At 37.9% G+C, this 114,316-nt stretch overlaps 2 protein-coding genes and 1 non-coding gene across 8 annotated transcripts; all 3 read right to left on the reverse strand.

Annotated features, from left to right (window-relative positions):
• Nucleotides 1-392: 392 nt before the first annotated feature.
• Ipo7 (importin 7) lies at nucleotides 393-60,064 on the reverse strand. Of its 6 annotated transcripts, XM_046438153.2 has the most exons (25): nucleotides 59,808-60,064; nucleotides 40,323-40,404; nucleotides 37,890-38,043; nucleotides 36,532-36,690; nucleotides 32,103-32,259; nucleotides 29,754-29,843; nucleotides 25,697-25,791; nucleotides 25,500-25,584; nucleotides 23,220-23,354; nucleotides 22,235-22,334; nucleotides 21,128-21,204; nucleotides 20,863-20,979; nucleotides 17,171-17,260; nucleotides 16,606-16,771; nucleotides 16,155-16,315; nucleotides 14,714-14,842; nucleotides 12,472-12,538; nucleotides 12,263-12,388; nucleotides 11,544-11,641; nucleotides 9,248-9,343; nucleotides 8,565-8,785; nucleotides 8,276-8,481; nucleotides 6,846-7,052; nucleotides 4,227-4,343; nucleotides 393-2,474 (listed from the first exon to the last, which is right to left on the reverse strand). In XM_046438153.2, the coding sequence occupies exons 1-25, from the start codon at nucleotides 59,889-59,891 to the stop codon at nucleotides 2,377-2,379; spliced, it is 3,117 nt and encodes a 1,038-aa protein (XP_046294109.1). In that variant the 5' UTR covers nucleotides 59,892-60,064; the 3' UTR covers nucleotides 393-2,376. The 6 variants fall into 6 exon arrangements, with proteins under 6 accessions (XP_046294109.1, XP_058432858.1, XP_058432857.1 ...); XM_058576875.1 differs by lacking the exon at nucleotides 40,323-40,404; XM_058576874.1 differs by lacking the exon at nucleotides 29,754-29,843.
• On the reverse strand, nucleotides 16,845-17,028 carry LOC124088661 (small nucleolar RNA SNORA23). Its single transcript, XR_006850419.1, has one exon. It is a non-coding gene; the product is annotated as a small nucleolar RNA SNORA23 (small nucleolar RNA).
• A 42,699-nt stretch (nucleotides 60,065-102,763) lies between the features above and the next one.
• LOC124088602 (cytochrome c oxidase subunit 7A2, mitochondrial-like) lies at nucleotides 102,764-103,221 on the reverse strand. Its single transcript, XM_046438324.2, has one exon. The coding sequence runs from the start codon at nucleotides 103,166-103,168 to the stop codon at nucleotides 102,917-102,919; it is 252 nt and encodes an 83-aa protein (XP_046294280.1). The 5' UTR covers nucleotides 103,169-103,221; the 3' UTR covers nucleotides 102,764-102,916.
• Between the last annotated feature and the right edge of the window lie 11,095 nt (nucleotides 103,222-114,316).

Here is a 114,316-nt window from a genome sequence, read left to right on the forward strand (position 1 = left end):
TATTAAGACATATGCTCTGTGACAAACTGTAATTTGATATTGTTTAAAGAAATCATGAAAACTGAAGTATATATTGGATTCATTAAAAGCTATCATTTGAACATTATTTAAGTAGTTTAATTATAAGGTATAATTTGGGGTTAAAGTCTACAATGGTGGGGCTGGGGTTGTGGCTCAGCAGTAGAGCGCTAGCCTCTCACGTGGAAGACCTGGGTTCGATCCTCAGCACCACTTATATTTAAAGATATTGTGCCCATGTATAACTAAAAATAAATAAATAAATAATGGAGATTAGTTTGGAACCAATTAATGGGAGACAATAAAACTTGTTCTCAAAGACATGACAATACATCTTCTTGAAACAAAACCCCAAATGAGAATTGTTCTGTTCATGAGAGTAACTAAAACCTTTATTAGATATGGATTTCCAATAACAATGTGAAAACTGGAATTATCATTTCAAAGAGCAGTAAAGTTTGAAATTTTAAAAAGTAGGGGACAAAAAAAAAGAGGTAAAGGAAGACAAATACTATTTAATATCTCCCCTCTGTACACAATGTTGCATATATACAACTACTCCATTTTTTAATAATTTTATATAATGTGAAATCCCCTTAAGCAATTTAGGGTATACAGTTGGTGTCTAACTTGGGGGCAGGGCAGTAGAAACATACTTGATTAACAGTTTTCACTCATAGACATTAGACAATTTTTTCATTTTTTGCCAAGATTTTAGTAGTAAATTCATAAATATAGGAAATACTTCACTCCTTCTGTGTTAATAGAAAACCAATCAAACAGTGCCAGCAATAGTGGCTTAATTATTGATATACAAGAAAAGCACAACACCAATGGGTTTCCTTAATTATGCATTTTAAATATTTATGTGCATTTTATTCTTATACTTACAAATTTTTAATGTTTTAGACAATAGCATGTAAGTTTGAATCCACTGAGATGTTGCTTTCAATTTGAAATATTGTGTATACATGTATATAAAAAATAACCCAATGTATGACTCATCTGACACATGTTTTAAGATCAATAAAGGCTTATTTTCAACATGCAGTTAGAAGAGAGGGGAGCAAGCCAACCTCTCGACACTGTCTTGTTGCTGGCTCGTTTTTCCAGTGGTATCAATAGTGGTTTTTGGAGCAAACCATGTGCCTTCGGCCTATAAATAAGATCAGATACCACAATCATCAAGAGGGGCAGAGGAGCTGTGCAAAGGGAAATAGGCAGATGATGTAAACTGTTAAGGATGCATTTTGCATTTTTTCTTGTTACTGGATTAAAACAAGCCAATGAAGGGAAGAAATTATAAATAGGAACAAAACTGCAATCAAATCAAGACATAATAGCCGAATTAATTTCTTTTAATATTGCATATATAGATGTTTAGCCATACTCTAAGATCAACTCTTTAAGAGCAGAACTTTATATCCAATTTACATGCTTCAGATATCGCCTTTCTTGTTTGTTACAGTAAGGTCTTGTATCCAAATATTCACTTGTACACTGAGAGCTTTAAGAAAAAAAACAGGACACAGAGGGAGTTGCCATTTTTAGCAGCAATGAAATATCACTAACCCCTTTTTACATACCGAATTCAAGTCACTATCAGAGGTGAGTGTACCACAAAGTTACCAGTTACAAAATTGCTAGTTCATTTTTAAATTAATAACTTGAAATTACCCCTGCCCCCCACCCTATTACATCCCTTTTTATAAACAGCAAACATTTTTGCTTTTATACATAGGCTAGCAGGCTTGTTTCAATATGAAAGTGCTAATTCATTTACAGATTTTTAAATCAGTTATGTAGTGCTACAATAAATGTCCAATAATCTACATAGGAACAATCTTTGATGAATGAAAATGAAGACTGAATAAGGCTATCATATTACCTTATCTTATTTACATACAAAGGATACCCAATGGTGAGGAAGAGACAGAAATCGGACAAATACTCATAGGTGTAAAAATTACATCTACCTTTGAGCTTTATACTGTAAATGAGACATTTTAAATAGTCCTGTAGCCCATGCCTATTTTTTCCTCAGAAAAAGAAAAGCTGCCTTCATGACATACCCTCTTGTTTCAGATTTCCACAGTGTCACTTGAAGCTTCAGAGTCAGGATCTTACTTTCTTCAAAAAATAAAGAAAATACCCCCACATTAACCCCCCTCCCCACAAAAATCCCTCTGGTTTCACTTCCAGTGCCAGGTTGCATGATCAGGTCCCACCTCCTGGGTTTTTTTGTCCATCTATTGATCAATTAGTTTAGAGTAGGTAACATGAACCAGTTCTGGAACCACTACTAGGAGGAACACAAGCTCTTCACTACAATCACACAGCAGGAAAGAAACTGAGAACTCAATTCATCCCTGGTGCCGGGCCTCCAAAATTGAAAGAACTTGGCACAACTGGAGCACTGAATTTGTATCCTCCATGCTTCTCAATCATTTTGGATTCTAGAAAATAAATAAGTGAAACTTTAGTAGGGCATTCAATTATCTTACTACTTTGTAGGGAAAAAAAAGACTTAAGAATTAACAAGATAGTAGTTTACCATTAGTGGCCAAGGTGTTCCAAAGTTGACAGCTCTATTCTCCCTGACAAAAGTATAAGGGGAAAGAGGGCATGCACTATGTAGAGAAGACAATCTGTCCTGTTTTATGCTATAGAATCCTTTAGCGAATTTTAATTTCCATGGTTAAGGAAAATTGCTGCAATTATAGTTGTGTGCCATCATGCCTGACCTCAAGAAAAAAAAAAAAATCTTTAAACACTCCATTGTGAGTCATAAGGAACCATGATTGATACCAGTCATATGTATCAATAAGGAACCATCTTGAAAAGAATTCCAAAATAAAAAATACTTAAGAGCTGGGTATAGTGGTATTTGCAACACAGTAAGACACTATCTCAAAATAAAAAAGGTGGGAAATGTAGCCCAGTATAAAGCACCTCTGAATTCAATCCCTAGTATCTTTTTTTTTCAATCAGAGTATCTTTAAAAAAAAAAATCTTTTTAATATTTACTATTTTTTTTTAGTTATAGATAGACACAATACCTTTATTTTACTTGTTTATTTTTATGTGGTGCTGAGGATTGAACCCAGTGCCTCATGCATGCTAGGCAAGCACTGTACCACTGAGCCACATCCCAGCCCAAGGGATCTCATCTTTGACCACAACTATAAAGGGGTCTGGGTATTAAAACCTAGAGAAAACTGTTACAAAGTATATAAAATTAAAACACACATTTGCTAGGCGCAGTACTACACGCCTATAATATCAGCAATTCAGGAAGCTGAGGTAGGAGGATCACAAATTCCAGCCCAGCCTCAGCAACTGAGGCCCTGAACAACTTAGTGAGACCCTATCTCTCTCTAGAGAGAGAGAGAATTTTTTAATATTTATTTTTTAGTTTTCGGCAGACACAACATCTTTGTTTTTGTATGTGGTACTGAGGATCGAACCCGGGCCTCACGCATGCCAGGCAAGCGCGCTACCGCTTGAGCCACATCCCCAGCCCAAGAGAGCCTATCTCCAAATAAAAAGGGCTGGGGATGTGGCTCTGTATTTAATCCCTGGCACACACACACACACAAAAAGAGTAGATCTTGAAAATGCATTCCAGAGCTGGAAGTATATATATATGTATATATGTATATGTATATATGTATATATACATACATATAGTGGTGTGTATATGGTAAAGTATATATATATATATATATATATAGTGGTAAAGTTTGGTTCCTAACATGGAGCATAGGGATGGAGTGGAATGAGGGAGTATATTAAAATGTTTAAAGATTAAAAAAAACTGGGGTTTTTCTATAATATATTTCAGAAAAAATTTTTAATTCATTACCTTTTTTTTTTAGTACAGGGATTTAACCTGGGGTGCTTAATAACCAACCCACATCCCTAACCCTTTGTATTGAGACAGGGTCTTCCTAAAATTGCTGAGGCTGGTCTTGAAAAATGGCAATTGTCCTGCCTCAACCTCCCAAATTACTGGGATTACAGGCGTGTGCCAACACACCCAGGTAATTTATTACTTCTACTGGGTTTGATCCAAAACACCACATAAAAATAAATAAATAAAACAAAAGATATTGTGTCCATCTACAACAACAACAACAAAATGTTTAAAAGAAAAAACTTTGAAGTCATTAATTACATCAAAAAGGGATTATGGTTGACTAACATACCATGGGCTGCTCTTCTTTGATCGGCAAGAGTTGCTATGTCTTGTAACTGTTTTCTTTGTTCTTCATTAAGACCATGAGTCAAAGCTTGATACCATACAGGATTACGATTCTGAATAGCTATCAAAACAAAAACAAGTAGGAAAAAACATTAATACGCAGGACTGACAGCTTTTTTTTTTTTCTTTTCTTTTGGTACCAGGGATTGAACTGTGGGGCATTCAACCACTGAGCCACATCCCCAGCCCTATTTTGTATTTAGAGTCAGGGTCTCACTGAGTTGGTTAGCACCTTGCCATTGCTGAGGCTGGCTTTGAACTCTTGATCCTCCTGCTCAGCCTCTAGAGTCCCTGGGATTACAGGCGTGTGCCACTATGCTGGGGAACTGATACGTTCTTTCTATTCTGTTCTGTCTATCCGCAACCCAAAAATGAAATTCTCCCCAATAACTTTATTTCTATTTACATATTTGTTTGTTTGTTTATTTTTGTGGTGGTGGGAATTAAACCCAGGGCCTTGTGCATGCAAGGCAAGCACTCCACCAACTGCGCTATATCTCCAGCCCTCCCAAATAACTTTAAAAGTTATCTTAAGTTATTTATGGAATAAAAGATATAGGGCAAACAGTAATTCCAGTTCATCTTTGTGCTTCAAAAATATCATAATTGTTCTTATTGTATTGTACTAGGGGTGTTTCAATAATAAAATTAATTTAAGTGGTAGAGCACTTGCCTAGCAACTGAGAGGTGCTGAGGGTTCAATCCTTGACACCACATAAAAAATAAAATAAACTGGGTGCAGTGGCACACACCTGTAATCCCAGCGGCTCTGGAGGCTGAGGCAGGAGGATCCCGAGTTCAAAGCCAGCCTCAGCAATTTAGAAAGCAACTCACTAAGCAACTCAGTGAGACCCTGTCTCTAATAAAATACAAAATAGGGCTGGGGATGAGGGCCAGTGATCAAGTGCCCCTGAGTTCGGTCCCTGGTTCCCTAAATAAATAAGTAAAATATTCAGAGTTAAATGACTTGAAAATACAGATGCAAGAAAAAGGGTGAACAATACAAAATACACGCTTTATTTTTCTTCCTCTGCCTACTCAAAAGCCTCTCTTTAATATAACTTGGTTTGTGATTTATGTCACTGCTAGAGTTCTTTCCTGGAGTATGTGAGACCCCAGAGTTGGCAGGCAGTAAAAAGAAAGAAAAAAGAAAAGTATATATACATAAAGTCTTTCCATAGAAAGGTAACTTTGCAATTCTCAAGTTAAAATGACAAGTCACACATTTTTATATCATAGCCTAAAAAATGGTTACTCTGTGAGGAACAGAACAATTTTTTTCCAAATGTCACAAAAACAAGTGTTAAAATTTCACAATGTTCAACCAAAAAAATATACTACACAAGTGAATATAAAATGATGGTAGGTCTGAGCAAGTATTTCCCTATTTCACACATACATCTGCAAGCAAGAGTCTAATATAGGTTTTACCCCCAAAATTTTCACTGCCGAGCAAGTAAAGAATGTAAAAGTGATTTCCACATGTATTGGGTGCAAGGTAGTTGGGGGGCAAAAACCTAATGCTAAATTACAAGATCTTCTGTTTCTCCTTTACTTCAACTGTGCAGTGGCGCTGTATTAGAAACTATGTTTTAGAGACTGTCCTGTTCATACCTAACAAAAAACAAAGCAAGCCAGAAGTTCTAGCACTTCAATCAATTCTTGTTATTATCTAATTCAGAAAACTATTTGTGAACTGGCATCAAAAATACTTTCATGGGCTTGGAGTACTTAAACCTTGGTTATGAAAGAATTTATTCCATATCAAAGTTCCTATGTAGAAATGATAATTAACAGTGGAGAACCCTGAGAGGGAAGGACTTTCAAATTTAGTGGCAATTTAAATACCCCCCCCCCACTACTGGGGACTGAATCCAGGGTTGCTCTACCACTGAGCAACATCCTCAGCTCTTCGTATTTTTTATCTTGAGGCAGGGTGTTGCTAAGTTGCCCATGCTATACTCAAACTTTGATCCCCCTGCTTCAGCTTCCCAAATAGCTGGAACTACAGAACTATGTGATCAGCAATTTAGTTTCATAAAATGAGTGGTGGACTATAGGCATTACACCTTGAAATTCAAGCAAAAGATGCTATTAAACAAAAATAGCATGTCATATTCTATAGCCACACATAACTGTGATATATCTAGAATTCCAGGAGAAATCTGTATCACTACAACCAAATTTGGGTGGTTAAATTAGCTGCTTGAAGCTTAAAATTGATTATATTAGAATTGCTAATTCTGTAATAATAGAATGAATTGATTAAGAGATGCAAAAATACATAAATACTGAATAGATATAAACATGGAAGAACAATTGAGGAAAATTGAAAGACTGAGAATCAGAAGAAAGAGGAATTGTCACTGTACTTTTAAGAAATACACTATATTCTAGAATGTATCTTTCAAAATTATACACTAAATGGAAAAATAAGAGGAAGAGGACAGAATACTCAGTAGCTTGATGGCATCATCATAAATAATTTTGGGTACTTTAATTAATCTCTTCATTAAAGGACAGATTGTTTAATGAAAGGTCTATATGTGATAAGCTGACTTACTTTGAAATATAGCTTTAAATATCTGATACTCATCAACAGGGTTGTCTTCATCATCAATGATTGTGGAATAGCCTTCCAGAGCAGTCTCCTCTGCATCATCTTCTTCCCAATCATCATCATCTCCATCTTCACCTGCTTGCTTAGCCAGAATTTCCAAATATTCTTGCCCATCTTCATCAATATCATCTTCATCACTGCCTAGTTCCTCTGCCAAATCATAAATATAACACTGAAATGGTTTGTTACTCAAAGTGACAATCGCTTACCATTTTCAGCAAATTATAATTCATTAATAAAGTCAAGGAAAAGTTCCAGGAATTGGTGTTTAAACACATGTCTAGCAACAGACAGAATAATAACTTCTCAAGCATGTCCAAGAAACCCAACCATGTCTTGTTATTCTAAACACCAGAGATGATTTTTTTTTGGGGGGTGGGGCAAGGGGTTGTACGAGTACCAGGGATTGAATTTAGGGGCGCTTTACAACTAAGCCACATTTCCAGCCTGTTGTTTTTTGTTTTTTTTTTTTGAAAAGGGTCTCACTAAGTTGCTAAGGCTGGCTTTTAACTTTCGATTCTTCTGCCTCAGCCTCTGGGATTACAAGTGTGAGCCACCTCACCTAGTTTGTAGGAAGATTGCAGCCCATGATATGCTCTTGGCCTTCTAGTATGAAAATTCAAACTAAATACCAATAAAAAATTATATAGTTTGAGTAATACCCATAGAAACTTTGGCAGGGGGCCAGTGCTGGAAATCAAACCAAGGGCCTCAAGGAAGGTGCGATACAACTGAGCCACATCTCCAGCCTCACCCATAGAAACTTTTGTGAGATCAAATAAAAATAAAAAAGGGCTAGGGATGTAGCTCAGTGGTAGAGCACCCCTGGGTTCTATTCCTGGTACTGCCAAAATGGAAAACAAGACCCGTTAAGTTAATACTTGCGGAAAAAGAAAAGAAACTGCAATGCCTATCTTACCTTGAATCAATTTCAGTAATTTCTTTTTAAAAAATATTTGTTTATTTTTTTAGTTTATTTTTATGTGGTGTTGAGGATTGAACCCAGGGCCTTGCATGTGCTAGGCAAGGGCTCTACCACGGAGCCACAACCCCAGCCCCTCAATGGCAATAATTTCTAATACCACTTATGCATTCTTTGCTATATTTGCTATGCCAAACAAATACAGAGTAACCATCTTTTATTGATTGCATACTATAATGCCTGGAACTTCCCTCTTATAGGAAACATAGATGACAATTCTGCCTTTATAGACTTTGCTACTCTTCTGAGATAAGGAAGTCTTTCTATGAATGAACAACTATAAATGCATCTGGCTATGATCCTAAATTTTGGGAGAAGGACTAGAAAAAAGTTAAGTCCAGTAGTTTTTTAACTATATATGTGTTGCTGAAATTCACCACAAATCTCTTACCAGTTTCATCATCATCTTCAGCTTCATCATCATCATCACTGTCGTTTTCATGTTCTGCATGACAGGCATACGCTCTTTTTAATCCATTAAACAAAAGGATAAAAGCTGGCAAAATCTGTCCAGAAACCTGATTTAAAACTTGTGGTATCTGTTCCATATCAATAAGAGCACAGAGGCCAAGAACACACATCTTTCTGTCATGAAGCCTAAAAAAATAATATAAAAAAAATAATTTTCCTCTATTTTCTTAAATAGAGTTCTTCATAAAGGTCCAATTCATGTTACTTACCCCAAGAAACAGTCAACATCATTAAGCCACTGTGTAATAAAATGGTTTGTAACCGGTTCAACGTTATTAGGGAAGCGAAGATTTTCTAAGGTATTGAGTAGGAGGTGCGGATTATAATATAAAGCTGCAATTGCAACTTGCAGGCACATTGTTCGCAGTTCACTTGTCTTAACCTCTCTTGTCAGTCTCTCTAAAGCTGCCTCCACGAATAAGGGAATGCACTGTAAAGAAAGATTACAAGGTAGTCCAAGACTGAAATGAATAGCACCCTAACTATTCTATCCATATTAACTGTTGCCTCAACTAACCCTTTAGGCTCATTTAATTACTAAAGCTGTCAGAAATCTTAAGCCAAAATTTACCTAGCATAACAAAGTACACATGAAACTTCAATACTTGTATTTTCAACATATTAAATATATGTTCATTAATATATATTGGTTAAATTTTACACCAACAGTGAAAATAAATGCTATGGTACACAACAGTGTATCACAATATATTGTAAATGCCAAAAGGAGAAAAGATGTAAAAAATTGATTTATTCTCTGAAGTTCCAAATAAAAGCATTAGAAGTTAGCCTTGGGCTGGGGATAAAATGAAATTCAAAGGTAGACTGTCTGCCTATCATACATGAGGCTCTGGATTCAATCTCAGCAACCTACACAGTTACCCTCACTGACCTGGTCAATGCCACGCCCTTTGCATTGTAGAATGATGACCTCTAACAATTTTGCTGCATGACATTCTGCATCTTCTCCCGCAACTCCTGTAAGAACCTGATCAACAAAGAATATAAATTCCAAGAAGGTTTCATGAAAATGTTTACATCAGAAATAATTTCCTTTCCTTTCCTTTCCTTTCTGAGCAGTTCTGAATGATTACAATGTTCATTGTAGAGACTAAACTACAACACCTGAGGATTTAAACTTGTCAAATAGTCTAGCCTTCTGGTGTCCTGGTCTTAGTGATCAAAGCATCTATCCTGAAATGCCATTCTGGATTAAAACAGGATATGAACCACTACCTTCTCACACAAAGGGTAGAAGCTAAAACACTTAATCTTTCTCAGGGTACTGACTCTTCTGTTAAGAATTACACAAATGCTGCTATTTGTAGACAAAACATTTGTCTCAAAAAATGAAAAATGATGAGTTGGGGTGCCGTGGGATAAGGAGGAAGAAATATCCTATTGATGGCAACCACTGGCCTATAAACAGCAGACAAGAACTAAAGAACATGGACATGACATGGTACTTAACATTAGAAAATTATAAATGTATGGATAAGTGTTCTGGAATAACAAAGTAGATTATAAGAGTATTATCTCTTTTACCATAATATTAATATAGACAAGATAACTGGCAAAAAATGAATAACACAACTAAAGAATTACTGTATGAACAAGAGGTCAAAAGGGAAAATTATTAAGTGAAAGACAAGCATATCTAAAACCTTTTTGACAAAAATACTTTTCCCCTTCGTAAATCAGATTATCACTAAGGTTGTTGCCCAAGCTGGCCTTGAATTCATGGGCTGAGGAATCTTCCTTCCTCAATCTCATCAGTAGCTTGAATTACATCCATACCTGGCAGCAAAGATCATTTTTTATTGTGCTGCTACTTCTTAACAAAAACTGTTAGAAATTCAAATAGTATGAATTATATCACCAGCCCCCCATTTAAACACATGTTTCCCCAATCAAACTGTAAATAAAAATTTATCCCCCTACCCTTGTTGTAAGAATAGTATTTTTACTTTCTAGCCTCTAGAAACCTTCAATCTCCAAGTATTTCTTTCCTTTATACATCTCTATCCAACTCTAACTAAAAAAAAAAAAAAAAATTAAACAAAACAAAACATCTGTCTACTATTCCTGATTCTTTCAAAAAATCTCAAGCTATTGATTCTTTCCTTTAGTTTCCACAGAACTGGGTTAAAGTAAACTCCAGACACTCTAAAAATCAAAACATTTGTAAGTAAATGTCAGAAGCCATAGAGAAGACATGTGCATGCTGAAGTCATTACTAGGTAATCTAGAAAACAAAGTTTTTTTTTGAACTTTTTTCAGGGAGTGGGGTGTACTGGGGATTTAACTGAGGGATGCTTTACTCGTGAGCTACATACCTCCAGGCCTTATTCTTTTTTATTTAAAGACAGTGTCTCACTACTTGGTTTAGGGCCTTTCTTGCCAGGTTTCTGTTCTCCAGACTAAAAGGCTCAGGGGTCACTCCAGTAAAACTGGGCTGACTGGGCTGCGCAAAATAACCACACAAGAGACACAAATATCTTTTTGTTTGGGGTCGCTGTGATGGCTCCTCTGACCTTAAGGGTCCGCAGAAAGAGAGAGAGGGAGAGCACGTGCTGACCCTTTTTACTGAGGAAAGTTATTTAAATGAGGCAAGGGGTCATGTTTCAGAGGGCTAAGTCTATCTTCATGATGTTCACTGTCAGCAGGTTGACTGACACCTGGGTAGGCCACACCCAAGGGCACAGTAAGAGAAGGGGACCCACACAAGGCACTTCCATGGAATATTCTATCCTAATCAGGGCAAGGGATTATATTACAAAGGAATAGGTGAGCGTAGATCCACCCAAGGGGCTGTAGCAAGACATACCCCATGCACGAGACACCGACCCTCGCACCCAAGAAGGATGGGGAAAGCTCTGCCACATTTCTGTGACTGAACGCCTCAGCACCCAGCTGGCGAGGGGAGTGTGAAATCAGTCACGTGTAAGGTTGGTCTCCCACACTTACTAGCTGAAGCTAGTCTTGAATTTAATCCTCTGGTTTCAGCCTCCCAAGCTGCTGTGATCACAGGTGTGCATCATCACGCCTGAGTGTTCATAGCTTTTAAACCCTTTGATTTTATCAGACCCACGTGCTCACCATGTTTTTCATAATGTGATATCAAATGTATCCTCATAATTGTATAGGAGCAAACTTGTAAGATCTAATATTACCTTAAAATGACCTACCTTTTTGCACATACTGTATATCATCTCAAGATACTTGGTATCAGATAGAAGTGTGTCTGTATCAACTGTTACATAATTATGCAGAAGAGGCATCATGTCTGTATTAATAAAAAGCATCAGTTATACATGTTTACTAATACAAATGCTTTATCTTTGCTTCTGAAAATTTTCCTTAGAAAAGGGCAAATCTGTGAAATCAGATGATCTATTTTTTTTTTAACTCCTAGTATGGGGGATTTAACTTAAAGGAGTTTTACCACTAAGCTACCTCCCAAGCCCTCTGTATTTTGAGTCAAGGTCTCCCAACTTGGTCCAGGGTGATCTAAAATTTGACAAGGCTGGCCTCAAACTTACTATCTTCCTTACTCAGCTTTCTGAGACACTGGGAATACAAGTAAACATCATGATGCCCATTTTCTGTCATTCAATTTTAGTAAAGATGTATTCAATTTTAATGCAGAAAGGAACCTATTTCTTAATTTCTTAATTATACATAAAATAGCTATGGGGGCACTAAAAGAGCAAACCTAAAATAACTAAGTCAAAATGTAAAACAGAAATCAATACAATGTGTTGTCCTTGAGGATTAACTACTAATGATAACTTACCCAACCAATGAAGACCATTTAAAAGTATATAACCAAATGATAAGCTATAAATGAATCAATCAACACGGGGAAAGGTGAAACCCTCAGTATTTTCATGCTAATTAGACTTACCTGTAAAGTAATCAAAGCCATCTTGCTGAAAGACCTCAAATACAAGGGGCAGTAGCTGCCACATCTGTGGAGATACTTGTTGACATGTCAAACTATGAGCCAAAGAGAAGATCTCTTCATAGAATTCTAAAAGAGAATACTAAGTCATTAGGAAAATGTTTACCAATGTGAATGGCACTAAATTCTTAGTACAATATGTGTAATGATACCTAAGACATGCTGCTGTAAAACAGTACCAATGACCTGTAAGCAGATCCCTTCAAGTTGCTGGGTTATCTAAAAAAGGGGGACAAAAAAATCATATGGAATTGCAGCACACTTAATAAATTATTAAGATAATATACAATAACCCACTACATTTCTATATGAAAGCACATTGTTAAATCATATTGTTATGAAATGACATGCATATTATGAAACTTTACACCAATCTGAGATTGAAATTTGATAAAATATCATTATAATGAAAAAACACAAATAACTTGATTCATCTACTAAAAACTGAAAGGTAATAATTTGCATTTTGGGATATGCAATATAACTATTCTGAAGAGAACCTATAGGTTTTGATTTTTTTTGGTCCTGGGGATTGAACCCAGGTGTGCTTAACCAATGAGTCATATCCCCAGACCTTTTTATTTTTTATTTTGAGACAGGGTCTCACTAAGTTGCATAGGGTCTCACTAATTTGCCGAAGCTGGCTTTGAATTTGCAACCCTCCTGTCTCAGCCCCAGGTTCCTGAGTGCTGGAATTACAGGCAAGTGTCACTGCTCCTGGCACCTAGAGGTATTTTTTTGTGTGTTAAGCACTGACCCCTTCAGTCCAGAGGTAACTAAAAAGTCACATTTACAAGAGAAATAATCTGAAGAAAGTCATTGTTGCTACCAATCTCAATAATTTTGAAGTCACTACTGTTTTTCAAATTATATCAGTGAACCAAGGAGATGAACTCGGGCTCCCCATCACAATCACAATTAATAGAAAATAACCAACTCCTCATTAATTTTCAGTATGGCCTTCAGTAGAACCACAAATCTTTGACAGCCATCAGAATGTTAAAAGAACATTCTGGAGATTAAATATTTTCCTACTAATCAGGTATAGGATATAAACTGAGCATGGTGGTACATGCCTGCATTCACAGACTCAAAGAGTTGAGGGAGAAGGATCCCAAGTTCTAGACCAGCCTCAGCAATTTAGCAAAGACCATGTCTCAAAATTATAATAAGAGCAGGGTGCGATGCAACGTGCCTGTGATCCCAGGAGCTCGGGAGAATGAGACAGAAGGATCATAAGTTGAAAGCCAGCCTTAGTAAAGTGAGGTGCTAAGCAACTAAGAAACGCCCTGTCTCTAAATAAAATACAAAATAGGGATGGGGATGTGGCTCAGTGGTCCAGTGCCCCTGAGTTCAATCCCAGTACCTGAACCCCCAAAAAAGAAGCAAGATAGCCATTTCAAATACATATTATGCAATACATCTTCAATTCCTCAAAATAATCTACTTGTTAAAGCAGCTATAAGATTTCTGATGTCTTCTGCCTATATTCTATTTTAATAGGGAATACAACAATGGTTTATTGGAAATCTCAAGCTGCAAAAGGCAGAGATCTAAAAAACACACAGCTATGGATAAGATAACCTATAGAAACATCTACACCAAAATTTATTCCTCGAAATTCACGACAATGATTAATTTTAGAGGAAGGACAGAAGGAGGGAAAGGAGATTAGGAAGCAATCCCCTGAGGGATTCAACTACATCTAACTGAAGTTGCTGGGGCTGTACGTAAGCACACTAACAGACAAAATGCCTTACATATACAAGGTCGTGCATGCAACACCCCTCACCACAAAACAACAACAACAACAACAAAAAAACCCAAATCATCTGAAATTGTTTTTCCTGAAAGTAAAATCTAAACATAATATAAAAATGATTAAATGCAATAATATTTGGTAGCGATTAGGTAGTATCAGCTAGTTTTCTCTATGGTTTATCTTTTTCTGGATGTTTGAAATAATTCAATTTTTAAAAATCCATGATTATAGTTCCCTTAATTTTCTAAAAGACAACCGAAAAAAATAAAAAAAAAAAAAAAAAGATAGGTAAGAAGGGCTGGGATCATGGCTCAGTGGCAGAGTGTTCGCATGTATGAGGTACTGGGCTCAATCCTCAGCACCACATAAAGATAAGTAGAAAGATTGTGGTGATGCTTGCAAAACAATTTGAAGCACTCAATATCAGTAAACTGTACACTTACAAATGGCTAAGATGGCAAATTTTATGTTATACATATTTTACCAAAACTTTTTTTTTACTAAAAATGCAAAGTCAAAGTAGATGGGATGATTATAGAGTCATCTCAGGTCATGCCTTCCAAAAATTATAGCACATTCAGTGTAAAATAACAGTGCATAAAACCTATTCCAGAATGAATCATTTTTCTTACCTCTTTATGATCTTCAACTACACTAAGAAGTGTATCAATGGTATTGAGAATTCCCATGGCGGTAACTGCCTTGTCATCACTTCCTTCTTCATCTGGACCAGTCTGGATTACTTGGTTAAACGTCATTGCCTAGACCCAAAAGAATGCAACTTAGGTTTGTCAATTAAACACTATAACATAGTCTTAACACTATTTTAGTTTAGTTTGCAGGTGTTTTTTTCCCCCTCCAATCCCACCCTGCCCTGCCCGCAACACTTTTATTTTTAAAATGTTCTCACTGGGAATGCAGAACAAATCAATGCCTCCAAATTAATGAATAATTAACAGTGTAGGCTCTATAATCAAATGGTCTTGCTCCGTCACTCATAGGGTGACCTGAAACAAGCTTACTTGAACTCCCTTCCTAGACTTTTCTTGACATGACAATTTGGGAAGTTCACAGAAATACTGTGAAGATTAAAAGAAACAAGTGGCCAGGTGCAGTGATACACAATTGTAATCCAAATGACCCAGGAGGTTGAGGTAGGAGGATTTCAAGTTTTAAGGCTAGCCTGGCCAATTTAACAGGATCATGTCTCAAAAATGACATAAAACCTGGGCACACAGTAGCACATGCTTATAATCCCAGTAACGTAAGAGACTGATGTAGGAGGACCACAAGTTTGAGAACAGCCTCAGCAACTTATCAAGATCCTGTTTCAAAATAAAAAATAAAAAGGGCTGGGGATATGGATCAATGGTAAAACGCCCCCAGGTTCAATGCCCAGAACTGAAAAATGAAACAAAGCAAAGTGAAAGAAAAGGGTCAAGCGTGCAGCTTAGAGGCAGAGCACCCTAGCTAGGTTCGAGCTCCAGTTACTCACACTTTCTCAAAAAGGAGACAAGTTATAGAATGTACTCAATATTATGAATATTTTCATTAATATTACTGGCTAAATCTGTGCTCAAAGGTGAAAGCCTGGTAGTCCTAGCTACTCAGAAGGCTGAGGCAGGAGGATCAAGGCCAATCTGTTCAAGTTAGCAAGGTTCTGCCTCAAAAGAAAAAAAATTACAAATTAATTAATTAATTAATTTTAAATGACTGGATATTCAGTGGTTGAACATCCTGAGTTCAATCCCCAATACCATAAAAAAATTAAAAAACAAAGACTACAGTGGAGGCCTACGTATAAATCCAAGCCCTACCATATCCAATGTGGGCAAGTTATTTAAACTTTTACCTGTTATATTTTGTATCTGTAAAATAGTATAATCTTTACCCAGGTCTGTATGAAAATTAAATGAGTTAAAATAGCTGTCAAGGTGCTTAAAACCCTACATCCTACCTATTAAGCTCCATAAAATATTTGTTTCAAACCTAAGTCAAGGTACTTGTGACGTTAACTGGAACCTACTGCGAGCTAAATTTAAATGCTTGCAAAAAATGGTAATCCAAACATACCAAATGTTGTGTCATTTCTACTGCAATAGGAGTAACTTCTTCACTATATTCACAGATCATTTTCTGAATTACATTGGTAAGATCATCATTTTCTGTTTCTCTTATAATATGAAGAAGGGCCTGCATTACAGGTCTGATAAATGGTGTGATGTATTCTTTAGCTGTAAGAGAAAAACAACAACAACAAAAAAAAACCCTTCTTTTATAAAACAATTATATCTTTTAGAAACCTGACACAACATGTAACAAAGAGTACTTTCACATAAAAAGGAAGTATGATATGACTGGGGATATATCTCAGTGTTTGAGTGCTTGCCCAGCATGGTGCAGGGTTCAATCTGGAGCACCACAAAAGAAGAAAGAAGAAAAAAAAGGTGTTAACTTCCTAAGAATAAGTATTGTACAATTAGGTAAAAAGAAATTCGGTATTTTTGACATGCAAATCCTTTACCTTTTTCTTGATTGCTGATCAACACTTGAAGTGCAATGGCGGCTTCCACTTTCACAGGCATTTCCCTATCATCAATCAGACATCTTCTTGTCAGCTCTAAAGCTGTTTGGAGATTCTGATCACTTTTGAACTTCACCTCACAAAAATAGTGAAGTACCCAGCAAGCCTTTTAAAAAAAGCACAATGACTATAAATATCATACACCAAATTCCCCCAAGCTAATCTCTTTATTTAGAGTTCAATGTGTGGGAATGTGGAGGCTGGCCAGTGGTAGATATGTCCAAAGAGACAACACTAGACCAGTACTATGATCCCAAGTTACTCTTTGGCTACAAGACATTTGTGTGGATAGCAAGATCTGAATGCAAAACACAGACAGACACTGCTACCAGACACAGATGAAAACCATGCACACATTATAGCAGCCATTTAAAGATTTACATTAAATAGACATCCTACATGAAATATAGCTTTTGAAGTAAACATTCAAAAGTTTAAATATAAAAACCCACAGTCATTTATTACAGGATATACATATATAAAATATTACAGCTTGGAAACATACCCTTGCTCTCATGTAGCCTAGGTCACTGCTGAAGAGAGGGAACACGTGATTCTGCAACATGTATTCCATCTGGTCCTTATAAATCTTTTTCTGTAAATATAAACGATTATTTGGATATAGTTCCAAATACCATCATTTCAATTTCCAAGTAGATAGAACATTGACTATTAATGTCATAACATACATTTACTTTAATCCTCTGACCCCTTGAAACCAAAGCCCCAATACATTCTTATATGTTTAAAATCACCTCATTAGAAAGTAATTAGAAGTCTGGGAGTGTAGTTCAGTGGTTAGAGTACTTTCCTAGCATGTGCTGTGCTGGGTCCTGGATTCAATTCCTAGCACCACAAAAAATAAAAATTTCAATATGATTACTGACGCCTACCTTGCCCAACCCAAGGTTTAAAAACAAAATGGCAAACAAGCTATTAGACCAAATTTTAATAAAAATGGTGTTTAATGACAACAAAGTTAACTTTACTTCTTACTTTTTTTCATGAAACTTTTCTAACGAAACAACCTCTCTGTATAGTATCTAACTGAACATATATAGCTAGAGAAATATCCTGCTCTCAAAACTAATAAACTAGATATTGTTTTTCTGAGCAAAGAGTGGTGGCACACACCTGTAATCCCAGCAATTTAAGAGGCTAAGGCAGGAGGATCACGAGTTCAAGGCTAGTCTCAGCAATTTTTTGAGGCCTAAGAAACTTAGCAAGACCCTGTCTCAAAAAATAAAAAGGGCTGGGGATGTATCTCAGTGGTAAAGCATCCTAAGTTCAATCCTCAGTAGCTGCACCACCACCAAAAAAATAAAAGATACTTTCATAAATCTAAAATTCAATATTTCCCAAATGGTTAATAATGGTTTTAGAAGAATTCCTTGAACTGCACATCAAATGAACATTAAGGAATCAGTGGGAAAACTTATAAAATTATATCTGTGAATTATAATACAACAATATTAATTTCTTGGATTTGTTAATTGTGCCATGCCTACATAAAATGTAACCATAAAAGGCATAGTAGATAAAACAAAAAATGTGATGAATTCAGTGGAGCAAGGTTCCTGGTAGTAGGGAAGGTATAATTACTCAATATTCACATACATCTGGAGTAGATTTACTAACTTCAAAGGAAAAACAAAATGTAGATCTTGTTTATGATGTCATATACAATGTATATAATTGAGTTCAGGTTTCTTTTTTTTTTTTTTTTTTTTTTTTTTTTTTTTAAATATTTATTTATTTATTTTTAGTTTTCAGCGGACACAACATCTTTGTATGTGGTGCTGAGGATCGAACCCGGGCCGCACGCATGCCAGGCGAGCACACTACCGCTTGAGCCACATCCCCAGCCCCGAGTTCAGGTTTCTAAACACAAACTAATCTGACTTGTTACTCTTTACCACAATATTTGTGACAAAATCATGAGGTGCCTAGCCTGCAAATGGATGTTTCATGTTTGCAAATTGTCCTAAAGATCCATAAATTTTAGAAGAAAAACATTCTTTAACAACTATCCAGCAATATGTACAGAACAAAACTCAACCTGATGTAGTTGCCACACCAGTAATCCCAGCAATTCAGGAGGATGAGGCAAGAAGACTGCAAGTTCTAGCCTGGATAACTGAGTGAAACCCAGTCTCAAAGAAAATAGAAAGGGCTGGGGACACAGCCAGTAGTAAAGCATCCCTGGGTTCAAACCCCAGTATGCCAGTAGCTAGTGGGTATATGGGCACAAAACCTCATATGAAAACAAATATCTTCAACACAAGCAAGGAGAGAAAATGTAGATAAATTGGATATCGTATCAAAATCCTATTGAAACATTAAAGGACATCACGAAGGGAGATAGATGTGGTGGCCCAGACATATAAATCCAGCTGTCAAGAGGTTGACTAAGGAGGATCCCAAGTTCCAGGCCATCCTGGAAACAGAGCAAGTCTCAAATTAAAAAGAAAAAAGGGATGGCCAAATTAAAAAAAAGTAAGATCAGGAGTACAGTATCCATGGATTCAACCCCCCATATCACAAAGGTTGTTTAAAAAAAAGCACACCATCCAGGAAATGAAAAGATAACCTAAGAAACAGAAGAAAATATTTGCAAATCATATTTATAAAAGAGCATATTTTTATAGAATCTATATTGATAATATCTACTCTAAGCAACTACTCTAAGCCAATAAACCAAAATCTAAACTCTACCTATAAACCATAATTTTGTTTTCGTATCTCAGTTGATCATGAAACCTAATAGAGCATTTACACAGGCAAAAATAAATAAGCAAGCAAGCATCTAGTATTTAAGATCTCTAACCAATCAATGGTAAAAAACAAATGACCTGGACTAGGGTTATGGCTCAATCGTACAGCACTTGCATGAGGCACTGGGTTCAATCCTCAACACATTAAAACAAAACAAAAAAAACAAACAAGCACAAAAACCCTAAACAAAATAAAGGTACTGTGTTCATGTAAAACTAAAAATACTTTTTTAAAAAATGATCCAATTGAAAGGGGGAGGGAAGGCTGGGGCTGAGGCTCAGTGGTAGAGCACTAGCATAGCACGTGTGAGGCCCTGGGTTCCATCCTCAGCACCATATAAAAATAAATAAAATAAAGGTGTTTAAAAAGATGTAAGCATGATACATAAAAATAAATAAATAAATGAATAAAAGGGAAGAGGGAAATATGATTTGAATAGACATTTCTCCAAACTAGATATACAAATGGCCAATAAAGATTCTCATACTGGGCTGTGGATGTGGCTCAAGCAGTAACGTGGTCACCTGGCATGCGCAGGGCGCTGGGTTCGATCCTCAGCACCACATAAAATAAAATAAAGATGTTGTGTCCACCAAAAACTGACAAATAAAATTAAAATTAAAAAAATTCTCTGTTTAAAAAAGAAAAAAAAGATTCTCATACTATTAGCCATCAGGAACGGGGAAATCAAAACCATGATGAGATGTCATTTCCCATTAACTAAAATGTCATAATAAAAAAGAATATAAGTACTGGTAAGAATGTGGAAAAACGAAAACCTTCATACAGTACTGGTAGAAACATAAAATGCTATACCCACTTTGGAAAAGAATCCTGTGGTTTCTCAACTATGACCACCAATTTAAACTCCTAGGTACATACCCCAAAGAAATGAAAACCTGTATCCCCATAGAAAATTGTACACAAATATTCATAGCACTTTTCATAATATTCAAAAGTGGAAACAAAGCAAATGTTCACCAACTGATGAATGAACAAATGAAATGCAAAATTTCAACAAAATGTACCAACAAAAAGAACTGTCAAATGCTACATTATGAACCTTGCATATATACAAAATGAAAGAAAACACTCCAAAGGCCATACATTACACCTCCATTTATATGAAATATCCAGAACAAATCCAGACGCAATTGTACACAAAGAGCAGCATAGGGCTAGGAGGTTTGGGATGAAATGGCGAAAGACTGCTAATGTCCACATGGTTTCTTTTGGGATTGATGAAAATGTTTGAAATTATCCAGGGGTAATGATTGTATAATTCTCTGAATATAACTAAAAACCACTGAACTGTATACTTTAAATGGGCAAAATGCATCATATGTTTACTGTACCTCAATAAACATGTTAATTTAAATGAACTACCTGCATAAGACACATATTCAAAAAAAAAAAAAATACCTTCAGAAGTATTTCAGCTAAAGAGCCAATCATATGTAAGGCTCCATCTTTTTTTCGAGGATCAGCATTGGGTTCTGTAAGAATTTGGTAACAAAATCCCATAGTCTTCTGTAGTACCTAGATTGAGAGATAAGTAATACTTTACTCCAATGCTCCTTAAAAATACACTTAACAGATGACTAACATGTCTGGCATTTGTAACTGAGTATATCTGAACAGATTTTAGGTACTGTAGCAAAAGTTATCTGCAAATTAAATAACTTACCTCTTTCCTCTTACTACAGGCTGTAAACAAAAGTGTTTGGGCAGCAGTGGTAGGAGAAATGAAATCTTCAAATACATCTGGAAAACAAATTTAAAATTACAACAGAAAACAATAATTTTAATTTCATCAAAAAACATTTTCAGGGATGGGGTTGTACCTCAGGGGTAGAGCGCTTGCCTAGAATGTGTTAGGCACTAGGTTCAAATCTCAGTACCACATTAAATAAATAATTAATGGTCCATTGACAACAATTTCTTTTTAAATTTCATAATAAGTAATTTATAGGTTATGCTGCGTAAAAAGGGCATTTAAATTTTTCTATGGGCTGGGGATGTGGCTCAAGCGGTAGCGCTCGCCTGGCATGCGTGCAGCCCGGGTTCGATCCTCAGCACCACATACCAACAAAGATGTTGTGTCCGCCGAGAACTAAAAAATAAATATTAAAAAAATTCTCTCTCTCTCTCTCTTAAAAAAAAAATTGTGGACAAAGTCAATGTACATTTATAAATAAATAAATAAATAAATAAATAAAATTTTCTATATCTGATATAAAGTAAATAAGAAAATTAATCTTTTTAAACAAATTAAATGGTAACACACCTAATTTTCCTAAAAAATTCTTTCACACAAAACACTACTGGAATTTTCAAAATAGGGTTGGCAAAAGTACAGAGTATTCTGGTAGGAAAAAAGACAAAAACTCAACATTAGCCAAATTATAATTCTTTAGTTTTATGCAGGAAGTACATGTTACTCCAGGTTTCAGTATGCATCTTTTTAATTCCCTCACATATTATGACTGACATTGGATCCAAAAGCACAGGTTAGACACTTAGTGTTAAGGAATAATCTTGACTATCTAACAGTTTTGACATGTGTCAGAAGCACATGCAATCCTCATAACTAAATAATTTAACACTTCTACAATTTATGTCTCCTAAAAATAAAAATTATCATAATGTTATAATTAATGAATCATCTTAAGAAGGGATAAACTGTTGTTTGAAAGAACCAAAGATGAGGCTATAACATCACTTAGGTTTGCTACAGATAATCACTTTAACTTTTACTATTGACATATTGTTTCTAAAAATTAAAATTCCTCACCAAATTTCATGCGTATATATTCATAAGGGTCTTCTTGCCAAAGTTCCTCATCAGCATCTGTATAGCACATCAATGGAAAAATAACATCTTGGATAATGCCCTGCAAATTAAAAATTAAGAAAAGTAATAGCCTTCAGCTTTCAAATTTCAACTGACAAATCTCCTTTAAGTACTAAAAAAAATAAATAACTATGTTTCGTGTGTGTGTGTGAGTGAATGTGTGTGTGTTTATTTTGGTACCAGGGACTGAACCCAGGGGCACTTAACCACTGACTCACATCCCCAATGCTTTTCAATTTTTTGTTTTCAGACAGGGTCTTGCCAAGTTGCTTAGGGCCTCACTTATTTGCTGAGGCTGGCCTCAAATTTATAATCCTCCTGTCTCAAACTCCAGACAGGATGGGATTATGAGTGTGTGCCAAATATGACACGAATTTTATTTTCTTGTACTGGGGATTGAACCCAGGAGTGCTTTACCACTGAGCCATATCCCCAGTCATTTCTTGATTTTGAGATAGGATCTTACTAATTGCCAAGGCTGCCCTTAAAGTTAGGATCCTTCTGCCTTTGCCTTCCCGAGATTACACGCATGCACCACAAAACTTGGTGTGTTTTAAAGTTTAATCCAAACTTTACTAATGCACTTCCAGATCAACTACAACTTTTTACCTTTTCTGTAAGAAGCAATTATAAAATAAGACATGCATATATATAGGTACACATTAAGTATTCTGAAGGAATTCAATTTAAAATTTTAAGTCTCTGAAATCCTACAGCTGTAAAAACAAATAAACAAATAAATTACTTATTGTAGGTCAGCCAATTATCCTGGAAAACAATCTCTCCTTTTACTAGTATACAATCAAAACAATCAACAGAACTACAATAGGAAAAAAAATAAAAAAACACAAATTTTCAAACTTTGTGGAAATTAATGTTACTTCTATTATATTTACGAAAACCATTGCAGGTACAAAAATATTACTTGTATATGAGGTTTCAGGTTCTTCCAGGTAAGGGCATGGGAAACTCCTTGGTTTATATAATTTAATGTCTGTTGTAAAACTCGAGGAGCCATGTATTGCTTCTCCTTGTACTGATATAACACCTTCAATAAAACCTTTGGGGGGAAAAAAAGTTCCATCAAAAACTGAAGTTCAAATAAAAATTTTAACCACTTATGAAATAAAATAATCTGACATTATTTCTTTACCTTTGCATTTCTGGGGATTGAACCATGGGATTCACACATACTAGACAAGTGTTCTAGCACTAAGCAACATCTCCAGCCCAATATGACATTTACCTTAATGTCCAGATCATCATTAAAACTAACAACCAAATTCATTTAATAAGTAGTAATTTTTGAAATTATGTGAAGAAACACATTCACTCCCAAGGCATTTATTTCATAAACAAATTTAAGTAAGAATATATCAAAGGCCTAGTTTCTGATTCAGTATACAATGAAAAACATATGCTGCCTATTGAATTACCACAATATTCTGAGATAGCCCTGTCTTATTGAGCATCTTCTAGGAAAACCACCAAACCACTCACCTATTTAACTGTGGTCAAGAGTTCCAACTCTAATATTTCACAACATCAATTTTCATTATGATTCAGACTTGTGTGAATCCTAAGAAGATCTTCATCAGAGGACCCAACAGATTAAAGCTATTTCATAATAATGCCAAAATGCTATATGTATATGCCCTTCTTTTTAAACTGGGCTGACATTTGCATCAATCAACTAAAGTTCCTTGATACCTAAAAGAATCAAGGAAGTAGCACTAAACCACATACATGTAGAACAAGTTTTCCTTAAGAATGTCTCTGATGAACCAGAAAAAATTATAATTACTAAATTATTAAATGAGAAAGTACACATAGAGGTCACCTACAATATTACAAAGTACAAAGGTAGGATAAAAGCTATTTGAGACTGAAAGGCAAACTAAAATAATTACTCATTCATGAAAGACTATTCTGTGATAGAACTAAAAAACAAATTACGGTTATTAGACTTGTGCATATGGCAGAATTTTCTCTAAAATAAACAGAATAATCCTGTCACTTGAAAGAAAATAACTGACAACATGTTACTGTTTAAATTTCAGTTTTCAAGCAAAAATTAGAATTCTAGGCATCCTGGATTCACCACCATTAGCTTGAGTGCTTTCCAATAGAAAGGATATGTATGCTAAGACTAGTGGTGATATTAACAAGCATGGTTTCTTTTGAAATTGTACAGTGAGGTGATGACATTTGCAAAGCCTGCACTAACTCAATGAATACACACTTTCCAAATGCCAAGTCCAAGATGTTATAAAATCGTGTAAATAAGAGACTCAGACTGCAATATACACCAAAATATTTTAATGGAAAATGTTCACTGTTAAAAAGTTTTTGTTATTGTTGTTTTGGGTCCTGAGGATTAAACTCAAGGTGCTTTACCACTGAGCTACGGTTCCCAGACCTGTCTAAGTACTAAGACGGGGTGTCACTAAATTGCCTCGCTAAATTACTGAGACTAGCTCTGATCTTGTGATCCTTCTCTCAGCCTGAGATTATAAAGTATACCACCACACCCAGCCACTTTAGAAGCTCCATAATGCAATGAACTTGGAAGAAATGTGTAGTCAAATTTTGGTGAGATTTTAAAGAATTTCCATAATTATCTGAAGTCTATTACACCTCCATTTTTCAACTTCATACCTGTGAGGCCAATATTTTGTTTTTAATGTCAACCATAGTGAATTAACACAGACTGAATACAGAAGCAGGTAAATATCTAGGTCCTTTCTATTAAAGATATTATGAAAAAAAAAATGCGTAAGAAACAATAAGTCCTCTTTCTAAAACATTTTCATTTTGGAAAACAGCTAATTTTTACTGAAAACAAATTTTTTATATTAAAATGTAATAATGGATGTTGTTGGATCTTGCCCAGACTGGTCTTGAATTTCTGGGCTCAGGTGATCTTTTTGCCTTTTCTTTCCAAGTCACAGGAACCATAGGTGTATGTCATCAGGCCCCACTTATCTATTCAATTTTTTTTTAAAGGTATAATGATAGATATCAGTAAGTACAACCCTGTAAATGAACTCTCCTGAGTAATTTTTTAAAGATCAGAAAGAAGTCCTCAGACCAAAAAAATGTTTGAGAATTGCTATAGGGTTCAAACATGCAGCCTTCAGATGAAAAGAAAACTAGAAATAAGCAAGACAGAAATTAACTTTAGGAAAACTTATCTGAGACTTACTTGTTGGACACCAACAGCAAATGCTTTCAGAAATACTTCGGCAAATTCATTATATTCCTTGGAAACATTGCCAGGACTCCCATATCTAACAGAACATTAACATGCCCATTATTTCTTCATAATCCTTTAAATCTGCACTTATAAAAACAAAAGCTTTAAAAACTAAATTGAAATCACCAAATCAGAGAAAAGCTTACCTTTCAAAAAGTCTTGCTAAAATATGTAAAGCCCACTTCTTACATTTCCACCACGGTAACTCAGGTCTATCATCTTCTTCAACTTGAAGAGTTTCCTTTAAAGAAACATTTATTTAATGTTAGTAAAAGATAATACTATCTACAAGGAAAAGCTTGTGCATGTGCATGTGCTTCTAATGCTGGCCTTTTGCAATAGATCAGACTTGACAAAGTATTGACCCCTATTTTAATCTAAAGGCTTTTAAAAACTCTTATAGACAATTAAAATCAACAATTTTAGCCATGATCTTAATCATATAAAGTCAAGCAAATGAAAATAGTATCTTTTTAAAAAATTTGTTTTAGTTGTCAATGAACTTATTTTATTTACTTATATGTGATGTTGAGAATCAAACCCAGTGCCTTGAACATGCTAGGCAAGTGCTCTACCACTAAGCTACAACCCCAGCCCAGACAATAGTATCTTAATCAAAACCAGAATAGCAGGGCTCAGTAGTGCACACCTGGAATTGCAGCTGCTCTGGAGGCTGAGGCAGGAAGATCGCAAGTTCAAAGCCAGCCTCAGTAAAGTGAGGCGCTAAGCAATTCAGTGAGACCCTGTCACTAAATAAAATAACAAGGGGGATTGGGATGTGGCTCAGTGGTCAAATGACCCTGAGTTCAATCCCCAGTACCCTCCCCTTCCCTGCCCCGCAAAAAAAAAAAAAATCAGAATAGTTCATAATGGGAAGGACATAAGAGACTCCATTTTCAAAATCTAGTTTTGGATATCAGTATAGATAAACAATGTTTTATGTATGAGAGTATTCACAATACTATTCATAATAGCAAAAAAGTACAAAGAACCTAAATATTTACTAATAAGGTAATGTTTAATCACATCACTTTCATAAGACTACTATTCAACCATTCAAATAATGAGCTGTTACACTGATCCAATAGAAAAATAAAAATAAAGAACAGAAGAAGCTGTCATACACTGCCAGAGAGTACAATGCTACAACCACTTTGAAAGTCATTTTGGAAATTACTAAAAAAGTCTCAAACATGTTCATTGTGGTTCTATCTAAAATACTTATATGTGAAAACCATCCTGATTATCTATCAACATGAGAACATATCATAAATTGAGGTATATCTACACAAAGGGATAATATTTTACAGCAAATAAACAATCTCCTATACAATATGAATGAATCTCATTAATACATTAATCAAAAGAAGAAACATAAGATTACTTGTATATCAAGAAATATACATGGGTTGGGGATGTGGCTCAAGCAGTAGCGCGCTTGCCTGGCATGGGTGCGGCCCGGGTTCGATCCTCAGCACCACATACAAACAAAGATGTGTTCGCCAAAAACTAAAAAATAAATATTAAAAAAAAAAAGAAGAAAGAAATATACAGGGCTGGGGTTGTGGCTCAGTGGTAGAATGCTTGCCTACCATGCATGAGGCACTAGGTTCAATCCTCAGCACCACATAAAAATAAAGATATTGTGTCCACCTAAAACTAAAAAAATAAATATTTTAGACCTGTAGGCTATGGCACAGTGGTAGAGCACTCGCCTACCATGCATGAGGCACTGGGTTCGATCCTCAGCACCACATAAATGTAAAATAAATATATTGTGTCCACCTAAAACTAAAAAGAAATAAATATTTTTAAAAAAAGAAATATACAAGACAGAAGCTGGGGTTGTGGCTCAGCGGTAGAGCGCTCGTCTAGCACGTGTAAGGCCCTGGGGTTGATCCTCAGCACCATATAAAAATAAATAAAATAAAGATATTGTATTCAATTACTTCTAAAAAAAGAAAAAGAAAAAAGAAATATACAAGGCAAAAATCAATAACAGATGATAAGAACCAGCCATGAACAAACATTCTGGGGTGACTGTTATACTAATCATAAAACTGAAATAACCCACTTAAGTATTTACTTATAATCTGGTGAATGTTACTGAATATAAATTATACCACAAAAAGGTGGAAAATATATAAGACATTTTAGTTATATTTTGTACCAATTAAAAATACACACCAACCTGATTTCCTATGGAGGGGGAAAAATATTTTGTCTTCTGCACGGATTCAAATCTTTAAAAAACAAATCTAGTTGAATATAATGGCAGAAGCCTCTAATCCCAGAAACTTAAGAGGCTAATGCAGGCAGACTGCAAGTTCAAGGCTAGCCTCAGCAACTTACTGAGGCCTTAAGAACTCAGTGAAACTCTATCTCAAAATGAAAAAAAAAAACATATGTAGCTCCGTAGTGGAGTGCCCCTGGGTTCAAACCCCAGTACTGGGAGGGGTGGGGGGGACTACCACACACACATATAAAAATTTAAATAAGGACTGGGGATATAGCTCAGTGGAAAAGTGTCTGCTTAGGGCTGGGGATGTGGCTCAAGCGGTAGCGCGCTCGCCTGGCATGCGTGCGGCCCGGGTTCGATCCTCAGCACCACATACAAACAAAGATGTTGTGTCCGCCGAGAACTAAAAAATAAATATTAAATAAAAAATTCTCTCTCTCTCTTTCTCTCTCTCTCTCTCTCTCTCTCTCTCTTTAAAAAAAAAAAAAAGTGTCTGCTTAGCATGGCTGTGACCCTGGGTTCAATCCCAGTATAGGGGAAAAAATAAGTAAACTGCAAAATAAGAACCTAGTCTTCTTTAGGCAATTATTAAACATTCCACTGACTAAGAAGTTACATGATAATCCCATACTTAGGTTTAATATAAAAGCCAGAAGGATTATTTTGAGGACCAAATAAGCAAATTATATAATAGAACCTAAAACATACTAATTGTTCAGGAGGAACTTGTATTTACAAGTTGTATTTACTTTCTATGACACTAGATTATATAGTTGAGTGAAACTGGCCAAATCATATTGTTATATTATATTCACGTATGAATATGTAGCAACAAATCCCACCACTATGTGCAGTTATAATACACCAATAAAAAATGTGGAAAATAGGGCTGGGGATGTGGCTCAAGCGGTAGTGCGCTCGCCTGGCATGCGTGCGGCCCGGGTTCAATCCTCAGCACCACATACAAACAAAGATGTTGTGTCCACCAAAAACTAAAAAATAAATATTAAAAAATTCTCTCTCGGGGCTGGGGATGTGGCTCAAGCGGTAGCACGCTCGCCTGGCATGCGAGCGGCCCGGGTTCGATCCTCAGCACCACATACAAACAAAGATGTTGTGTCCGCTGAAAACTAAAAAAATAAATATTAAAAAAATAAATAAATAAAAAATTCTCTCTCTCTAAAAAAAATGTGGAAAATAAAAATTAGATAATATAAAAATATTATGGTAATTTTAAAACTTATGATAAAATGTAAAATGTAACAACTCTGTACCAAAACCCACTATGTTATACATTGTAAATGGATATATTTTATGGCATAAATTATAATAATAAATTTTTAAAAATAATGTAAGTACAATGTCTTGCCAACTTATGAATCAGGTTTTCCCTCTGTCCACAGATGTTTGACAAATTACTGGGCTAAAATCCAGCCATAAAGATGAGGGGTCGGGTGGAACGCAGTACTAAACTATACCTCTATCTCTTTTAAAAATTCTTTATTTTAAAATAGGATGTCAACTAAATTGTTGAGGCTGGCCTCACTTGTCATACTACTGTCTCAGCCTCCCAAGTCACTGTGATTATAGGCTTGCATCACCATACCCAGCTAACCCTAAATTCATTTAGTTAAGAAGTGAGAAGTTGGGCTGGGATGTAGCTCAGTGGTAAACTGTTTGCCAAGAATGTTCAAACCCCAGTACCATAAACAACAGAGAAATTAAGAAACAGAAAAATTAGGATGAAATAAGCAAATACACACAAGCACTTAACCAATAATATATGAAATAACCTTTCACAATTTACTTAGTATACATATAAAGAAAAGAAATCCATGTATCTAGAAAAAACTGCATCATGAATTACAGAAGTTCATAAAGAATGTTATAGGAACTATCAGTGAAAATCCAAGAGATTATTAAATATTTATGTTTTATAATTATAATAACACATAGAAACTTACATTAGGAACATCCCTGTTCACAACGGTCTTCAAAATTTCTATCCATTCTGTCAGGTTCTGTTGGTTTATCAGCTCAAGTGGCAGTGTATACTAAATAAAAATCAGGAATTAATATTTTTAAATCTTACTAAAGAAAATTCTACTATTCCACTTCCATTTACTCTTCATACAATACCATGTAAAAGTATTTCTTTGTTTAACGGAAGGGGGGCTACCAGGGATTGAACTCAGGGGCACTCAATCACTGAGTCACATCCCCAACCCTTTTTTGTATTTTATTTGTAGTCAGGATCCCAATGAGTTGCTTAGCACTTCACTGTTGCTGAGGTTGGCTGTGAACTCATGATCCTCCTGCCTCAGCCGCCTGAGCTGCTGAGTTTACAGGCATGGGCCACCATACCCTGCTTATAAGAGTATTTCATTCAATCAATGTATTCCCATTAGTACATAAGTAAATTTCTTTGATTTATTTGTCTATAATGGAAAACACTGGCAGTGACCATGGGCATCCTTGTCTTGTTCCAACTTCCTGGGATTAAATCTTATATTCATATATAAGTATGATATTTACTGTAAATTTCTAGTAAATACCTTTTATCAAATTAAGGAAATTTCTATTTTACAATTCAAACAGTTTTTTGTTTTTGTTTTTTTTAAAGCAGGAATTGTTATTTAATTTTATCAAGTGCTTTTCTCTGGGATCCCCAAAGATAATTACAGGTCTCTCTCTCTTAATGAGGTAATCGCAAAAATTAATTTCTTATTGCTCATTCATTCTTCCATCCCTGGTATACATCCTTTCAGTAGGCTGATAAAATAAATATCCTATGAGGATTTTAAGGCATCTATTTTCACAAGTGAGACATTTTGATATAAGGATGTGCTAGGCTAAGAGAATGAGTTGGGAGGATAACATACTTATTTTGTCCTATGCTCTGAAAATTTTCAAGGATTATTTTAATCTAAAATTGTGATTATACCAGCTAGGAAAATATGAAAAGTCTTCAGCTATCTTCCATTCAAGTGGCATTTAACTAAAGAATTATGTAAGGAAGATCCAGACTGGGAGATGATTAGAATATCTTTAAAGACCTAAAAAGCCAGGTGTGGTGGTATGTACCCATAATACCAGCTATTCAGGAAGCAGAAACAGGAGGATCACAAGTTTGAGGCCAGCCCCTGTGACTCAGAAAGACCCTATCTCAAAAATAAAAAATAAAAAGAACTAGGATGTAGTTCAATCCCACAGTACTACAAAAAAACAAAACAAAAATCAACTACATCTTAGGAGAGGTATAATCACAAGTCTTAAGATTTTTAATAATGGTATGACTTGAACCAAAAGATCCTGATAAGATGCAACAACATAACACAAAAAAGCAGAACTTGAATTTTAAGGATCTATTTTAAAAGTAATTACATTCCACTGACAATACAAATTCAACCAATACCATAGTGGGTTATTTTGTGTTCAAGGAAGATTAAGAACAATACTGTACAAAAGATATTTTTTTAACTGTAATCAAGTCATATGTTTTAGACTCGTGAATTATTTTTGTTGTTGTTTTTAAGATGGAGTCTTGCTATGTTCTCCAGGGTGGTCTCAAACTCCTGGGCTTGCAGGTCTTCCAACCTCAGCATCCAGAGTGCTGGGACTGCAAGCATGCATCCACACCAAGTTGGACTCGAATTTTTCTTCTTCTTTTTAAAAATATATTTAGTTTTTAGTTGTAGGTGAACACAATACATCTATTTATTTATTTGTTTGTTTGTTTTTAATGTGGTGCTGAGGATCGAACCCAGTGCCTCACGTGTGCTAGGCAAACGCTCTACTACTGAGCCACAACCCCAGGCCAGGATTCAAATTCTTAGGGTAAAAGATGTTTTAAGTGGGAATGGTGGTGCTCTCTATATTCCCAGCTACTTAGACGGCTAAGGAAAAAGGATGACTTTAACCCATGAGTTCAAGACCAATGTAGACAGCAGAGCAAGACTTTATGACCCTGAAAAAAAAGACTACTTTTGTACTGCTGAACACTTTTAAGAGAACTTGAGATTGTTTATGTATGCTGCAAATTAGGCTTTATCCTTTTAATTCTGGCAAGTATTATCTTACTAGCAAATCATCCATTGAATCATTATTTATATACTCATATACTTCAAAATTTTTTAAAATTATTTTTTATTTTATTTATTTTTATGTGGTGCTAAGGATTGAACCCAGTGCCTCACACATGTCAAGCAAGCACCTTGAGTGACTGAGTTACAGGCCCAGCCCAAAATTCTTTAATTTTTAATGTGGTAAGTGTAGACTGACTTTATATATAAAATCTACTTTATACAAATTACCTGAACAAGAGCATAGAAGATCTTGAATATCTGTTTCTGGATGAGGACAGATTGATCAGATTGATCAGAAAGAAGCTGGATAAAGCGATCCTTTAGAACTGGCAAGAAATGCTGCATAGCTGCAACCAATGGACTCCGCTCTTCTGGTTTCTTGTACCTGTGGATAGGAATACAAACTAATTCTGTAAGAATTTATTTCCTCAATTTATACATACATAAAAACTACCTGTTTTTCTACACAAATATAAGTAAACACTTTCTAATCCATCTAGAAAAAGAAAACAACCTATTCTGGAACAAAAACACAAACAAAAGCAACTCAAAAACAGAATATCTAATATAGACTGAACATTTATAATGAGGTCAATAATATTCAAGTCCCCCATTAGTATTCTCCCTTTTAGAATTGAGAGAAATGAGTCCCTAAAGTTAAATATCTTTCCCAGTATTACACATGGAGGCATAAATCTAACCAAATGAGATCCAAATCACTATATAGTCTCTAAGTGTGAATACTGGTACAAATAAGGAGCTACAACAAACTAACTTAAACAGTAGTAGCTGATGAATAAACAAAACCAATTAAATTTTACCATCAGTAAGTTATTCACATTACAAACAAAATTAAGGCAGAAATGGCATGTACAAAGCAGAAAATAAATGTCTAAAAGCATTGTTAAACCAGAAGTTCTACCATCCATGTGGCAACAAAAAATACTCAACAAACTATATTCAATCTTCATTTATCCCATCTGGGGTCAATATTCATATTTTTTCAGCAGATATATAATATGTTGGACTACTGGGTGCTACTGTGTACCAGTATTATTTAACTAGTATGATGACCTTATTACCTTTCTAAAATCCAAAAAATTCTAAATTCCACTTTGCTCTAGGGATTATGGGTAAACAACTGCTGACCTACTTGGGACATTTCTGTATATATTACTTATCATTTTAACAAAATTTTTTAAAGATCTGTTAGTTTATATTTTAAAAATCAAATAATCATTTTATAGGTTAAAATTATAGAAATGAAATTCCAGTTTCTATTACTAAGGAGACATCAGGGAAACTAGATTTGTAAAATACAAATTACTGGTTATAGAATTAATAACCAAAGCTTGTCTTTTTGGAATACATGATTATTTTAAATTGCTTTAAAATAGTTCTCATCAATGGTTCCAGTTTTATTTGTTTGTACCCTTCTTCTCTCAGAGAAAATCTATTTACAAATTACACATCTGAGCCAGGCTCAGTGGCTCACACTTGTAATCCCAGTAACTCGGGAAGCTGAGGCCCAAGTATCAAGTTCAAGGCCAGTCTCAGAAATTTAGTGGTCGATCCTGTCTCAAAAAAAAAAAGGTCTGGGAGTGTATATAGTTCAGTGATAAATACCACTGGGTTCAAACCCAGTACCAAAAAAGAATTGAATATCTGAGTACATTTTTTTAAAGTAAATGAAGGTATATTCTTTGTTTCTATTTGGGTGACATGAGAACCAAGATAAATTTTCAAAGAAATGTTCAGTACTGGGGCTGGGGATGTGGCTCAAGCGGTAGCGCGCTCGCCTGGCATGCGTGCGACCAGGGTTCGATCCTCATACAAAGATGTTGTGTCCGCCAATAACTAAAAAATAAATATTAAAAAATTCTCTCTCTCTCTAAAAAAAAAAAAGGGGGGGGGGCTCTTTTTAAAAAAAAGAAAAGAAAAAAGAAATGTTCAGTACTGGGATGTATATAACTCAGTGGTACAGTGCTTGCCTTGCATGTGTGAGACCCTGGATTTGGATCTCCAACAGAGAGAAAAGAAAGACAAGAAAGAGGGGAAGGAAGGGGAAGGAAACAAAGAAGGGAAGGCAGGCAGAAATCTAACAAAGAAAGATCCGGGCTCAGGGTGCACGCCTGTAATCTCAGTGATCCCCACAACTAGGAGATAGACGGACACAGGAAGATTAGAAACTGAGAAAGAAAGCATGGGGGGGGGGGCGGCGTTCAAGAATGTAGCTCCCCTGAGTTCAATTCCCAGTATCACCAAAAATAAGGTTCACATTAATGCTTGGTAAGGCTATTTACAAAACTGACAACTCAGGGCTAGTGCTGTAGCTCAGTGGTGGAGCACTTGGCTAGCGCAACTGTGAGGCACTGGATTCAATCCTTGGCACCACAGAAAAATAAATAAATAAACAAATTGGATGCTGTATCCATCTACAACTAAAAAAATAACAAAATTGAAAACTCATTTTAGACATTATTTTAACATACTAAGAAATTATACTTAGCATATATTTAAAAAGGATTACCTATACCTTTGAGTCAATAAAACAGCAACATTTTATGAAAGAAAGCCATTTGCACTCTCTAGTCTGACTACACAAACTATAAATGTCTATAGACAAAATTTCCTTTTAATAAAAGAAAACTATACTATGCAGCACTCTCCACTTATCCATCCCAGGTGACTATGAATGTGAATACTCATGCCATGTTAGAATTTCTTCTCTGCTACCTCCCCTCACTGTGCTAGAAGTTGGGAGGTAGTAGAAAACAAACTTTTAAAAAAGATTTTTTTAGTTGTTGATAGATCTTTATTTTATTTATTTATATGTGATGCTGAGAATCGAACCCAATGCCTCACACATGCCAGGCAAGTGCGGTATCACTGAATGACAGCCCCAGCCCCTAGAAAGTAAATTTTAATGCCAAACATATAATTTCCCTCCAAGGCCTGAAAATTCCTGAAAGTGTGAAAATGTGACACTGACACAAGTCTACTATCACTTTTCTGTTCATAAACTATTCAATGCTTCCTCAGTATCTAAAAGATCACATCCAGGGCTGAGGTTTTGGCTCAGTGGTTGATCACCTGCCTAGCACGTGCAAGTCCCTGGGTTCAATCTTCAGCACCACATAAAAATAAATAAATAAATAATAAAGGTGTTGTGTCAAACTACAATTAAAAATAAATATTAAAAAAAAAATCACATCCATATTTTCTTTTGTCATATAAAACCTTATTTAATATGGTCCCAACAGTCCAAACTATTATTCCCAACCTTTCATAAGAAACTATGCATACTGTTAAGTGATTTCCTTTCTATCCATTTAATACAGTGTCTCATTTCCATCTTTGCATCTTTCTTTGTTCATACTACTCACTTCAGTGCGACATGCCTTCCTCTTCAAATGCTCTTTGTGCTCCTTCAACAGAAAAGCAACTCCTGAGAATCTATGCTCCTGAAGGCCACCAAATTCAAGTATCTCCATGAATTTTCTTAGAAATGCATCAGTCCACACAGATCCCTTCTGAATACCTGTGTTCCATAAACACTGCCTAAAAAAAACCTGGACTTCTAGTATTGTAGCAGCCTCCTATACTTCCCACTTGAAAATGCCTATCAAATTCCCTCCTGCTAAGATTTTAAAACAGGAGAGACTTGCACCTCCTCAATGACAACTGACAGCTTATCATTGTTATTCTCTCTGATTTTAGTCACTCACTTACCAGAACTACAACAACTGGCATTCTGACAGAGGTTGGAGCAACAGCTGGAACATTCCTTAGCAGGAAGATGGGCAGCTAGTGGGAACACAAGAAAACACCAGCACCAGTGCTGTAAATGGTATATTTTCTCTACTGCTCAGAACAACAGCAGCAGTTTATCAGCTACTTTGAAATGGGAACCAAAAATGGTATTGGAGGCTAACTACAACTCCTAGATTTGGAGGTATTACAAAGGCATCTGTGTAGCTGTTAGGACTGGAAATAAAATCACCATCATAGAATTTAAAAAGCCTTCCTCATAATTTTTCCACATCAAGACTTTCAATTGCCTACCAATTTTACTACTGTTACCATATGCTTAAAGGAAAGCCCCTTCAACATTTTGCTTAGCACTGTTTGTGCTATACCTTAACTTACAAGGTTAGGTTTTTTTTTTTCTGATTCCTAAACCCATATCTAAAATGATTCCTTAACCAGAAATATTTCTGATACTAATTACCTTACATGATTTATAATATGCTTAAATATGCAAACAATGAAATAGCTAAGTATGAATCCCTCAATACACATAGCTTTAAAAGGAGCCAGGTGTGGGAGGCACAGACTGTCATCCCAGCTACTCAGAAGGTTGAGGCAGGAGGATCCCAAATTTGAGGCCAACCTGGGCAACTTAGCGAGACTCTATCTTAAAGAAGAATAAAATACAGCTAGGATTTAACTCAGTGGCAGAGTGCTTGCCTAGCATTTACAAGGCCCTATTACCACAAAAAATAAAAAAATTTAAAAAATAAATTAATTAATTAAAATTACCATTTAGTTCACTAATTTCATGAGCTATGTCAAATATAATTTTACATTTTCAAATTGGTATGTAAAATTTCAAAACTCTTCCTACTTCTTGAAATTCCATGAGAAAGACACTTACTCATAATTTTTCACCAATTGATAAAGGCAAAGGAGAATTCCTAGCCAACAAGCACTGTTATCAGATTGAAGATAAAAGCCAATCTTGTCCACAATGGCAGTCCAGCGGCTTGGATAATCATGCTTGATGATGTGATGAATGCATGTAGTGAGCTGTACCCTGTAAGTAAAAAATATATATAGTAAGAAGGAAGAAATACTAACAGATAAAATTTCACTGACTCATAAAGGGAAAATGGGCTATTCAGATAATACCTAATTTCAAATAATCTACCTGATGTTTGTATATACATCCAATAAAAATAATTCAAAATACTAATTCAAAATAAATCATTCAGCAAAACCTACTATTCCTACCAACTTAAAAGAAACTGAATAATTGTTATGAGTGCAGATTTTTTTAAATCCCTGAAACTAGTAAGTATCATTTAAGAACAACCACACTTGTTATAAATTTTGCAAAATATAAATATATAAGAGCTTTCAGCGGGTATAGCCCATGGTAGAGTGTCTCCTTAGCATGTGGGAGGCCCTAGGTTCACTCCAGAACCTCAATAAAATAATAAATAGAAAAGAGTTTTCAAATATTGAAAGACTACACAATATAAAGTATATGAGCTGGGTATGGTGACACACCTATAATCCCAGCGACTTGGGAGGCTGAGGCAGGAGGATCGAAATCTGGAGGCTAGCCTCAGCAACATAGTGAGACTATGTCTCAAAAAAATAAAAAGGTCTGGGGATGTGGCTCAATAGTTAAGACCCCTGAGTTCAGTCCCCAGTACCAAAATACTATATGTATGTACATACATATAGTATATGACAGCATTTCACAGTTTTGTTGTTTTTTATTTGTTTGTTTGTTTTTTGGTACTGGGAATTAAACCAAGGACAGTCAACCACTAAATTACATCGTCAGCCCTTTTTTGTATTTTATTTAGAGAAAGGGTCTGGCTAAGTTGTTGAGGCTGGCTTTTGAACTCAGGACCCTCCTTGCCTCAGCCTCCCAAGCCACTGGTATTACAGGGATACACCACCATACCCGGCCATTTCATCTGACAACAGGATGTTTTCCAAGTTTTACGACTGTAATATTTAACTGTAGTAAGAAAATTAATCAAAGACACTGTCATATAAAAACATTTTTTGGATAAGTTTTCTGCTGTAAAAATTGCAGGTTTGCAGGCTGGGGTTATGGCTCAGCAGTAGAACGCTCGCCTCGCATGTGAAAGGCCCTGGGTTTGATCCTCAGCACCACATATAAATAAATACAATAAAGTTAAAAAAAAAAAAAAAGTAGGTTTGCGTATTCTAAATAGACACGCCCCCGCCAAAAAAAAGAACCTGAAAATTACATACCTGATAAGCTCAGGAGAGTGAATGATGGCTTCTACAATATTTTCTCGAATGCAGTGTCGATCTTCTTCTGGAATAGTGTAAGGGGATATATCCCCTGGTACTGTTTCTCGATCAGGCCAATACTGTGTTATCATATTTTTCAAATAGATAACACCTAAAATATGGATCAGTTTGACAAAAGAATATTTACTATGAAAGCAATGTTAATGTCCCTTTACAAAGTCCATACCTAAATTATTTCTTCCAAATCATTTTTAGTTACAAACATAAAACAAACAAAAAAAAATTTGTATTACAAACAAAATACTACAATCAATATTGGGTTTTTGTTGTTGTTGTTTTTTTTTTCTGGTGGTACAAGGGATTGAACTCAAGGGTACTTTACCAATGAGGTATATCCCGAGTCCTAGACATTTTATTTTGAGACAGGGTCTCCCTCAAGTTGCCCAGGCTGGCCTCAGCCTCCCAAACAGCAGGAATTATAGGCATATACTACTGTATCCAGCTTTTTTCAAGTATGTTAAAAGTTAATAATCAAAAAACAAAATTAACTCTCATTTACAGCAATTACTACTCAGTGACAGCAATAACCAACATAATTGAACACTAAATCTAAGAGAACCTGGCAAATAAACACTAGAAGCAAAACGGTTATTTTGGGGGGAGGGGGTTACTGGGAATTGAATGCTGGGTACCATTGAGCAATGTCCCCAGCCCGTTTAATATTTTATTTTGAGATAGGGTCTCATTAAGTTGTTTAGGATCCTGCTGAGTTGCTGAAGCTGGCATTGAATTTGTTGTCTTCCTGCCTCTGCCTCCTGAGGGACTGGGATTACAGGCTTGTGCCACCATGCCCGGCAATAATCAGTTTTCTATAGAATAGTTAAACTAATTTTAACAGTTTTCTAACCAAGAAAAACCTGAAGACAGAAGTATCTCACACTAAAATAATTTCTAAAATAATCTCACAAAGGTGATAAAAAATAAATGTATATCAAAGAAAAATCATAGTAGTGGGGCTGGGGATGTGGCTCAAGCGGTAGTGCGCTCGCCTGGCATGAGTGCGGCCTGGGTTCGATCCTCAGCACCACATACAAAGATATTGTGTCCTCCGAAAACTAAAAAATAAATATTAAAAAATTCTCTCTCTCTCTCCTCTCTCCCTCTCTCTTTAAAAAAAAAAAAAAAAAAAAAGAAAAATCATAGTATATAAAGGTTCTTAAATCTATAAATCCCAAGTGTTTCAATCACACAGCACTTCAAATTCATTTTGGGGGGTGGGGTACTGGGGATTAAACTTATGGGCACTGGACCATGCAGCCACATCCCCAGCCCTATTTGTATTTTATTTAGAGACAGAGTTTCACTGAGTTGTTTAGCACCTCACTTCTGCTAAAGCTGGCTTTGAACTCACAATTTTCCTGTCTTGGCCTCCAGAACCACTAGGATTACAGGTGAGTGCTACCTGTAATTTAAATTCATGTTATTTTATGGGAGAATTTGCTATGCTCAAAAATGACAGATCACAGATGCCATAGTGCATGCCTGCAGCTCCAAGACTTGGGAGGCTCAGGCAAGAGGATAACAAGTTCGAGGCCAGCCTGGAGAACTTAGCAAGATCCTGTCTCAAGACAAAAATGTTTTTAAAAAGGGGTATGGATATAACACTTGCCCAGCATGCACAAAGCCCTGGGTTCAACCCCCTAGAACAGGAGGGAAAAAAAAAGAGATTACAATTTCTTGTCAACTATTATATATTACTACATTTGTACATCGCTATTTGATGAAGTGACCAAACTGATGTGGGAAAATTTAGGTGGTGGTGGTGGTGTTTTTAACCCAGCCCTTAAGCCAGGGAGGCTAGTGGGGTATGGACCACAAAAGTAGAAGAGATACAGCAAGGGAAATTATTCATACTTAATTAATTCCTAAATTCTGGTTCTTTGATTAGCAATTTTTTTTTTTTTGAGGTAGTAGTGGGGATTGAAACCAGGGCCTTGGGCAGCACTCTACCAACTGAGCAATTCTTATTGGAAGTCCTGCACACATTGGAACAAGGACAATTGACATTACTAGCATTTTTTAAAAAATATTTTTTAGTTGCAAATGGACACGATACATTTATTTTATTTATTTATATTTATGTGGTGCTGAGGATTGAACTATGCGCCTCACACGTCGAGTAAGCACTCTACCCATAGTAAGCCTGAAGCCCTAGTTTCAATCCCCAACATCACGAAAAAATATAAATCAATCAATCAATCAATCAATCTTTTGAAATTGATACCAAATATCAAGACACTTGCTGTTTATTGAGGGCAAATTTGTTTTCAGGAAAATCATGAAGGGCCACCCCAAAATATTTCTGCTATTCAATTTACAAATCTTTTAAACAATATCTTTACAATCAAGAAAATAATTCAGGAAACGTACCTGCCTGTCTTACAGGTAAATCCAGTTGTTCTGACATAGTAATTTGGAGCAATGTTGAAACAAAATTCAGAGACTTGTGTGCCTACAAACAAATGGGGGAAAAATAAACTTTTTAAAGTTTCTATAAATAAATATAATTTAAAATAACAGATCCAAAGAACTTTAATACTCTTCCATTGCTTGGCTTGTACAAAGGACTTTGTCACCTGATCCCAGATTTATTGCCCATCACTCTCCTATACTGAACTTGAACATATAATGACAAATCCTAAAAATGTTTGTATGTTTGCATTTGTCTGCACTGCCCTTTCCATTTCTCTCAACTAGCATTCTTAACCTACATTGGTAGGAGCAGCTCAAAAACAATATGATCTGTGATGATATCTACTTCTACTTTTCAGTAATAATTTCTTTGTATACATGTTCTGTTAAGTAGCTAGATACATCCTAAGTCAATAAAAATGAATAATGAGTAGATTGGGATGATTCCAAGGTGCTAATAATGTTTATTTCCTGATCTGGTTGCTGTTTTATATAAGTGTGCTGTTTGTGAAAACTGTATCCTTATAAACACTTTTCTGTACATTTTATATTTCAATGGAAGAGGGAAAACCAATAGCTTTAACATAATAACAGTAGAATAAAAACTATATGATCATACTTAAATATATGATAAGCAATGCAACCCACAGAAAAGACTGAAACTAAAACACACCAAAAATGCTAAAACCAGTTATCATTGAGTAATAAGAGCTACTCCTTACACATTTTCTATTTTCCAAGTTTTATATTACAATACTGAACATTCAAGTTAAATTACTTCTTGTATGTTTTGCCATTTAATTCCCCTCCATTCTAACAAAATCAGCACCTATAAATGTCATCTCTTTTCAGCCTAAGTTTTAGTATTTTTGTGCAGGTGTTCACATGAAATATACTGATTTTTATTTTAATTTCCTCTTTAAAGACTTTCCCCAAAAACATTCTGAAAACACATTCTCAGAGAATTTTATTGTTGAATACAAAAAAAATTTACTCCACATTAACATCTAGAGTGATAATTATATAGTCTGAAAATTATACAGTTACATGTTCTTGGTGCAGGACATTATGCAAGAAGCTGAGATTACAGGACTGAATATTACACTCAAGTTCCATGACCTCATAGAAACATATAGTGTACTGAAGGAATATAAAATAATCAAACAGCTAATGGAAGAAGTAGTAGACACTACAGAAGATTCAAGTAGATGAAGGGCAGGTACTAACCCCTTTCCTTTACTCCAACTAGATCATCAACACAGTAAATAACTGTCTTTAGAAACCTTTCATCAACACCATTTATCACACCACTCTTGATCTCTCTCCGCAGGCTTTCTTTGCCGATTTCCCATTCTGTTTAATCTATAAATGCTAGAACTTACCAAGACCCAGTCCTATGCCATCTTTTCCAGTCTCCAGCTGATCTCATCTAATTTCTGTCTTTAAATACTATCTATATAACCGGGCATGGGGTGCACACCAATTAACCCCAGCGGCTCAGAAGGCTGAGGCAGGAGGATCACAAGTTCAATGCCAGCCTCAGCAACTTAGCAAGACCTTGTCTCTAAATAAAATATAAAAAGGGCTGGGAATATGGCTTAGTGATTAAACATCACTACTGAATTCAATACTTCCATACCGCAAGACAATGAAAAATAAAAAATAACGCACGTGTGTGTGTGTATATATATATAATTTATATTTACATACATTATTTCCAACCCAGATCATTATAAAAGACTTATCTATTACACATTCCTATTTCAGTATCTAAAGCATCGTTTCTCCCATAAACTTCTATGCTACTGTCTATACTAACTCTCTTAACTTCCATCATCACCATCCTTGGCAATCCTCACACTTTCCTCTCCTACTCCCAATTTAACACATCCAGTCCTAATTCTAAAATGTACATTTTTAAAATATACCCACTTTCTTCATTCCCATCGATACCAACCTAGTCCAAGTAACTACCATCCTTTCATTTATTTATTTATTTTTGTGATGATGGCAATCAATCAAACCCAGAACTGGAACCTTGCACATGCTAGGCAAAAGCTGTACCACTAAACTATACCCCATCTCATATCCCTCTTAAATTAACTATTCTCACTCCTAACCATTCTCCATTTATCAGCCAACCAGATTTAAACATAATCCTAGACTCTAAGCATGAGGATTCCATGTTCAAGGTCGGCCTGGGCAATTTAGCAACACCCTGTCTTAAAATAAAATATAAAACAGGTTGCTGAGTGGCTGGGATTGTGGCTCAGCGGTAGAGAACTCGCCTAGCACAGGCGGGACCTGGGTTCGATTCTCAGTACCATATAAAAATAAAGGCATTGTGTTGTGTCCATCTACACCTAAAAAAAAATTTTTTTAAAGGGCTGTCGATGTATTTCAGTGGTAAAGCATCCCTGGGTACAGCAAAAATAGGGCTGGGGTTGTGACTCAGTGGTAGAGTGCTCGCCTAGCATGCGTGAGACACTGGGTTCAATCCTCTGCACCACATAAAAATGAAATAAAGATATTGTATGTTCACTTACAACTAAAAAATAAATATTTTTTAAAAGTACAGCAAAATAATGAATTAATTGAAAATAAGATTGTAAATTAATCTCTTTTAAAAACATTCTATTACAATTTTTGATGCCCTTCAAGAAGATATTTCGCCCCCTTCGTCAGGCTCATTTAAAAAACTTTCTCTCTCCAGGGCTGTGGTTGTGGCTCAAGTGGTAGAGTGCTTGCCTAGCACGTGTGAGGCACTGGGTTCAATCCTCAGCACCACATAAAAATAAAATAAAGATATTGTATCTACCTAAAACTAAAAAATAAAATTGTTTAAAAATAAATAAATAAATAAAAATAAAAAAATAAAAAACTTTCTCTGGCTATTCTGGGTCTCTTATTTTTCCAAACGAATCTCACAATTGCTTTTTCTATTTCAATGAAGAATGACATTGGGATTTTAAAAGGAATTGCATTAAATTTGTGTAAAAACGCTTTGGGTAGTAATGGCCATTTTGATAATATTAATTTTGCCTATCCAAGAACATGGGAGATCTTTCCATCTTCTAAGATCTTCTTCCATTTCTTTTAGTGTTCTCTAGATTTCATTGTAGAGATCTTTCACTTCTTTTGTTAGATTGATTCCCAAGTATTTTTTTAAATACTTTTTTAAATAGTTGGACACCATACCTTTATTTTACTTATTTATTTTTATGTGGTGCTAAGGATCGAACCCAGCACCTCAAACATGCTAGGCAAGCATTCTACCACTGAGCCACAACTTCAGCCCCGATTCCCAAGTATTTTCATTTTTTTGAGGATTTATTTTTTTAAGAGACTTAGAACAGCCAAACTAATCCTTAGCAAGAAGAGTGAAGCAGGTGGCATCACAATACCAGACCTTAAACTGTACTACAGAGCTACAGTAACAAAAACAGCATGGTATTGGCACAAAAATAGACATGTAGACCAATAGTACAGAACAGAAGACAGAGACAAACCCCGCATATACAGTTATCTCATATTAGACAAAGGCACCAAAAATAAACATTGGAGAAAAGATACCCTCTTTAACAAATGGTGCTGGGGAAAATGGAAATCTATATGTTGCAAAATGAAATTAAACTCCTATCTCTCACCCTGCACAAAACTCAATTCAAAATGGATCAAGGACCTACAAATTAGACCAGACACTCTGACCTAATAGAAGAAAAAGTAGGACCAAATCCAATCATGTCAGGTTAGGACCTGACTTCCTTAACAAGACTCCTAAAGCACAAGAAATAAATTCAAGAATCAATATATGGGGGCTGTGGCTGTGGCTGAATGGCAGAGCACTTGCCTAGCACATGTGAGGCACTGGGTTCAATCTTCAGCAACACATAAAAATAAACAAATAAAATAAAAGCATTCTGTCCATCTACTAAATACTAATAATAATAATAATAATAATGGAGGACAACTCCTTTGAATCACTTTTTAAGAAAGAATAAATATATGGGATGGATTCAAATTAAAAAGCTTCTTCTCAGCAAAGGAAACAATGTGAAGAAAGAACCTACAGAATGGGAAAAAAAACTTTACCACAAGCACCTCAGGTAGAGCACTAATCTCCAGAATATACAAAGAACTCAAAAACGTAACACCAGGGGCTGGGGTTGTGACTCGGTGGCAGAGTGCATGCCTCACACATGTGAGGCACTGAATTCGATCCTCAGCACCACATAAAAATAAACAAAATAAAGATATTGCGTCCATCTATAAGTAAAAAATATTTCTAAAAAATAGCACCAAAAAAATACAAATAATCCAATTAATAAATGAGTTAAGGGACTGAACAGACACTTCCAGGAGATCAACAAATATATGAAAAAGTGTTCAACATCTCAGAAATGCAACTCAAAACTACACTGAGATTCTACCTCACTCCAGTCAGAATGGCAGTTATCAAGATTACAAGTAGCAATAAACGTTGGCAAGAATGTAGGGGAAAAGGTACACTCATATATTGCTGGTGGGACTGCAAGTTGGTGCAGCCACTCTGGAAAGCAGTATGGAGATAGATTCCTTAGAAAACTTGGAATGGAACCACCATTTGACCCAGCTATCCCAATCTTCAGCATATATCCAAAAGACTTAAATCAGCATACCACAGTGAAGCAGCCACATTAATATTTACAGCAGCTCAATTCACAATAGCTAAACTATGGAACTAACCTAGATGCTCTTCAACAGATGAATGGATAAAGAAAATGTGGTATGTGTACATAGTGAAATATTGCTCAGCCTTAAAGAAGAATGAAATTATGGCATTTGCAGGTAAATGGATGGAGTTGAAGAATATCATGCTAAGTGGAATAAGCCAATTCACAAAAAAAAAAAAAAAACAAAGGCCAAATGACATGCAGACGATAATCCATAATGGGATCAAGGCGGGGCACTAGGGAAGAATGAAGGAACTATGGATTGAACAGAGGAGAGTGAGGGGAGGGGAGTGAGTGAGAAGGATGATGGAATGAAACAGACATTATTACCCTATGTTCGGGTATGACTGCATGAAAAGTGTGAGTCTGTATCATGTACAGCCAGAGAAATAAGAAGTTGTACTCCATTTGTGTACAATGAGTTGAAGTACATTCTGTTGTAGTATATAACTAATTAGAATAAATTTTAAAATTAAAAAAAAAACTTTCTCTGGGAATAGAAAAGACAGTACAATTAATCGAACATATCTTTCCTATCCTTATATATGAATGTAACAACCAATGTAACTCCACATCATATACAACTGCAATAATGGGATCCTAACTGAAACAATTATACTTAAGAATCTATATGTGGGGCTGGGGATGTGGCTTAAGCGTTAACGCAATCACCTCAGCACCACATACAAACAAAGATGTTGTGTCCGCCGAAAACTAAAAAATAAATATTAAAAAATTCTCTCTCTCTCTCTAAAAAAAAAAAAAAAGAATCTATATATGTATAATATGTCAAAAAACACTCTACTGTCATGTTTATCTAGAAAGAACAAATAAAAAATAAAAATAAGTAAAATAAAATAATAAAAAAGCTTTTCCCCTGCCCTTACTTTACCATCCTTCTTTGGGTTCTTTCAATAATAAATGTCACCCCATTTCAGAGTCTTTGTACATACTGTGAGTTTCTACTCTCCCCTTGCTTCAGCAGAGTTAACTGCTTCCCAATGTCCCACTCTATGTCTCAGTTTAAACATTATTTCCTTAAAGAAGTCTTTCCTATCTAATCACTCAAGTTAAAGTAAGACTCCCTTAGAATGCTCATAATTTTAACTATTTTTTCTTCAAAATACTTATTACATATTTGTAACTACCATATTTGTAACCCACACCAGTTTTATCCCTTTTTCTACCATTAACTAGACTTTAAGTTCGATCAAATAGGGACCATACTGTTTATATACCTAATCCTCATTATGATGCATGGCATTTCGGACAGTCAAACTATTTACTGAATAAATTGAAAGAGACAAGAAATAAATGCCTTGAAAGAAGACATGATTGCCTAGGAGCATAGTAGAGTGTGAAAGGATATTTATACTTAAGGGATAGATAGAAAGACCTATAACGAACACCACTATCCATACTATTACTAATGTAATTTTAGGCCATTTATAATATATAGTCTCCAATATCAAACTGGGAGCTTCTGGAATGGACTGCTGCAATCAGATAGTCCTGGGTGTAATTCTAAGTAATGACATTTCCTATATTGTTAAGCCTTGAGAAAGCTAATTCAGAAAATCTGTCTCAATTACAAAATGTGTACTAAAATTCACTACATAGAATGTTTGTAAGAAGTAAATAAAAAAGACACAGAAAATATTTTAACAAATTATAAAGATATAACAGGCTGGGATTGCTCTCAGTGGTAGAGCACTTGCATACCATGTGCAAGGCCCAAGGTTCAATCCTCAACACCAACAAAAACAACAAACCAGCAAAACACCACATAACAAATGTGTATGTTCTATATACCCATACTCAGTAGGAGTTCATCTTTCTTAAAGAGTATGATCTAACATTAGAAAGATATAAACTGAATGTAGCCAAGTTACTCATTAGTTCTTTAAATCATCCATAAAACACAGCACATGTGGCTTTGTGTATTTAAACAATCTCTTTTGAGGTCCCAATGCTGAAGTTTGTCCTTCAGACTTGAAACAGATTACTTTCTATGATAAGTCCTGAGGAAGGCTGGGCATGGTGATGCACACCTGTAATCAAGGGGCTTAAGAGATTGAGGCAGAAGGAATGTGAGTTCAAACCCAACCTCAGCAACTTTGGGAGGCCCTATATCTAATAAAAAATAAATAAAAAGGGATGGGGATGTGGCTCGATGGTTAAGCACCCCTGGGTTCAATCTCTGATACCAAAAAAAAAAGTCCTGATGAAGTTGTTGGTTTATAATTAGGAGTCATGTTAAACCAACATAATCCATCACAATCACCACTATTTTTGTTTGTCTTACGTATACAAAGGTACATTATTTGAGTTAAAAGTAGCATATGCTACCCACTGTATCTTCCTACAGCATAACTGGTACTCTCTTAAGATTTTAATATTAAAAAAAAAAGACAGATACTGTGTCAAGCACCTTTTTTTCTTCTTCTTACGTTTTCACAATGTTTACAGTTTAATATGCTGTCAATGTGTCAAGCAGCTTTGGGGTAAATAAAATAACAGAATGTCCCAGTTACTTGGGAGACTACAGCAGAAGACCCCCTTGAGCCCAGGAGTTCACTTGAGCACAGTTTGCAGCCATCCTGGACATGAAATAAAAAAGATCACAAAAGGTACTTCAAGGAAACCAAGGCAAAACATTATTATCATCAAGGAAAACAACATGATAACAAAGGCAGAGAGACAAAAAAGTAGTTTAGGATTAAGTAGATAAAATGTGAAGTTTTGGGGCTGGGCTATGGTAGAGCACTTGACCCTGGATTCAATCGCTAGTATCACCTAAAATAAAAGAAAGAAAAAAGGAAGAACTTTTAAACTCCCCCCATTGGTATAAACAAAATCAAAAAGGAAAAGAAAAATATCTGTAACATCTTAGGAACAGAGTTCATTACTCCAAACAAAAAATGAACAACAAATATGTGCAAATTTCAGCCAGGCCAGCCAGGCTCAGTGGTTAAGCACCCCTGGGTTTAATCCCTGGCTGGGGGGGGGGGGGGGAGGGAGATCAGCCCTGGGGACCATGGTGGGTGACTATAATCCCTCTGATTCAGGAGACTGAGTTAGGAGGATGGGAAGTTCCTATTCAAGGTCAGCCTTAAGAACTTAGCAAGACTCTTTCTTTCTCAAAATAAAATGTAAAGGGCTGGGGACATATATCAGTGGTAAAATGCTCCAGGTTCAATTCCTGGTACCAAAAGGAAAAGGAAAAAAAAAAATGTAAACTTCACAACAATTAGTATTAGTAGACAATAGTCAATCCTATGCCAAAACAATATATGAAATATGACAAAGCACTGATAAGGATATAAAAAGATGGAATATTCTTACAATGCTAATGGTGTAGAAAATGGTGCCATTTTGGAAAACTGACAGTTTCTAACATGCACTACCTAATAACCTAGCAATTTTACCCTTATAGGATACATGTAAGAGAAATGAGTCCTTATATCCATAATATTCAACCATTAACAAGTGAAAGAATGAACCAAACCATGGAACGTTCATAATAAAATACTATACAGTAATTAAAAAATGAAGTAAAACCAACCTACAAAATCAATCAGAAACACTCATCTTCAAAACATGTTGAGGGGGTCTGTGGCTGTAGATCAGTGGTAGAGTGCTTGCTTAGCATGTGCGAGGCACTGGGTTCATTCCTTAGCACCACATAAAAATAAACAAAGACATGCTGTACACCTACAGCTATGAAAAAAATTAAAAATAAATAACATGCATTGAGGGCTGGGGATGAAGATAAGTGACAGAGTACTTGCCTAAGTGTGGAGGCCTTGGGCTCAATCCCTGGTGTGTGTGTACACACACACACACACAGTTGAAAAAGAAGTCAAACTCCTTAAATACATTCCATGTGATTCTATTTATATGAAATTCAAGGACAGGCAAATTTAAACCATAGTAACAGAAATCAGAATAATAGTAACCTGGAGAAGGAAAGGTACTCAATAAGAAGATTACCAAGGAAACTTTCTAGGCTAATGAAAATATTATTTACATGTTGGTCTGGGTAATGACTACCCTGGTAAAATAACTAGGCAAAAAGTGAATGACCTATACAGTTATTTTAGCTTTCTACTACATGCAAATTACTCTGATTTGAAAAAAAAACAAAAAACTATTATTCCATGGACATTAACAGCATTAAAAATTAGTAAAAGAGAAATAGCGATCATGCTAACCATGGGTATGGATCTTGAAAATGTACACTATGTAAAAGAAGCCAGTCACAAAAGACTACATATTATATGATTTCAATTATATAAAATGTCCAGAATAGGCAAATCTATATGGACAGAAAGCCTGGATTACCTAGGGCAGGAGTGTGTGGGGGGCATAATGAGAAGTGACTGTTAATTGGTATGGATTTTCTTTTTAGAACACCAAGGAAAGTGTTCTAAAGAGTGTGATGATGTTTGCATAATTCTGTGACTATACTAAAAATCACCGAATTGCATACTTTAAATGAGTGAATTCAATAGTTAGTCTTTAAAAATCAACAACACTGGGGCTGGGGTTGTAGCTCAGTGGTAGAGTACTTGCCTTGCATGCATGAGGCCCTGGGTTCGATCCTCAACACCCCATAATAAATAAATAAATAAATAGATAGATTTTTGTCCATCTACAATTAAAAACAATATTTAAAAATAAATCAACAACACTCAACAATAAAAATAAGCACTTATTACTTTATTAATGCTATACTGCCTTGAAAAATACAGGTATAAATTCAAAAGTGCCTTTTGTCTTTCAAGCAACTGAGCTAGTCTTACAGTAAAAAGAAAATTTCTGTAAGAGGGGTTAACACAAATAACCTCAACCTGGGACATCTATCTACCTTTTCCATACAAATTTCCATCCATTTGAAATTCCTAAGGCAGAAGAAGCACTGCATTCTCCCAAAGTTAATGATAGAAATGAGAGAAATAAATATTGGATAATCAAAAGTAAAATTGAGACAGAAAGTAGATTAGTGATTGCCTGAGACTGGGATGGGGGATAAATAACAAAATGGCATAAGGGATATTATTGGGGTGGTGGTTATACAACTCAGTCTACTAAAAATAACTAAATATGGCAGGCATGATGACACACACCTGTGATCTCAGCAACTCAGGAAGCTGTGGCTAAAAGATCACAAGTTCAAGGCCAGTCTCAGCAATTTAATGATGCTTTGTCTCAAAACAAAAAATAAAAAGGACTGGGAATGTAATTCAGTGGAACATAACTTAACCTAGCATGCATAAGGCTCTGAGTTCAATCCCCAGGAGTGGGGGGATGGGGTGCATGTGGGGTGTGAATCAGTGATTGTCACTTAAAACAGGTGAATTTTATGCTATACAAATAACAAAAGGCCAAAGATCTATATATAAAAGACATACATTAACTCTCCAAATTAGGAAAAACTGTTATTCTAAGAGCATTGATCTCTAACAACTTACTTTTTTAGAAAATTCTTCTTTAGTTGTTGATGGACCTTTATTTATTTATATGCAGTGCTGAGAATCGAACCCATTGACTCACACATGTCAAGCAAACACTCTACCACTGTGCCACAACCCCAGCCAAATCTCTAACAACTTTCTGACATTCCTGAGTATAGCAAACTATCACATAGTAAAAAAGAATTTTCTTCATATTTTTAAAGGCAATTTAAAAAATAAACTAAAGTAAAAATGCCACTAACATCAATCTTTTATCACAAAACTATAAATTTTACAAAATTATGGTATTCTCAACAGTTTAGCATATAGCAAATACTGACATGGGCCTCAAAAAGTCATAATAGATCTTTTATGTGAGTCAAAGTCTAAATGTAACTTTTGTATGCTGACACTAATTACAGGACTAAGTCCTCTCTTCAAGCTCTTGGATTCTAGCAGTCAGAGTACCAGAGAACTGAAGCAACAGACAAGTCATTATACACCATTATTAATTAAGGCATACACACATAAAACTCCTAATACTCAAGTTTAAAAGCTGCTAGTCTTAACATAAAACCACCTTTCAAAACTTTGTACCTTCTCAGTATTTGTCATCAACCCAGATAATTTCAATTTTCACCCTAATTCATCTCATCAAAATTCTTCAATAATCCCAACACCATTGTCCATCTCTTAACTCTACACTTCTAACTAGAATTACAGTTGCCACATACTTTAATATTATACTGAAGAGTTGTAACTGGACAAACCAATTAAATCTCAAAGTAAACCCTAAAGGGCTTAAACTCCAAGGACAAAATTTTAAATAGGAAAAGTAGGAGTTTTATAAAACAGATTATTAGGAGAATGAAAGCAAATGGTGAAAGATAAAATATGAAGAAGTAAATTGTTACACAAAGATCTAATTAAGGGCTGGGATTATAGCTCAGCGGCAGAGAACTCCCCTGGCACACATGAGGTACTGGGTTCTATCCTCAGCACCACATAAAAATAAAATCAAGGTATTGTGTCCAACTACAACAAAAATATTTAAGAAAAAGATATCAGATCTGGGGATGTGGCTCAAGCAGTAGCGCGCTCGCCTGGCATGCATGCGGCCTGGGTTCGATCCTCAGTACCACATACAAACAAAGATGTTGTGTCTGCCGAAAACTAAAAAATAAATAAAAATTCTCTCTCTCTTAAAAAAAAAAGAAAAAGAAAAAGATATCAAAAAAATCTAATTAATTTGGGCCAGTGGTGCACCACTTGTAATCCCAGCAACTCAGAAGGCTGAGGCAGGAGAATCATGAGTTCAAACCCAGCCTCAGCAACTTGGCAAGGCCCTGAGCAACTCAGCAAAATCCTGTCCCTAATAAAATATTAAAAAAGGGCTGAGGATGTGGCTCAGTAGTTAGGTGCCCCTGGGTTCAATCCCTTGTACCAAAAAAAAAAAAAAAAAAAAAAAAATCTAATTAAATGTGAATTTTTTAAAAAGAGTTTTAAATGACCAGATAGATTGACGCTATAGGAGGAGATCTGACGCTATAGGAGGAGATCTTGAAGCAGTGTGAAGGATCTAATTCAAGGACTGATGACTATAAAACAAGATGAATGGAAAAACTAATTATTATAACAGGTAGCACAATAACAGGCCAGAAATACCTACTAGTGCTGAGAGCCACAGCCCAGTCGGAATGGCCCCTGGCATTTTGTCAACAGTATTGGTTGACAGGCAAGGCTTTACTATCCGCTTCGTGGGCTACTTTGGAGTTCTCCTGGGGATTCCCGGAGAGTTCCCATTGGTTGGGGAAGTGCAGGAGGAGGGATTTCCCGAGGAGATATTTCCGGTTGCTAGTTCCTGGAGGAGCCTTTTGGGGTTCAGGATAGTTCCCGTGGAGCGTGTGTGGAGTGTGCTGGTGGAGTTCAGAAATAAAGTTTGATCCTGCTTCAGTGGCTCGTGATTTGTGCCCAGCCAGACTGCGGCATACTAGTCCCTTATTTCTACTCCACAGCCAGTTTCCCCACGGGTTACTGTGCCTCCCCGCCTTTCTCATAGGTCTAAGTTTACAGGGCAAAAAACGGAAACTACAAAAACTACAAAGTTCTCTAATCCTGATACCTTTTTAATCTACCATCTATCCTACTCCTTTACTAGGATTCCACTCACTGATCCTGTAATCAGAAATTGTTCCCCACTCTCCTACCCCTGAAAAGTCTTCAGTTCACTTTAATTTCTCAGAAATGCCAACACTTGGGGCTGGGGTTGTGGCTCAGGGGTAGAGTGAGGCACTGGGTCCATCAACAACTAATAAAATATTTTAAAAAAAGAAAAAGAAATGCCAATACCTAGGCCACGGGGGATGAAGCTCAGTAGAATTTTTGCTTAGCATGCACAAGGCCCTGCAACTGATGCCCATCACTAGAAAAACAAATAAACAAAAAAATCCCAAAAATGCCAATATCCCTTTCTTCAAATAGTTTTTTAAAATATTGTGAAAATAATTCATGCTCACTGGTAGAAAAATTATGAAAATAGTGTAAGAAAAATGAAGCTAAATTAAATCTAACCACAAGACAGTAGAATGAATCAGACATAATTTTCCTATATTCATATACGCATACACAACCAGTGTAGCTCCACATCATGTACAACCACAAGAATGGGAAGTTATACTTGATGTATGTATAATGTCAAAATACATTCTACTGTCATATATAACTAAAAAGGACAAATTTTTTAAATTAATTAATTAATTAATTAACCACAACCATCCTTCTCACTTATAAATTTTTTCTTTGTATCTCTCCTACTTTTATGCAGAATTCCCCATTTCTCCAAGACCCAAAAAAACGGCCAAACTTTGGCCCTCCAGTCCACCCCACACCTCTGGTTCATACTTTCTTCTTCTCTATAGTAACCTGCAAAAGAAAATGACTTTTCATTGTGGTTTTCTCTTCTAAACTTCAGTTCTACATTCCAATTGCCTGCTACACTGTTTGTCAATGATGTTTATTTATCAGCTCCTCAAACCAGACATAAATTTTAACTCATGAAGAGAAATCCCTGTCTCCCAAAGTCAGTTTTCCATCTGGACCCACATTTTCCAATGGAATCACCTAATTTCAATATCTTGAAAGTTTATTTGTTAAATGCAAGCAGAGAGACTTCAACTAGTTAGTCTAAGTTAAACCATTTATAATGAAAAGGAGGGAGACTTAAGGAATTGACACAATAAATTTTTACGTAAAATGAATACAAAATAATTTTAAAAGCTACAGAATTTCTGACCTTTCCTTTTACTAAATAATTTGACAATGCCAAATAACTATACCTGTTTTACATGAAATATGAAGCATAATGAAGTTATAGGGGGAAAGTTAGGACCAGGCTGAGACTCTCACTACATTCTCCTGCTTCAAACAAAAACTTCATTATAAATTATTTAGAGATCAAAAGGAAAAAAATGCCACTTTACTCAGACTCATCATTAATATGTAACTGACAGAAACAATAAAAAAATTATATATCCATCTACTACATCCGAAAATGACTATTTTATTACAAATACTAGTACTGAACCAAATGTAGTGAGAAATTCCTATAATTCCATTGACTTGTGAGGATGAGGCAGGAGGAGTAGGAATGTAAAGTGGTGGTAAAATACCCTTCAGTTCAATCCCCAGTACAAAATAATACATATATATATATATATATAAAATCTTTCATATTTTATCTTTCAGATCTTCAACATGCTGTCACCGAGTAATTTTCTAAAAGCCAAAGTATCCAGAGACTTTCCCACTCCCAGATTCCAAATAGTATCTACTTTTCAATATTCCTGGTTAAGGAATGTTAGCTACTCAACCTACAGAAAACTCTGGTCTTCTAAAAATATACACTATTAGAAAGGCGTAATGGCACACAACTGTACTCCCAGCAGCTTGAGAGATTGAGACAAGAGGATTCTAAGTTCAAAGCCAGCCTCAGCAACTTAGGCCCTAAGCAACTTGGCAAGACTCTGTCTCAAAATAAAAAATTTTTAAAAAGGGCTGGGGATATGGCTCAGTGGTTAGGTGCCCCTGGGTTCAATCCCTGGTACCCTCCCCAAAAAAAGTGTGTATGTGTGTGTGTACACATACATATATATGTGTTGAGAGCCACAGTTTAGTCGGAATGACGCCCCACATTTTGCTAGAGGGAATGGTTGAAAGGTGACCCTGCTCTGGGATTAGGGTGGCTCCGGGATTAGGGCAGATCCTGCTGCCTCGGGAGCCCGCTACTTTGGAGTTCGGGTTGAATTCTCCCCGGGTTGAGTTCTCGCACGGTTCCAGGAAAATTGGAGCGCAGAGCCCGGTGGAGGGAGTGTTCCCAGGAAGTGTGTGTAGAGTGCCGGTTTGAACCTACAAGGCTTTGTGGCGGCTCGGTTATTTTGCACCCAGACAGACTAGGGCATATATGTACACACTACACATTTAAATATTTTGTTTAATGTGCAAATTGGCCTACAAATATGCCATTATTTTGCACTTGATTGTGTCTTTATTTTTATTTATTTTATTTATTTTTTTTAGGGGGGCTGGGGATGTGGCTCAAGCGGTAGCGCACTCGCCTGGCATGCGTGCGGCCCGGGTTCGATCCTCAGCACCACATACAGACAAAGATGTTGTGTCCGCCAAATACTAAAAAATAAATATTAAAAAAATTCTCTCTCTCTCCCTCTTTCTCACTCTCTCACTCTTTCTTTAAAAAAAAAAAAAAAAAAAAAAAAAGATTTGGGTTATTTTTTTTTAGTTTTTGGCAGATACAACATCTTTGTTTGTATGTGGTGCTGAGGATCGACCCCGGGCCGCACGCATGCCAGGTGAGCGCGCTACCGCTTGAGCCACATCCTCAGCCTTGATTTTGTCTTTTAATAAAAATAAAAATCAAATTAGCATGTATAAATAAGGTCCATCACAACACTAGTTTGTCCATCACCATTTGTAAACATAAAATAAAGAAATATATCAAAACTAAGTTCATTTGCTTTTTCACATAAAACATGTAAGGAAGCAGCAGCATTTTTGCCTATATAACCATTTCATGGCACATTAAGCTTAGGAACTGAAGGTTTAAATGGCATCTATAGGTAAGCCTTCAAATTCCACTTAGGGCATTTCTCTTGGCTACAAATGTGACAGAGAGGGATGCTGATATCATATCTGTCTTTTACCAAAGTCATACATAATAGTTTTCTCACTTAAAACATACAAAGAGCTCCATTACAGTCCTGACTGCAGGTAAGTATTCAATTTCTAACTTTGCTTACTATTTAGCATACAGATAGTTGGTGTTAAATGAACCAGACTAGGAGTATCATTCAGAATATATTTCAAGATTTTTTTCTTGGCATTACATATAAAAACTTCAGTTTATGGCTGTGCATGTTGGCTGGTGCACACCTGTAACACCAGTGACTTGGGAGGTCGAGCCAGGAGGATTCCAAGTTCAGAGTCAGGCTGGGTAATTTAGCAGGACCCTGTCTCCAAGTAAAAGATAAGGGATGGGGATATAGCTCAGAGGCAGACTGCCCTGGATTCAAAACCCCAATTCAAAAGAAGAAGAGCAGGAGGAGGAGGAGGAGGAGGAGGGGGAGGAAGAAGAAAGTAGAGGGAGGATATATATGCACAGGTTATGTGGAAATTCTACCTTTTATGAGGGACTTGAGCATCCTTGGTATTCTAAACCAAGGTGGTTCTGGAACCAATCTTTCAAAAATACCTAGGAAGGACTGGTCAAAACTTCTCAGTACTTAAAACATCTAAAGGGCTTTCAATGGAATTTCCAACTTGTACCTTTCAATTGTTTTCTCCAATAATAAAGGCAAAGTTTGCTACATGAAGATAATTAGAATTGGGATCTGACAATAAGTTCCAAAATTGTAACAGTGGTCCAAAAAGTAAAAAGAGCCATCAAAACATAAAACATACTACAGAATAAGTCATACTAAGTAGATGTAGCTTGATAATACCTGCTAAAAATGGAGACTTCAGTGCAGTTTCTAACGATCTATGTACTATAAATAGATGAAACATCCTTGAGTTGAAAGGGGTATAACAGAGCTAAATTCTATACTATTATATATTGTAATATTAAGTCAGTGAATAAAGTCTAACACTGGCAAATCAAAGAATAATAGTAACAAAAGACAACTCCATTCCTCATGAAACTTAAAAATTATAGGGGGAAAAACAGAAATAAAATGTACAATAAATCAGTGCAGAGAAAAACAAACAAATGCAGAGAGACAGGGAGTGTGGTAGCCAGGGAACTCCTTGGTGATAGGAGACAAAGGAAATAAGAGAACAAGTCAGGGAGATAATTGAATAAAAGGAGTTCCAAGGAAATGTAACAGCTAAGTGCAAAGACTCTATGGCCAGAGCACTGTTTTGTTTTCATACTATCTACATTATAAACACTTTGAAAACATCTGCAATTTTTACAGTCAGTGATTACTTAGTGAAGAAAAAATTCATTCACATGTTAAAGATCTTTTTCCTTTAACTAAATGAGCCAAAATACAGCTTCAGTAAAATGATAAGACATGTAGAATGATCAATAGTTTTCAAAGCTAAAGTCTCTCAAGAATAAAAATGTTACTTCCTCATTCTTACTATATTCAAACTTCAAGACTCAATTAGAATCTTCTCCCTAAATCAAGTTTCAGTCACAAAAAGTCAAAGCAAGGGCTGGGGTTGTAGATCAGTGAAAGTGCACTTGCCTAGCATGTGTGAGGCACTGGGTTCGAGTCTCAACACCATATAAAAATAAATAATATAAAGGTCCATCAACAACTAAAAAATAGTTTTTTTAAAAAAAAGCAAAAAGTACTCACATATAAGGGAGGGAGGAACTAATGCATTAAAATGGAATAAAGATTAGAAATTAGTAAATATTCTAGAAGTAATCTCAGCAACTCTGAAGGCTGAGGTAGTAGGATTGTAGAGGCCAGTCTCAGCAACTTAGCAAAACCCTGTCTCAAAATTTAAAAAATACAATAATGAAATAAAAAGGACTGAGGATGTAGCTCTGTGTAAGAGTGCTCCGGGTTCAATCCCCAGTACCACAAAACAAGTAAGTATGTTAGTAAATAAATAAACATGTAAATAAATGAATATTTTTTAAAAAGGTACCTTAGGAAAATTACTATAAAATATTAATGTAATAATTGAAAGACATATGAAATGTAAACAGCTAACAATCACAGACATAAAAGCTATAAAACACATTTTCTGCCAGAAAAGATCAACAGTGTCCACTGTTCCATAGTATTACAAAACAGCAACTCAATGGTTAAGTAATAAAAGGCTTTGAATACCATTGATTATTTATCTTCCAAAAACTAGCTTGTGAAATACTTACCCCGGGTCTTTTATGTTAGTGCATATAACAAGACATGAAATACCTGCCCAAAAAATGATTCATAAGCGCACATAGAAATATGACATAATGAATCCCACTATTATGTATAATTACAAAGTGCCAATAAAAATTTTAATTTAATTTTAAAAAGAATAAGTGATTTTCAAATTTGCACAAAATATTATTTATGCAATTTTTATGTAAGGGAATCAACTCTTTCAAGTAACAGTGTTTTAAATTAATAATTACATGCAAGTATATTTAGTCAAAGTAATGTGCTATTAAGAGCAAAGTTACAAACACAAATTACTTTTTGCTTTTCTAGGCTCACACCTGCATAAATACTTCATAAGGAAAATAATGTTCATCAAAATGCGTGTCTATCATAACACAAGTCAAAACAAAAAGTGATCCATAACTGCCCCCATAGTTTAGTAAATGGTTCGAAGTGGGAATTTGTTTCAACTTCCTCTTTTATACCAAAAGAAATCTAAGCTCCTCCCAAGGTGACTTTGAGCATGCAATTGTTAAGCATAGTATGATGATCTTAACATACAAAAGATTTAACTTTTTGGTTTGAAATTTTACACTTAATTCATCTGAACTGAGTAGTCTTCTTGAACTGTTTCTGTAGTACAACATTGTACAAGATGTTGTTCAATTGGTGGTATTCCTGCTGCTTCTGATAAATCAAAAAGTAATGTTTTAAATGTCAGCTAAGACGAGCATATAATAACTGAATCTCTTTAAAGTGGAACTTCTTTTTAAGTTCAAAAATGTATGCTAAATAACTAAAACTGACAGATTCAACAATGTATCAAAATACGGTTATTAACTGGCAACAGAAGTTACAATAGTCCTTTGAGGAAGCCTTTGAAATAGGAATCATTAACATCTAAAACTGTACCAGTTAAGAAACAAGGAATGATGATGAACACAGTACAATAAGATACCCACGTGGTAATGCTTTCCAAGGGGTGCTCTCCAAAAAATACAGGGCAAGAAGAAACTAACCCTCAGCAAATGCAGCATCTAAAATGATCTGCAAGTGGAGCACGTTTCAAAGCTCTCAGATTTACATTATCTCACTTGACCATCACAGCAATCCTGTGTCCTAATTTTATGAATGGAAAAAACTAAGAATCAAAAGGTTAAGCAACTTGCCCAAGGTCACTCAAGAAATTAGTGATGCAGCTACACCTAGAAGGGTGCACTTCACCTGACCCTTTCCACTACATCACCCCGCCTCTCGACTGTGGCATTATGACAGGAGAAGACCAAGGATCAGATTCATATGTTAACCCACACTACTCCTGCCTACCAATGAGGCGCAGGCTTCCCTCTTAAAGCAGCTCGCCAGAAATAAGTTGTGACCAAGAGGCAGGCCACTGATCAGCCCAGCGAAGTGACAAGGCTCGACATGCACAGACCCCCATAAACCAGTATGTATTCCCAGGAGCCCCTCCAGACTCGGCGCCGACAAGACTGCTCACGAAAACGTCTAAAAACCTTCCAGTGAGTTTCGCCCCCTCCTGGACTCAAGGAAAGAGCTGGATGTGAGCCAGAGGGCGGCCAGCCACCGGAGCCAGCCATGTGTCCAGCCCGTCACGCCCGCCTCGCCCGGGCCGGCTCCTCACGCCTAGACCTTAGCCAGAGGCCCAGCTCGGGATCAGACGCAAAGGCAGCCTTGGCGGCTGCCACCTCCACCACATCAGCCTGAGGCGTCCCGGCGTGGCACTGCCGTCAGGTCTCCACCAGACCCCTCCATATGGGCCCCTTGGCGACACCGTCCGCGCTTCTGGCCAGGCCGGGAGGGCTCTGCCTGCCAGAGTCAGCCCGCCCGCCACCGCCGCTAGCCGGGCGTCCTTACTTCATTGAGCTGGCGCTCCGCGGCCTCGCGCAGGGCTGGGTCCATGGTGCCCCGTAGGGCCTCGATAATGGTATTGGGGTCCATTGTAGCGCGGACTCGGTCAAACCCGGAGCACGGATGCTACTGGGGCAAGAGTAGCGCCACTCACTGCGCACATGGACCCGCCGCGCTCCGCAGCGGCAACCGGCGCGAAAGGAAAGAGAAGCGCCAAGGCCCCGGATAGAACCTCTTCGCCTCGGTGTGGAGGCGGGAGATGCTCCGGCCACTTCCTGTCGGCGTGCCAGCGGAGGGCTTTGGGAAATGTAGTCCGCGGACGCAGACGCAGCCCACGTGGCTGGTTCCCACCGATGAGTCCTTCTCTTCGAGAAAAAAACGTTTAAACCACGGAAAGAAAATTAAGACAATGAGTTACAAAGATTTCATATAATATACCTAGGGAATCTGATACAATGTTTGATGCAATCCTTGTAATAGCTGTGTAATCAAAGGATTTTTTTTTTTTTTGGTGAGGGTGGCGGGCATTGGGGATTGAACTCTGGGGCGCTTTACCACTGAGCTATGTTCCCAGTTTTATGTATTTAGTTATTTAATTTTTAAGACAGGGACTCGCTAAATTGCTGAAGCTAGCCGCCAACTTGCAGTCCTACTACCTCAGCCTTCCTAGTCGCTGATGATACAGGTGTGTGCCACCACGCCCTTCTGAATTAACTTTTTTGAAAAGCAATTTGAGATGTATTTCTAAATTTCTTTTTTCAAAGAGAGAGAGAGAAAAATTTTTTTAATATTTATTTTTTTTTTTAGTTCTCCGCGGACACAACATCTTTGTATGCGGTGCTGAGGATAGAACCCGGGCCACACGCATGCCAGGCGAGCGCGCTATTGCTTGAGCCACATCCCCAGCCCGAGATGTATTTCTAAATGTTAAAAAAAAAAAAAAAAAAAAAAAAAAAGTTTATACTCCGTGACCCAGTAATCCCATTTTATGAGACTGTTTATGCTAAGGAAATACTATAATACAAAATGTTAAGCTTTATGTGTGAATGCTATTTTTCACATTACTTTTTTTGTAATTACAAAATACTGAAATAATGACGTCTATTGAATATCCATATGTTTGCCAGGACTTTTTATAAATCACCTCTAAATGCAGAGTAAAAGTGTAGGCCCTAGTAAAATCCATCTTCAGGGCTGGGGTTGTGGCTCAGCGGTAGAGCGCTCACCTGGCAAGTACTGAGACCCTGGGTTTGATCTTCAGCACCACAATACAAAAATAAACAAGTGAAATAAAGGTGTTGTGTCCAACTACAACTAAAAAATAAATATTTTTTTTAAAAAATTCATCTTCATTCATCAAAGCAGTTTCAGAAAGATTAAATAACTTTTACAAGATTACTTAACCAGATGTTCAACTATGCTTTCCAACAAAGGTTTGCTTTCAAAGTTTTCGTTCTCTCCACTGAAAAACTACATCTCAAGAGAAATGTCCAACAATATGAAAATGGTTGAGCAAATTATAAGAATCCAGTTAATTAAATATGTCACAGCCATTAAAAATTGCAAATATTGCTGGATGCAGTGGCACACACTTTCAGCCTCAGCTACTTAGGAGACTGAGGCAGGATTCCTTGTGCACAGAAGATGAAGTCCAGTACCCAAGGCAACTGGGGAGACACTGCCCTTTCCCAGATTACAAATATATACCTTGTATCACCAGGAAAGCATTCATGCAAAGATTTAGCTTTGTAACATGAACAAAGACTGGGAAGCAAGTTTGGCAAATGAAAAAAAAAAAATTGTTTTCTAGGAGATTGGGGGTAATTTCCTTTCATATCTATGTTATTGTGATAAAATCATGTAAACAGCTTCAAGTATAATTTGTTAACTGATCATTTGTTGTTTTTAGTTTACAGAAAGGAGGAGTGCACACTAAAACTTTTCTCAGGAACCTGAGGGTGTAGCGCAGTGTTAAGAGTGTGTACCTAGCATGTGTGAGGCACAGGGTTCAATCTCCTCCAGTACCACACACACACAAACACAAAAAAAGTAAAAGCCACCAGGTTAAGAGGCACACACTTGTAATCCTGGATACTTGGGGAGGTGAGTCAGGAGAATGTCAGGTTCAAGGTCATCCTGGGCAACTTAGTAAGAACACTTCTCAAAAATAAACAAAAAGGACTAGGGATGTGGGCTGGGGATGTGGCTCAAGCGGTAGCCCGCTCGCCTGGCATGTGTGCCACATTCAAACAAAGATGTTGTGTCTGCCAAAAACTAAAAAATAAATATTAAAAAATTCTCTCTTTCTCTCTCTCTCTCTCTCTCTCTTAAAAAAAAAAAAGATGATTCCATCTCTTGGGTCCCCTTCTTCCTCTGGGAGAAGTCTTTTCTGCTGTCCTTTAATAAACTTCTATTTTCCACTCTGAAAAAAAGGGCTGAGGATGTGGCTCAAGGGGTAGCGCGCTTGGCATGCATGCAGCCTGGGTTCGATCCTCAGCACCACATACAAACAAAGATGTTCTGTCGGCCAAAAACTAAAAATAAATATTGAAATTCTCTCTCAAAAAAAAAATTTAAAAATTAAAAAAAAAAAAGGACTAGGGATGTAGCTCAAAAGCCTTTCCCTGGAATAGTGGACTTGGTAATATTAATTCCTGTTATGTGCCAGCTACCGTGCCTGAAGTGAAGTATAACTATTCCTCATTTACAAATGAAGAACTCAAGGCTTAGGTAGTCTACTTAAGATTGTGAAAGGTCAAAAAATCTTCATAATTGGGCTGGGGATGTGCGGCCCGGGTTCAATCCTCAACACCACATACAAATAAAGATGTTGTGTCTGCTGAAAACTAAAAAATAAATATTAAAAAAAAAATCTTCATAATAAAGATCTGTAGAACTCTCTAGCATTGTACTGATATAATAAGTTTAAGAATTTTCCTCTCAGGCTGAGCTGGTAGCTCAGGGGTAGAGCACTTGCCTAGCATGTGTGAAGCACTGGATTCTGTTCTCAACACCACATAAATAAATTAATTAATTAAAGGTATTGTATCCATCTACAACTAAAAATATTTATATATTTAAAAGAAAAAATCATGAAAGAAAAATTTAAAAAAATAAAGAATTTTCCTCTCCCTTCACCACTTTAATATGAGAGCCTTTAAAAAAAGGATTATGTTTTATTTACCTTTGCATCCTCCATTCCTACCACAAGGCTCAAATGACTAGAGAAGTTCAGTAAATACTTTAGTGAGCAAATACTGAAAAGAATGAATAGATTTTAGATGGTTGAGCCAGAATCTAAATCTCTTCATGAACTGCCACAGTCTGGCTGGGCACAAATGCCGCAGTCTGGCTGGGCACACAATCACGAGCCACCACACAGCTTGTAGATTCAAACAGCAACTCTTTATTCCCGAACTCACACCAGCCTTCTACAATCACGTTCTGGGGAAATCCACGTTCTCTTCCCAAATCCACCTCCACTGGGCTTCTATCTCCAAAACATATTGTCTGAATCCCGTGAGAACTCAAGGGGAACTCAGGCAGCAGGATACGCCCTATTCCCAGAAGGAATAATCTTAAACCTTAAACCTGGAACCTAAACCGGGAACGCCCTAAACACGATTATCTTAAAACCGGGAACACCCTAATCTGCCTTGGTCCTTGAGCAAGGTCACTTACAATCAATGTCACTGCAACATGTCAGCAACATGGGGTACGCTGGCAAGGAAATTGTCATACCTACTTGGCTAATGGCTCCCAGCATCTCCCCCCTTCTGATTAATTAAACAACAAGAAATGTGGCTTAAGGACCGTGCCTGGTAGGTTGTCCAATTCAACATCTGGTTCTTACCCGTCATGGGAAAAACTGACCTTTAGGCGTCAGCCTCCTGTCTTAGGTTGATACCACTGCAATTGAATCATACCCGTCACTGACTACCGGTCCAGCATACAGCCATACTTGTGGATAGGTCTATGCACCAGTGGGGGGGTGAGGTTCTTTGCCTCACCTCTGTTGGCCCCCAAATTTGGCCTTGGTGCCAGTGGGGGAGTGAGGTTAATGTGGCTTAGACCGTGCCTGGTAGGTTGTCCAATTCAACATATGGTTCTTACCCGTCATCGGAAAACTGAACTTTAGGCGTCAGCCTCCTGTTTTAGGTTGATACCACTGCAATTGGATCATACCCGTCACTGACTACCAGTCTAGCATAAGCCATTGGCCCCCAAATTTTAGACCATCACTAGCAGAAGGGAGGAGGATACAGAAATGCCACCACACCAAGCCAATTGACGGCTCCTTGGGAAAAATTGCATCACTGGTGACACCATCAGCAAAGATATGTCAGCATTTGTTGGCAGCAGGTCCACCCTGGCCCCTGGAGCCCTACCTCCACTAGTTTGTTCTGCATGCCAGTGTGGCCAGCTCACAAGGCCATGGAGAACTTGCGGTTTTTCTGTTCCTGCTTATCCGTCTGAGACATATGTATCCCACGGGAATGCCTTGACCTTTTCTGGTCTGATGGACTTATTGTTAAGGGAGGTTTCGGTACCTGACAATAATAGATGTTGAAACTAAATTTCTCCCCCCTCCCTCCTGCTTTTGGGTAGTTTTCCACTTCTGCTGCTTGGGGTATAAAAAAAGGTGTGTTAGCAATAAAGATTATTATTGACTCCTGGATGAAGAACCTTGGTGTCCTGTGTGTCTTTTAACCTCGCCGTCCCTCGCCGGACTCGGCTCCCTTGGCCGGACGCGGCAATTGGAGGTTCCCACTGAGATCCGGAAAGCAGGGGTAAGCGGACGGGGCTCACCTTCTAAGAAAGAAGGGGGAGGATTGGTTTAAAGATAATTTAAAGAGACAGGGTACGTACCATGGGTAACTCAACAGCGAAGGTTCGTCTGGCCAACGAACTGAAAGAGCTGTTAAATACACAAGGAACAGGAATAAAAACTAAGACTGCAACCGAATTCGTTGAAATTATTGCCCAGGCTTGTCCTTGGTTTCTGACAGGAGGATTTCTTAATAATAGTGACTGGGACCTGGTGAGGCATGACCTTCAGAAATTATTGAGGGACCGGGGCTCAGACAGTGTCCCAGTTGCCACCTTTTCCTTATGGAGGTTGGTAAAGGATGCTTTATTAACAGATAAAGTAAAGATCAAGGATCAGCTTGCTGAATGTGAACAGGCCCTTAATCAGGTGCAGGAGGAGCAAATGGCAGAATCCTTAAAGGATGAGGGTCCCCTTGAGGACTCAGGCTCGGAGGGTAGGAAACGCCTCCAGATTTCTAAGCCCGAAAAGGATCCTGAGGACCTCAGTTCTCTCTCTGAGGAAGAGGAGGGATTAGAAAGGGAGATAGAGGAACTAGAACATCGCCTTAAAAGGGCAAATGTGAGGGTGCCTAGGGCCCCCTCAATTGCCGCACCTCCTCCCTATAATCCTGATTGGAATGAGGACGCCCCTACTAGACGGGCGGGGGTCCACTGGGGTTCTAGAGCGGCTCAGGTTTTTCCAATGATTGAAAACGCCGATGCTGATGGACAGCCGGCCAGAGCCCATGTCCCCCTAGCCTTCAAGGACATAAAACAGCTTAAGGAGGCGGTCATTAATTATGGACCTCATGCCCCTTTCACATTGACCCTCTTCGAGTCTTTCTCAGCCAGTCAACTGATACCTAATGATTGGCAGCAACTTTGCAGGGCTGTGTTATCTGGAGGGGATTTCTTATTGTGGAAAAGTGAATATCATGAAAGGTGCCGCGAGCTGGCTCAGATTAACCTGAATGCGGGCCATCAACGGCGAAATGCTGAAATGTTGACAGGAACTGGGCAGTATGCCACCATAGGCCAACAAATTAATTACGACCCAGGTGTTTATGCTCAAATAGCCTCAGCTGCAGTCCATGCCTGGAAAACCCTGCCCGTTTCTAAGACTGAAGCAAAAATTTCCAAGATCTCTCAAGGACCCTCTGAACCTTATTCGGACTTTATAGCCCGCCTAATGCAGGCTGCTGGAAAAATATTCCCTAATCTAGAACAGGCTATGCCACTTATTAGACAACTGGCATATGAAAACGCTAACACTTACTGCCAAAATGCTATTAAGTCCTCCCGGGCCAAAAGTATAGATGACATGATTCGAGCATGCAAAGATATAGATGGGCCTCATATTACTGGTCAGGTTTTGGCTGCTGCCCTTAAGACTGGAATGCAAAAAGCTGATAACAGGGGAACCCGCTCTAAGGGGTGTTTTAAGTGTGGGAAAGAGGGACATATAAAGAGAAACTGCCAGGAAAGGAGTGAGGGTGCTGGCAGAGGGATGCCTGGAATTTGTCCTAGATGTCATAAAGGAAATCATTGGAGCAGTGAGTGCAGGTCAAAATTTGACATCCAGGGAATCGGGGCCTTCCCAGAGACGGGTAAGCATCGCAAGGGCTGTGAACGACCTAAGACAGGGGCTACTTGATTCCCACTGGCATGCAAAAAACAAAAGAGGGGGACTTGTTGGCAGCAGGTCCACCCTGGCCCCTGGAGCCCTACCTCCACTAGTTTGTTCTGCATGCCAGTGTGGCCAGCTCACAAGGCCATGGAGAACTTGCGGTTTTTCTGTTCCTGCTTATCCGTCTGAGACATATGTATCCCACGGGAATGCCTTGACCTTTTCTGGTCTGATGGACTTATTGTTAAGGGAGGTTTCGGTACCTGACAATAATAGATGTTGAAACTAAATTTCTCCCCCCTCCCTCCTGCTTTTGGGTAGTTTTACACTTCTGCTGCTTGGGGTATAAAAAAAGGTGTGTTAGCAATAAAGATTATTATTGACTCCTGGATGAAGAACCTTGGTGTCCTGTGTGTCTTTTAACCTCGCCGTCCCTCGCCGGACTCGGCTCCCTTGGCCGGACGCGGCAAGCATTACCACAATTCGCTGCACCAAACGATAGTTACATAGTCCAGGCAAGTTCTGCAAGCAGTTCAAAGCAGAGGAATCTATCAATATGTCCATTTCCTCCCAAAATCCGTTTCCTCCCAAAGTAAGTTGACTCTTTGAGCATTACTTGTTGAGTTCTTCACCGGCACTAGGATGGAGATAGGAATTCTGGCAATGATGCTAAAGAGACATTATCCTGAAAAGAATTATTAAATATAATGAAAAGGAAAGGTGAAAGTAAACAAACAGATCTGTTAACCTACTTTAAAAACAATCCTTAACAGCTTTTTACCTAATTTAAATTAGTAAACAAACAGATCTGTTAACCACCTTTAAAAACAATCCTTAACAGCTGTTTACATAATTTAAATTAAACCATTTAAATCACGTGAATAAAAAAAATAATAATAATTCGGATCCATTTTTTCATGAGCGCTCCTCATATAAGAAATATGGACATACGCACATACAGACATACAACACAAAACACAAGAGTGTACACAAACGTACAACACATAAGAAAATAGTAAAGGCCTTGTAGCTTTACCTAGGTGAAATCTCCATTGCAATGTTTAAAAACTCCACAGTCAAAAAATAAAACTGATCAGAAAAACATTAACCTAGGTTTGTATGAGCTCAAAAAATAAAAATAGAACCTTATGATGTGGAAAAATGAAATAATAAAATAGCTATTGAAAAAAGCATCCTGGTTAATCACTGTCGCAGATGTAAGAATGGCCAAGCTGGAGTTCTGGATATCAGCTGTTCTTCCTTTCTTCCTTCCTTACTTGGTGGTACTGGGGATTGAGGGCAGGGGTGCTTTACCACTGAGCTGAATCCCCAGTCCTTTTTATTTTTGTTTTGAGCTAGGATATCACTAAGTTTCCAAGGCTGGCTTCAAATTTTGACCCTCTGCCTCACACTCCTGAGTCGCTGGGATTACAGTGTACCACTTCACCTGGCTCTCTTTGTACTATTACATATATAGTTTAGATTCCAAAAATGACATATATTATGGAATTGTGAAGATTACAGCACAGCATAGTGTATGCAAAAGCACCTGGCATGTAGACAGTGATCTAAAAATATTAATACTCTTCCCTGAAACTGAAAAGGAGAAGGGGTGGTGATAAAAAGATACATATGTTTTTAAAGAGATAGTGCCAAGAACTGGGAGACAAAAAGTCTTGCAAGTGTATAGCTGGACAAGAGCCTGTGTCTCATACTTTAGAGAAAAAAGAACACATTGGGTGCATGACCCTATCTAGGAATACAGAGTTCCTTTCTATACAAAAGCAATTTGGGGGCTAGGTTTGTGGCTCAATAGTAGAGCGCTCACCTAGCACACATAAGGCACTAGGTTTGATCCTCAGAACCACATAAAAATAAAGGTATTGTGTCCACCTACAACTAAAAATATTTTTAAAAAATAGTCTATATATATTTTTTAAAAAATAGTTTGGCCCCAGGACCATTTGGGAGCTAGGTGACAGAGTAAGTAGTATATCCAACTTATATGTAGATTTGGTTTTATTTTATAAAGTTACTAATATAGAGAATGTGACTTATATGATTGGAATATTTTTCTGCTCAGCTACTGGGGATGTAACTCAAGGCCTTCCATATGCTAAGTAAATCCTCTACAACTCAACCACACCCCATCCCCTTTATTGAGACAAGGTCTCACTAAAACTGAGGCTGGCCTCAATCTTGAAATCCTCCTGCCTCAGCTTCCTAAGTCACCAATGTACCCACATATCTTGTCTAATACCTAAAAATAGTTATTTAATGTATTTTACTCAGTTTCTCGGTCTTTACAACAAGAGGTGTTTACTGTTACTCTGCCATGGTTAGAAACAGAAGACATTTTCATTACAATAGAAAGGTAGATCCTCTTTAATTTTTATTTTATTCTATTTTATTTATTTTTTTAAGCAGCAAAGAGGTGTTTATTGCAAGCTAGCTGGATCCTCTGCACGCACACAGCAACTGGTGACGCTGAGAGGCTCCAAGCCCAGGGTTTGCAGCAGTTTTATACACTCTTTGGGGAAGGCAGGGACTTCACATACATCATAGTATCTCTTAGCAAATCATCACACACCGTGGGAAAATCATAAAACAACTCTAAAACATGATTAGCACATTCACTGGCAGGAACAAGTTGGGTAGGGGTGATTGGTTAGTAACAAGAGGGGGATTCGTTTGTACTGATTGGTTTAAACCACAAGGGGAGTACATGCTGAACTACATGGTTTCCCAACATGTTATCAACCACCAAAAACTACTGGGAGGGTCATCTTGGATCCCAGGTATTTTCCCTGTCTCATGCTGATTGGTGGCTGCTAGGGGGTTGATATGGGTCCCCATCTAGCCTGACTGAGTCGGGACACCTGGCGCAGCAGATCTCTCCTGTTATTTGTAGATAAACAACTCAGCAGGGTGGGTATGTTCATAGGAGTCCTCAGTGGGTCTTTCCAAGGACAAGGGTCACACCCCCTTCCTTGGACAGGCTTTGCTCTGAGGTAGAGGCTGGTTTTTCATTCCCCCCTTTGTCTGGAAAATTGGAAACCAACCATGGTTCCCTCCATTGGGGATCTATTTGGGCAGGCTCTACATCTTGGTAAACAGTAACCCTCAGGGGACAGTCTTCAACTTCCCAGACTCACTCAAAATTGGCCTCCTAGGGCTGGGGATGTGGCTCAAGTGGTAGTGCACTAGCCTGGCATGCATGTGGCCCAGGTTCGATCCTCAGCACCACATATAAACAAAGATGTTGTGTCTGCCGAGAACTAAAAAAAATAAATATTAAAAAAAATTCTTCCTCTCTCTTTAAAAAAAAAAAAATTAATGAAAAAAAAATTGGCCTCCTAGATCCAACCTGACTCGATTTACACTGTCTATCTATTTCTGGCTTCTTTCCCCGCTCTAATTTTAGGAACTCCTTATTGCTATAAGGAGAAGGGGCGACGGCTCATTCTGGCTGCTTCAGAGCTGAAAGGCGGTGTCTAACATGAGGGGGCTCGACAACATGGGGGACGTGAGTTCCCTTTTAGAAGTCAGTTCCATTTGAAGTCTGGTTGGGGAAAAACAGGTTGTCATCTGGGGATGGGTGTTTCGGCCGGATTTTCATTACCTCTCAATCGGGGTGTCTGGGTAGGCTTATAAGGGGGATCCCGGACAAGCCCCCATATGTTATGCTTGAATTTGGGACTCCCAAAAGACCACCAGAGACCAAGATCAATGTAAGCAACAAAGAGGTGTTTATTGCGAGCTAGCTCGCTCCTCCGCACGCACACAGCAACTGGTGACACTGAGAGGCCTATTTTATTTTTTTAATTATTTTGTGGTGCTGGAGATTGAACCCAGTGTCACGTGCTAGGCAAGCATTGTACCTTGGAGTACATTCCTAGCTAGATATTCTTTTTATCACCTAAAGTATTCAGGGTAACCATGAGGGTCAAAAGAGAAATCATGCATCAGGTTTGTATTTTTTTTTAATTAATTAATTTATTTTTTTGGGTACTGGGGATTGAATCCAGGAGCACTTAACTACTAAGCTGCATCCCCAGCCCCTTTTCATATTTTATTTAAAGACAGGCTCTCACTGAGTTGCTTAGGGCTTGGCTAAGTTGCTGAGGCTGGTTCTGAACCTGCAATCCTCCTGCCTCAGCCTCCCAAGCAGCTGTGGTTACAGGTGTGCACCACCACGCTACGTTTATCCTTTTAATTCACATTAGAAAAGTTTCCTTTTACCTGTCCACTCATATTGTGGGAGAGATATACCACCCACTTTGCATGGTCATGTGATGGCAAACAGGAAGATTCCACAAAAAGAAGTCAAAATATGTGAGGTAGGTTCTGGGGATATAGCTCAGTTGGAAGAGTGCTTGCTTCACATGCACAAGGCCCTGGATTTAATCCCCAGCACCACCAAAAAACAACAACAACAAAAAAAAAAAAACTCTGAGGTAGCTTTGTCTCCAATACTCAGAAAACTCTGACCTAAGATCAGCCCCATCCCATCACCAGGAAGGAGAACTGTGGTTGGGGATTTGGCAGCCTTCATTTTCTAGGAAGGTAATCAATCATGTTTGGATATGGTTCAAAGTGGTGGAAACTTTAAGAGGTGAGCCTACTGGAAGGTCATCAGAGGCATCACTCTTGGAAGAGATTAAAATAGTTTTCCTTGGACCCAAGTTAGTTATTATGAGAACAGGTGAGGGATACCACCATTTGGCCCCTTATATACATGTCTGGTTCTTTTTCCTTTCTTCACTATGTAGTGATACAGCCAGGGAGTCCCATCAGGAGGCAATGCCATACTGTTTGGATCCTCCAGACTCCTATTTAGTGATCTAAGTAGATGTCTTTAATAAAATACCTAGCCTCAGGAATTTTTTTATAGCAGCAGAAAACAGACTAGTACAGCAATCTAATTGACAGCTGATTCAGAAATATTCAACTTTTAAGCAGTAAAAATTATACTAGTCAAACCATAGGGTTTCATTTCTATTGTGGCTTAGTAAAGGCAGACAGACTTGGGTGGAATCTTGACTTATAATTTTTAGCTTTTATATGACTATGGGCTTAATTTTCTCTTCAGTGAGATAGGAATGACCACATTTCTATCATTAGATTGTTGTAAGATGATATATATCAAGCAGTTAGCCCAAATTTTGTACACAATGAATGTTGAACAAATGATATGTTTCAAGACATTTCACCCAGAATGGTTTTCAAATATTCACATAGTGGTGGAATTTACCAAAGATTTGATAATTGAGAATTATTATTAATTTAGATCCAGAGGCCTAGTATGAGACTGCAATGAATAAAAAGATAAGTCAATCACTTTTTCCATTATTCATTTGTTTCATACATCATTACTGAGAAATTATTATAAGATAGAAAAGAATATATAAAACTTAAAAATAAATAGAGCCAGCACAGTGGTGCATACCTGTAATCACAGGAACTCAGGAGGCAGAGACAGGAGAATTACAAGTTCAAGGCCAGCTGAACAACTCAGAGAGAACCTGTCTCAAAATAAAAAATAAAAAGGACTAGGGATGTGACTCAATGATAAAGCACCCTAGATTCAATCCCCAGTACCAGAATAAATAAATAAATAAATAAATAACAGGGAAATATATACTTAAAAAAAGAAAGAGAATGGGCTGGGATATAGTTTAGTGGTAGAATGCTCCTGGGTTCAATCCCCAATACTGCAAAAAGGGAAAAAAAAATCTAAAGATGAAACCACCATATGATCAAGAAATTGCAGTCTGGAGAATTGAAGAGAAATGAAGCTATGTTCACATAAAACCTGTACATAAATGTTTATTTATCCTTTATTAATATTAGTCCAATATTGGAAACTAGAAGTCCTTCAGTGGGTGAACAGTTAAATAAACTATGGTACACCTATAGCATGGTGTTACTCAATAAGGACCAATCTTGTTTTTTCCCCAGTACTGGGGATTGAACCCAGAGGTACTCTACCACTGAGCTAGATCTTTAGCACTTTTATTTTGAGTCAGTCTTGCACAGGCCGACCTTAAATTATATTCCTCCTGCCTCAGCCTCCTGAGTTGCTGGGAGTACAGGTATGCATCACCTGTATCCAGCAGAAGAAAGAAAAAAATGTTACACAAAACCACCTGGATGAATCTCCAGAGCAGGTTGCTGAGTGAGAAAAGCTAATCTTGAAGTTTATACACTGTATCATACCATTTAATAACTTTCTTTCTTCCTTCCTTTGTTCCTCCCTTCCTTTCTTTATTTTAACCCAGGGACACTTAACCACTGAGCCACATTCCCAGCCCTTTTTTATGTTTTATTTAGAGTTAGGGTCTCCCTGAGTTGCTTAGGGCCTCACTGAGTTGCTGAGACTGACTTTGAACTTGTGATCCTACTGCCTCAGCCTCCGAAAGTGCTGGGATTATAGGTGTGCACCACCATGCCCAGCGGTTTTGTTGTTCTTTATCATATTTTTGATTTTTACAGCCAACAAGCTAAGAATGGTTTTTACATTTTTGACCCAGCTATTTCTCTTCTTGGACTATACCCAAAGGACCTAAAAACAGCATATTACAGGGATACAGCCACAAAAATGTTTATAGCAGCACAATTCATAATAGCTAAACTGTGGAGCCAACCTAGGTGTCCTTCAGTGGATGAATGGATTAAAAAAATGTGGCATTGATACACAATGGAATATTACTTAGCACTAAAAAAGAACAAGATCATGGCATTTGCAAGTAAATGGATGGCGTTAGAGAAGATTATGCTAAGTGAAGTTAGCCAATCCCCCCAAAAAAATGCCGAATGTTTTCTCTGATATAAGGGGGGTAACTCAAAGTGGGGTAGGGAGGGAGAGCAAGGGAGGAAGGGAAGAGGGTAGGGAAGAGGGGTGGGAGGGAAAGGGAGGGGAAAGGAGAATAGCAAGGATGATGGAAGGTGATTGTCATCATTATACACAATACATATATGAAGATTTGAATTTGGTGTCAACATACCTTATATACAGAGATATGATAAATTGTGGTATATTTGTGTATTAAGAATTGTAATGCAAAAAAAAGAAAGAGTACATGTATAATGGCATAATTTTGCATGAACATACTTTATATACAGAGTTAAGAAAACATTATTACCCATTTACAGTTAAAAAGCTGTAAATGGGTAATAATGAGTGTAATACATTCTACTATTGTCATGTATGTAAAAAATAAATTTAAAAAAGGAAAATAGACAAAAGTTAAATATGTAAACAATTTTGAACTCTAATAATAAAAATTATGAAAATAAAAAAAGAAATGCAAAAAATATTCAACAGAAACTGTATATGTTCTATAAATATAAAATATTTACTCTCTGGCCCTTTATGTAACTGTTCAAGAAACAGTATTTAGTATGTAACTAGGACCCAATGAAGCCTGCATACTTTACTATAGTTCACCAAGGACAATGCAACCAAAACTCCCAGTCATGCACCTCATCCCGGGAGTCAGCCATCCATGAACTAAGTCTCTAAAACCATGAGCCAAAATTAACTTTTCCTACCCTAGGTTGTTCTGGTTAGGTATTTTGGTCATAGCAATGAAAAGAGGACTAACATAGTCTATCATGCCATATGGTCAAGAATTTCCTTTTACAATGGAAATGCTACATTTGGGATTAGGTCTAAGGAGGAACAGAAGACATGAATAAATTTCAAATGACTCTAACTCCTATGTTGCTAATGTTAATTGCACTTCAATTCCTTCAATTCACTCTAATGATGGGGGGACAGGAAACAGGCCTTATTTACAGAAGGGTCAGGTATTATGTTGGCATTAATAAAGAATAGATGGATGTATAGTTTCTTATACTGAGGATTGAACCCATGGACATCCCAAATCAGGGATGTAGCACTCTACCACTGACCTATATCCCTAGCTGGGTCTGGTGGAGCATGCCTGAATCCCAGCACATTGGGAGACTAAGACAGAAGGATCACAAGTTCAAAGCTAGCCTCAGCAAAAGCAAGGTGCTAAGCAACTCAGTGAGACCCTGTCTCTAAATAAATTACAAAATAGGGCTGGGGATATAGTTCAGTGATCCAGTGTCCCTGAGTTCAATCCCTAGTACCAAAAAAAAAAAAAAAAAAAAAAAGGTTTAAGCCAGGGACTTTGGTGCACACCTGTGATCCCAGTGGTTCAGTAGGCTGATGCAGGAGGACAGGAGGATCATGAGTTCAAAGACACTTTAACAACTTAGCAAGGTCCTCAGTAACTCAAAGAGACCTGTCTCTTAATAAAAAAAAAAAGGGGGGGGGCTGGGGATGTGACTCCAAATTCAATCACCAGTACAACAACATCAAAAAGAATGGATCAAACCATACCCCTGCTTCTACTTGGGGGTGACCATAAAGGACAATGATCAAGAAATATCCTCCCAGAGGGTAGAGTTGAGAATAGTACATTTGGTCATTCAATTTGTTTTGTTTTTGTTTTGTTTTTGTTTCTTATACTGAGGATTGAATCCATGGACATCCCAAATCAGGGATGTAGCACTCTACCACTGACCTATATCCCATCCCTCTTCATTTTTTATTTTAAAACATGGACTCAATAAGTTGTAAAGGCTGGCCTCAAACTTGTGATCCTCCTGCCTCAACTTCCTGAGTAGCTGGGATTACAGGGGTGCACCACTGTCCCTGGCTATTGTTCATTTGATTTGTATGGAGGGATAAGTGGCCTGAGTAGGGATATAATATGGACTCCCAGTAATGTATGTATTGTCTGATTAATCAGGATCCTTGAAGAAGTTTGAAAGATGGGACAAAAAGGGCCTGAGGAAGAGGTAAATTGATGAATTTAAAGAAATAGGCATAAAGAGTATAGAATTTTGTGTCTCAGGATAATGTCTACTACAGAACAAATATCACAAAGGATACACTGAGTCCAGGAATACAGGATGACTTGCTTTATGGATGGCAGTCAGACTCTTTTTAGCCATCCCAGTGCTCAATGAATCTATTCATGGAGTGGTCATGTTAGTAGGATTGGAGGCTATGCATAGGCCCAACATGGGTTCCTTTCAATCAATGTTGATCTGGCTATTGCCACTGATGAATGCCCAAACCCTAGCATAAGAGACTATTGCTGAGACCTCAATATTATTCCATCATTGGAGGGCCCAGTTAATTCCTTGGTGTCAGATTGATTATATCAAACCCATTCCTTCCTTGAATGAGTAGCAATGTGGTCTTAGTACGATTGACAACTCCTCCAGAAATGAAGTTGTTGCTACCCACAATGCTTCTGCCAGCACCACTTAATATTTACAGAATTTTTCTCTGTCTTTCTTTATTGTAGTGCTGGGGATCTAATCCAGGACCTTGTACATCCTAAGCAAGTATTCTACCATTGAGCCTAGTTTGTTTGTTTTGAAATGTGGTATAAGATATTGCCTTGAACTTATGATCCTTCTGCCTTATTCTCCCAAGTATCTGGAATTATGCATAATCATGCTCTCTTGGCTTTAGAATAGGGACTCTTGGACTGGGGATGTAGTTCAGTTGGTAGAGTTCTTGCCTAGATGTACAAGGCATGGAATTCCTTCCCCAGCACGGCAAAAAAGAAAGAGAGAGGGACTCTATAGCAAAGAAAGTACAACAGTAAGAAGATGGACACAAATCCATTGATCTTTCCATGTTTCCCATCTCAAAGCTGTTTTTGAAGTTCATTACAGTGGCCTGTTAATGTCTCACTCTATGCATCAACTTGGACATAGCACCCTGTGTTTGGGACACTATCCTCTAGGATGTATTTATGTACTGAACTAATGCTGATATGTAGTCTATATCTGGGAACAAATGTTGAAAGTAGGATATTCTCCATTTGATTGAGACACAGTGAATTCAAATTCAAAGTTACAATTTTCACCTTGGTCACTTTGCACTTATACAAATGAAACAGCAGGCAAAAAAAAAAAGTTGCTATAAGGATCAGTATAACCAACACTCATTAATATAATGCCTCTGTGTCTGGTGACAATGGTGAATAGCTAATTGCAGCCACCATCACCCAATCATGATGAGGAAACTGGGATGAGACCCCTTAAGTAAGCAGCAACCCAGATGCTTACCTAAGGATAAGGATATAGGAACTCTGCTAAAAGAATTAAAAGAGATTAAATTAAAAGAGATTGTGATTGCATCTGTATGGCACAGAGTATAACCGCATTGTTCAGCACTTGTGCTGTATTGAGTAAAAAAGTCCTTTGTCTCTAGCCGAGGTCTCACGTCTTCTGTCAGAATCAATAAAACTGTAAATGAAACGGTGGCTTGCTTTTACCTGTATTTACAAGCTAAATGTTGACATATTCATGAGCAACCTGTGAGTATCACCAGTCCTCTCTTCAGGCCTATCATTTCCTACCCCAGGGCTTCCCTGATGCTATATTATCGTATACCCATAGAAACATATTTGGTTCTTCTGCATGCCCAAGCTGGAAATATGGGGAGGTTAATACTCTGTAAGACAATCCTTGACAACCAGAGAATGAGAAACTGATTCTTTCATCTCTTTTCTGGTCCTGAGATACATTTTATAAATCTGCTCAAATTCCACATATCAAGCTCCAGTCTCTCTCAGTAGCGGACAACTAAAAGCCTTTCCTTGTACTGGCTCTTTCTCCTTCTTAATTTCATGGCATCTATACCTCATTCCTGCCCTCTGAAATTATACTTCCAACTACAAATTATCTCAGATTCTACTTTTGGGGAAACTCAGACAATGGCAATGGAACTTTAGATGTGGAAAGAAGATGACTTGTAAAGCCAGGGTGCATGCCTGTAATCCCAGTGGTTCTGGAGACTGAGACAGTAGGATTGTGAGTTCAAGGCCAGCCTCAGAAATGGCAAGGTGCTAAGCAACTCAGTGAGACCATGTCTCTAAATAAAATACAAAATAGGGTGGGGATGTGGCTCAGTGGTTCAGTGCCCCTGAATTCAATCCCCAGTACAAAAAAAAAGAAAGAAAGAAAGAAAGATGGCTTGTAATTTTTAAGCCTAAGTGAGTTAGAATGTGGTGATGCTATCAGAAGAAATCAGCAATGCAGCAGGAGAAGCATGTTTGCTACTATGAACATTTCATTTGGAACATTTGTGTATCTCCTTGTGATGCCCAATGAGTAGGATAGTGTTGACCTAGATATCAGGTAAAAGCCAGATTTTCCATTGGTAAGCACAGATTGGGATCCTACCGTATGCGTGCCAGATTTGGATCCATGCCAAGTTCTTAAAAATTGACACCATGAAAAAATTAGGACCTGAGAAATGGAGAAAATAAAAGCATTGTGTCAGTAGAAGTAGAAAATAATTAAGCAATGATTATGTGCATGGTCTGCGCTTCCCTCTGCTGTGAAGAAAACAGAGTTGAAATAGTCATTGATTTTATTTTTAGGTACTTATAATCTAATAGAGATAATAACACAGAGTTGGAAGTGAGAAACATTCTTTAAAAAAGTAAAAATGTAATCCATTAGGTTAGAAATAATTTGCCGCTAAGTTATTAGGGCTGGCTGTAGAGGAAGAGGCATCTGAGCTGGTTTCAGAACAAATACCTTGAGAGCAAGTGCATTCCAAGCAGAGGAGATGACAAAGCTACAGAAATGGAGAACATAGTTTGGAAAAGACAATTTTTTGGAACCTTAGTTACAAAGATCACATTACTCTACATGACAAAGATTTATTCCAAAGCTATGTTGGAAAATAAAGAAGACAGGAATTTCAATCGTGTAGGATTGAAGACTTGCAGGGCATTAAATTCCATCTGAGAATAGGGAGGCTATACTGGATTCCAGGAAGCTAAAGGAATCAAGTATGCTATCTGGATTCTTTTCTGTGGTCTGTCACTACGTAGGGATGTTCTTGCATCTATTTGCTCCTGCTTCTGCCACCAGTTTTCTCTATGCTTCTGAATAATCAAGGCTTCTATCTACCCTTGACTTCTGCTGTGTCATAACACCTAGTTAGAGCATTTTCTCAGTGTGGTTTCCAGCTTCTGACCCTGCTATTAACTACTGCACTATCTGGGTTTCAAATTTAATCTTTGCAAGAGAAAATCTGATTAGCTCGTTAGTTATTCATCATTCCTATTGAACAACTCTCTTGGGCAATTTGACAGACTATGAATAAACTCCATAAGGTCAATTAGGATGTGCCACAGGTGACAAGGTATAAAGCAAGGTGAACTCAGGTGGGGCCATGGAAGTGGAAGGCACTGTTCCAATACTGGGAAATCAAGCAAAGAAAATTGATCTTAGATATCACAAAGAGGAATAAATCTTGGACATGATGATGATGACCATATGTGCTAGCATAAGTCATTTGGTTATTTTTTGAGTAGGCCAGTACTTCTGAATCCTACAATACCCTTTTTATAATCTCCTCTCTCCCATTTTTATTTTTTTTTAAATTTTTTTTAGATGTTGATGGACCTAAATTTTATTCATTTATTTATATGTGGTGCTGAGAATTGAACCCAGAACCTCACACATGCTAGGCAAGTGCTCTACCACTGAGCCACAACTCCAGCGCCTCCAACATTTTTTAAATGAGGTCCATAGATGCTATAGTCAAACTAACTATACTCATATTTTTTAAAAATATATAATGTTCTAACTTTAATATAAAGAAATAAAAGGGCTGGGCATGGTGGTGCACGCCTGTAATCCCAGTGGCTCAGGAGGCTGAGGCAGAAGGACTGCAAGTTCAAAGCCAGCCTTAGCAATGGTAAGGCGCTAAGTAACTCAGTGAGACCCTGTCTCTAAATAAAATACAAAATAGGGCTGGGGATGTGGCTCAGTGGTGAGTGCCCCTAAGTTCAATCCCCGGTACTAAAAAAAAGAAAGAAAGAAAAGAAAGTGATTTGTAATAATACATATTTCAATATGTAATTCCTCATGCACAGCTACACTAGAATTCATAATGCTGTAGCCAGATGCTGGCAACTGTTCACTGCAAAAGCATACATGTTACAGCTACAAATTCAGATTGATACAAGTATACTGTGTGGATGCCAAATACCAGTAATATTACTGCCATCAATAATGCAATTTTCTAAAATAGTATACCAACCCCAAGTTCAGTATCTGAGATACACAGTTAAAATGCATTGTTTGGTTGAGGGTGTAACTCAGTAGTAGAATGCTTGCCTGGCATGTGCAACATGGGGTTGGTCCCCAACTCTGAAAAAACAAAAACAACTTTCCATAGAAATGGAAGCTAGAAATTGACAGTGGAGAAATGTAACAGGGGTTCACTTGATGCTTTGACTATATTCCTTGTCACTTTAAAACTTACATGTTTTTTTTTCTTTTTCCCAACCTTCTTTTCCTTAACTTTCTCCTCCCTGATCTTCTTTTTCCTGATCTTCTCCTTTCTAATCTCCCCTCCCTAATTACCTCTTTAAAAAAACCCTGTTCCCCATGATGGGCTGAATCACAGGCTCTGAGACAGGAGTCCCCTGTGTGTCTCCTTTGCTAGCAAAGCAATAAACATTTTCCTTTTTTAAAAAAAGAAAAAGATAAAAGAGAGAGAGAGAGAGAAAAAAGAACCCTAAAAAGCAGTGTTTCCAAGTTAAAAAAAAGAAAAAGAAAAAAAAAATCTGAAAGCCAGAGTGTCATAGTTTGGATTTTAAATATCCCAAAGGGTTGACTTTAGCTCAAGTGGTTACTTCCTCATGCTGGACTTCTATCCATCTTAAATGTCTCCCAAAGACCTGTGTGATGAAGATTTGGTCCCCAACTTGGCACTACTGAAAGGTGATGGAAACTTTAAGAGATGGGCATAGTGGAAGGTCTTTAGGTCATTGGGGTATATTCTTTTTATTACTATTATTATTTAGTTGTAACTAGACACAATATCTTTATTTTATTTATTTTTATATAGTGCTGAGGATCAAACCTAGGGCCTCGCACATTCTAGGTGAGCACTCTACTGCTGAGCCACAGCATCAGCCCCAATGGGTATGTTCTTAAAGGGAAAAGTAGGTCCTCAGTCCCTTCTTCTTTCTTGCTTTTACTTCCTGATCATGAGGTAAGCAGTTTTGCTCTACCATACACTCCATACCATGATGTTTTGCCACAGGCCCAAAGCAATGGACTCAACTGATCATAGACTGAAAACTCTAAAACTGAGCCATAATAAACCTTTTTTCTCGGTGTTTTGAATTATCTTGGATATTTGTTACACTAATAGAAAACTGACCAAAACAGAGACCCATTAAAGATTTTTTAAAAAGAAGTATTTAAATAAGAAGCATCTTTAGGGCCAGGCACTGTGGCCCATGCCTGTAATCCCAGCAGCTTGGGAGGCTGAGGTAGGAGGATCACAAGTTCAAAGTCAGCTTCAGCAACTTAATGAGACCCTGTCTCAAAATAAAAAAAATGAAAGCAGCTGAGAGCTGGGTGCAGTGGTACATGCCTGTAATCCCAGCGGCTTGGGAGGCTGAGACAGGAGGATCACAAGTTCAAAGCCAGCTTCAGCAACAGAGAGGTGCTAAACAACTCAGTGAGACCCTGTCTCTAAATGAAATACAAAAATGGGCTTGGGAGTGGCTCAGTGGTCAAGTGCACCTGAGTTCAATCCTCAGTACCAAACAAAAACAAAAACAAAAACAGCTGAGGATATGGCTCAGTAGTTAAACACCCTGGAACCAAAAAAAAAAAAAAGTTGTTTTGATCTTTGGTTCATCTGCCCCTCTACTCTAGTGCTTATAAATAATAAGCTCTTGATATACAATTTTAAATTGAATCCATTTGAATCAATATCTCCAGCAAAGTGTCCATAGAGCCATTTAGTATAATACTCTCTCAGGGCATAGCTCCAGAAAAACAGTATTGCTGGGGATATAGTTCAGTTGGTAGAGTGTTTGCCTTGCATGCACAAGGCCTTGGGTTCAATCTCCAGCACCAAAAAAAAAAAAAAAAAAGAAAACAGTATTAGTGGAAAAGACTCCTTCATGAGAGGGCCCAAATCAGTTCTATGTCTTATTCACATGCACAAGTCCCTGGAGTCTAAAATAGTGTTCTAGGTTCAGTTCTGTTACAAAGAAATCTATATTACTGTTAGATAATTCTAAGATTCGTTAGCAACAAGTTCAGTGATCCACAGCTAAAGCTGGCTCATAGCAGGTTTCAAATTTTGGTTGATTATTTGAAGAATATTTTTAGTACCTAGCATAGTGCCCAGCATGTAATAGTCACTTTACAAATGTTCTGGGTGTGGGCTGAGATTATAGCTCAGTGGCAGAGTGCTTGCCTAGCTCGTGTGAGGCACTGAGTTCGATCCTTAGCACCACACAAAAATAAACAAATAAAATAAAGGCATTCTGTCCATCTACAACTACAAAATAATAATAATAATAATAATAATAATAATAATAATAATAATTGTGCTGGATGGATGAATGAATAACAGCTATTGAAAACTGTGCCTAAGACAGCAGGGTGAAATACCAAGAATTCTGTATTATATCAGAAGCAGCTCTGGGACTCTTGGTCTTCGGTTTGAAGACCTGTCAAGCAGACTGACTCCAAGGCAAGCACTCAGGCCACATATCCAAAACAAAATAACAAAAAAGAAATAAGCAACATATGCATGTAGTTTGAAAGTAGTGCCAAAGAGCTTAAGAGGAAAAGGAATAATTTCTTGATCTTCTTTTCCCTCAATATTCAGTCCCATAATGCTTTAGGCAGGTCCAAGTTTCTAAATATATAACTAAATATATAACTTTATTCAAAAGATCTTATGACATTATATCTGTTTTCAGCTTTAGCCATTTTCTCTTTATGAAATAACTGATCTGATTAAGAAGGACTTATACACTTTCAGTTGATTTTCAAATGGTGGAGAGAGTCTGCAAAGAAACACTTGTACCATTTCAGCTTTGACAACCACGGCAGGCATGCCATTCGTTACTGAGTGCAGAGCCATAGTTCTCTTCAACAGCAAAAGACAATAATATCTATTATAAGTAAACATTTTTGAGCACCAAGTACAAGTGGATATCATTCTTAGGACTCACAAATATGATCCCACTTAATTCTCACAATTATTTATCCTCGTTTTTCAGGTAGGAAAACTGAAACAGAGATTAAAACATTTGCTCTGTATGACAAAACCTGTCATACAGTTAGTTTACAGTGGCATTTAAATTAAAAATACTAGATTTCTTAATGAAAATCTAAACATCTCACACACACAATTCTGGATTTCACTTCTGTAGGACACCTAGAAAGGGCTACTTTTTAGGGTTTGTGCCCTTAATGAATTACAGCTTGAAAGAAAGGTTGTGATTACCCATGTGGGATAAAATATCATGAGAAATTTGGGAAAATGATGCCAACTCTTAAAAAATGAGCTTTTCTGAGTAGGGTACTTGGCAGCCACTTTGCCTCATAAGACTTGGCCATTTTGCTCATTGAGAACATTTCCTGATGGAGGACAAAACCTGACAACCAGAAAAAAAGCAACTCCAGCCAATAACCAACCCTAAAACACACCTAGGAGAGTAATTTAGGAGTTTGCGTGGTGAGCATAATGAAGTTACTTAAAGTAGCTGGGCATGTAGCTTAGTGGTAGAGGACTTGCTAGCATGTGTGAGATCCTAGGTAAAACTCCCAGCACCAACAAAAAATAATGATGTTTTAGATATGTGAGACATGGGTGAATGCTTTTATAATGTTGTCTGAAAATAGTAAAATAAAAATGATAGTTTTAACATAGCTATGCAAAAACCTCTTCAGGTGAACAAAAAATGTAGGGAGAGAAATAAAAGTAACTGTGGTTTCTGGTTTAGGGCCTCTAAGTAGGTATGTGGTTCTCATCCTTAAGAACTATATATGGCATGCTGGAGTTTGTCTAAAGCAAAACCAACAAAGGATTATTATATGAAAATGAGAGAGGCCTCAGTAGTCTAGTAAGAGTGGGGAAATCTTCAGAAAGAAACTGGTTCCTTCTTACTAATTTTATCATGGACCTATGGAACATTTCTTCCTCTGAAAAGCTCCCATCCTCTTAGAACTTCAGCTTGAAAGCCATGTAATCTCTTGGAATTCTGGAATTTTTGCTATTGCATTAAAAATAATAGTAATAATCGTGTTTGTGTGTGTTAAATTATTATTTACCATATTTTGGCACTGATTCAGGAAAATCCCTTTGATTCTGGCCTCGTGCCTTTGATCTTCAACATCTACCTCAAGGTATTGTGAGTTTTCTGTCACAAGGTCGGTAGCTTCCACCGAAACCTGCATACAGTTTAGTTAAACAATAATCAGTGCCTAGGAAAGCTGGCAGTAAGATAAAGACTCTGAAAAGTGTGATAAGGAAGGAAATGGAGCAGGAATACCAGCTATTCCATTCCCTACAATCTTTTTAGCTGAAGATCAAAAACAGTGACCTTGATTGTAAAGCAAAGGAATGTACTCATAAACAGCAGACAAAATCCATCTATGCAGTCGGCATGCAACCGATCCTATATATATTCTCCCTGTCATTATGGGCGGTGAGGCCCTCCATTTCATCAAAACCTCTCCGTTCTTTCTTTCGGATAAGTGAACAGTATGCTTGAGACATACTGTTTGCAGACCTGGAGCCAAACAGTAATTGTTCCTTGAGGCCCCTTCAGGATTTAAATTTTCAATCTACGATTCCAGGTCCGAGTGGGATATCGGAAATCTCACACTTAATCTGGCTTTGGCTGGGCCTTCAGACTGCCAGGGACCGTCAGACTGCCAGGGACCGCGGTGGCGCGCAGCCCTGGGCGCGGGCCCTGGAGCAGTGGCGCGCTCCGGCCCCTCCCCGCTGGCGTCGCTCGCGCTGGTAGCTCTGACTCAGCTCTTCCGGTCACCGCCGTCACTAGTTGTTCTCCACAGCCCTGAAGATGCCGACGCTGAGAGTCACAGCTCGGCAACGCAGGAGAGAATGGCAGCCATGAGCGCGGGGGGCGGGGGTGTTCGGAAAGGGCTGCGTTCCTGTCCCGGGCGTGACTCAGCCGCTTCCGCTCCAAGGTCGCGGTGCTGAGGCCTCGCCCGCTTTCTCATTGCCCTGGGACGGGCGCCACGCGCCTGCTTCCACCCTTATGCGCACTTCTCTAAGTCCAGGAAAGGGAGTGGCAGCTTGATAAATCTGAGCTCTAATGTGTAGGCCCTGCAAAGCTCTTTTCTTGAGGAACTGGAATCTCAACACTGGAAAACATTCCTCCCTCCTCTTTGCAGAGAGAGGACTGGTTAGTCTCACACCCTTTGTAGCCCAAAATACCTACCTTGGAAGCTCAGCTCTGCCACTTGCTGTTCTGTTACTCACAGAGAGTCATTTAATCTGCCTAAATCTCACTTATACATAGGCGGAAAACAACGATGATTTCTGTGTCCATCTTAGCGAGACTGTCTTAGTCCACACTAACCACTGAGCTACAACCCCGGCCCTCAGATGTATTTCTTTCTCCTCAAACGGGAGTGATCCTTTGGACTCAGTTCTGAACATCTCACTGCAGGGTCACCTCAAGAGCTTCCTAACTGGTTTTGCTACATTCCTATTCAACACTCCTCACAGTGACCAGGTACATTTTTTATAGCACAGTAAGTCCTTTGAGTCATTTTGCACAAAAAAATTCAATGCCCAGTTGCCTTTTGTTTTGACTGGCACTACGTCATGGCCTGCTCGTCCAAATACTCATGCCTGCCATATTTTATGCCGATTCTGCTCTCTCTCATGGTATGGACATTCCTGCCCTCCTGGAGCTTTAGTGGGGGCAGGGGATAAACACATAATCACATAATTATAATACTGTGTAATAAGTGCTCTGATCAAAATATAAACAGGAGAAGGAGAAAGCCAATGGACAGAGGGGGAAGAGGAAAGGCTTCCCAGAGGAGGTGACATTGGAAAGGAGTTTGATGAGTGAGGGGGAGGTTAACTCTGAAGGACATCCTATCAGGATCAGAGTGCCCTAATTCCTCTAGAACCTGGAAGTCATCATTATGCTCTGTCTTATTGGCTGCTACTGAATGCAATGAAATATCTAACCCCATCCCTTGAATTTCTCTGCTGCAGTGGTCCCAAAGAACATCAGGGGTTAGGGATTTAACTCAGTGGTTGAGGCCCTGGGTTCCATCTCTACCATCACAAAAACAATCACCCAAACCCTAAAGAAACACGGATTGTAGGAAAGAATAATAGCACACCCAGCCCTAACATAAACACATAGAATTACAATCTATTAATGATAAATACATAAATGTGTGCAAGTAAAATTATAGGGTATGAAATGGAATGATACACATGATACTTATGGTGGCACTTGTCATTGCGCATTGAAAGGGGAAATGTAACTCAGAGGATGTATAATGGAAGGGGATTGTAATTTTTTTTTCTTTTTTTAATTTTTGTTTTTGGGTACCAGGGATTGAACTCAGGAGCACTCAACCAGTGAACTTAATCCCTATCCCTATTTTGTATTTTATTAGAGACAGGGTCTCACTGAGTTGCTTAGCGCTTCGCTAAGTTGCTGAAGCTGGCTTTGAACTCTCTATCTTCTTGCCTCCACCTCTGGAGCCACTGGGCTTACAGGCGTGCACCACTGAGCCTGGCTGAAGGGGACTGAAATTTTATTTATAATGCTTCACTTCTTTTAAAAACATGGGAGAAGCAAATATGAAACTGTTAGAAATGGATGATTTTGGATGGTGGGAATATGTGTGATTGATATTTTATTCATCATACTGTTTTAAAATTTGATTTAGCTTGACATGGTGGCTGTAACCCAGCCACTCTGGAGGCTGTGACAAGAGGATCACAAGTTTGAGGGCAGCCTGGGCAACTTAGAAAGGTCCTAAGCAACTTAGCTAGACCCTGTCTCAAATGAAAAATAAAAAGTATTAGCCAGGCGTGGTGGCATGTGTCTGTAATCCCATCGGCTTAGGAGACTGAAGCAGGAGGATTTCTAATTCAAAGCCATCCTCAGCAAAAGTGAGGTGCTAAGCAACTCAGTGAGACCCTGCCTCTAAATAAAATACAAAATAGTACTGGGGATGTGTCTCAGTGGTCGAGTGCCCCTGAGTTCAACCCCAAGTACTAAAATATAAAATAAAATAAAAATGATGGAGTATATAGCTCAATACTAAAGATATAATAAACCCATGGGTTCAATCCCCAGTACTAATATTTTTATTTTAAAATAAACAATTATAGATTCTTAAAAATACTTTTTTAGTTGTAGATGGGCACAGTACCTTTATCTTATTTCATTTTATTTTTATGTGGTGCCAGGGATTGAACCCAATGTCTCACACGTGCTGGGCAAGCGCTCTACCACTGAGCCACAACCCCAGCCCAATTATAGATATTTTAAAAAACAAATAGTGTGTGCATGAAGAAAGATACAAGTTTTATTGGCATTCAAAATGGAGAAGTTATCAAAGTCAGAATGGGAGAGAGAAAGAGAGATGAGAAAGGTATATGAACTGATCCTTCAGGACCCAGAAGATTAAGACAGCTCAGAAAGGGACTGTGGAGTGGTATTCCAGGCGGAATAAGCATCATGAAAGATTCATGAAATCAGAAAAGCAAGGAACTGTTGAGTAGTTCTTTTTTTTTTTTTTAAAGAGAAAGAGAAAGGGAGAGAGAGAGAGAATTTTAATATTTATTTATTTTTTTAGTTTTCGTCAGACACAACATCTTTGTTTGTATGTGGTGCTGAGGATCGAACCCGGGCCGCACGCATGCCAGGCGAGCGTGCTACCGCTTGAGCCACATCCCCAGCCCCTTGAGTAGTTCTTGACTTGAAGACACCTGATGATGAATAGCAGGAAGCAAGTCTAAAAGGTGGTTGTCATCTCATCAAAAAGGTATCTTCTATGGAAAACCAATGAATTTCAGTCTAATTTGTAGATAGTACATTGTAATGAATGAGTTTGGAATTGGGATGACAGAATCAAAACAAGATTAATCTGCACAGGAAATATGAGAGTTTTTTAAAAAAATATTTTTTAGTTTAGATGGCTACAATAGCTTAATTTATTTATTTATTTGTTTATTTATTTGTTTATTTATTTAATGTGGTGCTGAGGATCAAATTCAGTGCCTCATATGTGCTAGGCAAGCCTTTTACTACTGAGTCACAATCCCAACCCAATTATAGATATTTTTAAAAACAAACAGTGTGCATGAAGAAAGGTACAGGTAAAGTTTTATTGGCATTCAAAATGGAGAAAATATGAGAGTTTGAAATGGAAGTCTGGAGGTAGCAAAAGAAGGTAGGAATAAATGAATTATAGTATTCCAAGAGAAGAGTGAATGTAAGTACCCCAGTCCCCTCTTCCTGTAGACTTTCTTTTGTATTTCTTTATGGCACTGCTGGGGATTGAATTTAGGACCTCATACATGCTAGGCAGGTGTTATATCATTGAGCTACACTCCTCATCTCTCTTATAGCTTTAAGAATCTAGGTGTCCTTTTGACCATACACAATAGTGTCTGAAATAGTCTTTCCACTATGGGCTGATATTTCCCGAACATTTTTCATGTTCCACCATATAACTCACTCTCCTCAGTTATAGTAGTTCACCCAGACAGAACTCTAGGGAAAACTGGTAGACCTGCACAATTTGAATAAGGATCCAGTCCTGAACAATTATAACTTTCATCTTGTACAAACACTTTATGTTCAAAGATTTCCATTGCCTAACCTGGGCATGGTAGTATACTCTTGTAATCCCAATTTTCTGGAGGCTGAGGCAGGAGCATTACAAGTTTGAGTTGAAACTGGGGTTGATACCACAACTCAAAAAAGAAGAAAGAAAAAATATGTTCACCCTGCCTAAGAATGGAAACCACAGTTCTCATGTGAGGTTATGGTACTGACTTTCCTTCTTCTACTTCCTGTGTGGATTCCACACTCTAGCCATGTTGAGAAGTTTTACAATGCCCAAAGACAGCAGCACATTTTCTCACTTTGCTTTCTTTCTTTCTTTCTTTCATGTTCTCTCTCAATTTTTATTATCAAAAATTCTGTTAATATTTTGGGATCCAAATCCCACTTCTTCCATGAAGGCTTATGTGATCAGCCCAAAGGAAACAAAGTCTGGGCCTGTCACATGACAGCTTGTACTGCGCGCCTCTCTCTCTCTCTCTCTCTCTCTCTTTAAGATTTTTTAAATTGCCAATGGACCTTTACTTCATTTATTTATATGTGGTGGTGAGAATTGAACCCAGTGCCTCACACATGCTAGGCAAGTACTCTACCACTGAGCCACAACCCCAGCACAATGCTCTTTTTAATACTTCTTTCTCCTCTTCCAATCTAGATTTTAAATGACTAGAGATAGAAAACAAGTTTAGATTTTGTTTTTAATCTCTCTAGAAAACGCTAGCCCAAAGTCTTTGCAAGTCAAGGTGTTTTGTATTTAATTTTATTTATTTTTTATATTTTTTTAGTTGTAGATGGACACAGTACCTTTATTCTATTTATTTATTTTTATGTGGTGCTGAGGATTGAACCCAGTGCCTCATATGTGCTAGGCAAGCGTTCTACCACTGAGCTACAACCCCAGCCCAATATTTGGTATTATAAATAATTACCATTTATTTATTTATTTTTTTACTTTTTTTTTAGAGAGAGAAAGAAAATTTTTTAATATTTATTTTTTTAGTTTTTCGGCGGACACAACATCTTTATTTGTATGTGGTGCTGAGGATCGAACCCAGGCCACACGCATGCCAGGCAAGCACGCTACCACTTGAGCCACATCCCCAGCCCCAAATAACTATCATTTATTAAAAGACTCCTGGTTACAGGTACTATATACATTATATCTATTCCTACAGTAACCCTGGGAAGTAGATAACGCTGTTCCCAATTTACAAAAAAAGAAACAGAAGCTCAGAATTAACTAACATGTCCAGTGTACTTAATAAGAAAATAAGAGATTTTAAGATTCAAATAGTATTGTGATAGGCTCCTAAGATTGCATATTTGGGGTATCATGCTTTTTTTTTTTTGTACCAGGGATTGAACCCAGGGGTGCTTAACCACTGAGCAACCCTTTTTTTTTTTTTTATGAGATAGGGTCTCGCTAAGTTGTTGAGGGCCTCACTAAATTTCTGAAGCTGGATTTGAACTTGCAATCCTCTGGCCTCAGCCACCAGAGCTGCTGGAATTACAAGTGTATGCAGTGCTCATGCTGTCTTTCTTTCTTTCTTTTTAATATTTTTTAGTTGTAGATGGACATAATAGCTTTATTTATTCATCTTTATGTGGTGCCGAGGATTAAACCCAGTGCCTCACACGTGCTAGGCAAGTGCTCTACCACTGAGCCACAACCCCAGCCCATTATGCTGTTTTTCTTTTTTTTTTTTTTTAATATTTATTTTTTAGTTTTCAGTGGACACAACATCTTTGTTTGTATGTGGTGCTGAGGACCGAACCCGGGCCGCACACATGCCAGGCGAGCGCGCTACCGCTTGAGCCACATCCCCAGCCCTATGCTGTTTTTCTTAAGGGACAGTGAAATAATACTTTTTGTGTGTAATGCTGGGGATTGAACTTAGGGCCTCACATATAGTAGGCAAGTGCTCTACCACTGAGCTACATACCCAGCCCCTAGCATACATTATTTTTTGTTATTTTGTCAACTTACTTTTCTTTAGTATGTTTCTTCTCTAGAGGATTACGCATCTGATAAAGAAAAAGGAAATACTAGGGGCTGGAGATATAACTCAGTTGGTAGAGTGCTTGCCTTGCATGCACAAGGCCCTGGGTTCAATCCCCAGCACTACAAAAAAAAAAAAAAAAAAGGAAATACTAATCAGTCTCTCTTGCCAGCTGTATTAATTGCATGTAACAGAAATCCAACTCTAACAGAAATCGGACTCATACTGATTTACACAATAAAAGTAAACATGTTGATTAATGAATCATGGAGTTCACTGGTGATGTTCTAGCTTAAGGATTGGATTACTGTCACAACAAATATGCCTTTCTCTTTCAGTTTTGATTTCCTTTGAGTTGACTTCACTTCACTTCCTGGCAGACTCTACTGTTGTAATAAAAATGATGGCCACCCAACAGCTCCAGGTTACACTGTACCTACTTAGTAACTCCAGTGAGATGAATCTCTCTTTTTTTTCTATCTTTCTTTCTTTTCAAAATGATACTAAAAGCTCAGTTCTTGTCACTGGGCCAGTCCAATAACAAGGACAACGTTTTGAGAAAAAGGAAAAAGTTTTATTGATTTGCTGGCAAATATGAAAATCAGGAGACTCAAGTCTCAGAGGCTATAATTCTAAGTGCCATGGGGAACAGAGGGCTTTTAAAGGAGGATTTGGGGGGCTGGGGTTTGGCTCAGTGGTAGAGTGCTTGCCTAGCATGTGTGAGGCACTGGGTTTGATTCTCAGCACTGGATAAATAAAATAAAGGTCAACTAAAAAATAAGTAAATAAAAGGGGAGTACAAGGACTATTCTTCAAGTATCATTATCAGTAATCAAATTAATTGTTCAACTTGTATCCTTGAGAGAGCTGTTGTTCCAGTTTCCAAGTCCAGAATTTCTTAATTTTTGTCTGCAGTTGAGCTGAAGGACAGATAACATGGCTTAGGTCAGGAAGAAAAAAAAAAAAATTTTTTTTTTTTTTTTTTTTTTTTTGTGGTACTAGGGATTGAACCCAGGGGTGTTTTTCCACTGAGTTACAGGCCCAGCTACAGTCCTTTTTATTTTTTATTTTGAGACAGTGTCTCACCAAGTTACTTAGGGCCTCGTTAAATTGCTGAGGCTGACCTCAAACTTGCGATTCTCCCGCCTTAGCATCCCAAATCACTGGGAGGTATGTACCTCCAACATGAGACTAATCATATCAAAGAACAGGAAAGAATTCGTATGATGTGGGACTGAACCACTTGATGAATAATCAGTAATGTCCTCAGAGGAAATTATTCAGAGATGGGTTTAGAGTTGGGGGGATGAGGAAGTCACATGTGAAAGCAAACCAAAATTAAACTGGGCTGGGAGATTATATAGAGAGTTTTTTTTTTTTTAATGGATATAATATCTTTTTCTTTAAATTTTTTTATTTATTTATTTTTTAGTTTTAGGTGGGCACAATATCTTTATTTTATTTTTATGTGGTGCTGAGGATCAAACCCAGTGCCTCACATGTGCGAGGCAAATGCTCTGCCACTGAGCCACAACTCCAGCCCTATAGAGAGTTCTTACACATGAAGATTGCCTAACACTAAAATCCTTCTCCTAGATGGAACTGTTAAATATTTAAGACTTTAACACTTTCTAAATTTTTAATGGTACAAGTAAGAGGAATAAGCAAGAGGTTCTCAATGGGATCTATACCGATCCAGCAATAAACAGCCAGCCAGATGACATGACACCCAAATTCCCTCAAGACTGAGGGATAGATAAAGACTAGGGGAGACTGTAACAGAGCTCCTTTAGTCTGAAAGCTCCAATCTCCCCAGTTTCCTGATAAATTGTTTTTCTGCAACTGAACATCGTCATCCTGAGAATGGAATCTGAAGGACTAGCCCCTTATCCTGGGTAGACATCAGCAAGTGTTGAAACTCTGGAGTTGTAACATATTCTCTGGCTAGCATTGCCTAGCTAAATATATATATATATATATATATATATATATATATATATATTTGGTTACTGGGGATTGAACTCAGGTGCATTCAACCACTGAGCCACATCCCCACCCCTATTTTGTATTTTATCTAGACACAGGGTCTCACTGAGTTACTTAGCACCTCACTTTAGTTGAGGCTGACTTTGAACTCGAAATCCTCCTACCTCAGCCTCTGGAGCCTGGGATTATAGGTGTGTGCCACTGCACAGGACTCCTTTCCTTCTTTCTATGTGCCTATTCCTTTATTTTGGAAGGGGAAAGTTTATTTATTTATTTAAAATTGTTATTGTTGTTGTAGATGGACACATTTTATTTATTTATTTTTGTGTGGTGCTGAATATTGAATTTGTGTAGCTCACATGAGCTACACAAGAGCTCTACCACTAAGCAACAACTTCACCCCCCAGAAGGGGAAAGTTTACTCTGTACCACTGTATACTGGACATGTATAAGTTAAGTTGCTCTTGATTTTTACAAGGGCTCACAGCCAAGAGTTTGCCTGAAATCTCAGAAGAGACTGTAGACTTGGACTTTGGGAAATGTTGGAATTGTTAAGACTATGGGACTCTTAGAGATGGACTAAATGTATGGATGTGAACTTTTGGTTACCAGGGGGAGAATGTTATGGTTCAGATATGAAGTGTTCTTCAAAAGCTCTTGTATTAATTCAGGAATACTCGAAGGTGAAATGATTAGATTATGAAAACTGAACACAAATCAGTCCATCCTAGTTTGAATGGACTGATTAGATAGTAACTATAAGCAGGGGAGGGGGCTATAGCTAGAGGAAGTGGGTCACTGTGTGCATGTCCTGGAAGGGTTCATCTTTCCTTAACCCACCCCCTTTTCTTGGTTGTGATGAATGGAACAGCTCTCTTCCAGGATGGCCTAGAATTTATAATCCTCCTGCCTCGGCCTCTGAAGTTTCTCGGATTACAGGTATGCATCCCCATGTCTTGCCTTGAATCTCCTTGAATCTCTTCTCTCTTGAATCCATAATTCCTGTTCCATGGATTCTCCTTCTACTTCTCCAACAGGTTATTCTCATTATTCTTCACTGTTTTCTTTTCTCTACTTATCCTATACAGGTAACTCTGTCTTCACAATCTTTGCATCTTTTTCTACCTTAGTTACTGAATAACTATCTACTCTCATAGTTTTTTTCTCTCTCACAGGTTGATGACTTCCTTATTTCTTATTCATAGCCATAAAGTTGGCTGAGCTTTAGACCCTAACTTTTACTTTCCTAGTGAATAACCCCACTTAGATAATCTTCGAACATGTCTCAAACAGAACTTTTCCCTAATCTAGCCTCAAATTAATTTTTTAGCCTCAACCACCAGTTCCTCCCAACTGAACCTTTTTTCACACCCCCACCTAGTCTTTGGCACAGTCTTGTAGACTTCACTTCCTAATGCTCCTTTCTTTTCCCCTGGGTTCCTTTTCTCTGTAGCATCTTCTTTCTACCTCACTCTTGCCTGATTCTCTGCTTCTTTCCTAAATCCTACCCTGTCCCCATATTCACCCTCCTTCTTTCAGCCTTGTAGAGTCTGTCTTTCCCAGGACATACATATCATGAACTTTATATCTCCATGGTTTGCTCTATCCTCCCTGGAATGCTGTTTTCCCATCCTTGCTCCCTATCTATACTATTCGTGTTTTCACAATCCAAATCACATACTAATTCCTCCATGAAGTTTCCATAAAGGTCCTGACATACCCCACGAACACCAAGCTTTTAAGTCTTTTGGTTTCCATAGCACCACTAGAACAAGTACTATTACAATCAGACTTGAGTTATTGTTAGTTATGTGGTTTTTGTCCTTTCCTGGTAGTGTGATTTAACTTGAGACAAAGACCTATCACAACAATTCAGGTACTCAATAATATTTATTGAATTAAACTATTAAAAAATACAACACAGACATCTTTGACAAGAGGCAATGAGCTTAAGAAAGACATTTTTATTCTGGAGGACTGTTTTCTAATATAAAATCCTTGCTGTTAAAAAACAGAATGAGGGCTGGGGTTGTAGCTCAGCGGTAGAGTGCTTGCCTAGTGCATGCGAGGCCCTGGGTTCGGTCCTCAGCACAACATAAAAATAAAAAAATAAAACAAAGGTATTGGGTACAACTAAAAAAAATATATTAAAAAATGGAATGAGGGCTGGGGTTGTAGGTCAGTGGTAGAGCACTTGCCTAGCATGTGTGAGGCACTGGGTTCAATTCTCAACATCACGTAAAAAATGGAAAAGTGGGCAACAGCAGAGAAGCAAATGCCTTCTTGACTTTTTGGTAGATGATCAGTTTGGCCTTTTTTCTACAATCCAAGTGGGCCTTATCTTTAAAATGTCCCCTTTTAATATGCTAAGAGTTCTTGAAATTCATATTCTGAAAGATTTCAGTTTTTTTCTTTTGGGTACCGGGGATTGTACTTGGGGGCACTCAACCACTGAGCCACATCCCCAGACCTATTTTGTATTTTCTTTAGAGAAAGGGTCTCCCTGAGTTGCTTAGCACCTTGCTTTTGCTGAGGCTGAACCTCGCAATCCTCCTGCCTCAGCCTCCCTAGCTGCTGGGATTACATGCAAAGATTTTATTCTTTAAGCAAGTAGAAAATTAGGGCTCTGGGGTGGGGTCATGGCTCAGTGGTAGAGTGCTCACCTAGTGTGCATGAGGCACTGGGTTCAATTTTTAGCACCACATATAAATAAATTAATTAAATAAAGGTCCATTGACAAATAAATAAATAGGGCTATGAAGTGATGTACTATGGGGTCTGGATATGTGGTGGGCCCCTCATCTGTGGGCAGCTGGCTTACTGAGCAATCTCATGTCTGGGACAAAGCAAGTAAGCATATTGGTCAGGAGCATGACTCTGGGGTAGAACTACCCAGATTCAAATGAGACAAATCAACTTCTCTGTGCCTCTATTCCTTCCTGTGTCCAGTTGAGATTGTAATGGACCTACTTCACAGGGTTGTTGTGAAGATGAGAAAGGTTAACATAGGTCCATGGGCTCCACTTCTTCAAGTTCCACACCCACCACCTACTGAAGATTAAAATATTTTTTGTGGGGGAACACTGAGGATTGAACTCAGGGGCACTGGACCACTGTTCCACATCCACAGCCCAATTTCGAATTTCGTACTGTATTTAGAGACAGGGTCTCACTGAGTTGCTTAGCACCTAGCTTTTGCTGAGGCTGGCTTTTTGAACTTGAGATCCTCCTGTCACGGCCTTCTGAGTCACTGGGATTGCAGGTGTGCAGCACCGTATTCAGCTAAGATAGAAAATATTTGAAAAAACAAATAAACAAACAAAAACTGCATTTGTACTGAATACATATAGACTTTTTTTTTCTCTCCTCATTATTCCCTAAATAATACATTACAACAGCTACATGACACATAAACCATACTATAGATAATCTGGAGGTGATTAAAAGTACATGGTAGAGGGCTGGGGATGTGGCTCAAGCCGTAGCGTGCTCACCTGGCATGCATGCGGCCTGGGTTCGATCCTCAGCACCACATACAAACAAAGATGTGTACGCCGAAAACTAAAAAATAAATATTAAGATTCTCTCTCTCTCTCTCTCTCTCTCTCTCATAATAATAATAGTAATTTAAAAAAAAAAAAAAAAAAAAAAAAAAAGTACATGGTAGGATGTGTGTAGGTTATGTGTAAACAGTACTGAGGTGGCGGTGGCACCACTCTCCTCCACAGAAAATCTTAATTAAGCTTCTCTAGAGACCTCCACCATAATCGTTCTTAGATTCTCTGTAGAACTATTTTCAGGCAGGGGATATTACTGCAGAAACACAGTGTGATAAGAAAAACTAACCTAAGGCTTTCATAGAGGCGTTTGCATTTCAGAGTTAAGGGCAACTGGTGTGAGAAAACAAACAAACAAACATATATATTTCTTTCCCAGGTACTGATTTTCACAGACAGAAGAGAGAAAATGTCCTTGGGTTATTTTTGTAAAACCTGGCCTGAGCTGAGAATCCAGAGGAGGGGAAAAAAAATAACAAAAAACCTGTTGTCATGTGAACTTCTGTAGATTGTGAACCTCTGAGCCCCTCCCCCTATACACGGGGTGCAAAGTTCTAAAAATTCCTGAACTCGGGGTTCAGAGGGATTTGTTACAGTGAAAAGCTTTGCCCTCTGAACCTGGTTCCAACCAACCAATAAATAAATCTGCTTCCTGCTAATTCCTTGGTGTCTAATCTTGTCAACAGTACATAATTTTATTTGTTTATTCATGTATTTATTTATTTATTTATTTATTTTGCAGTGCTGGGAATGGAACCCAGAACCTCTTGCATGCTAGACAAACTTGCTATATCCTCAACCCCTATGCCATTTTCTTTTGGTCAGGGGATGGTACCAGAGATCAAACTCAGGGACACTCAAGCACTGAGCCACATTTACAGCCTGATTTTGTATTTTATTTAGAGACAGGTCTCACTGAGTTGCTTAACATGTCATTTTTTTTTTTTTTTAATTTTTTATTTATTTATTTATTTTAGTTTTAGGCGGACACAACATCTTTGTTTGTATGTGGTGCTGAGGATCGAACCCGGGCCGCATGCACGCCAGGCGAGCGCTCTACCACTTGAGCCACATCCCCAGCCCCTAACATGTCATTTTTGCTGAGGCTGGCTTTGAACTTGTTATCCTCCTGCCTCAGCCTCCAAAGTTGCTGAGATTGCAAGGGTGCACTAGCATGCCTGGCTCCCTATGCTATTTTATATTATATTCTGTGTGTGTGTGTGTGTGTGTGTGTGTGTTTTTCCACCTTCTTTTGGTACTAGGGATTGAATCCAGGGGCACTTTACTACTGAGCCACACCCCCAGCTCCCCTTTTTAATTTTTTAATTTTTTTTTCTTAGTTGTAGATGGACACAATACCTTTATTTTGTTTACTTATTTTTATGTGGTGCTGAGGATCCAACCCAGTGCCTCACACTTTCGACTACCACTGAGACACAACCCCAGCCCACCTTTTTTAATTTTTTATTTTAAGACATGGTCTTGCTAAATTGCTTTAGGGCCTTGTTAAATTGTTGAGGCTGGCTTTAAACATGCAATCCTCCTGCCTCAGCCTCCCAAATTGCTGGTATTACAGACATGGGTCACCACCCGGCTCTATATAAGATTCTTGAAGCCCAGCTGGTGGCTCAGCCCTGTAATTTCAACTACTCAGGAGACTAAGGTAGGAATATTACAAGTTCCTGGCCAGCCTTGGTAACTTAGATCCTGTCTCAAAATAAAAATAAAATGGCTGGGGATGTAGTTAGTGGTAGCACGCTCTTGGGTTCAATTCCTAGTACTAAAATTAAAACAAACAAATAAACAAAAACAGCTTCTTGAGCATTTGCAGAAATGCAAAATGAGTTGATCCTAAAACCAATTCCCTGCAAATATCGAGAAATGACTATATAAAGTTCTTGACCAGATTGAACACACAGTAAATACTCAGAAATTATTTATTAAGTGTTTTGTGCTGTTGTTTTTTGCCTGTTTGTTTTTTGGAACTAAAATCCAGGGTGCTAACGGGGCATGGTGACTGTGTGCCTGGTAATCTCAGTGACTTGGGTAGCTGAGGCAGGAGATCACAGCCTGAGCAACTTAGTGAGACCCTGTATAAAAATTAAAAAATTTTAAAAGGGCTGGAAATGTTGCTCAGTGGTAAAGTTCCCTGGCTTTAATCCCTAGTACTGGAAAAAGAAAGAAAGAAAATCAATCTAGGGCGTTTTACCACTGACATACATTTAAGCCCTTTTTATTTCTTATTTTTAATTTTGAGACAAGGCCTTGCTAAGTTGCTGAGGCTGGTCTCACACTTGTGATCTACCTGCCTCATCCTCCCAAACTGCTGGGATTACAGACATGGGCCTATAATCCAGCTAAGTGTTATTTTTGACTATCAATTGTTCTGTGGCAAATCCCTCTCTTTGTTCTTTAGCTACCCAGGCAGATTCTACTACTTGACTGCTAAAACTCAGTTCCATTTGGTTTAAAACATTAATTTCGCAATTGGATCAAAGTGCTGAGCCTCTCCAATACGAGTTAGACTTATAACAGGAGGAAATTGATTAACTTTTTCAATCTTCCTCCTACTCTTGTGCTCTGGAGGGCATGTGGAGGACAGGTCTTGCTCTGGAACACCTTGTCTCCTTCCCTGTTCTCAGAAGATAGCCTAGAAGGAGGTGAGGCATCTGAGAAATTTTCTCTAGCAGCTAGTTGCCTATTGTTGGGGATGCATCCTTGATATCTACTACTCTAGTACAGTTTTGTTCTGCTGCTGCTACTGATCTCTGATTAAGTGGTATCCTCCAATGAATGAGTGCATACTTTTCATTTTAACCCAGTTGCACCCTTAGCACTAGATTACTGTAGTATAATGCATGCTGGACAGAAGACAGGCATTGACACTTGATTTTTGTTATTGTTCTGAAGAACAGGAACAGTTTACAATCAGAACACTTTTGCTTCTCACAGTGCCTGCTAAATAGTCTCTCCCAGGAAGGATGTGTGACAGAGTTCAGTATGGTTGATGTAGGTTGGAGAGCAGAAGGCCAGGTGATACTCAGAGTGCTTCTGGATTTTAAGCACTTTAAGAGCACCCCAAAGAATATGTATTGAATATCTACTAAGGCTAGTATCTACTTAGTGTGATAGTGATTGTTATTCAGTTCAATTTTACAGATGAGGAAAGTGAAGTAAGAGTTAAATCATTTGCCAAGGTTAGAGGTCAATAAGAAACCAATCTAGGGTTTGAATTCAGGCTTTCTACATCCAGTGCTCTTTCTGCCTGTCCCAAAAGATGGCAAGGAGGCTTAAACAAACTGCTTATTTTTCTATAAATTCTTTTAAACAATAGATTCCCAGAAGCCCCACTCAACATGCATGTCTGATTGTGTCTTATTAATTTGATCTGTATTAACTGGCCACTGCAAATGATGTGGGAAAACCAACCTTTTCATTAACTTTTTTGTTTGTTTCAGAGAAAATACTACATTAATAAAACTGCAAGACTATTTTTTTTCTTTTTTTTTAATTTTTAAAATTTTTTAGTTGAACATGGACACAATACCTTTGTTTTACTTATTTATTTATTTTATGTGGTGCTGAGGCTCGAACCCAGTGCCTCACATGTGCAAGGCAAGTGCTCTACCACTGAGCCACAACCTCAGTCCCAAGAGTAATTTTTTTAAAATATTTATTTTTTAGTTGTAGTTGGACACAATACCTTTATTTTATTTATTTATTTTTATGTGATGCTGAGGATCGAACCCAGGGCCTCGCATTTGCGAGGCGAGTGCTCTACTGCTGAGCCACAACCCCAGCCCCACAAGACTAATTTTATAATAAATAAAGAATTAGTTTTATGGCCTTAATTAAATTCTGGGAAAATAAAGTATGCCTTTGCTTGGAAGTGACAGAACCTCATATCAAACCAGCATAACCCCCAGGTGATCTGTTGGCTCATCTAAACAAACTCTGGAAGGGGCAGGAGTGAAACTGACTTTAGAATACTGGAACCTGAGACTTGAAGGTCTTTGGAACCCTCTCTGTACCTTTTATATACAGTTCCCTCTCTTAAGGCATTAGGGACTGAAAGAATACAAAAAGAGCTTCTCTGTTTTCCAGGACCATGTTTTTTTTTTTTTCCTTAAATCCAGGGGAAGTAATTGGATCAGCTCCTCTTATGCACATGCCTATCTTTGGATCAGGGTTTATATTCAACCAGCTTGCTGATTGTTGAATACTTTTGAGTTCTCACCATTAATTTGAACAAATCACTGTGGTCAAAGGAAGATGTTCCATGATTGGGAGGAGGTAATGGGATAAGTCTGTTAGTATAGAAAGGAAGAAAGGGATACTAAGCAGACAAAAAACTATAGTCTTTAAGCATAATATGTAAATAGGTATGTATGTTTACATAATTTCCCAGCTTTTTATTGTGAAAATTTTTAAACCTGCATAAAAATTGCAAGAATGGTACAGTAACTACCTGGCACAGTGGTGCATATCTGTAATCTCAGTTACTCAGAAGACTAAGGCAGGAGGATCACAAGTTTTAGGCCAGCTTGGGCAATGTAGCCAGAGCCTGTCTCAAAATAAAATAAAATAAAAGGCTAAGGATGTCGCTCAGAGGTAGTGCACTAGCTAGCATTTGCAAAGCCCTGGATTCAATCCCTAGTATCACAAAAATGAATGAATGAACAAACAAATAGGTAAATAGAAGGGTAGAATAACTACTCAAATGCCTTTCATCTAGATTGCCTAACTGCTAACTTTCCCTCATTTACTTTCTCTCTCCCCTCCCTTACACATACACCATCACACCACACACACACACACACACACACACACACACTCCTTGGCTGAACCACTTTAAAATAAGATGCTGATAATGTAATACTTTACCCCTAAAATGCATGTCTTCAGAATAAGGATATTCTCATATATAACCATGATACGATTTCCATACTAAATAAATTTAATATTCATATAATGCTATCATCTATCATCTATTATACAATCTGTACTAAAATTTCCCCACTTGTCCCAATAATATCTTACAGCCACAGAATTTTTTTCTTTGTTAATTTCAATCCAGAATTGAATTGAGGGTTCCATATGGCAAATGGCAAATTGATACCATATTCCTTTTTCCATACTTTTTGTTTTCAATACTGGGGATTGATTTTTGTGGGGGGTGGGGTGGGGATAGGCATTAGGGATTAAACCCAGGGGCACTTTACCACTGAGCTACATCCCAGGCCTTTTTGGTTTTTTTAAAAAAATTAGGACAGGGTCTCACTAAGTTGCCTTTGGCCTCTCTAAATTGCTGAGGCTGACCTTGAACTTGCAAACCTTTTGCCTCAACCTCCTGAGTTGCTATGATTACAGGACTGTATCACCACACCTGGCTGGTACTAGAGATGGAACTCAAGGGGTGCTCTGTCGTTGAGCTACATCCTGGCCTTTTTTATTTTTGTTTTAAGACAGGGTCTTGCGGGCTGGGGATGCGGCTCAAGCGGTAGCACGCTTGCCTGGCATGCGTGCGGCCCGGGTTTGATCCTCAGCACCACAAACAAGCAAAGATACTGTGTCCGCTGATAACTAAAAAATAAATATTAAAATTCTCTCTGTGTCTCTCTCTCTCTCTAAAAAAAAAAAATTTAAAAATAATTTTAAAAAATTAAAAAAAAAAAAAGACACGGGCTTGCTAAATTGCTGAGGCTGGCCTTGAATTCCGTGATCTGCCTGCCTCAGCCTCCCAAATTGGATTCACAGGCATGTGTCACTGTGCTTGGCTGTTACATTTATTTAGTATGCTTGAATTTAGAAAAATTTCTAGCTTTTTTCCTTCCTCCTTTCTTTCCTGTTTTTTTTTTTCTTCTCTCTTTCTCTTGTTGGGGTGCTGGGGATTGAACCTGGACCATTGTTCATGCCAAACACACCTTCTACTACTGAGCTATACCCCAAATCCCTGGTTTTGGTCTTTGGCAAAGAATCATAAACATTTTATTAGAGTCTGGGTCAGTTTGCACAAAGTCCCTTAATTTGCATTTGTTAATTTTTTTCTCATGATTAGATTCAGGCTGTGCATTTTGAGACAGGAATATTAGATTAGGACTATTGTGTACTCAGTGCAGCGTTTCATAAAATGTCACTCTATCTCATTTTTGGTAATAAGTTTGATCACTTCGTTAAGGTGGTATCTACTAGTTTTCTCCATTATAAAGGAATCTCCTTATTTATAATGAATAGGTAATGTGTGGGGTGATGCTTTCATATACATGGCTAATTTTTTAAGGATTTTTAAAAAAGATGGACATGATATCTTTACTTTATTTATTTTATTTATTTTTATGTGGTGCTAAGGATAAAACCCTGAGCTCTACTGCTGAGCTGTAACCCCAGCCTCTACATGGCCACTCTTTTTTTTTGTTTGTTTTTTTGTTTTGTTTTTAAAAGAGAGAGAGAGAGAGAGAGAGAGAGAGAGAGAGAGAGAGAGAGAATGAATCCCAATATTTATTTTTTAGTTTTCGGTCGGCACAACAACTTTGTTGGTATGTGGTGCTGAGGCTGGAACCCGGGCTGCACACATGCCAGGCGAGCGCGCTACCGCTTGAGCCACATCCCCAGCCCTACATGGCAACTCTTTAAAGTACATTTTCTAAAATGGACAAGGTAGCTCTTAGAATGGCATTGCCAGAGGAGTTGGTTTTTCTAGCAGATCTGGGTGAAGGGAGAGAGGTGCCTATAGCATAAAACTTACAGAGGTGCTCACTCTCTGGTTTGCCCCTAGGCTTCTTGCTCCCTTCATCCTAATCTTAGAAATTACCCCCTCCCCCAAACTGGGCATGGTGCTGCATGCCTCCCAGCAGCTCCAGAGGTTGAGGCAGGAGGATGGCAATTTCAGGATCAGCCTCAGCAATTTAGTGAGGTGCTAAGAAACTTAGCGAGACTCAGTCTCAAAAGTAAAAAGAATAAAAGGTGGGGGTGTGAGTGGGTGTGGATGTGGCTCACTGGTAAAGTGTCCCTGGGTTCAATCCCTGGTACCAAAAAAAAAAAGAAAGGAAGGAAGGAAGAAAGAAAACAACCCCTTTCCTGGTCCCCACAGTGTGGGCATAGAACCCAAGACCTTGCACATGCTACACAAGCATACTACCACCAACCTATGTCCCCATCCCATGCTGTGGCTCTTTAATCTGGATAATAGAAAATGTTTTTAACTTATTTCCTTAGATCCTTAAATAAATGCTTTGTTTAATGAAATAGTTTTGAAAAGTAAATGGAATATAAATGTGTAGATTTGAAGATCTTTTTTTTTTCATGGTAAAGACTGCTTTATTGGTGGCAGTTAGTACAAGTCAATAAATACTGGTCCCCAAAGAAGAGCTCTGTTATTTATCAGAGTACTGGTCCATAGAGAGCTGAATTAAACTGAACCAAACGATTGCTGAGATGACTGAAGTCAATCCTGCTTCTTGGGAAATGAAGCCATGGCCAACTGATATATGGCATAAGCTGTTCCACCAACTGTAAGAACCATGGTGGCTCTATACAGCAAGGCATCAGCTACTCCACCCTTTAGATGCACCGGAATTCCATTATCCTCCTGAAACAGCTTTTGTTTCTCTGGAACTTTATTTTCAAAATGTCTGCGTGAAGCAGTGCTGATGGTCCTTTGGGCAATCTGATGAAAACCCAGCAGATTCCACAGCATCTTGCCTCACTTACTGCCCACCAACTGTGACAACTGAACGCCAAGAACGAAAATAACCACGCCAGACTAGATTTGAAGATCTATTGCTTCAATAAAGTTATTAACTATGAAGGAATCCTCCCTAGGTCACTCTTCTATGCTCAGCACATAAATTTATTGATAACTAAATGTTTTCTGAAGTAAAATAGAAAACAACCACTTTGCCTTATATATTTATGCTTCTAAACAAAGATCCTGCTATAGACTTTCTTTTCTTCTTTTTTTTTAAATTATAGGTGGATACAATAACTTTATTTATTTATTTATTTTAGAGAGAGAGAGAGAGAGAATTTTTAATATTTATTTTTTCGGCGGACACAACATCTTTGTTTGTATGTGTTGCTGAGGATCGAACCGGGGCCGCATGCATGCCAGGCGAGCACACTACTGCTTGAGCCACATCCCCAGCCCCCAGTAACTTTATTTTATGTGGTGCTGAGGATCGAACCCAGTGCCCCACGAGTGCCAGGCGAGCTCTCTGCCTCTGAGCTACAGCCCCCAGCCCTACACTTTCTTATTTGTGATAAATGGCTTTGAACCATGCTTGAAAGCAATACAAATAGTTTTCATATGATTATGTTTTTGGAAGTCTGTGCAAAATGTGATTTCACTTAGAGTTTGGTGTGACAGCTGAAAATTGCTACATTCCAGCTTAGTGCTTCAATATTGTATTTTCAGTATGACTGAGTCGCTTGCTTCTGGCTTGGCCTTTTCCACAGAGAGGCTGGCGCTCAGACAAATCCCCTCAGATACTCTCACAAAGAGATGTTGACAGATCATGGTCTCTCAGAGGTCCTAACTGGGTAGCAGCCCATCCGGGCATGCTGGGCATGAGCATGAGTATACATGTCTGTTGTCCTGTGGGATGGTCTCCTCATGCTATTTGGCTAGCAGTCAAGAGTCTTAGAGAGCCCTTGGAGATGGGAATTCTACCCTGGGAGTAGCATGACTTGGTAGAAAGGCATTGGGCCAGTTTAATAGGGCAAAAAGTCTCATTCAAAGAAGTCTGAAGTTTTTAAGTGGGCTGGAGAATTAAATTCCTCTTCATCATTATGTTGACCATTGTGTTAGTGCTCAATAGATAACTGGTAGAGTATTCAGGAAGCTCCTGGGTACTTGAGATGTATAAATGGATGCCTAACCCAAGGAACTTACTCTAACTTGTTTGGAGAAATAGAGTACAGCTGCTGACTTTTTTTTTTTTTAAAGCCTACTTCACCACCCCACCCTAACCCCAACACTACTTATAACTCATCCAATGAATTTTTAAAATAGGTTTATCAAATACTTCTTCTATCTATGCCAAGCACTGTGCTCTGCTTAAGATATATAGAAATAAACAAGATAAATTGTTCTTGGCTTGATATTATACATAAAAATGTTATAATGGTTATCTTCAAGAAGTAGAACTAGATGGAGATATGGATAGAGATTCTTAATTTTTACTTTTTGAATTTTACTTTTTGGGCAATAATATTTTTAATAATTCCACAAAATCTTTTTGGTAATTTTTCATGTCAGACACTCTTCTGAGGTTTGAGAAGATAGTATTGAATGAAGCAGAGTATGTTCTCTGTCTTCATGGACCTTATATTCTGATTGGAAAGGAGCAATAAACAAATAGATCCATAAAATATATCATAAAATATAATGAGGATTGAAGACATATCCTGTTTTAAAAAAATTAAAAATGCAGTTATTATTTTGAAAAGGTTATCATATTCTTGGTTCTGATAATCTGACTCTTGAGAGATCAAGACTTTTTGCTGGCCTGGGCAGATAGCAGCACACAGAGAAATAGTCCAGAGGGCCAAGCCTCAAAGCCTTAAAATTTGGACTCTTCTCTAATCCTCTCTCCACCCAGCACAAATGAAAAGGCAGTCAAAGCTGTCTGCATTCTTTTGGCACACAAGTGATGTCAATCCAGAGAATCTGGCCTGGATGGTTGCCCTTGACTGGAGTCCAGGCCTTTCCCCTTGCAGTATGGGGACAGAACTCACTGCTGTGCCAGTATTTGAAGGTGCCAACACTGCCTACCATGCATCAATAGCCTACTTCTGTGCAATTTTACCAGTTGGTTTCCAGGGTCTGATCCCACTGGCTTCTGGTCTGCCTTGTCTGACAGCTGATGGAACACAGAAGACTTAAAAACTAGTTCTAAATTCCTAACTTGGGTCACCACATTCTGATCTATTTTTAGGACAACATCCTCCCTCTCTGACTCCCTGAGAAACCACTTTTCTTTTTTCCTTTCATGTTCAGTGTTCTAGGTCTTTTTATCTCTAGATCGAAAGGATGTTTTCCTCTAGATGAATTATTGTTTTTAACAATTACATTTAGAGCTATGATCTATCTCAAATTAATTTTTTGCTAATGATGTAAGATAAGGATTCAGATTATTTTTGGATATCCAGTTCTTCAAGCATCATTTGTTGAAAAGAATTTCCCATCCAGGAATATTAAACTGGATTTTTTTTTTTTTACAAAGATTGAACTAAATTTTTATTCTTTATTTAAATACAACTTGGCCAGAATGTATATTATATGTGCAATGTGTTTGATATGCTAATGTGTAGTTAAAATGTTTTGTATTTGTAAGAGATATGGGTACAATGGGTACATATATATTTTTTCTTATAGTGTCTTTATTTTCATTTAGCCTTAAAATCAGGGCAATGCTGGACGCAAAATTAGATGAAAGTACTCCCTCCTCTTTTACTTTCTGTGATAGTTCGTATTTAAAAAAAATAAGTAAATACAGGGGCTGGGGATGTGGCTCAAGCGGTAGCGTGCTTGCCTAGCATGCGTGCAGCCTGGGTTTGATCCTCAGCACCACATACAAAGATGTTGTGTCCGCCGAAAACTAAAAAATAAATATTAAAAAAAAATACACACAAATACACATATATATTTGGTGGTAGGAATTGAAACCATGGCCTCTAACATACTAAGAATATCCTTTAAGACCAAATTATAACCCCGTAAATAAAATCAGAGAATTCACCAGTGAAGCCATTTGGGTCATGCAACTTTTTTATGGAAAGGCATTTTAAAATAAAATACAATTTCTTCAATAGACACAGGTTTACTTAGAATCTTTATCCTTTGTTAGTTTTAGTACTTTTATTTTTTAAGGAATGCATCTTTTATTTTTATTGAGATTTAAAACATTCACAATATTTAAATGTAAAATAATTCAGTTGGCTTTTCAATATATTAACAAAATTGTGCTACCATCACCACTATCCAATTCAAGATTATTTTCATCACCCCCCAAATGAATCTCTGTAACCATTAATCATTTTCCATTCACCCCATCATTCAACCTCTGGCAATGGGTAACTAACATTCTTGTAGATTTCTTATTCTAGACAACTCATCTTGATGGAATTGTAATTTGTCAACTTTTGATTCTAACTTCCTTCGCTTAGTATGCTGTTTTTGAGGTTCATCCTTATTGTAGCATCTATCGATATTTATTCATGTTTATGGCTGAATAATATTCCATTATGTAAACATACCACATTTTTTATCCATTCATCAGTTCACGGACAACTTGGTCATTTTCACTTTTTTGCTATTATGAATAATGCTAATGATCAGTGTGCAAATATTTGTATTAGAAATATGTTTTTATTTCTCTTGGGTTTATACATGGAAATCAAACTACTAGGCCATATGGTAATCCTAGGGTTAATCTCTTGAGGAACTACCACAGTTTTTAAAAGCAGATACACCATTTTAAAAACAGCTACACCACCAGCAGCCAGGTATGTTGATGCAAGCCTGTAATCCCAGTGACTCGGGAGGCTGAGGCAGGAGGATCACAAGTTCAAAGCCAGCCTTAGCAACTTAGTGAGACTCTCTTGAGACCTTGTCTCAAAAATTAATTTAATTAATTAATAAACAGCAGAGGTTAAGTGCCATTGGGTTCAATCCCCAGTAATTAAAACAAAAAAATCTTACCAGCAAATGTGAGTTTACAATTTCACTGTCTTTTTGCCAGAATATGTTTTGTCCATTTTTTCAATTTCAACTATCCCAGAGGGTATGAAATGACATCTAATTTTTTAAAAACTTTATTTATTTATTTATTTTTATGTGGTGCTGAGGGGAATCCAGTGCCTCACATGTGCCAGGCAAATGCTCTATTACTCAGCTACAACCCCAGCCCTCTCATTTGCTGTTTTGTAAGCAGAAAAGGGATTTGTTTAGTCAAGGATATGTTACTCACAAACTGGAAGAACTGGAGAAACCCAGACTTGAAATTAAGCTTTCAAGTGCAGCCCCCTGAAATGCTACAGAGCAGTGGTTGAATGCCAAATGCCAGCAGCTCACTCTGCTGCGCACCAACATTACACCCGTCTCAACCTGGCTACTGCTGATGTGTTGGGGAGCTCTGTTGCCACCACGGCCATGAAAATGGACCTTCTACAGTGTCACCATAGGCCTGGCCTCTGGGTCACGTGCCTACAAGAAAGACTAGAAATTTGAAGTTGGAGGTCTAAAATACCTGGGGTGGGATAACTTATACAAGAGATGGAAGTTCTTTATTTCAAGGTTGAAGCCCAAAATATGTTACATTTCAAGAATCTGATAGCAGTTCATGTTGCATGGGAAAGATAACTTGAGGCAGGGGGATGCCACTGTGGTCCTCCAGACAAGAGCCTTGGGCATTAAGAGGAAACAGGAGGGGCAGCGAGCAGTCTTGGGAGGTGACATGGAGTAGAATCCTAGGACTCGTTCATGGCAGTTCTGGAGGCTGAGATCAGGGTGCTGGCATGAGAGGGTTCTGGTGAGGGCCTGCCGGGTTTCTGTTCTCACGACTAAAAGGCTCAGGAGTCACTCCAGGTAAACTGGGCCAATTGGGCTGCACGAAATAACCACACAAGAGACACAAATACCTTTTTCTTTGGGGTCGCTGTGATGGCTCCTCTGACCTTAAGGGTCCGCAGGAAAAGAGAGAGAGTACACGCTGACCCCTTTTATTGAGGAGAAGCTATTCAAATGAGGCAAGGGGTCAGGTTTCAGGGGGCTGAATCTATCTTCATGATGTCCACTGTCAGCAGGTTGACTAACATCTAGGTAGGCCACACCCAAGGGCACAGTAAGAAAGGGGGACACACTCAAGGCACTTCCATGGAACATTCTATCCTAAACAGGGCAAGGGGTTATATTACAAAAGAACAGATGAGCATAGCTCCACCCATGGGGCTGTAGCAATACATGGCCTCCCTGGAACGAAGACAGTCACTGGAACCCTAAAAGAGCCAGGCAGTCTAGCAGCACAGGTGCCACATGGCCTAGCAGGGGAGTTAACTCAGTCACATTCAGAGGTTGGTCTCCCATAAAGGCCCTCTTTTAGATTTGCAGATGGCCACTTTCTTGCTGAGTCCTCACATGTTGGAAATCAGAGAGAGCTTTTTTTATTTTTGGGGGGCGGGTTCTGGGGATTGAACTCAGGCAGGGCCTCACACATGCTAGACAAGCACTTTACTATTAAGCCATATCCCCAGCCCCCTTAAATTTTTCTTTTCTTTTTTGCTTTTCTTTCTTTATTTTCGTTTGCAATGTTATGCTGGAGAGGAAACCTAGGGCCTTGTTCATGCTCTGCAAGTGCTCTAGATCACTCATTTGGTTTTGATTTATATTTCCCTTATGACAATGATGTTGAGAATTTGTCATGTGCTTAATTTCATTTGTGCTTTTTTCTAGAATAACTATCCAAATCCTTTTCCTCTTGTAAAATCGGGGTATGTTTCTTTTCATTGTTGAATTATGAGTTTTTTAAAATCTATTCTGTATTTTCTTATCAAATGGTTTGCAAGTATTTTCTCTCATTCTGTAAATTGTCTTTTCATTCTCTTGACAGTGTCATTTGAAGTTCAAAAGTTTAATTTTGAAGAAGTCCAATTTTTTTGTTTTCTTTTTCTTTTTTTTCGGGGGGAGGGGGCCTTATCGCCTGAGCTTATGTTGTTACATCCAAGAAATCATTGCTAAATCCAATTTTTTAAAAAAATATCTTGGAGCTGGGGTTGTGGCTCAGTGGTATAGCACTTGCCTAGCACATGTGAGGCACTGGTTCAATCCTCAGCACCACATAAAAAACAAACAAATAAAACAAATGTATTGTGTCCATCTGTAACTGAAAATATTTTTAAAATCTTTATTTTTTAGTTGTAGATGGACAGTACCTTTATTTATTTATCTTTTATGTAGTGCTGAGGCTCAAACACAGTGCCTCACACATGCTAGGAGAGTGCTCTACCACTGAGCCAGAGTCCCAGTCCCGCTAAACCAATTTTATAAAGATTTTCCCCTATGTTATTGTCACTATGGGCAAAAGGTGTGACTTATGCAGTTGAGGGGAAGAAATAAAGAATGTCCACATGTTTCTGCCCTTTTCAATGCTTTATTCACTCAAATCACTCAATACCATTTCACTCTATAGGCTCTTAATCAAGAAAACAACAACCCTTAATGCTAGGCACTGCAATAGACAATTCACAGCAAACAATTCTAGATTAATTCTAAGCACTACACACACATTTAACCATGACAGGCTAATGACAGACATTCCCTCTGCATGCTAAGTTCAAGTGTCAGATCAAAAGTCTCAAGTCTTAGGCTTTAAGTCCAGCAGATGCACACTCATTCAGAACACTGTGACCAGGTCCGGAACCAAGGCAGCCTTCTCCTGGGGTGGAGCTGATGGCAGGCTGAGGAGGTAGTCCTAGGGAGAAGTTGTGGCTCTCACCAGAGTCAATATGTGGCTGTAGAGTTAGAGAGTGATGAGAACAACACAGGTTCAAGCAGATGAGAATGGTTGGGATGTCAGTCCAGGTCCTCATCAGACTCTCAGGCTTGTGTGGATCAGTGTCGGCTGGTTGAAAGTCTGTTCATTTGCTCTATTATTTATATTAAGTTTTGGGGCTTTTGACCCCTCTTTCAATCCTTATTAGCTACCAATGGATTTCTCAGTGACATCATTTACCCTGGGGTTAAAACATCTGGTCTGGTGGTCCCCACCCTGATCTTTTCAACTTTCTCTTTTATCAGGCACCTTTCCCTTTTATCAGGTGAAGACAGCCTGCCACAGGCTTCACTCTGAGTTAACCAGGGTAGGGGAAGTGACTTGTTTGTGCCTGAGGGCCATACCTGATGAGCCTGATGAGACTTCAGGTTTCAAACTGGAGTTCTTAAAGTGGAGTTGCTTAGGCTCAGCCATAAGGCCATCCTTACAGTTATCTCCTAAGAATTTCATATTTTTAGGTCTGACATTTAGGCCTTTGACCTATCTTGAGTTAATTCAAATTCATGATTTCATATTTTACTCAATCAATTAGAGTCTGTTAATGATTTTTACAGCCCAAATTGTACCCTATTTGGCCACTGAAGCCTCTTCCATCTGGCTCTGGAGTCCTTTTGTTTTGTCTTATATCTTTGAGCACTTCCCTGTTTCTTGTACAAAATGTTCCAGTTTTATCTTGAATTTCCTCATATACCAGTCCTGTAACGAGCCTTTTCTGCAAGTCCTGCAGCCACATATTGACTCTGGTGAGAGCCACAACTTCTCCCTAGGACTACCTCCTCAGCCTGCCATCAGCTCCACCCCAGGAGAAGGCTGCCTTGGTTCCGGACCTGGTCACAGTGTTCTGAATGAGTGTGCATCTGCTGGACTTAAAGCCTAAGACTTGAGACTTTTGATCTGACACTTGAACTTAGCATGCAGAGGGAATGTCTGTCATTAGCCTGTCATGGTTAAATGTGTGTGTAGTGCTTAGAATTAATCTAGAATTGTTTGCTGTGAATTGTCTATTGCAGTGCCTAGCATTAATCTCTACTGAAAAGTAGAGATTATTATTTAGAAACCAAGACTTTGACATTAAGTATGATCATTGCTCTTAAATCTCACTATCCCTAGGGCTGTTTACATATTCACTCACACTTATATTCATCCATCCATTCACCCATCCAAAATCATATTCTTAATTTCTTTTGCTTTCAGTGTACAAGGAACTATGTTCAATCTATGTTTGTCTTGCATATGCCTCATATAAAAATCTTATGTTCAGCTGAGTGTGGTGGCACATGCCTGTAATCCCAAGGATTCCACAGGCTGGACAGGAGGATCGCAAGTTTGAAGCTAGCCTTAGCAATTTAGTGAGGCCCTAAACAACCGAGAAAGATCCTGTCTCAAAATAAAAAATAATGGGGCTGGGCTCATTATTTTTATAGCTCAGTTGGTAGAGCGCTTGCCTCACATGCACAAGTCCCTGGGTTCAATCCCTAGTACCACTAAATAAATAAATGGGGCTGGGAATGTAGCTCAGTGTTAAAGCACCTCTGGGTTTAATCCCTGCTATACTTCCCCACCAAAAAATCTTACGATCAACAAAAATAAAGTAATAAGAACCTGAATAGTGGGGATGCTGCTAGATCTCAATTGTTAGAGTGAGTGCCTCACATGCACAAGACCCTGAGTTCAATCCCCAGTACAATGCCCCACCACCAAAACAAACAAACAAAGAAACAAAAAAACCTGAATAATTAAACACTTTATCCTTGGGATCAGAGATTTATTGGATAGAGCTTGAACTAAACTCCAGGCTCTTACATTCTGAATTATATGTTGTTGTTGTTTTTAATGGTACTGCAGATTGAACCCAGAGGTGCTGTACCACTGAGTTACACCCCCAGCCCATTTTCACTTTTACTTTGAGATAGGCTCTCGCTAAGTTGCCAACACTGGCCTCAAACTTGCCCTCCTCCTGCCTCAGCCTCCTTAGTTGCTGAGATTATAAATGTGTGCCACCATGCCTGGCTGTCCCTCCAATTTCAGTCCAACATCATAGGTTTCATTTTACTTTTCTCCCTTTTAAGTTTGTAATTCTTTAATGGTAAGAAAATTCCAGGTTCCCATTATTCTTAATATTGTTACTTATTTTTTAATCCATCTGCAAGTTTGTAACCAATCCCTTATTGCTTCATCTTTTCTCTCCTGCACAGATACCTTTTCCCACTTGAACACCACGCACAGGTTGCCCTATGTAGATGTATTTTTCATCTAGTTTTTTTCTGTTTTCTTGTACCAGGTTAGTGCCATCATTGCTCCGTGTGGACACTCTTCTCATCTTTTCTTGGTTTGTTTAGAAATCTGCTTTGAGCTGGACTTCCTCTTGTCAGCTAGTGTACAAAAAAAAAAAAAAAAAAGAATGAATGTGGCAGGCCTGGGCCTGTTATCCACAGAAAGATCTACTTTCGAGCTGGGGATGTGGCTCAAGTGGTAGCGCGCTCGCCTGGCATGCGTGTGGCCCGGGTTCAATCCTCAGCACCACATACAAAAGCAAAGATGCTGTGTCCGCCAAAAAACTAAAAAATAAAATATTAAAAAATTAAAAAAAAAAAAAAGAAAGATCTACTTTCAGGGCTGGGGTTGTGCAGTGGTAGAGTGCTCCCCTAGCATGTGTGAGGCACTGGGTTTGGGTTTGATCCTCAGCACTGCATAAAAATAAATAATAAATTTACTGTATCCATCTACAACTAAAACAATAAAGAAAGATCTGCTTTTAAAGAACCTTGGCTGGCATCTACGAACTTGGATTTTGGATTTCAGAAGGTGTTCCAACCATCCCCATACTGGTAAGAGTGGCTCATTGTGACCAAATTGTGTATAAAAAATATAGCTTATACTAAAGAACTGCTTTCCTTGTGGAAGTCTGGAATTTTAGTACATGCTACCTGAGAGGGCCTATATGATCAGCTCCCAATAAAAAACTTGGGTATGGGACTGATTCTGGCTCAGAGGTAGAGTACTTGTCTAGTATGGGAGAAGTACTGGGTTTGATCCTCAACACCACATAAAAATAAAATATTGTATCCACCTATAACTAAAAAATAAATATTAAAAAAACTTGGGTATGAAGTTTAATGAGCTTCCCAGTAGACATGTAGTTGCAACTTTTTGCAAGAGGAATGAAGCATGTCCTATATGATTTCACTAGAATTCTTGGAAGATCAAGCCTGGTTTCCTCTGAACTTTACTTTGTGTCTTTCCCTTTGCTGATTTTGGTTTGTGTTATTGGAAAATAATAATAAATCAGCCACAAATATGACTATATGCTGAGTACTGAAAGTCCTGGTAGTTAATAATGGTAAGTTAATGGTAGCTTCCCATTGCTATAATGAAATAACTGAAATAATTCATTTATAAAATGAAGGGTTTATTTAAGCTCACAGTTCTGGAGGTTCCAATCAAGATCTAGTGGCCCCCTTACTTCGGGCTTCTGGCAAAGGCTTCACATCCACAGGACCATATGGTGGAGCAAACTGCTTTCCTTGTGAGCCAATGTGTTAGATATTTGTCACTGTGACCTGCTGGGAGCCATTAGCCAAGTAGGTATGACAATTTCCTTGCCAGCGTACCCCATGTTGCAGTGACATTGAATGTAGATGACCTTGCTCAAGGACCAGAGCGGATTAGGGTGTTCCCGGTTTAACATAATCGGGTTTAGGGCGTTCCCAGTTTAGGTTCCAGGTTTAAGGTTTAAGATTATTCCTGCTGGGAATAGGGCGTATCCTGCTGCCTGAGTTCCCCTTGAGTTCTCAAGGATTCAGACAGTATATTTTGGAGATAGAAGCCCAGTGGAGGTGGATTTGGGCAGAGAACGGGGATTTGGGCAGAGAACGTGGATTTCCCCAGAACGTGATTGTAGACGGCTGGTGTGAGTTCGGGAATAAAGAGTTGCTGTTTGAATCTACAAGCTGTGTGGTGGCTCGTGATTGTGTGCCCAGCCAGACTGCGGCATTTGTGCCCAGCCAGACTGCGGCAGTGACCAAAATAATTGAAAAGAACAACTTAAGGAAGGGAAAACATATTGGCTCATAGTTTCAGAGGTTCAGTCCATGTTGGCCAACTCCACTGCTTTGGGCCCAAAACGAGGAAGGACATCAGGGTGGAAGGGTGTGGAGGAGTAGTCATGCTCCAATTTTTCATGGTGGTCAGGAAGCAGGGGCCACAGGGAAGATAAACCTTTCTGGGGCATCACTCCAGTTACTCTCCTCCTCTAGCCATGCCCCATCTGCCTATAGATACCATCCAGTTAGTTT

Source organism: Marmota monax, unplaced genomic scaffold, assembly GCF_021218885.2.
Source record: "Marmota monax isolate L192 unplaced genomic scaffold, Marmota_monax_Labrador192_F-V1.1 WCK01_AAM20220418_F8-fsc00061, whole genome shotgun sequence".
Lineage (NCBI taxonomy): Eukaryota > Metazoa > Chordata > Mammalia > Rodentia > Sciuridae > Marmota > Marmota monax.

Coding starts and splice junctions, on each gene's coding strand:
- Ipo7 (XM_046438153.2), bottom strand. CDS start 59,891: ATGGACCCCAATACCATTATCGAGGCCCTACGGGGCACCATGGACCCA. Junction 22,335..23,219: donor ACCTGAAACCTCATATACAA/GTAATATTTTTG, acceptor TTTAATTTGCAG/GGCATTATCCAAGATGTTAT. Junction 9,344..11,543: donor TATACAGTATGTGCAAAAAG/GTAGGTCATTTT, acceptor TTTGTTGATCAG/GTTCTTACAGGAGTTGCGGG.
- LOC124088602 (XM_046438324.2), bottom strand. CDS start 103,168: ATGCTGTGGAATCTGCTGGGTTTTCATCAGATTGCCCAAAGGACCATC.